The sequence below is a fragment of the Rhinoderma darwinii genome, chromosome 12 (assembly GCF_050947455.1).
Source record: "Rhinoderma darwinii isolate aRhiDar2 chromosome 12, aRhiDar2.hap1, whole genome shotgun sequence".
In the NCBI taxonomy this organism is placed as follows: Eukaryota; Metazoa; Chordata; class Amphibia; order Anura; family Rhinodermatidae; genus Rhinoderma; species Rhinoderma darwinii.
The window spans coordinates 12,092,214-12,236,392 of NC_134698.1; the positions used below are offsets into that span (position 1 = coordinate 12,092,214).

The 144,179-nt window shown below is 39.1% G+C and overlaps 2 protein-coding genes across 2 annotated transcripts; both read right to left on the reverse strand.

The window, feature by feature from the left end:
* Positions 1-960: 960 nt before the first annotated feature.
* LOC142665100 (antigen WC1.1-like) lies at positions 961-98,423 on the reverse strand. The gene is made up of 35 exons (XM_075844646.1): positions 98,292-98,423; positions 97,689-97,752; positions 97,049-97,162; positions 95,786-95,887; positions 88,496-88,792; positions 86,635-86,943; positions 84,573-84,884; positions 82,082-82,402; positions 81,676-81,990; positions 79,539-79,850; positions 76,543-76,857; positions 74,858-74,902; positions 72,887-73,024; positions 72,537-72,635; positions 70,767-70,844; positions 69,532-69,600; positions 68,990-69,094; positions 67,108-67,221; positions 56,172-56,390; positions 52,797-53,111; positions 49,138-49,446; positions 33,170-33,478; positions 30,447-30,761; positions 29,344-29,664; positions 25,306-25,620; positions 22,556-22,933; positions 21,314-21,370; positions 17,215-17,533; positions 10,811-10,860; positions 9,905-10,045; positions 7,873-7,971; positions 5,865-5,942; positions 5,024-5,134; positions 4,612-4,722; positions 961-1,058 (listed from the first exon to the last, which is right to left on the reverse strand). The coding sequence occupies exons 1-35, from the start codon at positions 98,421-98,423 to the stop codon at positions 961-963; spliced, it is 6,786 nt and encodes a 2,261-aa protein (XP_075700761.1).
* Positions 98,424-138,793: 40,370 nt separating this feature from the next.
* Positions 138,794-139,735, reverse strand: LOC142665102 (olfactory receptor 5AR1-like). Its single transcript, XM_075844649.1, has one exon. The coding sequence runs from the start codon at positions 139,733-139,735 to the stop codon at positions 138,794-138,796; it is 942 nt and encodes a 313-aa protein (XP_075700764.1).
* Between the last annotated feature and the right edge of the window lie 4,444 nt (positions 139,736-144,179).

Genomic DNA, 144,179 nt, shown 5'->3' on the forward strand with positions numbered 1-144,179 from the left:
TGGGATCCTGCGTAATCTAGTGATATCATCACACTGGCCTGCACAGGGATCCTGTCCCTGCGCTTGATAGGCTGTTGGCAGAACAGCCTGTAGCCTAGTAGATAGCAGAGCAGGGTGAAACCTCCCTGCTCTGTCATAGTGTACAGTAGTATCTGCATCCAAAGGACGCAGATACTATTGAATGTGGCGTCACTACCGCTGTAGAAGCCATAGCGGCTTCTAGCTGCGCCATCGGGCATGGGGGGGGCAGATCTGTTGGGTAGTATGGGCGGAGAGGCAGCTGCAGAGTCGGTGGGGCCCGGGGAATTTTGAAACACAAGCAGGGGAAGGGAACCAGTGCAGCACCACCTTACACCTGCTGGATGATGCACCCTGTGCAAGGGCACAGGTCGCACACCCCTAAGGCCGGCCCTAGTTCAGATGAATATTCTTGTACACTGTGTAGGTAAATAGTGACATGCACTTGTAATAGGTGGCAGGTGGTTAATAAGGTCTAAGCAGGGCTAGTCACGGACAGAAGATGCAGAGGCCAGTAATTACATAGCAAGTGAAGTTCCTTTAATAGGCTCTCACACATGACCATAAAACAAAAACAGTAGTACAAAACTTCTCAGCAAATATGAGAGGCACGGTCTCTTAAAACCTTAGAACAACTTTTGTATCACAATTCAGTCTGTAGAAAACCTTCTTAAATCCTACTGAAGAGACCAAAGTCATTTCTCAAAACAATTTAAACTATAAAATTTGTGTCCACTAGGTAATTATATATATTTTTTATTATATTGCATTATAATTGACCTATTGATCAGCAAGCAACGAAAGCAACATAAAATATGATGAATGCATTTAATTTTTTAGTAATTTTATGCTCCAGTTTTTGACATTTTTATCATGTACATTGAAGCAAAATGTGCATGTTTTATTAATCTTGTAAAAAATATTAAAACTTTATGCTTTGGTTTATTCTCGTTTGAGTGTTGTACATATAGCGTCATCATAATCCTTATCGACAGAAAGAGGAATGTTGTCTTGATTGTCAGATTCATTCAGGTCAAGGTCTAGAGAAACATAAAATGGAAATCTAATGACTACTAATAAATAACATATATATATAATATACTTTTCTTGTCTGAACGTTTGCATACTAAATGCTTAAAAAAAAAGTCTCACATAAAATCAGTAAAAGAATGAGATTTCTACTTTGTATTTATGTATTTGTACGTTTTTATTTGATCCTACATTCAGTCATTCTACAATTTAAATATTTTACCCAAATGGATAACCCATATCTAGAGATGAGCGAACCGGGGACAACCGAACCCGGTTTCGGTCCGAACATCGGGAAAAGTTCGGTTCGCAGCTAATCCGAACTTCACCGGGTTCGGCCGAACACGTTTTGACCGAACCCGGACAAAAATATTAGACAAATCGGCAGCCACTTGTCTCTATCAATCACTGATAGAGAAAAGAGGCTGCTGATTAAAAATAAAATAAAAAGCATTTCATACGTACCCGGTCGTTGTCTTGGTGACGAGTCCCTCTTCTTCCTCCAGTCCGACCTTCTTTTCTGACACGGCAGCCTGTGATTGGCTGCATCGGCCTCTGCAGCCTGTGATTGGCTGCAGAGGCCGTGGCAGCCTGTGATTGTCTGCAGCGGTCACATGGGCTGTAACGTCATCCAGGAATGTCGGGCCGGATGTCTAGAGGGACGCGTCACCAAGGCAACGGCCAGGAAACCGGACTGGAGGAAGCAGAAAGTTCTCTGTAAGTATGAACATCTTTTTTTTTTTACAGGTTACTCTATATTCTGATCAGAATTCACTGTCCAGGGTGCTGAAACAGTTAGGGTATGTTCACACGCTTTAATTACGGACGTAATTCGGGCGTTTTTGCCCGAAATTACATCCGAAAATAGCGCCTCAATAGCGTTGACAAACATCTGCCCAAAGCAATGGGCAGACGTTTGTCTGTTCACACGAGGCGTAATTTACGCGCCGCAGTCAACTCCTGTCCTCAATAACACCTTCACATGATTGGCAAGTCACCACGTAATGGTAAGAGCAGAGTTCACAGCAGCACAGAGTATTTCAGGAGATGAGCATGCGGATCTTGTGCGGGGTGGTGACTTGCCAATCATGTGAAGGTGTTATTGAGGACAGGAGTGGAGGAGAGGTAACAGACTGAGCTACGTAATGGTAAGAGCAGGTTCGGTCAGAACTAGTTCGGTCCGAATCGAACTTTTTCGTGAAATTCGGCGAACTAGCCGAACCGAACTTTTCATAAGTTCGCTCATCTCTACCCATATCCATACGTACAGTGAAGGAAATAAGTATTTGATCCCTTGCTGATTTTGTACGTTTGCCCACTGTCAAAGACATGAACAGTCTAGAATTTTTAGGCTAGGTTAATTTTACCAGTGTGAGATAGATTATATAAAAAAAAAAAAAAAAAACGAAAATCACATAGTCAAAATTATATATATTTATTTGCATTGTGCACAGAGAAATAAGTATTTGATCCCTTTGGCAAACAAGACTTAATACTTAGTGGCAAAACCCTTGTTGGCAAGCACAGTAGTCAGACGTTTTTTGTAGTTGATGATGAGGTTTGTACACATGTTAGATGGAATTTTGGCCCACTCCTCTTTGCAGATCATCTGTAAATCATTAAGATTTCGAGGCTGTCGCTTGGCAACTCGGATCTTCAGCTCCCTCCATAAGTTTTCTATGGGATTAAGGTCTGGAGACTGGCTAGGCCACTCCATGACCTTAATGTGCTTCTTTTTGAGCCACTCCTTTGTTGCCTTGGCTGTATATTTCGGGTCATTGTCATGCTGGGAGACCCAGCCACGAGCCATTTTTAATGTCCTGGTGGAGGGAAGGAGGTTGTCACTCAGGATTTGACGGTACATGGCTCCATCCATTCTCCCATTGATGCGGTGAAGTAGTCCTGTGCCCTTAGCAGAGAAACACCCCCAAAACATAATGTTTCCACCTCCATGCTTGACAGTGGGGACGGTGTTCTATGGGTCATAGGAAGCATTTCTCTTCCTCCAAACACGGCGAGTTGAGTTAATGCCAAAGAGCTCAATTTTAGTCTCATCTAACCACAGCACCTCCTCCCAATCACTCTCAGAATCATCCAGATGTTCATTTGCAAACTTCAGACGGGCCTCTACATGTGCCTTCTTGAGCAGGGGGACCTTGCGGGGACTGCAGGATTTTAATCCATTACGGCGTAATGTGTTACCAATAGTTTTCTTGGTGACTGTGGTCCCAGCTGCCTTGAGATCATTAACAAGTTCCCCCCGTGTAGTTTTTGGCTGAGCTCTCACCTTCCTCAGGATCAAGGATACCCCACGAGGTGAGATTTTGCATGGAGCCCCAGATCGATGTCGATTGACAGTCATTTTGTATGTCTTCCATTTTCTTACTATTGCACCAACAGTTGTCTCCTTCTCACCCAGCGTCTTACTTATGGTTTTGTAGCCCATTCCAGCCTTGTGCAGGTCTATGATCTTGTCCCTGACATCCTTAGAAAGCTCTTTGGTCTTGCCCATGTTGTAGAGGTTAGAGTCAGACTGATTCATTGAGTCTGTGGACAGGAGTCTTTTATACAGGTGACCATGTAAGACAGCTGTCTTTAATGCAGGCACCAAGTTGATTTGGAGCGTGTAACTGGTCTGGAGGAGGCTGAACTCTTAATGGTTGGTAGGGGATCAAATACTTATTTCTCTGTGCACAATGCAAATAAATATATATAATTTTGACTATGTGATTTTTTTTTTTTAAATATATAATCTATCTCTCACTGGTAAAATTAACCTAGCCTAAAAATTCTAGACTGTTCTTGACTTTGACAGTGGGCAAACTTACAAAATCAGCAAGGGATCAAATACTTATTTCCTTCACTGTATGTGTTATTAGGGCATATAAACATCGAAGAGAGGGTTCCCATGTCAAGATCCTTCTATTAGACAAAGAGTAGAGACTTCCGTGTATTATATTATTCTTTATTCCTTTAAATAGGCACCATGTAATACTATATTCCAGAGGGTAAATATGTGTACTCGCAAGAATAATTGTATTGGTAACTAGTATTATCATTGTGGTATTTCATATTTGTATGCTCTACATCATATGTAATATTTCTTTGCCTGAAGTTATCTATAGAGCTCATATTTGTCTATTTTGGAAAAAACAAAAACATTAAATAATGTAAGTCTTTATAAGAAATTCAAGTTTCTAAAATGGTTTTCCTTATGAAATTCTGGATTATGTATGTAAGAATTAGCATTTTTTTAAAATCATAACTTCATATTAACAGTAGAAAAAATATTCTATCCTCCACTAAAAATCAACTGCTATTTTTTCTACATCAGCTTTTTTACTTTTATTAGATTATGCATAATTTGAATTTGGATTTGGAATTTTGTATAACTTTATCATGGTTATTAAGAAGGATGTACCTTAATTAAACGAATAATTGGAATAAAATCTGTAAATTAAATGTAACAATAACTATAAAAACAATATAAAAACACATTAAGAAATAGAAATCTAAATCATTAAACACATGTAAAACTAGTCATTGTTATAAACATATACAAACCATTAGAAGACTTTGGCAGATATTTTTTGTTATCTTCCATGCTAATTTCCCCATCAGGATAAAAGGACTCGGGAGAATAATCATCCGCATCATCATATCCATTTTCTAGATCTAGAACACAAGGACAATGCTTCGTATATTATAATAACCCCACAATCATTTTTATAATTTCACAAAACCATGCAGCCAGGTATCTTTACAGGATACTATAAAACTTTACCCGTGCATAGTGATTTCGTTACATAGTCATTGAGAAGGATGTACTTTAATTAAATGAATAATTGAAGGTAAATATGTAAATTAAATGTTACAAAAATTTTAAAAAAACTATATCAAAAACACATTTAAGAATTTCAATTTAATTCATATTAAACACATGTAAATCTAGACATTGTTATGAACATATACAAACCATTAGAAGACGTTGGCAGATCATTTTTGTTATCTTCCATGCAAATTTCTCCATCAGGACAAAAGTACTGGGGAGAATAATCTTCCGCATCATCATATCCATTTTCTAGCCCTAGAACAAAATTACAATGCTTTGTGTATCATAATAACCCCACAATAAATTTTATTTCTTGACATATTCCTGCATAGGAATGATAATATACTTAAATGGGTATTCCCAGAATTGACAATAATCACCTATCCACACGATAAGTGATAATTGTCTGATGCTGGGGGCCCCACCATTGGGACCCTCATTGATCATGAGAACTTGGTTCCTGAACCCCCTGTTCCTCCTTACTGAACCCCCTGCAGTGAGAAGGATCTTGAATGGAGAAGTGGTCAAGCATTTCCCAGTCACTCCATTCAATGTCTTTGAGAATGACGGAAACAGCCAAGCGCTGTACTCCGCTATTTCCATTATTCCTATAGACTTTGAATGGAGCGAAGAACAGTCTAGCAGTAAGGAGGAATGGGGGGTTTGGGGCCCCATTCTCGTGATCAGTGAGAGTCCCAGCAGTGGGGTCCCAAGGAATTATAAAATTTCCACCTATCCTGTGAATAAGTAATCATTTTTAATTTTGGTAAACCCCTTTTAAGGTTGGATTCACGGTAGATTATGTTCTAATTGTAAAAAGAGAGGCTCATGAATAAGTAACTCTTTGATTGGAGGAAGATGTACTAAAGTAATCACAGTTTGTGTGACTGAAGTAATCTAAAGAAAAAATCTCAATTCTTCACTGGGGAAATTTTTTTAAAAAAAAATGCGGAACCACTTTGTACATCAATGTGACTTCTCCAACCTTCATCAAGCATCTCATGAAGTTTCTCTTCAGATATATAGTACTCCAGCTTCTGGTTAAGGTCACTGAGGCCCAACACTGTATAAAGTAATATATGTGCATTTTATATCATAAATAAAAACAGTTTATTTCCTTAGTGGTCAAGCAATTTTCTTGTTTTTCCATCGTCACATTCAAAGAGCTATACATTTTTGATTTTCCCTTCCTCTGAAGACACTAAGATGCCGCAGTCGCTATTGATGCTAATTTTGATCCTTCCGACTAGAGGAGGTTCCCAGCTGTCTTTAGACAGTCCAACACCCGCTCTAGCCTGCACGGGACACCCGGGTCGGGATTATGTCACAGCGCCACATTTTCACACCGCTGTGGCATAAGTACCTTTAGGCCCCATGCACACGACCGTAAAAAATCCTTGTAATTGCGGACTGTAATACGGACCTGCGCGGTTCTATTGGTTGCGGTCACCTTTCCGTATCGCTACGGATATGTGTCTGTGCTGTAGAACCGTGACGGAAATTATGGAGCATGTCCTAATTTTAATTTTTTACGGGCCATGCTCCCAAACCTTGTATGGGAGAACGGCCCAAAAATGCAGCCTTCAGCGGCCGGCCGTGCCCGCAATTGTAGGCCGTGATAAAGGCACGTCCGTGTGCATGAGCCCTTAATGACCGCTGTGAAAATGTGTATGGTCAGTCATTAGTAAGTTAAAGGCAATGAACATCTTTGCACTGATTTTCTTTTGAAAATTTCCTGGTTTAGTTTTAATGAAGTTCATTCATTGTGTAATTAAAAATTATACAACTTCATGATATTTGCACAGTTTTCTGCTTCCTGTCAATAATGGAAACATTTCTTGTTTACCTTTCATGTCCCGTTATTGATTTATGCTGTACAGTGGCACACAGAGCCCCTATGGGTCTATAATATAGACCCATGTGACATGATATGATATCTCTTTCAGGGAATTATATTCTACCCTAACAGCCTGGAATATGTTCATAATATGCAATGCTGCATGTCACAATTTGCATGCATTACAGGCTCTGGTTGTAAGGTACAGTTATGTTTGAGCAAACATCACAAAAGTGAGAGCCCACTAATATGGAAGGCATGTACAGGAGATCCTAATTTCCAAAAGTAGTCTAACGATATTGAAAATAAAAATCTCAGACAGCCCTACATTTAGAAGTAGAAAAAATCCTCCAGCTCACCTGACACACTCCTGTGTGTCGTTGATAGCGCCCGGATCCTCGTGTCGGCACACGGAGTATCAAGTAGAAACAAAGGGAGAAGGTAGGATCCAGCGCTGAAGCGTTTAAAATGGAACAATTTTCCAAGTTTAATTGTTAAATTTCTAAAAAGAAGGTCCAGTGGTATGAAGTCCAGGGTGTATAAGAAATTGGAGGGAGGGTATCCTCTGTAAGCCTACGCGTTTCGGACAACGCTGTGTCCTTAGACAAGTCTAAGGACACAGCGTTGTCCGAAACGCGTAGGCTTACAGAGGATACCCTCCCTCCAATTTCTTATACACCCTGGACTTCATACCACTGGACCTTCTTTTTAGAAATTTAACAATTAAACTTGGAAAATTGTTCCATTTTAAACGCTTCAGCGCTGGATCCTACCTTCTCCCTTTGTTTCTAGCCCTACATTTAGTTAACATGTACAGATGTAGCCATCTTTATCTTGACTCTTAACGCATTAAATACACAGTGGTAAGAATCTTTAACTTGAATTTTTCAATGACTTTCGATGGCTTTTGTTGTGTGATATCACCATGCAGCAAGTTACCAGAGTCAAGAAAAACTTGACTACATCTGTATAGCTAACCAAGAAATAATGTGATTTTAATTGTGTATTTATAGGTAAACTTTAGTCAAGGAAAGAAAATTATTATTGAATACAGATTTCCTATAATGTGAGAACCCCAAGCAGCTCGGCTCATGTATCGTGGATTTCAAACTAATTGTAATTATGCTCTTGTAAAATAATAATTTTAAAAACTTACCTGATTTTTGGGATGAAACCTCATTTTTTGCCATAGTTCTTAAATTAACCTCTTCATATACAGGTTCATAGGATATAAAGGAATTCATGTTCCTGAGGGCTAACCAATATTTAAAAAAAAAAATATATATATATATATATTAATGTTAGAATTTGAATGGTTTTTTTTCTTTTCCAAGCATGTTTTGAAATTTGAACAAACAGAATAAAAATGAATACATATAAAAGAGAAATGTCTAATAAAAAGCGTTAAGTCAGGATTCTGTAATAAACGGGATGCTGTGAACACAACAAACCTACAGTATATTACATAAAATTTGTATTTGGTACTGTGCTCTGTCCATGTCACAAATGAAAAAATATGGAACTCTGTGACTGCACAGTACCATTGTTGTAGTTTTAGGAGTAGGAAAAACGGGACCACCGGCGCTGCTTCAATCTTTAGGCGATACACAATACACAACCAACTTAGTGGATTAAGTGTATAAGGTTTTATTGGTAGGCTACGCGTTTCGACGTCGAACTGACGTCTTCCTCAGGCCAATACAGACTGTGCGGTTCCTGCCCTATTTATACATCAGGGCGAGGAATAAGACCACCAGTTATAATGGGTCAAAGGTCACATGAGATACAGAAATATAAAAAACACAAGAAAGAAGCAGCATTAAAAAGCAATTACAAGTGTCATAATACGATAAGAATGAACGGGATTAACAACATGTTTAAAAGCTGTTTTAAAACTCTTAGTTAAACTGACAGATCAGTACCGTGTTTTCAAGAGAGATTTATATGACAGCCAAAAACTATATTTATGTATCGAAATGTGGGTGAATAAACGATCATATATTAAACGATGTTGTTAATCCCGTTCATTCTTATCGTATTATGACACTTGTAATTGCTTTTTAATGCTGCTTCTTTCTTGTGTTTTTTATATTTCTGTATCTCATGTGACCTTTGACCCATTATAACTGGCGGTCTTATTCCTCGCCCTGATGTATAAATAGGGCAGGAACCGCACAGTCTGTATTGGCCTGAGGAAGACGTCAGTTCGACGTCGAAACGCGTAGCCTACCAATAAAACCTTATACACTTAATCCACTAAGTTGGTTGTGTATTGTGTATCGCCTAAAGATTGAAGCAGCGCCGGTGGTCCCGTTTTTCCTACTCCTAAAACTACTACAAACCGACAGCAAACTTCGTTTGGCTGTGTTGTGGACCTGGCTGCAGCTTCCTAAGCTTTGTTGACACCTCCTTGGTGTCCACCACCCGAGGTGAGCGGAATTGTCTCATCGACCCAATTTTATTTCTATTTTATCAGATTCTGATTTGCGGCGCCGTGTTTCTTTTTTCTACCTCACCTAGCAGTACCATTGTTACAATAATGATTTTTTGCAAATGGTTTCTATTCCATTCAATACATGTATAGAAAACTAAGAGCACACAGTTCCAAAAGTAAACAAATTATTTATTTTTCCGTATCACAGGCTAAAAAAAAACTGGAATACTGTAGTACAGAGCACCAAAATGATACAAATGATTTAACATTATGCTCATGTGGCAATGTCACGGATAAAAAAACTAAAATCTGAAAGGCTGCTAACATAGTGCACTGAAGTTACATAAATTATTTATTTTGCAGTGTACTCTTTCTATGTCAGAAATGTTAAAATTAAAAAACAACAAGAAGTCTGTGAGCACAGAGCACTAAAATAACATGAAATATTTATTGGCTATGTTATATGCTTGTGTCACAGAAGGAAAACACTAGAATACTGTGAACACAGATGAACAACATGAAACTTTTCTATTTTTCAATTATTTCTAACAGTTCTCTATATAGTTGGGGGTATTGAAGAAAAAAGGGGAATGCTATCTGACTGAGGGTATGTTCACACCGCTTATTTTCGGCCATTTTTCGGGCTGCATCTCGCTTGCAGAGCCATTTCACAGCAAAACTCAAAACTGATGAAACATTTTTCTCATCTCTACACATCAGGGTAATAAACAATCAGCATATTTAGCACACTTACCTTTTTTGTATCTCCTGGAATATTTTATCAAGTATCCTATTATAATAATTGCCCCACCAAAAAGAAGTGCAAAGATAATGAAGAATGTAAGAAATACATTTGGAATATAGGTAAATGTGTGATGATCTGTCGCAAGCTGAGCTAAAAAAATCAAGGAAAAAAAAGTATAAATATATCTATCCATCTATCTATATATTAGAAACAAACATCAGGATGAACAATTGAACAGTAAACGACTAAAGATGCGCAGATGTACTAACGTGGTGTAATCCTGGCGCATAATGTCACATGTTGTTTTAGATATGTTTTTTAAGCAAATGTACCAAAAAGACCAGATATTTATGCTGCACAACACACTTTTAAATTATGTCTAGAAAAGAGGGTGTGGTTTAGTGGAAGGAGTGTGTCTTAAAATGCAACATAATGCGCCAAAAAGCTGGCACAAAATTCTGTCGAAAAATAAGCTAAATCACCATGTATTTTACTGCTCCATGCTAGATCCTCTTTAAATGAGGCACACAGTTTTAAGGTATTCTTATTATTTGATATTATAAAAGAAATGTATTTATTGGATATGTTTTGTAAATTATACTATAGCTGCTATCAATTTGCTGATTATACTACTAATTAATACTCGTGACCACTACCTACTGGTTCGCATGAGGAAGAAGTGGAGCTCCCTGAAATGTAGATTGGCAGTGTGCTGTGTGGAGAGACATCAGCAGGAGTTGTTTGGGAAAGTTTACATCCGAAAAGCCAGGACACTTCCCTGCCCAGCAGACACTTGGCATCTCATTAGCATATTGAGCCTGAGCAATTAAAACCTTCCTAGCTAGGCTTGAAGTTTGATCACCAACTTAGGTATGTTTAAACTTCTTTCCTCCACACCTATCTAGTCGTGTTAGCATTTTTTTTTTGGGGGGGGGGGGGGAGTCAGAATTAGTGACAGAGACTTCCTTCAATTTCTTACTCGGGGCACAATCTAGCATAGAGATATAATTGCAAATACCTTGTTCTGAGGATTATCATTGTTACTCTTTACTTTCGAGAGTAGAGTTTTTTGCGGAATATTCTGATTTAATAAAACGTAACTTGACCCAGAAGTCTGATGCACGTGCCGTTCGCTATATTTATTTCCTATTTTAGACATTCTTTGGGCTTTGTTCAACAAGAGGAGGTGGCTCAGAGAAAACGGGGCAACATTGAGGGAAAGGAGTTTGCCTTAAAATGTGCCATATTACGGCAAAATTTTGTACAAAAGTTAGTGTCACGTAAGCCAACTAAGGCCTCATGCACACTACCGCGTTCCGTCCGTGATATACGGACCCCATGTCGGATGCATTTCAGGGGACCAAACATAGTTCAGGCATACCTAGCATCATACATAACTATGATGCTAGGAGCCCGGCTCCCTGAACTATGTTCATTCTGAGAAATGCGGCCGACATGCGGTCCGTATATCACAGACCGAACACAGTCGTGTGCATGAGGCCTTAGAGGTGGTATAAAGTTATACAGTTGTGTCTATAGATGCGCCAAACTTATCATCCAACATGATCCACTGTAATAAATTTGATGCATCTAGTCTAAACTGTATAAATTTAAGACAGTGTTAATAAATCTGCCCAATTGTGTTTAATATAATAACTACCATTGACCATGGCCATTAAAATGCGAAAAAGTCGAAAATACACGGCATTTTGTTATGATGACATTGCAGTCTTAGAAGGGGAATTTGGCTATTATTTCCTTATGTACAGTAGAATAATCAGCTATATAAACGAAAAGCTGTCTTATTGTTATGAAAAAAAAATCCCCTTTTAGGTCTCCTTCACACACAGATTTTTTTCAGCAAATTTCAACTGCATCAAACAAACGCTTCTAAAATCGCAAGCGTTATTAAAATGTAACGTGTTTTTTTATGGCATTCTTAGTAGTATTTTTTGTTGCCTTTCCATTTAGTGTAATTTTGCGCTTGCTTTTTTATGACTTTTTTTTAAAGTCCTATAGAGAACCCTAATGGGAAAAACGGCAGAAAAAAACCGCCACACCCAGAACACGCTGCATGGAAAACAATGCGACTGACGACAAAACTGACTAAAAAAATGCACAAACCAAAACGCAGTTGTGTGTAGTGCATTTTATATTTTACTATGGACTTTAATGTATCATCTGCCCACAAAAAAAAAAAAACGTCAAAGAACGGCCATCCAAACAACATTAAAAACACCACAAAAAAAAACCCGCTGCAGCAAGTTATCAGGATCAAGTTAAAGATGGCTACATCTATATACGTTGGGAGATTTTCCCATTGGAGATATAAACCGGGGGCCATAAACATGGTGTGAACAGGGCTTAACCTGGGCTATGTGCACAAGTGATGTTTCCACAACATTTCTGCTGCAATTTCTTTTCCTGTAATTTTTAAAAAAAATACAAAATAAACTGCAAAATGTGACAAAAACAGCTGTAAAAAAAACACAGAAAATGGCAAATGGGAAAATAAAATACACTAAGGTTACTCAATGACACATTTTACCTGTTATGGTGGTCGACGCAGTAGATGCATAGTTGTCCTCGGACCCTATTAATGACAAAATCACAAGCTAAAATAAATACATATATATATATATACACACGTATATATAAACGTAGGACAAAGGTGAATAAAGCAACCATTTTTCATCTTCATTGAAGTCCTGGTGCTGTTCCTTTGTCCTATGGTTTTCTCTGCAAATTCGTTGGCGAAGTGATTCATCCTCCGGTAACTTGCACAAGGCCCAACATTTCGCTGAGTTCGATTGTATTTGGACTGTATATATATATATATATATATATATATATATATATATACAGTGAAGGAAATAAGTATTTGATCCCTTGCTGATTTTGTAAGTTTGCCCACTGTCAAAGTCATGAACAGTCTAGAATTTTTAGGCTAGGTTAATTTTACCGGTGAGAGATAGATTATATATATATATATATATATATATATATATATATATATATATATAAACTGAAAATCACATAGTCAGAATTATACATATTTATTTGCATTGTGCACAGAGAAATAAGTATTTGATCCCCTACCAACCATTAAGAGTTCAGCCTCCTCCAGACCAGTTACATGCTCCAAATCAACTTGGTGCCTGCATTATAGACAGCTCTTACATGGTCACCTGTATAAAAGACTCCTGTCCACAGACTCAATGAATCAGTCTGACTCTAACCTCTACAACATGGGCAAGACCAAAGAGTTTTCTAAGGATGTCAGGGACAAGATCATAGACCTGCACAAGGCTGGAATGGGCTACAAAACCATAAGTAAGACGCTGGGTGAGAAGGAGACAACTGTTGGTGCAATAGTAAGAAAATGGAAGACATACAAAATGACTGTCAATCGACATCGATCTGGGGCTCCATGCAAAATCTCACCTCGTGGGGTATCCTTGATCCTAAGGAAGGTGAGAGCTCAGCCAAAAACTACACAGGGGGAACTTGTTAATGATCTCAAGACAGCTGGGACCACAGTCACCAAGAAAACCATTGGTAACACATTACACCGTAATGGATTAAAATCCTGCAGTGCCCGCAAGGTCCCCCTGCTCAAGAAGGCACATGTACAGGCACGTCTGAAGTTTGCAAATGAACATCTGGATGATTCTGAGGGTATGTTCACACGCTGAGCCAAAAACGTCTGAAAATACGGAGCTGTTTTCAAGGGAAAACAACACCTGATTTTCAGACGTTTTTTGAGCAACACATTTTTCGCTGCGTTTTTCGCTGCGTTTTCGCGCCCTTTTTTCGGCCGTTTTTGGAGCTGTTTTCAATAGAGTCTATGAGAAAACGGCTCCAAAAACGTCCAAAGAAGTGTCCTGCGCTTCTTTGACGAGGCAGGCATTTTACGCGTCATCGTTTGACAGCTGTCTGCACTGTACGTCGGCAAACCCATTCAAATGAATGGGCAGATGTTTGCCGACGTATTGTAGCCCTATTTTCAGACGTAAAACGAGGCATAATACGCCTCGTTTACGTCTGAAAATAGGTTGTGTGAACCCAGCCTTAGAGTGATTGGGAGAAGGTGCTGTGGTCAGATGAGACTACAATTGAGCTCTTTGGCATTAACTCTACTCGCCGTGTTTGGAGGAAGAGAAATGCTGCCTATGAGCCAAAGAACACTGTCCCCATTGTCAATCATGGAGGTGGAAACGTTATGTTTTAGGGGTGTTTCTCTGCTAAGGGCACAGGACTACTTCACCGCATCAATGGGAGAATGGATGGAGCCATGTACCGTCAAATCCTGAGCGACAACCTCCTTCCCTCCACCAGGACATTAAAAATGGCTCGTGGCTGGGTCTTCCAGCACGACAATGACCCGAAACATAAAGCCAAGGCAACAAAGGATTGGCTCAAAAAGAAGCACATTAAGGTCATGGAGTGGCCTAGCCAGTCTCCAGACCTTAATCCCATTGAAAACTTATGGAGGGAGCTGAAGATCCGAGTTGCCAAGTGACAGCCTCGAAATCTTAATGATTTACAGATGATCTGCAAAAAGGAGTGGGCCAAAATTCAATCTAACATGTGTGCAAACCTCATTATCAACTACAAAAAACGTCTGACTGCTGTGCTTGCCAACAAGGGTTTTGCCACCAAGTATTAAGGCTTGTTTGCCAAAGGGATCAAATACTTATTTCTCTGTGCACAATGCAAATAAATATATATAATTTTGACAATGTGATTTTATGGTTTTTTTTTTAAATATAATCTATCTCTCACTGGTAAAATTAACCTAGCCTAAAAATTCTAGACTGTTCATGTCTATGACAGTGGGCAAACTTACAAAATCAGCAAGGGATCAAATACTTATTTCCTTTACTGTGTATATATATATATATATATATATATATATATATATATATATATATATATATACATATATACATATATATATATATATATATATATATATATATATATATATATATATATATATGTATATATATATATATATATATATATATATATACACTACGGTTCAAAAGTTTTGGGTCACCCAGACAATTTTGTGTTTTCCATGAAAACTCACACTTATATTTATCAAATGAGTTGCAAAATGACTAGAAAATATAGTCAAGACATTGACAAGGTTAGAAATAAGGATTTTTATTTGAAATAATTTTCTCCTTCAAACTTTGCTTTCGTCAAAGAATGCTCCATTTGCAGCAATTACAGCATTGCAGACCTTTGACATTCTAGCTGTTAATTTGCTGAGGTAATCGGGAGAAATTTCACCCCATGCTTCCAGAAGCCCCTCCCACAAGTTGGATTGACTTGATGGGCATTTCTTGTGTACCATACGGTCAAGCTGCTCCCACATCAGCTCTATGGGGTTGAGATCTGGTGACTGCGCTGGCCACTCCATTACAGATAGAATACCAGCTGCCTGCTTCTTCCTAAATAGTTCTTGCATAATTTGGAGGTGTGCTTTGGGTCATTGTCCTGTTGTAGGTTGAAATTGGCTCCAATCATGCGCTGTCCACAGGGTATGGCATGGCGTTGCAAAATGGAGTGATAGCCTTCCTTATTCAAAATCCCTTTTACATTGTACAAATCTCCCACTTTACCAGCACCAAAGCATCCCCAGACCATCACATTACCTCCACCATGCTTGACAGATGGCGTCAGGCACTCTTCCAGCATCTTTTCAGTTGTTCTGCGTCTCACAAATGTTCTTCTGTGTGATCCAAACACCTCAAACTTCGATTCGTCTGTCCATAACACTTTTTTCCAATCTTCCTCTGTCCAATGTCTGTGTGCTATTGCCCATATTAATCTTTTCCTTTTATTAGCCAGTCTCAGATATGGCTTTTTCTTTGCCACTCTGCCCTGAAGGCCAGCATCCCGGAGTCGCCTCTTCACTGTAGACGTTGACACTGGCGTTTTGCAGGTACTATTTAATGAAGCTGCCAGTTGAGGACCTGGGAGGCGTCTATTTCTCAAACTAGAGACTCGAATGTACTTGTCTTGTTGCTCAGTTGTGCAGCGGGGCCTCCCACTTCTTTTTCTACTCTGGTTAGAGCCTGTTTGTGCTGTCCTCTGAAGGGAGTAGTACACACCGTTGTAGGAAATATTCAGTTTCTTGGCAATTTCTCGCATGAAATAGCCTTCATTTCTAAAAACAAGAATAGACTATCGAGTTTCACATGAAAGCTCTCTTTTTCTAGCCATTTTGAGAGTTTAATCAAACCCACAAATGTAATGTTCCAGATTCTCAACTAGCTCAAAGGAAGGTCAGTTTTATAGCTCCTCTAAGCAGCAAAACTGTTTACAGCGGTGCTAACATAATTGCACACGGGTTTTCAAGTGTTTTCTAATCATCCATTAGCCTTCTAACACAGTTAGCAAACACAATGTACCATTAGAACACTGGAGTGATGGTTGCTGGAAATGGGCCTCTATACACCTATGTAGATATTGCATTAAAAACCATTTGCAGCTATAATAGTCATTTAGCACATTAACAATGTATAGAGTGTATTTCTGATTAATTTAATGTTATCTTCATTGAAAAAAACTGTGCTTTTCTTTCAAAAAGAAGGAAATTTCTAAGTGACCCTAAACTTTTGAACGGTAGTGTATATATATATATATATATATATATATATATATATATATATAGATAGATAGATAGATAGATAGATAGATAGATAGATAGATAGATAGATATAATAAGTGCATAAATATAATTCCTATGCGTATGTGTGTGAAGGGGTATGCATATTTAGCCAAAAATATTAGAATAAAACATAGTGTACCCATAAAAGACTGCATTGTAGGAAAGCAAGAATGTATGGCAAATAGCGACTAATGCATGCTTAGACTGAAACAATAAATGATTGACAGACGAGATGGAAGATGAAAAAAGTGTTCTTAGACAAACAGAGCTCTTATGGCATACGTCGGAGGCATACACCGGGGAATACTCTCAAAGTATACCTTCGACGTATCTGAAGATGAGATGTGAACTGAGCCTGTGCTGACATGTCATCAGGTCATTATACGCTATATTAAGTACTACATACAAAAATATAAGAGCCTCATTCATCAGGATCGGTTTCATTGGACAGTCAAATACAAAGTTGTACAGGGGGATTAGCTGACTGAAGCAGAGCAAAACTTATAGCATAGACCCAATCTTGATGAAGCCCATATTACAGTTATGGAAGTGACTACCTGCTCATATAAGAACAATACAATTGAGAAGTTTTAATAAGTCACACACAAAAAAAAATCATCTTTTTAAAGCACACATACCAAAACATATGACTCCTGCATCTTCCTTATGGAGACAGTCACTTTTATTCCAGTGTTTAGACCAGCAATCCTGCAGAGCTCGCTCATATCTATTACATTGGACCTCACTCAGCCAAATGGGACCGGTTCCTTTTCCAAACATGGCTTCTGTAGTGGCGTTCATAGCAGAGCCACATCCTATCTGTCTGCAGACGACTTCTGCATCATTGATATCCCATTCATCATCACACACTGTTCCCCACCGACCCTGGAAAAACACTTCCACTCTGCCGGAGCAGTTGTTTCCTCCTCCAGTAAGACGAATCCTGTCATTGTCTAAAAGAAGAGAAAAGGTTATTTAAAGTGTATCACCAATTAAAGCCAACTTTTCTCATATCATTAGGGCACGTTAACTTTGACGAATATTTATTACACCTTTAGTGCCCCTTTTTTGCCTGCTGCACCCCAACATATAGCCCTTGTTCTAATGCCTGACATGTTTATTGCAAGCTCCTTTCCTGCTGGTCTCTGTATCTAGCGCAGTGGGAAGCAGAATACGGATTCTAAGCTGCACACAGTAAAAAAGGAAGGTCCGCTGCTCTCTGTGTGCACCCGCTGTTGTAATCATGGCCACCCTTAGGAGTGTGCGACAAGGTGCATCAGTCCTCCTGAGTAAAAGTGTGCCATCACAGCAAATAAACAGTGGCCTTACATGTGTTTAGGTTATATAGCAATATTACATGCGTGTGCATGATATAGCAGTATTATTTGTATGCAGCATATAGTGGTGTTATATGTGAGTAAATTATATTTTGGTATTATATGTGATAACAGTAATTAACATTATTAAATGTGAGTACAGTATATGCAGAGTTATGTGTCTGCTCAGGATATGGTTGTATTATTTTTATAGAGTAGATGGTGGTATTCTTTATATATACAGTAACTGGCATTTTATATATATATACAGAGAGATATAGATAGATAGATAGATAGATAGATAGATAGATAGATAGATAGATAGATAGATAGATAGATAGATAGATAGATAGATAGATAGATAGATAGATAGATAGATAGATATGAGATAGATAGATAGATAGATAGATAGATAGATAGATAGATAGATAGATAGATAGATAGATAGATAGATAGATAGATAGATAGATAGATAGATAGATAGATAGATAGATATGAGATAGATGATAGAGAGATAGAGAGATAGATATATATCTATCTATATATCTACATCTAAATATATATATATATACACTACCGTTCAAAAGTTTGGGGTCACCCAGACAATTTTGTGTTTTCCATGAAAACTCACACTTATATTTATCAAATTAGTTGCAAAATGACTAGAAAATATATTCAAGACATTGACAAGGTTAGAAATAATGATTTTTATTTGAAATAATTATTTTCTCCTTCAAACTTTGCTTTCGTCAAAGAATGATCCATTTGCAGCAATTACAGCATTGCAGACCTTTAGCATTCTAGCTGTTAATTTGCTGAGGTAATCGGGAGAAATTTCACCCCATGCTTCCAGAAGCCCCTCCCACAAGTTGGATTGGCTTGATGGGCACTTCTTGCGTACCATACGGTCAAGCTGCTCCCAAAATAGCTCTATGGGGTTGAGATCTGGTGACTGCGCCGGCCACTCCATTACAGATAGAATACCAGCTGCCTGCTTCTTCCCTAAATAGTTCTTGCATAATTTGGAGGTGTGCTTTGGGTCATTGTCCTGTTGTAGGATGAAATTGGCTCCAATCAAGCGCTGTCCACAGGGTATGGCATGGCGTTGCAAAATGGAGTGATAGCCTTCCTTATTCAAAATCCCTTCTACCTTGTACAAATCTCCCACTTTACCAGCACCAAAGCAACCCCAGACCATCACATTACCTCCACCATGCTTGACAGATGGCGTCAGGCACTCTTCCAGCACCTTTTCAGTTGTTCTGCGTCTCACAAATGTTCTTCTGTGTGATCCAAACACCTCAAACTTCGATTCGTCTGTCCATAACACTTTTTTCCAATCTTCCTCTGTCCAATGTCTGTGTGCTTTTGCCCATATTAATCTTTTCCTTTTATTAGCCAGTCTCAGGTATGGCTTTTTCTTTGCCACTCGGCCCTGAAGGCCAGCATCCCGGAGTTGCCTCTTCACTGTAGACGTTGACACTGGCGTTTTGCAGGTACTATTTAATGAAGCTGCCAGTTGAGGACCTGGGAGGCGTCTATTTCTCAAACTAGAGACTCAAATGTACTTGTCTTGTTGCTCAGTTGTGCAGCGGGGCCTCCCACTTCCCTTTCTACTCTGGTTAGAGCCTGTGTGTGCTGTCCTCTGAAGGGAGTAGTACACACCGTTGTAGGAAATCTTCAGTTTCTTGGCAATTTCTCGCATGGAATAGCCTTCATTTCTAAGAACAAGAATAGACTGTCGAGTTTCACATGAAAGCTCTCTTTTTCTAGCCATTTTGAGAGTTTAATCGAACCCACAAATGTAATGCTCCAGATTCTCAACTAGCTCAAAGTAAGGTCAGTTTTATAGCTCCTCTAAACAGCAAAACTGTTCACAGCGGTGCTAACATAATTGCACAAGGGTTTTCTAATCATCCATTAGCCTTCTAACACAGTTAGCAAACACAATGTACCATTAGAACACTGGAGTGATGGTTGCTGGAAATGGGCCTCTATACACCTATGTAGATATTGCATTAAAAACCAGACGTTTGCAGCTAGAATAGTCATTTAGCACATTAACTATGTATAGAGTGAATTTCTGATTAATTTAATGTTATCTTCATTGAAAAAAACTGTGCTTTTCTTGCAAAAATTAGGACATTTCTAAGTGACCCTAAACTTTTGAACGGTAGTGTATATATATATATATATATATATATATATATATATATATATATAGTGTGTGTGTGTGTGTGTGTTTGTATATATACGTATGTATATCTATCAATCTATCTATCTATCTATCTATCTATCTCATATCTATCTAATATCTATCTATCTATCTATCTATCTATCTATCTATCTATCTATCTATCTATCTATCTATCATCTATCTATCTATCTATCTATCTATCTATCTATCTATCTATCTATCTATCTATCTATCTATCTATCTATCTATCTACTATAATACATACCATAATACATATATATGTACAGCATTATTTATGTGAACATTATAAGGTGGCATTATTTATGTGGAAGGTATGTGGTATGGGAGGTGTGGCAAAGTAAATCTTCACAGCATACCCTCTAACCCACCCTGGCTGTAATACAGATCAGTTCTCTTCCTAACAGTTCTCCAACTAGTAGGTTAGAGAAAATGTGGTGTATACCTGCGGCTAAGTTCATTACAGTACATCAGTACCTCTTGCTTCTAGTGTACTTCCTATCTTTAACTTTATGGAGCTTGTAGTATACATATTCCTTATGAACCTCTGCATAATATATAAGGGAACTTGGCACTATGAACAGTTCCCTTTCAGATGCCACTACAAGGAGGTGCCCACCTACTGCCTGTCCTTTGCGAAGATTTTGCTCATGGAACTTCTGAAATTAAAATGGGCTTTATCTTTGTCCAGAAACAGGTAAATGGCTCCATAAAGGCACGGTTGTTATTGTCTTAGGGTGGGGAATGTTATTGTAGGTTAATTAATTTACAGTATAACTTTCCAGGTACACATTAATATAGTTACTGAGCAAAAATAAGAGAATGCGAATGCTATATAATCTACTATTCACAGTGTTCACCTTATTTTCTAATTTTTTTTGGACACGCATAGGGTGCAACCAAATCAATATAGACCACATATTAAGGGTAAGACTATATTGCAACAAGATATTGCAATTTTACGATTCAACTTACTAGTAATGTCGTGTCCCAGTGTCTAAGCATCTTAATCATTCCCTTTATAAATGATTTATGTCAAAATGTTGACACCTTCTTATAAACTGAACATAACAAATTAGCAAATTCAAATTACCTCCTTTATATCAAAAGGATAGACAACCAGTACAAAATTTTCACCAAGCAATCTTACTTACTACATGATTTGACTTGACAATTTGATCTGTAAAAAAAACTGGACTAACCTGAACATGGGTGGGATATTGGGCAGCTTTGTTTGGCTATTGATTTGCTTTCAATGCCTAAAATTAAAAAGGAAAAACGGAAAAAAGAATTATGAAATCAAAATCGAATCATAAGATATTTCCATTGTCAGGAGCCCCAGGCCTCCATCTGCCCCATTGCCAACCCAACAATGAACTCTGATATTGTTTCCTGCACTGGAGTATATCTGTCAATCTTCATTGTGCAACTCTTTGCTCCGACTGACACTAGTCAAGGGCCAACATCCAGGTCTTGGGCTACGAATCACAAGCAAAAATTAAATATTTTGTGTGCTTCCATGTGACAAAGATTTCAGAAGAGAATTTCTATGTAATTTGAGGCAATGGAGCATGCAAAGAGCACGGCGAGCGGGTGAATAATCGGGAGTGCACAGAGTTACAGTATGGTTCCATATTTATCTGTGTGCATGAGGCCTTACATGAATGAAAATTTAGAGTACACTGATAAATATGTTTTGCTTTTTATTTCTTTTCATTAGTCTAAGTTCACTTTAAAGGGTAACCAAACATTTAAAAAACATTGTAGTGACACGTCAGACGTTTTGATCAATGTGCGTCCGAGTACTAAGACCCCCACCGATCGCTAAAACTAAGCTGCTAAAGTGCTTGGTAAGCACTGTGCCGCTTTGTTTCTGATCGGCTTTACTGGCTCAATAGAAAGTCTATGAGTCTGTACACAGCTCGCTCGGAAATCCGATCAGAAACTAAGCGGTATACTCTCACCCGAGCACTTTTGCTACTTTGCTTTAGTGATCGGTGGGGGTCTCAGTGCTCTGACTCCCACCGATCAAAACTTCTAAAGTTACTATTTAGTGTAAAAAAAATTAAAAGTATAGTTATCCTTTAAACCTTTAAATTCAGTTGTGACTGTAGTAGACAATAATATCCCAGTTCCTCAGTTCACAGAGGTCAAGAAGGTTGAGATATGGGGAGTTATTTGTTTGGGATCCTCTCAATAAGAAACTGCTGACCACAGTGTTCCTTCAAAATCAGCCACAGGGGCAGCTTAAACCACTGTATTAATTGTTGTACTTGAGGTCGGCCCTAGTTCGGAGCCGTAAGACGTAATTCAATAAATACCTATTTATTCAATTTGCCAAGTTCCATCTACCTCTTTCTGCAGCGCTGAACAAACCAGTACTTTTCACCAATAGCTTAAACAATTTGTTGAATGAGTATTATGAAATAACACAAGCAATATACCATGTTGGAATATGGTATGGTGCAGTGAATAAAATGAAGAATAGATTATGTAGAGAACAAAATACTTGCATTTTAATTGAGCAAGCTCTGTATGAAAGCAGGAGTTAATATTCCATGGCGATGATGGACATTCCAATAGTAAGGTATTAGGCTTGGTGCAATTAATATGATCTATCCAGTAGGGCCATTTTCCATTGCCATACACTTTTGATGCCTCCACATATCCCTCTGATCCACAATTGAGATGTTTGCAGATAACAGAGACTGAAATATCTGTCATTACATTATTGCATACTGAGCCCCAGCTTCCATTATAATAGATTTCCAACCGTCCTTCACATTCCTGCTGTCCACCAACCAGACGGATACCCACAAATTCTACAAAAACAATATGTATTTATTTACATGCATAATAAAAATAAGAATAATTATAACAATTTGTTTAGATATATTTATTATAAATTTTCGCAATACCTATTTCCTAATATTATATTATTGTATGTTAGCCTTAAATTATTTTAATGGCACATGCAAGAAAATAATTTCCACTTCTGTTAAAAAAAAATATATATATATTTTTTCCAATATTTATGTTACAAGTTGACATATGATAAAAGATTTCCTTATTAAATGAATTTGTTTTTAAGCAATTTTCAAATTGACTTTTATTAAAAAAAAGTTTTATATTTTACCTTTGTGTCCTGTATACATCGAAGTTGTATCGTTTTCTCTCAGCCAATTCCGTCAGTTGAGCTGAACTGATGGATTTAGCTAACATCCATCACATATAAGATCAACTGAACTGATGGATTCGGCTGAGAGAGAACTGTATAGTTTCTATGTACACAGAATATATAAAAGCTGTATCGTAAAAAGTTAAAAAAATAAATATAAGTCGGAAATGTGCTTAAAAATACAAAACACATTGATTTAATAAAAATTTTAAAATAATCCTTCAAAAGGTGTACAATGCCTTTAAGAGACAGATTGCCATTGAAGACCATTTTACAGTTTATATATAAGTATAATCTACATAAATGTAGAGTATGTTTGTAAACACATTGTAACACTTGTATCTTGTATTGATCCAGTGCTGAATTCATAATTCTGCTGTTTGCTAATTAAATAAGTCGACAACCTTGTTATCAGAAACACCACAAAATGTGATAATGTAGTGAGACAGTTCGATTTTCCTATATTCGATTATAGTAGAGAGTAGCTAGTGTATAGACTACACTACCCAAAATATTTGTGCAGACATTGAACCAGCAGCAAATACTGGGAGATGTCAGCTCTGAAACCTACAGAATAGTTAAAAGAACACTTTGCTATAAGACAGGCTGTAAATAATGATAAATGTAACGGATTATCTTATAAGGACTTTGAAATTAAATCCAGCCCATTGCTACCGGTTGGTCATCAGTAACACCAACGATAAACTGTTATCCATGGGCAAAGCTGCATCGGCTGCAGAGTAAATGTAGTATAACATGCCAGCCATCAAAAAGAATGGATGCCTATTGTGAATGGCTCTCCAGTCTGGCTCATATGGGGGCTAGAAGGGAGGATAATGCGAGACAACCCTTTTAAATGCAATCAATGTAATGTATTTACAAAGATACTCTACTTTTTATATAGGTGAATTCTATATTAAAATTTTGAAGGGTGCTCAAAAGAGTTGACTTGACAACAGTTTATTATTTTATAATCAAACAGTTTTTTTTTATAATCCAAATGGTGAAGTTTTAAATAAAGAGTACAAAATGTGCAAAAAACATTCCATATATGTGTGAGTATTGCCCTTAGGGCTTTCCAATTTTTTTTCCCCTATGGGGTTTTTGTAGTATGCCTGATGACAAAACTGATCCCAAAGTTACCTGTGTAGTGTGTGTTGCATCCTGTGCCATTAGTTTTGCCACCGATCGTCTCCCAGAGCCAGACAGAGTAACAATGCATGGCCAATGGACACTGGACAGATGCACAAAATTTGTCAACACTTTTGTCTGGCTCAGGCAGCTGGCTAGACACAACTGTCTTATGTAAACCCAGCCTTAGAATTTTTAAAATTAAAAAAACTATGACTGGTTTAGTCTAGAATTTCCTGGCTGACAGATTTTTAGCATAGAGTATGTTGTACGCTACATAAATTTGGCATATGTTTACCACGTATCCTTAAACTGAATATAGACACAAAACAGAAAATTGTCTGTGTCATATACTATATCTGCATGAGGTTTGTATGAATCCATGCATATGGTCCATACAAAATAAAAACTTTCAGATATACGGAACAGATTTTAAAAAATTTCTGTAAGAAAATTCTCTGTGTGAATTTACCCTTACAGCTCCATTTACATACATATCAAATTACAGTGGAAAAGGCTACCCTCTGGTGAAGTGCAACTACTAGTAAAATATAGTCTACAGCAATGTCTATAATAAAACCCTCCATATGCTCAGCTGTGACTTATTGACTTTAATGGATGGTAGACCGCCATATTGAGGGTTAGAATTGTATGGCTAGTTTTAGCAGTACAAGCGATACCTTTTTATTATAGAGGGCCGAATTGGTTTTGCAAGTATTTTCACAGACATGATCTTTTCATATTATGGTATGGGGCCTTATTTCAGCATTTTAGCCGTCCTGGTGTCTTATGTTAGTGAAATAAAGAAATTCAAGTATCGGCAAAAAGCAACCAAATCGGTTATTAAGATCCACTCATCAGCTACGTTTAAACATTCTCTCTTACCTGAACATATTACACCTGCATCTTCTTTATGACCACAGTCATGGTCACCAATCTGCTTTGAAGGACAGTTCCAGATGTTTGTTTCGTTTCCCCCACATTCTACATCATCCAGCCAGATGGCCCCAGTTCCTCTCCCGTAATAGGCTTCAGTTGTAGCTTTCACGGAAAAACCACAATCCAGCTGCCTACAAACCACATCTGCATCTGCTTTATCCCAGTAGTCATCGCAGATAGTCCCCCATCTTCCATTATGATAGACCTCCACTCTGCCAGCACATCGGGCAGTGCCATTTACCAGTCGTAGACGTTTACTTCCTGCATTATAAAGAATATAACATACTGTACTGTATATATTGCAGGGCTATTTATTATAACATTACTCATCAATTTACCTGAACTTTAATACTAGTATGATACATGGATCACTTGATCAATCTCATTTAGAGATGAAACATCATGTCTATAAGTCATCTATAAGTCATCATGTAAATTGTTATGTAAAAGCTTTTACATAAACTCAATAACAGCATGCAGTGTCAATCAGCTGCTTCAAAGGCCAGCAGGATATTGTCGTGTATTAAAAGAGGCATGGACTCGCGGGACAGGGATGTAATAATGCCACTTTACAAAGCATTAGTGAGGCCTCATCTAGAATATGCAGTTCAGTTCTGGGCTCCAGTTCATAGAAAGGATGCCCTGGAGTTGGAAAAAATACAAAGAAGAGCAACGAAGCTAATAAGGGGCATGGAGAATTTAAGTTATGAGGAAAGATTGAAAGAATTAAACCTATTTAGCCTTGAAAAAAGACGACTAAGGGGGGACATGATTAACTTATATAAATATATTAATGGCACATACAAAAAATATGGTGATATCCTGTTCCTTGTAAAACCCGCTCAAAAAACAAGGGGGCACTCCCTCCGTCTGGAGAAAAAAAGGTTCAAGCTGCAGAGGCGACAAGGCTTCTTTACAGTGAGAACTGTGAATCTATGGAATAGCCTACCGCAGGAGCTGGTCACAGCAGGGACAGTAGATGGCTTTAAAAAAGGGTTAGATAATTTCCTAGAACAAAAAAATATTAGCTCCTATGTGTAGAAATTTTTCCTTCCCTTTTCCCTTCCCTTGGTTGAACTTGATGGACATGTGTCTTTTTTCAGCCGTACTAACTATGTAACTATGTAACATTTTTTATTACAATGAGCCTGTCATGTTGAACATGATGTCCTATCTCTGGACAGCATGTTATATGCAGGAGAAGCTAAGTAGATTGACATATATTGTATATACATCCCTGCAATTAATGCTGTAGCTGTATACACAATCACCAAAGAAGGCTGTCAATAGTAGAATGAGACCACACAATGGACTCATATGTCTATAAACAGCAGGGACTTAGAGCGTAACTAACTTTTCAGAGCAAGCTGTCATATGTGTGTACATGAGTAATAACACTATATCCGGCCATTTTATGACATGTGTTGTGCATGTTTTAGCAGTTTTCCCCTCTGCAGGCTCTATCTGTATTTCTCAGTGGTCTCTGAGCTAGTGGGTGGAGCCTAACTGTTATCATGTCTTCTATACACTGTACACATGGAAGAGGATAATCCTGCTCTCCTATCTCTATCTAATACATATATAGAAGCTACAGCAGCATGGAATGGATTATACAGCAGAATCCAGCACTGGGGTAAAATATAATACTTACCAGCAGCCTATGTGTTTCTCACTTTGCTCCTACTTTGTCCCCCTGCTCCCCTCCTCTCTCCATAGACTTGTATAGCCAGCATGTCTGTGTCTCTCTCTCTCTCTCTCTCTCTCTATCTCTGCTCCCTCCTGCCTCTTTCCTATCCATAAACTTGTATAGGCTTCTTGTCTGTGTGTTTCTCTCTCTGTCCCTCTCTCTGTCTCTCTCTCTGCTCCCTCCTCCTACTTCCCCTTTCCTCTTCATAGACTTGTATTGGCAGGCAGTGAAGTGACCCCCCCCCCCACACACACACACCTTCTGCAGTCTGCCAATTCTGCTCTGTAACCAGGAACATACTTTGCGTGACAACAGGGGGTGGAGAGAAAATTACAGGAAGAGAGACACCTAGTGGCAGTAACTTCACAGAGTAATTTGCATGGTTAAAACAATTAAATCTTAACAGTAAGTAAATTACAAAGTTGATCTATATCAGGTATACTATTAGATCAGCATAAGTTGTTTGAAAAGTTAGTGCCCATTTAAATCAATAAATATAATTTGCAATAACATTTTCCCACAATATTATAATTCACAACTTCTCTTTCCATTATTACATTATTTTATTTAAAAAGGGTTGTGCATTTGGTTTCAATCTTCTTGCATATCAGAACTAGCAAAACTTTGAAAAGTTTTATAATTTCCTATACTGGTGTTATATTTTCCAAAAATAAGGCAATGGAGGTTAAATAGTTTAAACACAGATTCCCACATGTGTGTAGGACACTCGGTCTGAAGCCTCTGTTGTGGATAGCACCTAAAATCCCAGACAAAATAACGCACCATTCAGTGCTATTTTTTCCAGGAAAATTATTGACACCATGGTGAACCCAAGGTAACCCATTAAGGTCAATGGGTTCCGTCAGGTGCAATATGTGTCCATCATGTGACTGATCCAGCACTTAATTTTGCTGTTCCTATGATGGAACATACTAATGGAAATAACAACTCAGATATAAACAGAGCTTTCATCCTCTATTGTTTTATATGAAGGAAATAAGACTTCAAAGTAGAAAACTTTGAATATTGGCGAAGTGTCAGCGTAGCAATTTTTTTCGAGATTCACTGATCTCTACTTAGAACCTAAACCCTCACTGATCACTAGATATATACCTCGCAACAATCCCGAATTCAGCTGGACCGTCCCGTATTCCAGGGTGGTGTCCCGTTGTCTCAGGCGGATGGTGGTTTGTCCCGGTTTCAACTGTATCTGCGTCCTCAGGACGCAGACACTTTGAATCCCATGCTGAAGCAAGGAACCGTCACCTCCCTGCTTCAGCATTCACTGTGTGAATCGGCCGTGAGCGGCTCAGCACAGAAAGGCACGATGCAGTGACGTTATCACATCTGCCTGTGCCGAGCCACTCATAGCACAGAGCGGTGGAGCAGAGAGATCTCCTCCACTCATTGTGGGAACGGGGCTAGGTGAGTATTTATTTTGTTATTATTTATTAGACAAACTGTGGGGCATTATACTGTATGGTGGCACCTGTTAAGGAGGCATTATACTGTATGAGGGCACATGCTAAGGGGGCATTACACTGTATGGGGGAACCTGCTAAGGGGGGATAATACTGTATGTGGGCATCTAAGGGTATATTATACTGTATGGGGGCAGCTATGGGGACATTATACTGTATGGGGGCAGCTAAGAGGACATTATACTGTATGGGGGAGCTATGGGGCATTATACTGTATGGGGGCATCTGTGTGGGCGTTATACTGTATGGGCAGCTATTTGGCATTATACTGTGTGGGAGGCACTATGGGGTATTATACTGTGTGGGGGACAAATACAGGGGCATTATATGCATTATACTGTGTGGGGGCAGTTATGAGGTCCTTAAACTGTGTGGGGGTTCTATGGGCATTATACTGTGGGGAGGGACTAATACAGGGGCATTATATGCATTATACTGTGTGGGGGCAGTTATGGGGTCCTTAAACTGTGTGGGGGTTCTATGGGCATTATACTGTGGGGAGGGACTATGGAAGCATGATACTGTATGGCTGAACTGGGTGTGTATGGGTGGGGATTGGGCTGAGTTAAGGGCGTGGCTTAACAGGGAAAAAATTTGGTGTGCCTCGCTAAGCGAGCCACTTCGGTTCTCCCTCTTGGCAATGCTTGAAAGTTGGGAGGTATGATAGGTAGAAGAAACCTGCAGCAATCTTCCAAGCAGCGATCTGCAGCTGTTTAAAAGTGTGACAGAAAGCATCGTCTTGTGGCAGTTTTGTGCAAGAGGATTACGTTGTTTTTTTTTTTACATGACATTGTATAAATATTATTTTTACTATACCAGAGCAGATGATTTCTATCTCCCTTTCCTGATCAGTCCACGTCATTATATCGGATGGTTCAGTAACAGAACAATCGTTTAGTTGGGTCTCATTTCCTTGACAATATACACTGAGATACACATGACCATTGATTGTTGTTGGTTCTGTGATTCTAAATGTATCAACTGCATGACCACAATGTAATTCTCTGCACACAACGTTACTCTCATTACTGCCCCATTGGTCACTGAAAGCTCTGCTCCATGTATTATTAGTGAGAATCTCCAGTTTTCCGGCGCAGTAATCCTCTCCAGTCATTAATTTCACCCCCTCTTTTGTCCCTGTGGGTATATAAGATAGTTTTTTAACATAGTTTCAATTTGTGAGCAAATCAACTGTATTTCTAAGAGTAAAAAAATAATTTCCTTTTAGGTTTAAAATTCTATTGTAATCGCCCCTGCACCACTCTGCCGCCATATATTTACCAGGTCCCAGCGTTTTCTGCCTTCAGACTGGCGCAGCTCCTCTCCCCCAATTACCGCTTTTGACGGCTTACCAAGCCACCGACACTCAGCTTCTGCTCTGGGTTTCCAAGGGAATAAGGAGTCCTCTTTTTCCTCTACACCTTGTCTGAGCAATTAGGTTCTTCCTAGATTGTCTAGAGTTTTCCTGCCAGTACTTTGTTGGATTTCCTGTGATTAACCTCTGCCTCCTTGCCTGCAGTCTGCCTTGACCTCTTGCTAGTGACCCGAGACAAACCTCTCCCGCCGACTCGCCAACTAAGCTTTTTTGCTATACCTTACATATGTTGTACAAGAGTGCACAACATAGGCAATATTCAGAGCCTACACATCACTGGCAAACAATTAGCAAAGTGGAATTTGTTTAAATCAAGATTTCTATTTTTTTGTATTGCACCTTGGTTTCGTATAATTTATCAGATTGGCATGCAGTTCGTTGGAAAACCAGAGATAACATAAAATGATATTCAGAATTTTAAATGAATTTTGCCCAATAATAAACTCAACCCCACTTCATTGGTAAAATCACAACTACTACATCTGTATACAGATGTAGTAGAACTCAATTTGTCACATGACTGGTACTTTTGGATTATTCTTACCCGTACAGATAACACCAGCAGACTCCCACGATGGGCACTTGCTATTTCCTAGTGCAGTGAAATTACAGTCCCCTAGGTGATATTCTGTACCTGTGCAACGAAACCTGTATGGGATAGCATGATTGTGCCTCCCAAAAACGCTTCCATCTGGAAGGGAGGCAACAATTCCACAGTTCATTTGCCTGCACAGAACATTAGCTGCTTGTAAATCCCAAAGTGATTTGCACAGCGCCATCCACTGTCCTTCATGTAGCACCTCCACTCTTCCTGAACAATGTTCATCATCATTCACTAACTTGTAGTCATTAAATATACCTAAAAAAAAAAAGAACAAATATGATTTTAATGCAGTAAAAAAAGGTCAGTTGGAGAATTTACCTTGCCTTGCAATCTACAACATCATATTTGTTCTTAAAAAAAAACTTCAACTCCTTTAACTTTTCAGAGATCTTGAACATTACTATGAACAAACCCAAAGTGTGTGCTAGTGCAAAATACTATAAATAAGAAGATGTGTGACCCAAAGGTTTTAGACCGCTGATATACGTAAATATATAAAGTAGACCCACAAACAGTTAAATATATAGTAAGTACGTAAATAACCCATGCAGTCATTGAAATCACACACTAAAAAATACATTGTTTTCTTTTTTTGATTTCTATAGCTTTTTTAGATTTTTGTAGTGCAGAAGTTGCGGAAAAGTCAGTGTGGAAAATAGTTTGTGGTGCGGAATTTTGATTCCACAGCACGTTCAGTCTGCTGCGGAGAAGCAGAAGATTTTCACTGCAGACTTCATAATTTGCAATGCAGAGGCGGAAACCTGTGACAAATCTGCTGCTAAATACGCAACATAATCTGTATGTTACATATGCATAATTTAACGCACATTCATAGCAGATTTGACGCAAACTTTGCGACAAAATCCGCAGAGGAAATTGTGCAACACGTCTGAACATACCCTTAGAGTTACACCTATTGAGCAAAATTTTAAATTTACAAACACTCTTGCTTGCATCCAAGTGGTCCAAGTTCTTTTTTTATTAGGGTATGTTCACATGACCAAGTTTCAGACGTAATTCGGGCGTTTTACGCCCCGAATTACGTCTGAAAAAACGGCTCCATTATGCCAACAAACATCTGCCCATTACTTTCAATGGGTTTTACGATGTACTGTGCCGACGACCTGTCATTTTACGCGTCGCTGTCAAAAGACGGCGCGTAAAAAGACGGCTCGTCAAAAGAAGTGCAGGACACTTCTTGGGACGTAATTGGAGCCGTTTTTCATTGACTCCATTGAAAAACAGCTCCAATTACGTCCGTAATGGACGCCGCGAAAAATGCGAGTACGAGCAATTACGTCTGAAATTCAGGAGCTGTTTTCGCCTGAAAACAGCTCTGTAATTTCAGACGTATTTGCCGTTATCGTGTGCACATACCCTTACTGTTAGCTTCCTCTGATATTATACAATTTTCTTTGTTTGCTTTAAATCCATGATCTTTTACCAAACATTTTATTTTTTTATATATGTTTTACCTGAATTAATATTATCAATGCACCAATCATTTACATTATGTTTTTTTTCTATGATGATTTATATAATGTATTTATGAGAAATATTTGCAGAACTTCTTGTTTATATTCTTTTTTTTATCAACATTCTCTTTCTTTTTAAATCTTGTATGTACGTCGCTCACTACGCTAACATAATGTCAATTTTTCCGTTTTATATATCTTTAGTACTGAGTTTCTGTTTCCCTTTATAACTGTTCCTTTTTTTTCCCCCCTCTCTATCCCGATTTGGGCCAGTTACTGCCACTCATGACGTGAATTAAAAATGTTTTCCCTCTCTGTATCTTGATTGGGCCCAGTTACTGCTACTCATGATGTATATTTTTTCCCTCCACTCTATCCTAATTGGACCCAGTTACCGCCACTTATGATGTCATCTTTTTTTTCTCTTTCTATCTTGATTGGACTCTACTGCCACTCGTGATGTAATTTCCGTTTTCTTACTTTATATATTTGCCATTCACATTGTTTTGTGATGTGGTCTGATGAAGACGCCTGTTTGGCTTTGAAACTCGTCACCAATACCAATACATGGACTTGCGGGACAGAAACATAATATTCCAGCTTTACAAAGCCTAAGTGGGGACATAATTAACTTGTATAAATATATGAATGTCCCATACATTGCCCAAATATGGTGACAATTTTTTCCATGTAAAATCCCTCAAAAGAGAAGGGGGCACTCCTTCCATCTGGAGAAAAAAAGGTTCAATCTCCAGAGGCGACAAGCCTTCTTTACTGTGAGAACTGTGAATCTATGGAATAGTCACCGCAGGAGCCGTCACAGCAGGGACAGTAGATGGCTTTAAAAAAGGCTTAGGCAATTTCTAAGAACGAAAAAATATCAGCGCCTATGTCAATGTGTAGAATTCTTGTTTCAATGTTGATCCAGTCGGATTGCCACAATCAGAATGCAATTTATCCTTTTTAGGGAAGATCGGTTAAAGCCTTATGGGTAATTTTTCTATTTATTTACTTTTTTCTTTTCAACTTTCTCTGGATCGATAGGGGCAAAACAAATTTCTACAATTTCTCCAATCCCTTGGTTGAACTTGATGGATATAAGTATTTTTTTTAACCGTATTAACTATGTAGCTACGTAACTATGTTCGGTACTAAAAATTTATTTTGGTTTATGAAAGTACCACATACCTTTGCACTGAATGGCAGGGGGATGTTGCTTGGTACAGTTTCCCATGATTTCAGGTTTTCTGGAACAGTCCAATAATCTGGACTCATTGCCAACACAATGGATTTGTTCTGTCCATATTGTTTTAGACTTTCTTGTGTAATTCACTAATGTTGGAACTGCCTGTCCACATTGAAGTTCTTTGCAAATGACATTGGCTGCTCGTAGTTCTGGGTCAATCTCACAGACAGAACCCCAAGTGTCTCCATGTTGAGCTTCTAAATGACCTGAACATTCGTTGGGTCCACCAACCAATCTGTATTCTCTATAAGCTGAAGAAATATAAAATCTCAACGAACATATTAAAAGGCGCTGAAGGTATTTTTTTTATTTTTATTTTCAAATATATTTTTATTGGTTTTTAATGCAAAAAACAAAGCATCATAAAAAAATAGGATCTAGTTAACATATCATCATGACATCAAGGACAAAAATCTTAGATGAATGATATACAATAGGTAAACAATCTAAACATATTATAAGGGGCAGTTTACACGTTGCGTAAATACTGTGGATTTTCCGCAAAGGGAATTTGTTGCGGAAAATCTGCAGCATAATACAGTAGCAGAAAAGTGGATGAGATACAACAAATCTCATCCACCCGCTGCGTAAATACTGAGCGGGAAAAAACGCTCGGAAATTTACATGCGCTGCAGAATTTTATTCCCTCAGCATGTCAATATATTTGCGTAAACGCTGCTTATTTGTTCCAGGTTTTCCCCCCATTGAATTCAATTTGGAGGTACAACCCGCAACAAATAGGATTTGTTGCATTTTGCGCGGCAGAATCACAGTTCCACCGCAAAAACGCAACCCAGAAAAAAAATTGTAATCTTATACTTACCCGGAAGTCTGTGTTTCTTCCTCCAGTCTGGCCTCCTGTGAGGATGTTTTGTCCCATGCGAACGCCACTGCAGCCAATAACAGACGTCATCCCAGGAGGCTGGCCTGTAAGCAGGCCGGCTAAATGCTGCACTTTTCTGCAGCGGACATTCCCGGGAGAAAAACTGCACTGCAGTTTGGTGCGGTTTTTCACCCAGAATTCCTTGCGGTCATCGGGGTGCATACGCAGTGTAACTTTACGCAGTGTATATGCCCTGTGTGAACTCAGCCTTAGAAAGGAACTTAGGGTGTAATGATGGGGGTATGTCTGATTGACTTAAAATGATAGACATAATAAGGTTCATCAGGGAACAAAACTAGTAGTCAAAAATAAATAGTCAAAATTCAATACTTGTAAGACATAATGCAACAGAGCTGGATGTATAAAGTCCTACTGGTTCAAGATTATCAGCAACGTACAACGCAACGGCAAATGAAAACCAATGTATCATGTGGGTAGGGGTGCTCACAACCCAGGTTACCATATGTAGGACAGAGGAGGAGAAGATAACCGCATCAATTCACAGGGAAGCTCTCCAGTCTAGTTCAGTCCTGTAATCCCTCATTGCAGACCATGATGATAGTGCATGTGATAGTCCAGGTACACTAGATATGTAACCTGCTATTTCCTGCGCAAAGTCCATACCACTGTAAGGGGCATTTTCCGGTAAAAATCACAAATTCCCTTGGACTCTGCCCACGAGTTTAGCCCAAAGCCAAATCTCATAGTGATACAGTAGGCCCATGCTCCAGTCCATATGCCTGACTGTAACAGCTCCAAATCCCCTATATAAACATAGAGTTAAATCATTTTAACTTAGTTTAAGAGGACCTGTCACCTCTCCTAACATGTCTATTTTAGTAAATACTTGTATGCCCCATGAAATAACAATTTTGAAATTTTTCTTAGAATTCTGCATTGTGTCGTTCCTCTGTCATTCCTCTTAGAAATGTATGAATAAATGGAAAACTGGGTGTCATCCTTCCCCTTGTCAAAGGAGAATGTTCCTACACAGTCTCACTGTCAGAACTGATTGGACACTGTCGGTTCACAATATTGGGAGGACCCACTTCCAAATTGTAACATTAAAGTTGTAAACTAATTCATACATTTCTAGGAGGAATAACAGAGGAACGGTGCAGCGTAGTTTTAAGAATGGAGGTTCCAGAATCTTTATTTTACGAGGAATGCACATATTTATTACAATAGACATATCAGGAGAGGTGACAGGTCCTCTTTAACACTTTACCTTGGCAGCCAGTTTTCATTTTTTCATTTACATTTTTCCCATCCACCTTCCAAAAGCCATAAAATTAATTTTTTTTCATCGATATAGCATAAGACGGCTTTATTTTAAAGGAAAAGTTGTTTTTTCATGTCACTATTTACTGTACCAAATAATATACTAAGTGTAGCGTCCATGGCCACGGACCGTCAGGCTTACTCACCCCCTGGCGGCTGCAGCCATGCATCCGTGAGCGCTGGCTCGCATCTCCTTCCCAGGAGATGCTAGCGCTCACTTTCGCTCCAGTCCGCTTTGTCCCGTAGGGTGCACGTGAATGCTCGTGCCCGGACTTAAAGTGCCAGCGAGCGCACAAATGGAATCATCATTATCAACTGCCCATGATTCCCTGGACTATAAAAAGGGCCCTGCCCTTCTGATCCTTGCCTGAGCATTGTTAGTTTATCCCATGTTAGTCTTGCAAATGGTCCCTTAGTGTTATCCCGCTCAGTGTCATCTTCCACGTCCAGTATGATCTGTGCAACCTGCGGCACCTGCTGTCATCTGCCATGTCTGGCGCAACCTGCTCCACCCACCTCCATCTGTGCCAAAGCCTCGGCTACTGTCTGGACTATTCAAGTACCCTAGTGCAGTACTTTGTATTACTGGGGTGCTCTGTTGTTTGGCCAGCTGCCTCCCCGCTATGGCGGTACGGCCTAGTGGGTCCACATACCCACAGACCGTGACACTAAGCAACCGGGAAAAAAACTTTGTTGGATGGAATGGGATAAAAACTGGGATTCCTCCATTGTTCGTTTTAACAGCGTTTAGCGTGCGGTAAAAACAACATGTTAACTTTATTCTGCGGGTCAATCCGATTACGGCAATACCAAATTGATATTGTTTTTTTTCATGATGTACTAGTTTTACAAAGAAAAAAATAGTTTTGCGTTGCCATATTCTAAGAGCCGTAACTTTTTTCTTTTTTTTTTTGTCGATGGAGCGGTATAAGGGCTTGATTTTTGCGGGGCAAGCTGTCGTTTTTTGTTAGTAACATTTTAGGGTACATATGACCTTTTGATCACTATTTAGTCCATTTTATGTGGGAGAAAAGATGACCAAAAAACAGCAATTCTGGCTTTTTCATTTTTTTTACTGCGCTAACCGTGCAGGTTAAATAATGTTTTATTGTAATAGTTTGGACTTTTAGGCCTTGTTCCCATCTGCATTGGAGGCTCTGTATGGGGCCTCTGTCGCAGATACGGCTGAAATTGCCAGAGACAATAACGCAGCATGCTGCGCTATCATCTCCAGTAAAACCATGGATACCCTGACGGAAAGCCGATGGAACCCATTAAAGTCAGTGGGTTCTGTCGGCCGCCGGTGGTGTCCATCGTACAAAGGAACAGAAGGAGCAGAACAACGGCATGTCACAATGCAGTTGTGAACCCAGACTAACAGACGTGGTGATACCAGTTATGTTCATTTTGTTAGTTTTTTTACATTTTGTGGGAAAATGGCAAAAAAATAATTTTTGGGTGAAGTTTTAAATACAGTTTTTTAAAAAAAATAAATATAATTATCAACTGTGACATTATCTACGGGTGGGTGTGGGGCAGTATCTACAGAGGACACTGTGGCAGTATCTACAGAGGGCACTGTGGCATTATCTACAGAGGGCACTGTGGCAGTATCTATAGAGGGCACTGTGGCAGTATCTATAGAAGGCTCTGTGGCACTATCTAAAAAGGGGCTGCCCAATCGTTACATTCGTGTGTCTGCCAAATGCTGCCAACTGAGCCGCCAGACTGCGTTTAGCGACACTTAAACTGGAAAACTGGATTGTTAAAATAAGCACGTGGAGAAAACTCGCACATTTCCAATATGTTTAACACGTTAGTGACCGCCAATACGCCTTTTCACGGCGGCCACTAATGGGCATTATTCTGATGCATAAGCCTTTTCACAGAGCTGCATCATAATAAATAAACAGAGCAGGGAGCCGGTAAATCTCCCTGCTCTCAGATGCCAGAGGTAGCTGAGGGCCGGGGGCGTCCCTGCTCGAACGTGTGAGATCGATATAAGTATCGATTTCACCCGTTTAACCCCTCAGATGCGGCACTCAATAGCGTGCGCCGCATCTGAGTGGTTTGGGAGAGAGAGAAGGAGCTCCCTCTCATCCCACTGACACCCGGCGATAAGATCGCCGAGTGTCTGTGTCTCAGATGGCAGCCGGGGGCCTAATAAAGGCCCCCAGGTCTGCCTGTAGTAAATGCCTGCTAGGCTATGCCAGAGGCATGTCCTAGCAGTTGCCTGTCCGTTTTAAGTGGACTGGCAGTAATACAATGCAATACAAAAGTATTGCAGTGTATTATAATAGCGATCGGAGGATCGCATGTTAAAGTCCCCTAGTGGGACTAGTAAAAAAGTAAAAAAAAAGTTTAATAAAGTTAATTAAAAAAAATTTGAAAAAAAAAGGACAAACCCCACTTTTTCCCCCTTACAAACTGCTTTAATATTAAAAAAACAAAATAAAACAAAAACGTTACACATATTTGGTATCGCCGCGTCCGTAACGACCCCGACTATAAAGCTATTACATTATTTAACCCGCACGGTGAACGCCATAAAAAATAAAATAAAAAACAATGGAAAAATTGCTGTTTTCTGTGAATCCTGGAAATGTGATAAAAAGTGATTAAAAAGTCGCATCTACTCCAAAATGGTACCAATAAAAACTACAAGTCGTCCCGCAAAAAAAGCCCTCATACAACTGCATCAGCGGAACAATAAAAAAGTTATGGCTCTTCAAATATGGAGCTCTTGGAATGCGACGATGGAAAAACTTAAAAAATGGCTTGGTCATTAAGGTTTAAAATAGGCTGGTCATTAAGGGGTTAAACCTAGCAGTATTATTATTGTAATGTAGTACTGTTCTAGTAATGTAGTAGTATTATTATAGTTATCTAGCATTATTATAGTAATGTAGTATTGTTATAGTAATGTAGTAGTAGTATTATAGCAATGTAGTATGAGGGCAAGGCAAGACGTGGAGTATTTCTGCCGACACTGTCCGCATCAATGCTGCACATAATCTGCGTTGCAGATTTTGTTGCGGCTTTGCCTAAAATGTGCAGTAAATTGATGCGGATTAGCCGTTGCGTATTCAGGTGAAGAGTACTTCCTGCTGTCTTTTAAAACATTTCATCTCAGTCTGGCTATAGACCTCGAAACACATAGGTCCAGCCAGAATGAAGAAATATCCTTTTCGTAAAAGCAATCCGCAACGCAAAACACATAACATCTGCGGATTTCATTGCGGAATTTTGAATCTCCATTGAAGTCAATGGAGAAATTCCGCAATGAGTCCGCAACAAGTCCGCAACAGCCAGTGTATGCTGCGGACACCAAATTCCGCACCGCAGCCTATGCTCCGCAGCCGAGTTTTCCGTCACGTGTGCACAAACCTAACTAAAAAGGTGTGGAAACCAATGGAGAAAATGCTGCAGCGGAATTCCAGAGCAATTCCACCACGTCTGGCCATGCCCTTATAGTAATATAGTATTATAGTAATGTAGTATTATTATAGTAATGTAGTATTATAGTAATGTAGTATTATTATAGTAATGTAGTATTGTTTTATTAATCTAGTAATGTTATAGTAATGTAGTCTTGTTATAGTAATGTAGTATTATAGTAATGTATTATTGTTATAGTAATGTAGTAGTATTATAGTAATGTAGTATTGTTATAGTAATGTAGTATTAGTGTAGTAATGTAGTATTATAGTAATGTAGTATTATTATAGTAGTGTAATATTGTTATAGTAATGTAGTATTATTACAGTAATATAGTATTGTTATAGTATTGTAGTATTATTATAGTAATGTTGTATTATAGTAATGTTGTATTATAGTAATGTAGCACTGTTATAGTAATGTAGTATTATTATAGTAATGTAGAATTATTATAGTAATGTGGTACTTTTATAGTAATGTAGTATTGTTTTAGTAATGTATTATAATTATAGTAATGTAGTATTGTTAAAGTAATCTAGTACTGTTATAGTAATCTACTATTATAGTAATGTAGTATTATTATAGTAATGTAGTATTGTTATAGTAATGTACAATTATTATAGTAATGTAGTATTGTTATAGTAGTGTCGTTTTATTATAGGAATGTAGTATTATTACTATTACTATTATTATAGTAATGTAGTATTGTTATAGTAATGTAGTATTATTATAATAATGTAGTATTGTTATAGTAATGCAGTATTATTATAATAATGTAGCATTGTTATAGTAGTGTAGTATTATTATAGTAATGTAGTACTGTTATAGTAATGTAGTATTATTATAGTAATGTAGTATTATTATAGTAATGTAGTACTGTTAGAGTAATGTAGTATTATTATAGTAATGTAGTAGTATTGTATTAATGTAGTATTATGTAATGTAGTATTATTATAGTAATGTAGTAGTGTTATAGTAATGTAGTATTATAGTAATGTAGTATTATTATAGTAATGTAGTAGTATTATAGTAATGTAGTATTATTATAGTAATGTAGTAGTATTATAGTAATGTAGTATTATTGTAGTAATGTAGTATTATTGTAGTAATGTAGTATTATTATAGTAATGTAGTATTATTGTAGTAATGTAGTATTATTATAGTAATGTAGTATTATTGTAGTAATGTAGTATTATTATAGTAATGTAGTAGTATTATAGTAATGTAGTATTATTGTAGTAATGTAGTATTATTATAGTAATGTAGTATTATTGTAGTAATGTAGTATTATTATAGTAATGTAGTATTATTGTAGTAATGTATTATTATTATTATAGTAATGTAGTAATATTATAGTAATGTAGTATTGTTATAGTAATGTAGTAGTATTATAGTAATGTAGTATTGTTATAGTAATGTAGTATTATTGTAGTAATGTAGTATTATTGTAGTAATGTAGTATTATTATAGTAATGTAGTAATATTATAGTAATGTAGTATTGTTATAGTAATGTAGTATTAGTGTAGTAATGTAGTATTATAGTAATGTAGTATTATTATAGTAATGTAGTATTATTATAGTAATGTAGTATTGTTATAGTAATGTAGTAATATTATAGTAATGTAGTATTATTATAGTAATGTAGTATTGTTATAGTAATGTAGTATTATTATAGTAATGTAGTATTATTGTAGTAATGTAGTATTGTTATAGTAATGTAGTATTATTGTAGTAATGTAGTATTATTGTAGTAATGTAGTATTGTTATAGTAATGTAGTGTTATAGTAATGTAGTATTGTTATAGTAATGTAGTATTATAGTAATGTAGTATTATAGTAATGTAGTATTGTTATAGTAATGTAGTATTATAGTAATGTAGTATTGTTATAGTAATGTAGTAGTATTATAGTAATGTAATATTGTTATAGTAGTGTAGTATTATTATAGTAATGTAATATTGTTATAGTAATGTAGTATTATTATAGTAATGTAGTATTGTTATAGTAATGTAGTAATATTATAGTAATGTAGTATTGTTATAGTAATGTAGTAATATTATAGTAATGTACTATTGTTATAGTAATGTAGTGATATTATAGTAATGTATTATCATAGTAATGTAGTATTATAGTAATGTAGTATTGTTATAGTAATGTAGTGTTATAGTAATGTAGTATTGTTATAGTAATGTAGTATCATTATAGTAATGTAGTATTATTATAGTAATGTAGTATTGTTATAGTAATGTAGTATTATAGTAATGTAGTATTATAGTAATGTAGTATTGTTATAGTAATGTAGTATTATAGTAATGTAGTATTGTTATAGTAATGTAGTAGTATTATAGTAATGTAATATTGTTATAGTAGTGTAGTATTATTATAGTAATGTAATATTGTTATAGTAATGTAGTATTATTATAGTAATGTAGTATTGTTATAGTAATGTAGTAATATTATAGTAATGTAGTATTGTTATAGTAATGTAGTAATATTATAGTAATGTACTATTGTTATAGTAATGTAGTGATATTATAGTAATGTATTATCATAGTAATGTAGTATTATAGTAATGTAGTATTGTTATAGTAATGTAATATTGTTATAGTAGTGTAGTATTATTATAGTAATGTAATATTGTTATAGTAATGTAGTATTATTATAGTAATGTAGTATTGTTATAGTAATGTAGTAATATTATAGTAATGTAGTATTGTTATAGTAATGTAGTAATATTATAGTAATGTACTATTGTTATAGTAATGTAGTGATATTATAGTAATGTATTATCATAGTAATGTAGTATTATAGTAATGTAGTATTGTTATAGTAATGTAGTGTTATAGTAATGTAGTATTGTTATAGTAATGTAGTATCATTATAGTAATGTAGTATTATTATAGTAATGTAGTATTGTTATAGTAATGTAGTATTATTGTAGTAATGTAGTATTATAGTAATGTAGTATTATTATAGTAATGTAGTATTATAGTAATGTAGTATTGTTATAGTAATGTAGTATCATTATAGTAATGTAGTATTATTATAGTAATGTAGTATTGTTATAGTAATGTAGTATTATTGTAGTAATGTAGTATTATTATAGTAATGTAGTATTATTATAGTAATGTAGTACTGTTATAGGATCTAACACTTTTAAAAACTATCCCTAAACATTTTAAATTGTGCCATGGGGGAGACCCCAAAAGTTTTAGGGTTAGGGGAATTGATAGGGTGCACTGTGGTGTCAGAGGTGGAGATGCGAAGACTTTGTTAGCCCAAAAGGAATGTATAAGGATTACGATTCTGGGTACCATGACCCCTCTGGGTCTAAATGAAAAACTAAGTTTTGCAGCTTTCCTTTGATGTCTCTACCTATTTTATTATTCTTTTAATGTCTCGTATCTTATCTTGATAATAAAGTGCTCTTTGTTTTTTATTCATGTCTTTACCCAGATTTGGACATTACCCTAATCTTTGTTTGGCCCTCACGAATATATATTCGCATTACTGTATGGACTCAGGGATGAGTCTGAAGAGAACAAGGCGATAATGTCATTATGTTATTATATTGTCTTTTCCCATTCTAGTGTTTTTTATGCAATTTGTATCTTTGTCTTGCTGGATAAATGTAATCCACACTAGTGGTTGTATTTTATTATCGTGGCAATTATTTTATTCTATTTACCTTTTTTGGAGTATTATTTCACACTTTAACTATTATGTATTTCATATTTATTTGTATTTAATATTTTCGTGCCTCTTTTTTCTTTTTGGCACCATAACACTTTATATATTGCGTACTATGTATTGCCTTATTCACTTTCTTATATGATTTACTATTTAATGTTAAATTGGTTATTTGGCATCACTATTTTGAAGTAATGCAACTAATTTTATATATATATACATATCGACACATTTTTTTGTCATTTCTTAACTTATTTTTCATCTTTTTCTCTCTCAGTCACCTTTTTAATACTCTCTGTCTATTAATATTTTTTAGCCTTGCTGTGCCTTAATTTCTCCACAAGAGGGCACAAATACACTGTGCTCGATATTTATACATTTCATTACATATTTACAGACGTTAATTACACTCTGTACATTAATCTGAATTGGGCTCTATATAATCTGACATTTACTTACGCCTTGCATCGGTGCTGGGTTTGCGCGTGAGTAGTGATGAGGTATGCTGACTTCCCTCGCCGGCCGTCAGCTTTCGCTCTATGCGCCTGCGCTGTCTCCCTGGTGACGCGTCCTGGGATTCGTGCATGCGCTGATGAGCGATGACGCCCGGCGGCGGTAGTCTCGCGTCCCTATGTAAAATCACGCTCATGCGCCATGACGACCAGCACGGATTGACCATCAACACACCACATGACCACCATGGTTTAAGATTTAAATGGGGTACTGACATGGTAACAGCACCCCTTGAAAAAGCCACAGGCCGAAACACGCGTCGGGGCGCTACCTCACTTTCCGGGTTAAGCTATCACGCCACTGAGCTTGGATAAGCATACCATCGAGGTTCCGTCGGGTCTTATATATAGTCACTGCACCGTTTATTTTTACCAGATGTAAGTTTATATTCTGAACTGTCTCACTTCGCTCTTTCTGTCCTGACAAATACCTATCTATGTGGATATATTCCTGAATTGGAACATAACCACTGCATGACTCCCTATGCCATACATTGTGTGTACATATATTTGCTTATTGTACATGTAAACGCTGACCTAGGAACAGACGTGTTTTAGATTCTCATTTTCTGTTAACAATAAAGATATATTTTCCAATACCTGATAGTTATGGACTCTTTTCCTCTAGTATGTATATGTTATAGTAATGTAGTATTATTATAGTAATGTAGCATTATTATAGTAATGTAGAATTATCGTAATGTAGTACTGTTATAGTAATGTAGTAGTATTATATTAATGTAGTATTAGGGCATGACCAGACGTGGCGGAATTGCTCTGGAATTCCGCAGCGGACAGTCCGCTGCTGAAATACGCAGCGTACACGTTTCTCCATTGCTTTCCACAGCTTTTTAGTTAGGTTCATTTACACGTTGCGGATAATTCCGCTGCGGAGCATAGGCTGCGGTGCGGAATTTGGTGTCCGCAGCGTACACTGGCTGTTGCGGATGTGTAGCGGACTTGTTGCGGACTCATTGCGGAATTTCTCCATTGACTTCAATGGAAGTCAAAATTCCGCAATGAAGTCCGCAGATGTTATGTGTGCTGCGGAGCGTATTGGTTTTACGAACATGATAGTTCTTCATTCTGGCTGGACCTATGTATTTCTAGGTCTACAGCCAGACTGAGGAAGTCAATGGGGCTCCCGTATTTACGGTTGACTACGTGTGTGCACCCGTAATTACGGCAGCGTTGCTAGGCGACGTCAGTAAATAGTCACTGTCCAGGGTGCTGAAAGAGTTAAGCGATCGGCAGTAACTGTTTCTGCACCCTGGACAGTGACTACCGATCACAATATACATCAACCTGTATAAAAAATAGAAGTTCATACTTACCGAGAACTCCCTGCTTCTGTCTCCAGTCCGGCCTCCCGGGATGACATTTCAGTCCAAGTGACGGCTGCAGCCAATCACAGGCTGCAGCGGTCACATGGACTGCCGCGTCATCCAGGGAGGTCGGGCTGGATGTCAAGAGAGGGACACGTCACCAAGGCAACGGCCTGGTAAGTATGAATTTCTGTTACTTTTAATAGTGAAAGGGCTGTCCCTTCTCTCTATCCTGCACTGATAGAGAGAAGGGAAGTACTTTCACCTCAATACGCAACGGCTAGTCCGCATCAATTTAATGCCCATTTTAGGCAGAGCCGCAACAGAATCTGCAACGTAGATTATGTGCGGCATTGATGCGGACAGTGGCGGAAGAAATACGCCATGTCTGGTCATGGCCATATAGTATCATTCAACTGGTCCTTTAAGCTGTTGTGCTCCGCTTTGGAGGACTTGGCAACGACAGCCGTGTCATGCAGAGAAGGACGTTGGCTTTGGCAGTGAGCAGATGGAGAGTTTTATTGCTTGAGTGGTTGAAAATATTGTGGTGTGAACAGGGACTTTATGGATTTTTGTTTTACCAAAGCTCAAAAAGTTGTTATATTCTCCATTGGATGCCATATTAAAGAGGCATTATACCCTAGAAGCATTGCTCATATAGGAAAATATCTTCATAATACGGTGCCATATGGAGCCATCCTATGGCGACACATGGGGTGTACACAGCTCCAAAAAGCTCAAGGACAAAAGCACATGAACTCTGTGGGCCTCTAGTAGATATTTGGGAAGAAACAGATACTATTGAAACAGTTCTTGAAGTTCAAAAAAACAAAAGGAAAACTAGAAGAGATATTCATCAACAAGTTTATGCCTTATTTCTTTCCATTAAAGTTGTAAAATTCACTCTGTCTTACCTGAACATATCACTCCGGTCATATCATCAGGTCGGAATACGTAATGGACCGTTTCATGTTTGCATTGTGATAAATATAACTCTTCTCCTGTACAGTTGACATTTTTATATAAAACCCGCCTTAATTGTAGTCCAAATTTATCTGAGCTGATCACAGCATTATTTACATTCGGGGTGATACAACCGAGCTGTCGGCAAACCACCATACCAAAATTCTTAGCGCTATAATTGCTGTGCACTCCTCCCCACTCTCCTCTGTATTTCACTTCCACTCTTCCTGTACAGTTGTTGACTCCCCCAGTGAGCCTCAAATCTATACAACAAAAAGAAAGATATTTTTTATATATATATATATATATATATATATATATATATATATATATATAGATATATATAGATATGTACACATATATATATATATATATATATATATATATATATATATGTGTATATATATATATATATACACATATATATAAAATAAATAAACATGTTAATACATAAAACAATAAATTACTATTATAATGGATAATAATAAGACTTAACCTTAGGCACATGGCCTGTACTGATGATGTAAGCAGCTCAGAGATAGATCGGACCAATTCACCTTGACTTGGCTAAATACAGTTCTTCTCTACTACCTCGGTTGCAACTCCTGGCCTGTCCTTATCACCTGACCTAGTGCCATGGTTAGACTTTATACAGAGCAAACAAACATAGACCAAGGTATCTGGGGGCACCTTTATTTAAATACTAATACTAAATTGGCATTGGCAAAATATTTTTTATGAATTGTGAACATATAAAACAGACTAAGCCTTTTAGTTTTCTCCTTTTATAACTTTTGTGATGACGTCATGAGGTTAGACGATTCGATGGACCAATCCTATCTTCAGATAGTAACCAAGCCCATCTACAGGACTGATGGGCAGATTTCTAGGCTAATAGGGAAGCCGATAGAGTTAGTCAATAGAGAGTCTGTGCGAGCGCATACGCATTTGTTATGAAAAAGATGATACTATGTTGCGAGTGCCGATTCCGGTCCACTGCACATGTCATAGGACTTAGTCCCAAAAGAGACGTCTATTGACAATGCCAGCTACTGTGCGGACACAGGCTGTTAACATATACCAACGGAGAAGGAAATAACAAGATTGTAAATATCTCAGGGCTAATTCTAAGTAGATTGTAAGTATTTTTGTTAAACAATATATATATTTTTCAAACAGAAATCAACCATTCGAAAAATAACTTTGTTGGGAGCAGAGCTGTAATATTAACAGCCTTCTAGTAATTCGGATGAAAATTTGTCTTAAGATCTATTGGTTAGTCACAGAAGTGATTACATCTCACAAAACTAAAAACAAATAGTGGATTTTCCCTTGGACCTAGAGTAAAAGCAATACAATGGGGAAAAACAAAAATGTAAGCACCTATGAGGATTAGAAGGTTCAATATCCATATATCAATGGGTTATCAAAATTCTTAATTCGCTATGCAAATCTGTCATAGTGAATGAAGGATAAATGCTATCATAAAAAAGCCAAATACAGGGACATTAGGATCCTTCTATCAGAGAAAAGGCATAAAAGTGAAGCCTTCATTAAGACCATCAGGGGTTAGACTCCACAGCCGATGAATCCATCATGTTTCGACTTTTGACTCGCTACGACTGTTTCAAATCTGTGTTTCTGGAAAAGTCTGAAGGCTTGTGTTTTCTTTCCCATAAGCCTAAAGGTTAGGTAAACCCTTCTTTGCAGTGGCGTTTGGCTAGGCTACTACCCACTCTTCCCAGGGAGCTCAAAATTCTAGGTTTGACTCCCCCAGAAGGAGGGGCTAGGTTGCAGATAGGTGAGAAATCTGATGCCCACACACACCCTAGGAGGAATACCCATAGGTATCCAAGCCATGAGAAATCCTTGTGACACACAAAACATGGAGTGAGAAAAAACTTAAATAAATAAGGATTTGTGCAGTCTCATGACGGCCCCGATATTGGTATTAGCTTGGTCACGACCTGGGGATCCCACTGGGAGAGTCAATACCTCCATGAAGGAGTTAAGGGAAAAATCAGGTAGATACCTTAGACTCTGCACCTTGGATTAACCAGTGCCAAACTATCAAATTCCTGCATATAAATATATATATGTAAAGTTTTCATTCTGTAATTTAAAACTTTAACTAAAAATAAATTAAGAATACTATGAATTTAGTTAGTTTAGGAAAACTGAAAATCCATGTTCAGTTTTCTCCCTCTAGTGGCAGGCTTGTGCTGCAGAAACAGACCTGCTTAAACACTTTAATCTAGTTAGTCTCCCTATCGTAGCTAAAACCATACCCATGTGTATGTAATAGGGTAATCTAAGGGTATGCTCACATTTGTCATATACGCTGCAGAAATTCCAACCGAAAAACTCATCTGCACGCTGCGGAAAACTTTTGAATATGGACATAAATTTTGCATAAATTGACCTGCAGTGCGGATTATAAATCTCAAACATGTCAATTTATGTTGCGGAATGGTTGTGCATTTGTTGCAGAATTTCCCCATTAAGTTCAATGGGGAAGTCAAATTCAGCAACAACTGCTAATTTTTGTACAATTTTCTGTGGTTACGCTACCTATTTGCAGCAAATTCTGCAGTTTCAGAAAAAAAAAGGTTTTCATAGTTCGAAAAAAATAAATAAAGACTTTACTCACCTTACCTAAAGTTTCCATGGTAACACATCCCTGCAGCCAATCACAGGCTGGAAAGGTCACATGTGATGAAACGTTATCATAGGAGGCCGGCTGTAAAGAAAGCAGCCGGGGGAGAAGGGACAGATTTGCTATGCTAGCGCCAGAAGAGGTGAGTATAGGCCTTTTTTTTCTTCCGTTTTGCCTGGGCTATTTTTATATTTCTTTATCAATTTGCTGTCCGCAGTTACTGATCTTACTTTTGACTGACTATTATTAAGTCTTTTGATCCACTTGCTGTTTACTAAGCTATGCATACCACTCCTATTGCTACATTCAACTACACTGATGACCGAATTCTAGCCAATTATATTCAGAAATTAAAGGAGTTTTCCCATAATTAATAAAAAATTAGAAAAGAAAAATATATAATATAGTGCATGACAATCTTTTTCTAACAGCTGGAATCAGCCCTGTATCTTACATGGATCCAGAGATCTTCCCATTCATTGCTCCAATTGCTCTGCTATTGTTCTTCAGGCTGGTAGATCAGGGGGCGTGTCCTTTCTGCTGCAGAGTAGTCATTTTCTATTGGCTGGTGGCAATTGGAGAGTTGAACTGAGCATGTGCATCCTCCCTTATTTAGCTTAGTAGCAGGACATGCACATTATTGTACAGATTGAACACCAATATCTCACAACTGGCGCATTTTTGTAACATAAGGTAGATTACAAAACAAATTCATTTTTAATGCTGAAATATATTGCAATAACATTTAAGAGTGGGACAACTCCTTTAAGTCTGGGCAGAACTACCTTCCACCCTAATGCTTGGGTCAGCAGATACTAGTGACCTAATCTGTAGTCTCTACGAAAAGGATCTTATAGATGGACTTTCTGATACGTCGGGCACCTCTTTATTCCTTTTTTTAAACTTTTACTTGCGGCTCAGGGCAGTAAGAAAGGCTTTATCTGTATCTTATACGCATTGTCCTATATATAGAGCACAAATATATTACCCAGTAACCATTAGACCGGTGCTATAAGCGATTGGTGTATTTTCTTAGAAGACAGTCATCATTTTTTCTGGTTTGGAGAAAATCTGGAATGGATTATGGATTATTATGATTTTCGCTAGAATGGAGAAAAATGAAAAAGAGTAAATTTAGTTCACTACCACCATTTTACATACCTTCACATTGAATTGCAGGAGGATATTGTTTGGTGCAGTTTCCATCAACTCCAGGCATTATTGAACAGTCCAATATTCTGGACTCATTTCCAATGCAATGTATTTGATCTGTCCATATTGGTCCAGGTCTTCTTGTAAAGTTTAGCGATGATGTCACTGCTTGCCCACACTGAAGCTGTCTGCAAATTACTTTGGCTGCTCTTAGATCTGTATCAATCTCACAAACCGATCCCCAAGTACCACCATGTCGAGCTTCTAACTGACCCGAACACTCATTAGATCCATCAACCAATCTGTATTTTCTGTACTCTGAAATAAAAGCACACCTTGAATAAATTATCATATGTATACTTTTTGTACACTTTATTATTTTTTTTGCATTTTACACCCGTGAAATGTCTTGGAAAGCTACTACAAGGAGCTCTAATGGATTCAGCACAACTACAGTGAAGGAAATAAGTATTTGATCCCTTGCTGATTTTCTAAGTTTGCCCACTGTCAAAGACATGAACAGTCTAGAATTTTTAGGCTAGGTTAATTTTACCAGTGAGAGATAGATTATATATATATAAAAAAAAAAAAAAAAAGAAAATCACATTGTCAAAATTATATACAGTATATGTATTTGCATTGTGCACAGAGAAATAAGTATTTGATCCCTTTGGCAAACAAGACTTAATACTTGGTGGCAAAACCCTTGTTGGCAAGCACAGCGGTCAGATGTTTTTTGTAGTTGATGATGAGGTTTGCACACATGTTAGATGGAATTTTGGCCCACTCCTCTTTGCAGATCATCTGTAAATCATTAAGATTTCGAGGCTGTCGCTTGGCAACTTGGATCTTCAGCTCCCTCCATGAGTTTTCGATGGGATTAAGGTCTGGAGACTGGCTAGGCCACTCCATGACCTTAATGTGCTTTTTTTTGAGCCACTCCTTTGTTGCCTTGGCTGTATGTTTTGGGTCATTGTCGTGCTGGAAGACCCAGCCACGAGCCATTTTTAATGTCCTGGTGGAGGGAAGGAGGTTTTCACTCAGGATTTGACGGTACATGGCTCCATCCATTCTCCCATTGATGCGATGAAGTAGTCCTGTGCCCTTAGCAGAGAAACACCCCCAAAACATAATGTTTCCACCTCCATGCTTGACAGTGGGGACGGTGTTCTTTGGGTCATAGGCAGCATTTCTCTTCCTCCAAACACGGCAAGTTGAGTTAATGGCAAAGAGCTAAATTTTAGTCTCATCTGACCACATCACCTTCTCCCAATCACTCTCAGAATCATCCAGATGTTCATTTGAAAACTTCAGACGGGCCTGTACATGTGCCTTCTTGAGCAGGGGGACCTTGCGGGCACTGCAGGATTTTAATCCATTATGGCGTAATGTGTTACCAATGGTTTTCTTGGTGACTGCGGTCCCAGCTGCCTTGAGATCATTAACAAGTTCCCCCCGTGTAGTTTTCGGCAGAGCTCTCACCTTCCTCAGGATCAAGGATACCCCACGAGGTGAGATTTTGCATGGAGCCCCTGATCGATGTCGATTGACAGTCATTTTGTATGTCTTCCATTTTCTTACTATTGCACCAACAGTTGTCTCCTTCTCACCCAGCATCTTACTTATGGTTTTGTAGCCCATTACAGCCTTGTGCAGGTCTATGATCTTGTCCCTGACATCCTTAGAAAGCTCTTTGGTCTTGCCCATGTTGTAGTGGTTAGAGTCAGACTGATTAATTGAGTCTGTGGACAGGAGTCTTTTATACAGGTGACCATGTAAGAGCTGTCTTTAATGCAGGCACCAAGTTGATTTGGAGCGTGTAACTGGTCTGGAGGAGGCTGAACTCTTAATGGTTGGTAGGGGATCAAATACTTATTTCTCTGTGCACAATGCAAATAAATATATATACATTTTGACTATGTGATTTTCTTTTTTTTTTTTTTATATATAATCTACCTCTCACTGGTAAAATTAACCTAGCCTAAAAATTCTAGACTGTTCATGACTTTGACAGTGGGCAAACTTACAAAATCAGCAAGGGATGAAATACTTATTTCCTTCACTGTATGTATTATATTAATTTATAAATTAATCTAAACAGGCGGAAGTAACCTAAGTCATGGGATACTGTCTTTAAACATTAAATCAGATGGATGATAGAATGGTACATCTATGTATGGCAACAATAAAACAGTAAATATTTATTAAAAATAGTAAACAATAAATAAAAAAAATATATATGACTCCCCCGCAATCATAACGGCCCGTAGATTATCCATAGTTGACATAATATTTACACAGTATATGGCAGTAAAAAAATATATGTATAAAAAAAAAAAGAAAACAATTGCGGATTTGCTTTTTTATCTCAGTCCCACCGAAAAAAATTGTTATAAATGATATTCAATAAATTATTTGTACACCAAAATAGCACCAATAAAAACTAAAACTGCAAAAAAAAGCCATCATATGACGGGCAAATGCTCATTTGTCCGATGATAAAATCGATAATGCAGCCTATAAATAATCACTGTCGGCAGCACATCTCTCCGAGTAAACAAGAGATGTACTGCTGACAGGAATGCAAATTGATGGGGATCGAACAATGCGTTTTTTCTATTAACGCCAGTAAGAGGCATATATTTCCGTATATCTATTAATACAGTAAAGCACCGTCCTGTGTAAAATTACCTGTTGACGAATGCTGATCGACTTGTTACATCGTCGATTGGTGCTCGTTATGGGCAAAATCTGTCTGTAGCCTAAGATAATTATGCTAATAAACTTTCCCTAACGTACTAACCCTAATGGACAACTATACTAAATAATTTTCCCTAGCGTACTAACCCTAAGGTCTAATTCACAAGAGCATGTTCGGTCCGTGATATACGGACCGTATTTCGGCAGTATTTCCCGGACCAAACACACTGCAGGGAGCCGGTCTCCTAGTTATCTATGACGCTAGGAGTCCCTTCCTCGCTGCGGAAAACTGTTCCATCCTGAAAAAATGATTACAGTACGGGACAGTACTGACGCTACTAGCCCGGCTCCCTGCAGTGTTCGATCCGGGAAATACTGCCGACATACGGTCCGTATGTCATGGACCGAACATGCTCGTGTGAATTAGACCTTACAGACATATATGTAATTAAGTTTGCCTAAAACACTATTTCTAACTTTCCCTAACTTATCTAAATTTATTTCTACCTAAGACTACCTAAATAATTTGATTTATATTTTTGTTTTTTTATTTAAAAAAATAAATAAAAAATAATTGACAGCTCCCGAAACATCTGGGTGCAATAGGTGGTTAACTGGGGCTTTAGAAAGGATGCCAGGGTTTTTTTTATTGTGTTGTTTTTTTCAGACTATAGTGGTATGACAGAAATAGGCAGAGCTGCTGATCTTAGCTTTGCTTTATTGGGCTTTGTGGCCATACCATATGCCCCAAATTTTGTTAATGTATAGCATAAATAGTCATTTAACTAGGATTATTGTTTTAACATCAAGAAAATGTCCTTTAGTAGAAGCTTATGCAAATTCCATGTATATCTCGTGATATGTGAATCCCAGTTACAATGAAAGATAATGTGTAACATTTACAATTCTATTTTAAAATTAAAATCTTAACATTAAAATATTTATGTATAACTTTAGAGTCTTCTTACCTGGATAGGTCAATCCGGACATAAATGTTGTAGGTACTTCATAAAAGTCCAATGTAATGAAGCTGCACTGTGACAAATAGGACTCTTCTCCAGAACAATTTATAACGCCAAACCATAACTTCATGTTAATGTTTCCATAGTCACCTGCTGTAGTTAAAATATTCTCTCTTGGAATGGGACATCCCAGCTGTCTGTTGACCACACTGGTGAGATATTTAGATTCCTCATGAAAAAATACTCCTCCCCATATTCCCTTGTATTTGACTTCCACTCTTCCTGTACAGTTAGTCACTCCTCCCGAAAGTTTTACCTCAACTGTAATAAAAGAAACAGGAACAGTAGTCAGTAGTACAATTATACTGCATGCCCTAGCTCTTAACTCTTTCATGCCATTATTAATATTTTACATATACCGATACAAACAAGTCTTAAAGATTTAAGAATTCCTCGTACAAAATACAACAATTTTGAATCAAGGAACAGTAAAGATTTTCTGCAGTTTTTTAAACAGTCTTGTAGAAAATATACAGAGAACACGGGTTGTTTTCGTCCAACTTCATTCTGTTTTTACAGACTGTTTAGGGGAAGGGAATACCATTCATGGTCTACTTTTTTACGTAGACCAGTTGGGCATAGCTCCTACTGCAGCCAGTTGCCTTACATTCAGACACAGGCTTGTGAGAAAAAGTGGGGGTAGCTGATCACCTGCGACACATATAAAATTATTTGTATATTTCTCACAATTATGTTTGTAATATGACAATTACGGAAATACTATTTTTTTATGATTTACCACTTTTACAAAATAAAAGCACTTATTTTCTTTGTTTATGTCACTATATTCTAGGACTTATAACTTTTTAATTATATTTTAATCCTTCAAAGTGTTGTAGACAGAGCGATACCAGTTATGTTTATTTTATATTGTTTATATAATTTTATGTAATAAAGGTGTTAAATAACTTTTTTTTTCACTTGACATTTTTGTTAAATATATTTTTGGATATGTTATTCATTTATTTTTTTTGTTTTTTATGTTGTTCCACTAAGGGGCTAGAGCTTGTGATCAATTAATTACTTATACAAAACACTGAAATACCTCTGTATTGTAGTGCACTGACCTGTTAGCTTCATCCTATTAGGCCCTAAGAGAAGTACTTTAGATGGCAGACTTCTGGGCCTTCATTAGGCCTTTGATTGTTTTGACAACCCAATGGGATGCCAATGGGATGACAGAGGGCCCCCACCTCTGTCTAACCACTTAGATGCTGAGGTCCCTATTGTTTGCGATATCTAAGAGGGTAAACAGTCGGGACCAGAGTTATCTCTGATCCCGGCCATTAGAACAGGACCTCAGCTGTAATTTCCAGCTGACAACCGATGTGTATGGAGCAGGCTCAGTTCCTGTGCCCGCTTCTGATCCCGCTCTATACATCCTCCTCCATACATCGCCCTGCAACATTTTACCAGGGGTTTAATGCTTTGTTTAAGGAGTTTTGCAAGACTAAACATTGATTGCTTATTCTTAGGATAAGCCATGAATATTTGATTGGTGCGGATCAAACCACTGGGACCCCTCTGATCATCAGAATGAATAGGCCAAGTAATTCCTAGGGCCATTACAGTTACTGTGCTGGACAACAACTTTAATGATGGTGGTGATGATTGTATTTTCTGGTGTTCAGTGAGTATGGGTCATTCAAATGTACGATGTGACATCGTCATGTGATGCCACATGTCAAACGGGAGATCACAAACCCTTGGATCATACTTGAGCGTTGAATTTACCTATAACACAATTGTCTGCACATCTTAAATTTGTGCCGCTTGCTACGAGATATCAGACGGTAAGTCCAAATATGCCAGATATTATTCTTCTTAAGACTGGAAACATACATGCAGTTTTTGGTGCAGCTTTTCGTTCACATACACTTTTTGTGTCTTTTTTGGCAAAAAAAAATTATCTAAAAAAAACTCCATCTGTTTTTTCTTAATGGTAAATATGTTTTTTCTATGTTTTTATGGTGTTTTTTGAGGCGTTTTTCTGAATAGTGTATTATACAAACAACATTTTTGATGTGCCATTTTTCACATTGCAAATCATGTGATTCAAAGCTCATTTGAATTAAAGATTCTTCATTGCAAAACATGATGGAGTCTGAAAAAAAACCTCGAAAATGCTTTAAAAAAACACTACACACATTGATACATGAGTTTTTCTGAAGAGGAAAAAAAATCTATGGAAGTCTATACGAGAAAAATGGCACTAACTGCTGGGAAAAAATGCCAAACAAACCCTTGCCACCAAACCAAATGCCATAAAAATGCAAGACAAAATGCAACTTAAAAAACGCAATGCTTGTAGTGCCTTCAATATTTCAGCATTGACTTCCAGCTAACATGCGTGAATCCAACCTAAGGGCTCCTTTACACGTGTGTATAAAAATATGAATCAATACAGATGTTCAATACAGATTGTTTTTAAAAACTACCAATACTGACCGGTGGAACATGCTGAAATGTAAAAAAAAACGGCATGCATATAAACAAAAAATTCACAAAAAACCCGGAAATGTAAATATAACCATTTAAATGTACTGACACTGTAATTTCAATGAAAAAAAGCTAAATTAATACGGATCCGATAAATGAGCCCTAATATTATGTTTTTCAGCTATTTTTTACACCCAACTGACTGACTAATGACTTTTAATTTATACAGTTACATCTGAGATAATTGCTTTTTAACATGCCCAGGGCTTTTAGTTTCTACCAAAAACTAGGTACAGGGAATTAAAAATACTGCTGTTCTTCTGTTTATATAAAACATAATTTGAGAGTAATCAGGTTCAGGTATGTATTGTTTATCTCAACATATCCTGATATGTGTAATGTGAGATGACCAGCTTTAAAAACAAACAAACAAACCTGATTTTGAGATACTCTGTCACGAGATGTCTATAATAAATGTGTCTTTGTGTGGCCACCCAGTGGTTGTGTTGTGAGTTGCAGTCTGTCAAGGGTTTTGCTAGCATATCGCGATATTGTATTGAAATGGTTTCATGATAAATTGGAGCCCTTAACCTAAATTCAAGCAAAAGTAAGGGTGGATACAAGTTGAATAGCTTGCATATTATAGCTTTACTTGGAAATTTATCTTCCATGTAAACCTAAAATGAGAATTATCTTAAATAGAATTATCTTAAATATTAGGAAATGACTCAAATAAGAATATCTTGTTAAATAATGTATATAATAGTAGTGTAATATAGCCGTTCTAAATACCTTTGCATTGAATAGCAGGAGGATATTCTTTAGTGCAATTTATCATATCACCAGGGATTATTGTACAATCTAATAGCCTGGTCTCATTACCAACACAGTGAATTTGTTCTGTCCATATTGGTCCAGGTCCTCTAGTATAGTTTACTAAGGATGGTCCTGCTTCTCCACATTCAAGCTCTTTGCAAAAAACATTAGCTCCTCTTAAATCTGCATCAATATCACAAACCGATCCCCAAATATCACCATGTTGAGCTTCTAAATGTCCTGAACAAGCATTATGTCCATCCACTAATCTGTATTCTCTGTGTCCTAAAAGAGAAACATACCAATTATAAATTAAGATAGATTTCGAGGGATAAACATGGGTCAGACTATTCCATGCAGTTTTTGCTTCACCCTGGGGCAAAGTTTCAGATCATTGTCAAAATGAAAATATTCTGGCCAAGGCAGAGTGACTTGTTGTGTCCCCTGGCACCTGGAGCACATGCCAGTTTTGCCCCACTAGGTCCCTGTATTGTAAAACAATGCTGCAGACATCAAGGTCTTAAAAAATATATAAAATCACTTTATAGTATACGCCATTAATCATTGCATTATTTGTGCATTTTTCTTATTTTATTGCATAATTTATTTTCTCTATGGTTACTCATCTGTGCATACCAAGCACTCTATAATCATCGAAAAATTAGTGCCCCTCCCCTGGTAGTTAGAGTGCCATTGCAGATCCTTTTATCTGTGTCTTATAGCTTAGCAGGGTACTCTATTCAATACCATAAAAAAAAATCAAAAGCGTTCCAGAAGGACAAACAAACACCTCCACAAGAGTCCAGACGCAGATGCCCCACCACAATTTTCCGGTCACAGATGCCCCCCACTAGTGTCCAGCAACAGACACCACCCAAAATAGTCCACCCTCAGATGCCCGCCACCAACAAGAGTTTAGTCACAGATACCAACCTCTTAAATGTCTATAAACAGATGCTTCCCTTATGTGTTTCCAGCCAAAGGTACTTCTACGAGTCCTATGACAGTTGCCTCTCCACCAGAGTCAAGCCACGGATTCTCCCACTCCCCTCAAGACTGTCCTGCCAGAGGTACCTCATGAGCCTCTGGACACACTCTCCACACTGCAATGCACAAGGCTATACACTAACTACTATCCCAGCATCCCATACACATCTTCATACAGGCAATATCCATAACTTTGTGCATTGCAATGAAGAGTTGTATGTACCGTGGAAGTGATACAGAATGGAGGGGAATAAGCAGGTTCACTACATACAGCAGTGTAAGAGAATAGGGTCCTGTCCCTATTCTCTTATACCCTGTGCCTATATTTCAGTCCCTTTTTTTTTTACTCTTTATATATTTTCTTTCGTTTTGTTAACCCTTTAATGACCAGCCTATTTTACGCCTTAATGACCAAGCTATTTTTTTACGTTTTTCCATTGTCGCATTTCAAGAGCTATAACTTTTTTATTTTTGCATCGACATAGCTGTATAAGGTCTTTATTTTTTGCGGGACAAGTTGTATTTTTTTTAATACCACCATTTTGGTGTACATATAATTTATTGATTAACTTTTATGAACTTTTTTAGGGGGGAATAAAAAAAAACCAGAAATATCATCCCCCTTTTTTGCGTCCTAAATCTACGCCGTTTAAATAACACAATGACTTTATTCAGCGGTTTGTTACGATTGCAACGACACCAAATTTGTATAGTTTTTGTATGTTTTACTACTTTTACACAGTAAAAACCCTTTTTTTTCAAAATTATTTGTTTTTGTGTCTCCATATTTGAAGAGTCGTAAAGTTTTTATTGTTCCGCCGATGCGGTTGTATGAGGGCTTTTGCTTTTTGCGGGACGACTTGTAGTTTATATCGGTACCATTTTGGAGTAGATGCAACTTTTTGATCACTTTTTATCACATTTTTTTAAGGCAGGATTAACAGAAAACAGCAATTTTATCAATGTTTTTTATTTTATTTTTACGGCGTTCACCGTGCGGGTTAAATAATGTGATAGCGTTATAGTTGGAGTTGTTACAGATGCGGCGATACCAAATATGTGTAACATTTTTACTTTATTTTGTTTTTTTTTATAATAAAGCATTTTGTAAGTGGAAAAAGTGGGTATTTAATTTTCTTTATCATTTTTTTAAATTAACTTCATTAAACTTTTTTTTTACTTTTCTACTAGTCCCACTAGGGAACTTTAATATCCGATCATGCCGGTGGGATGAGAGGGAGCTCCTTCCCTCCCTCTCCAAAATAACTCAGATGTGGCGCTCGCTATTGAGCGCCACATCGGAGGGATTAAACGGGTGAGATCGATACTTATATCGATCTCACCCGTTCGAGCAGGGACACCTCCAGCCATCAGCTACATCTGGCAGCTGAGAGCAGGGAGATTTAACGGCTCCCTGCGCTGTAAAAAGGCATATGCATCAGAATAAGGGTATGTTCACACGGCCTATTTACGGACGTAATTCAGGCGTTTTAACCCCCGAATTACGTCCGAAATTACGGCTTGAAAGCGTTGACAAACATCTGCCCATTGAAAGCAATGGGATGACGTTTGTCTGTTCACACAAGGCGTCTATTTACGTGTCGCTGTCAAAAGACGGTGCGTAAATAGAGGCCCGCGCCAAAGAAGTGTCATGTCACTTCTTCAGACGTAAATGGAGCCGTTTTCCATGAACTCCATGGAAAACCAGATCCAGTTACGTCCGTAATAGACGAGGCGTTCAAGCGCCTGCAAATGCCGTTACGGCTGAAATGACGGGGCTGTTTTCTCCTGGAAACAGCCCCGTAATTTTGCCCGTTACGGACGCTGCCGTGTGAACATACCCTAAAGCCCATTAGTGGCCACTGTGAAAAGGTGTACTGGCGGTCACTAGCGGGTTAATACATCACAAGCATAAACAATCTAAAATTCCAACAACATACAGTATATTAACCCCTCCTCCCTGCTTGCATTCGGGGCCCTAATGACCAAGCAAGTTTTTTTTAGTTTTTCCATCGTCACATTCAAAGAGCTATAACGTTTTCATTTTCATGTGGACATGGCTGTATGAGGACTTGTTTTTTGCGGGATGAGTTGTATTTTCCAACCGTTTTGGGGTATGTAGAATTTTTTTATTAACTCTTATTAACTTTTTTTTGGGGGGATATAAATCTATCTGTTGAATTATTAGTATTAGATACAAAACTATTAGCAATTTGCGGAAAATTACAGATTTATTTTATATCGTAGACTGTCGGCCGAACACTCATGTGACCAACCGATATTCCTTCCTACTCCACCATAAACATGCATAAGTGTGCATAATTTTTCAATGGGGAGACGGAGGAGCTGCCCCAGACCCCATCTTATTACACACTTGGTCGGGCATGATGAAATTGGTGGGTATGGCTGTCTTTTATCTAATTTTCATGGCCACCTTAACACATGAATTGCCCCTGCTGATTTCTAGTTCACATGTGCCAAATTACAATAGTATTGTGCCGCGAGGCAAAACGTAACCATGATTTACATGATTTACCATGATTCGCCACAGTTTTTGTGACACAGTTGTGACGCATTGCAAGATCGTTGAAATTTGGCGTAAAAAGCATGCGTTTTTACTGTGCAGTAATGCACACCATTTTGCCACATGTTTGTTGGCAAAGTACCGGTGTGGTTTGTTGGCAAAATACATGTGCATTTCGACATGTGAGAAAGCAGTCTGTTACTTAACGATAAATTCACTCAAAAAACAAACATAAACTAAAAACCTGTTTTGTACAAATATTAAAGCTTTATTACTAAAATTCATGTTGCCTTTAAAGAATAAGCCTTTTAATTTCAGTATTTGGCCAATATAGATATCACTTAAACCTAAAATATAGTAAATACATAAGCAATTCCACAGTCATTAGACAACAAAACTTCAGTTACGATATCTCTACATAGTATAACTATAAATAAATTGACCAGTAACAACCTATAAAGTCTGGCAAGTGCTACTTGTTACAATTATGTTAATATCAAGCCAATAATCTTTTCAGAAAAGGTGTAGAAAGAAATAAAAAAAAAAGATAAACCCTAAAAATAGATTTTTTTTTTATTCAGAATTTTAACATAAAATATCTCATATCAAAATTATTAAAACGTAAAATCTGGCATGACAAAACAAACTGATAAAAAAGTAGGTAATACATATGACAAAATCTAGTATAATATATCTAGTATAATCTAACACTCTATAGTATATTTTAAAATATAATATAGTATAATATTATATAGGACAATATAGTATAATCTAATAATATAGAATAATATTTTTCAACATAATATATTATATAGGACAATATAGTATAATTTAACAATCTATAGTATAATATTTTTCAACATAATATAGTATAATATCATATAAGATAAGATAATTTAGTATAATATAAAATAAAATAGAATAATATTATATAGGATAATATAACATTCTATAATATATGTTTTTAACACAATATAGTATAATATTATATTATATAGGACAATATAGTATTATATAACATTCTATAGTATAATATTTTATAACATAATATGGTATAATATTATAAAGGATAATATAGTATAATATAACATAATATAGTATAATATTATATATAACAATATAGTATAATCTAACATTCTATAGTATTACATTCTATAACATAATATAGTGTAATATGATATAGGAGAATATAGTATAATATAACATTCTATAGTATAATATTTTATAACATAATATAGAATAATATTATATAGGACAATATACCACAATATAATATTCTATAGTATAATATTTTATAACATAATATAGAATAATATTATAAAGGAAAAATATAGTATAATAGAGTATAATATAAGGAAAACACATACCAAATGGTTTATTTGCTTGACAATTAGATTTTCCAAGCAGAAAGAATAAGCCAGAAAATGTTAAGAATTGTTCCACGTCCATTTCTTTTTGGGTAATTTTCTATGAGGACTTTAGTGATGTTGATAATGAACGGCACAGTAACATATAAAGAACATTAGTACTGGTTCTACCCTAAAAATTGCTTAGGGGCATGGGCTACGACAGTAATCACCAACTAACATCATTACTCTATATAGAAGACGTGGGGAATGCTTATCATCAACTCACAAATCAGAGAAGGGCTATATTTACTCTGTATGTTTTACTGTTGAAATCCACATCCTCCCCAATTTTGCATAGTAACAGTTCTAAAAAACCACAGTCCATATATATATAAATATATATAAATGTATATTTGTTCAGAACAGCTGTTGTTTGACGTACACAGTGCCATTTATTGTTTAATAGTGTGTGCTCAGTGTTTAGTTTTTTTTTTCTCCCTAATTTTTTCTCCATAATTCTAGTAGGACTTTAAAATATTTGAAAATTATTAGATGATCTTTAGATTTTCTTTAGTATAGAAACGTGCATCAATATATTAAATTTAATGGAAACAATATTTCCTATATATGTAAATAACAGGGGTGTTACGGCCCCTGACTGTGGGCACGGGCGGCCCCCGATGGCCGCCCGCATTTTCGGGCCATGCTCCCATATGTTTTTAACACACATTTGATTTGTAGAGTACATTGTAGATAAAAAAAAGACAGCCCGTGGGAAATAATAACTTTTAGATAAGAAAAGCCACAGAATGTTGTTCAGTAGCAGTAATATTACACGCTCGTATATGCAGGTGCGTGTATCCAGCTGTAAGTAGACGCCGATATGTGTGTCTGTGTTTATGTGCTATTTACATATTAAAAATACATAAAAAACATAATCTAATTGGAACATACTTTGTGTATACAAGCAACATAATGGAAGTTACTAATTTTAGGTTCGGTATACGCTTTACACATCTTTAATAAAAAAAAAAATGGGCTTTTACTGAAGAAAAAATGCAGTATATCATTTTTGTTGTGATTGTTCCCCACTCACTGAGAAGCCTGTAAAAACATGTATACGAAAACTGTGTGTGGTTTTCCATGGAAGCAATGCATAAAACATCTCCTAAATTTGCCTCCTTTATATAAAAAATGTATTTAGTTTTTAAAACGATTGAATCCATGCTCACCTATATAAATAAACTAGAATATTTATCCCATTGAGCGCATGGCCAATTTTGTCCTTTAGGACATAAACTTTTTTTTTGCATTCTAGCGTTTATCTCTCCTTTTTTATCTTTTTTGTTTGACATGGCTGAATGAGGCTTTATGTGTGTGTGCGCGTGCGTGTGTATGTTTTTACAGATTTTTTTTAACATTACTTTATTTTTTTTTATTCGATAGAATAATTTTTGATATTTATCATTTATTTGTCCATTAGCTTGTATACTTATAGTGCACAAGCAGTTGTTAGGATATATTTAAATGTGCCCTGACAACAGAGAATATGGTAAGACAGCACTGGGATCCTCCAATTGACACTGGGCTGTCTTTCCATTCTAGGTATGTGCCCAAACTACATCAAAGGTATTCCTTGTGATGCGATCAAAAGGAGTCCCCCTCAGTCTCTCCCTTTGTATGGCACAATCAGCATTAATTGCTGCATACAATGTTTAAATACCAGTGGCCAGAAGTTTCTCTGATCTCCGCCGTTGGAGCGGTGCTACAGCTGTTGCCACTCTAAAGCGACCCTTCTGTCTCAGGTCAAAATGATAAATGAGATGGGGTATATAGAGTAATATTACCTTCTGCCCTCTAGTTGTGCCCCTCTGCAGTGGTTCCGCCAATTTAGGGTCCCCTCTGTGTTGTCTCAAAATGGCCACAGCGCTTCTCAGATTGAGTCTCAGACACTCCCTCTGTTCACGGATAGGACAGAACTGCTCACGTGCGCAGCTTTGGCCTATCCGAGAACAGTGGGAGTGTCTTAGACTCGTTGTCTAAGAAGCGCTGCAGCCATTTTGGGACAGCACAGAGGGGACCCTAAAATGGTGGATTCACGGCAGAGGGACACAACTAGAGGACACCAGGTAATATTACTCTATAAAGGGCCGGCTCCAGGTTTATGTGGGCCCTTGGGTGACACAGACTTAGTAGACCCCTTTGTGGGGAACTCACGGTGGCAGTAAAATGGCAGAAAACATCACTTATACAAGTTAGGCCCCCAGTTTGTACACCCATAAATTGAGTGTCCTCTGTAGATAGTGCCACACAACCCCTCTCCCAGGTAGTGCCACACAGCCTCTCCTCCCAGGTAGTGCCACACAGTCCCCCTTCTTGCTAGTACTACACAGCCCCCCTTCTTGATAGTGCCACACAGCTCCCCTTCTTGATAGTGCCACACAGTTCCCCTCTTTGTAGGTAGCACCTTTGGGGATCCCTCTATGAGTGGAATCCCAAGCCAGAGCATTCCCGACACTCTGGCTGGGCATTCTGCTTCAAGAGAAGCCCCTGACATCACTGTCTATATATGGACAGTGCTGTCAGAGGCAACCCCAGAGCCATGGTCCCGGGCAGAGCACTACTAGCACTCTGCCTGGGTCTCCTGCTCTCCTACTGACATCACTGTCCATATATGGGTAGTGATGTCCGCAGCAGAGTTGAAGTCCCGTGCGAGCTCAACTCCCTGGCAGAGCGCTAGTAAAGGCTCTGCTCTGGTACTCCGTGTCTGGGGAAAGCCCCTGACATCACTGTCAATATATATGTAAAGTGATGTTAGGGGCAACCCCAGAAACAAATTCCCAGGCAGAGCGCTACTAGCACTCTGCCTGGGACCTTGCTCTGCCCCTGACATCACTGTCCATATATGGATAGTGATGTCAGGAGCAACCCCAGAGCCAAACTACCGGGCGGAGCGCTACTAGCACTCTGCCTGGGACACTGCTCTGCTCCTGACATCACTGTCCATATATGGACAGTGATGTCAGGGGCTTCCCCAGAGATAGAGTCCTGGAGCAGTGCCGCTTCTTGCTCTCTGACTGTGACTCCTTCTCTCCTCCTGACATCACTGTCCATATATGGACAGTGATGTCAGGGGCTTCCCCAGAGATGGAGTCCCAGAGAAGAGACGCTTCTTGCGCTCTGCCTCCCCTGAGCCGGAGTCCCGAGTAGAGTGCTATTAGCACTCTGCCTGGGAGTCTGTAGCGTAGTAAATGTAGCATAGTAAATGGCAGAGCATGGGCCCCCGAAAGCTGCTGGCCCTGTGATAGCAGTAGTTACGATGCCTCCTAGACAGTGGCTCCTTCTAGAAGCAGAATCCCCGGCAAGACTCTGGCCGGGGATTCCATTCCTTGAGGAGCCGTCATAGCACCTGACGGCCGAGAGAGCCCCCCAAAGGGTAGTGGGCCCCAGGCACTTGCCGGGGTTCACTGGGTGCACCAGGTGCTGACGCCAGCCCTGACTCCATATACATGCTATTTAAAATAATGTCCTGGGACTGGAGGGTTTACTGTATCAGTGCTCAGATATATTACATGGCTAAATGTATATAGGCACCCATATGTGTGTTTGAGCATCACATTCCAAGACTATAACCATTAAAGACTTAAGGACTACCTGCTGTTAAATTACTGCAGGCAATTCACATGCTTAAACCACACAATTACACATTTATGGCCGAGTTTAAGTCATCTGCCTGACCGATTAGGCAGTCGAATTTTTGTGGATTGTCAGACACCGAGGAGTGAAGACAGAAGCAGTTTTGACCACGTCTGTCGTCTCTTATTTCCCATACACAGCACTCAATGACCATTGTGTATAGAATAATTGATCGGTCCAGGTGGCCACGTTATCGCCAAAATTCCAGAAAAATCACGTCTACAGTCAAAAAAACTTTTTTAAAAGTTATAGCTATTAAGCTCTAACGCTACCATTTCCAGAGTATACTGTCTAAAGGGAAAAGAGTTCTCCAACCCTGACAGTTAAAGAAGGAGTGTGGCTGTCAATCACACCAATCCTCACGCTTTTGAGCCACCGCTATCACAAACCGTATATATGTGGTCCTGTATGTTAAGGCACTCCCATCTTGAAAGAAATGAAGAACGATTTTGGATACATTTTTAGATGAAAATATGAAGGTAATAGCAGTGATTTAAAAAAAACTAATAATGAATTACAAAATAATTTATTCCAATTTGTGAAAAAGAAAAAAATTATCACCCCTGATGGAAGGCGCTCCTGCACTTGCAGATTGAATTTCAAATGAATTCCCAGTCGGGACAAGACATCAAATAGGAGTAAAAATTTTTAATTTTTAAAAGACATACATGCTATGTCATAAAATCGGAATAAAAACATGTATGTCTTTTAAAAATTTAAAAAATTTACTCCTATTTGATCTCTTGTCCCGATTGGGAATTCAGTTGAAATTCAATCTACGAGTGCAGGAGCGCCTTCAATCAGGGGTGATCATTTTTTTCTTTTTCACAAATTGGACTGCATCAACATCGACTACCGCTGTTCACCCAGAGGGCCAGCAGTCTGCACACCTTCGGAGTACTAAGGCTCCATCGGTTTAATGATCGAGTTGTGCCGACCATCACTCAAAAAGTTGAGTGAAAAATCTAATTTCAAGTACATTACTTTGGACCACCCTACAACTACAGCAATACCCCAGAGGAGCGCTCTGTGTCTTCTTTTTCTTTTCATATCACTGCCAAAAGTATTTATTAATTATGCTTTAATAAATTGAAAGATTAATTTATACAATGTATCAGAAAGCCAACAAAAGCTCTCAGCTCCCACACATACCTTTTTGTACAATTTTTATTGTTAATAATGGCTGGACCATTAACATTGCTACTATATAAAGAAAGGTAGAGAAAATACAAGAAGGTGTACTACAAGACAATATGAAAAAAAGGAGGATCTGAGTGATGCCATAGAAAAATATATTGAACACTCACAACTTGCTGGATTGTGTGAAGCCACAAAAACCTTAAAGGGGTTATCTTGGTTTTAAATGTAATGGTCTATCCTTAGGATAGACCATTAATATTAGATCGGTGGGGGTCTGACTGTTGGCACCTCTGCCGATCAGCTGTGAATGGGACAGTGGTGCAATACCTTGCACATCCGCTACAAATGTAACTACATGTGCAAAGTACGAATCAGAAGGAGAACCATGTAAACAATGAAAAGGCTCCAGCGCTCTTAACTAGCACCACTTTAAACAGCTGATTGGCGGGGGTGCCAAGATTCAGATCCGCACCAATCCTAAGGTTAGCCCATCAATTTTAAAAACCCTCATAACCCCTTATGTCAGGATGGATGCTGCAGTCTCCAGGGTATTGCCCTTTAGCATCATCAGAACACATTTCTGTGAAGCGGCAGCAGAGGCGAAGAGGAGAAATAATGCCAGGACCTTCCTATCAAGAAAAATGACAGAAGTAGTTGAAGAACCTTTAATCCATTTACTGATCTTAAACCTAATGCATGTTTTTGAAGTTATTCCTTTTTTCAAACTACAGGGTCAATTTCTGTGGTTCAAAAAAGGGAATTGTTTCCTGATATGACTACTTCTGTCATTTTCCTTGATAGGAGGCGCTGTTGAGATATTTTTTTTCTCCTCTTTTTGGCTACCATATAAAAATGTGTTTATAATGAAAAATTATCTTAAAAATAAAAATATCTATTAAACACAATATACAGAAATTATAGAAGCTTTGTTTTCTATTACTACTCTTGTGATATGTTTATCTACAATGGAGCATTCATCCACTAGTTCTAGTTCTGGTCATGTAGGCATGGAATCATCATAATCATGGGCCACAGAAAGAGAAACTTTGTCTTGATCGTCGGATATGGAAACATTTAGATCATTACTCAGGTAAATAATGCCTAAAAACAAACAAAAGACAGAAATATAAATCTATTGAACACTTACACATTATATGCATGGCTCAACGTTAAGTTTTCATTTTTTCTTACTATATGGACATGTCTCTTTTGATTTTCTACTACACCTTGCATTTTTGGAAATTTTTGCATGTTTTTTTTGTTTCAATTCTACAGATTTATTTACGTTAAAAAGCATAGTACACACCATGCCAAGGAGATGTCAACTGATTCTTGTTATTATAAGCACTGATTTCTCCACCAGGGTTCAAAGGCCGAGACAAATTATCAATATCCACATCATCATATCCATGTTCTCCTTCTAGAACAAAACCATAGTGAGATGTTAAGAATTGAACCAGTATGTTGTAGACTATTCAACAAATATTGTTTATATTTATGTAAAACCCCGTAAACTGACCCCCCCCCCCCACATCAGTCTATGTCACAGGCGGAGCTGTAATTCTAATTTCCCTATCTCAGACGCATACACACCCTAGGGCCAGTTTCATAGGAAGCCAATTAACCCATCAGTACAGGGTTTAGAGTGTGGGAGCAAACCCACAAAAACATGAGGGGTCAAACTAAAAGGGAATGTGTTGCCAGCAAAACATGTTTTTTTTTTTTTAATTAAACATTTAGTGTATAGGTGTTTAAACATTGTTCAAATTTTTTTTTTTTTTCACGAGTCAGGAAATATTATAAATTAGATTCTAATTTATAATATTTCCCATTGCTGGTCACTAGATGGAGCTATTCCCAAAATTGCAGCATTGCATGTGGTAAAGCAACCACATTGCTTTTTGCTGCAAAATTGGGAAAAAAGCACTCGCTCTAGTGAGCTCTGAGAATCCCCCCCTCCTTTATCCTGGCTAGTGCCGGGATAAACGAGGGGATTGAACGGTCTAACCTCCTACACTGTGTGTAGCCATTTTTTGAGCTAACACACAGTGTAGTAGGTTTACATACAGTAGTAAACACACACAAACACGAACATACATAGAAATCTCTTACCTGCTCCTGCCGCCGCGGCTCCCTCCGGCCCGTCCGCTCCGTCTGCTGCCGCTGGTCCAAGTGCACAAGTCCGGAAGCCGCGACTGGAAGTAGTAATCTTACTGTCCGGCCGCGACTTCCGGTCCACAGGAAAATGGCGCCGGACGGCGCGCATTTCCAATTGGACTGTGTGGGAGCGGCGCATGCGCAGTTCCCACACAGACGGCGTACACAGAAGTGGATGGGACGGGACCCGTTCGCAGTCCCTATGGGACTGTGGCTGCCATATTCTATGTCTGTATGTGTCGTTAATCGACACATACAGAAATGGAAAAAAAAATGGCAGCCCCCATAAGGAAGAAAAAGTGAAAAAATAGAAAAAAGTAAGACACAAACACACAAATAAATAAAAACGTTTTTAATAAAACACTAACATTAAACTGACATGAAATTTTTTTTGGTGGTGACACTGTTCCTTTAATTCAGATGTTGTCCTTGGTCCTAATGTAGGGCAACCCCTCTAACCCTATATGGGCTTCTTGAAATTTTCTAATACCAGAAAGTCTTTACAATAATATCTCAGGTTGATTCAAATATTCAAATATGGAGGGAAAATATCAAATCAAGTTTTAAAGGGTAGTTGTCATTTCCTAAAACTTTTAACATGTCATAGTGACATGTCAGAAGTTTTGATCAGTGGGGTACAGGTGCTGAGACCCCCACAAATCACTGATACAGTGCTCCTTCGGCTGTACAGGGATCACTTTGGCTCTTTTCGGCTCTCCTTTCAGAAAAGACGGAGCTGGCTGAAGATGGTCTTATAGACTTCTAGAGCCTGTCTTCAGCTAAGTCCAAGAAGAGCTGAGGAGAGCCGAAGTGATCCCATTACAGACTATGGGGCATTGCGCTCAACTGAGCGATTCTGCCTCTACGTTTCAGCAATCTGTGGGGGGTCTCAGTTCCCAGACCCCCACCGAACTAAACTTCTGACATGTCACTATGACATGTCAAAAGTTTTATGAAACAACAGTTACTCTTTAAGTAGAAGTTGATTTTAAAAAATCAGCGCTCAAAGACAAATTTGGGTAAATCTTCACCATTCTCCACATCTATAGTTGTTGACTTGTCATTGTTGAGGTACACATGAGAAAATCGAGTGTCATCATAGTCATATTCCGAAGTCTTGTTCTCCAAAGGCAAAACTAAAATGATACAAAATAGATATATTACTAGTCATTTTAGTTGTGTTATAAATATATAGTATCTTAGTAGTTCATAACGAAAACATTATATATACTGACATTGCAGAGACGTGTTTCTCAAAGGTATTTTATAACATTTTTATTGACTCCAAACAAGTATAAACCCACAAATAATTCTTCAATAAAGCTCATTACACTGTTATAAAAGGTAAAAGATAAACTTTTATATAATGAATACAAAATATAAATGTTGCAACAATATAGATAAGTCTAATAAAGTCTAAACACTAAAAAAAAAGTCCAGAATATATAGCAAAATAGGAGAAACCATACACATACCTGAAAAAATTGAACTGCTACCTAAATTAGGTAATTTAACCTTAGATGTTTAACTATGGAAGAAAAAGGTGATCACCTCAAAGATTTAACAAACTTACTTAGTGAAATTTCTGGCTTATTTGTGAGGTCTACATCATCATATGAAGGAATCATGTCATGCTCAGATCCTAGAAATAAAAAGGTTCAACATAGGAAAATTGACTTGAAAGTAGAACAGGCAAGCAGGATCTTATATTCATAGAGTAGATAAATTATTTTTGTTTCAATCCTTTTCATAACTTATACACTGAACATAGAATTCCAAGTTCACAGAATTAACTTACTATAATATATACCTATATATGTACCTATAAGATATAAAATAGTATTTTCTGCTCTTTGGCTATTATAGTCTTTAGATATATGAAAAGCTAATTTGTTCTACAAGTCTGTCTTTGCACTTACTGTGTGCTATATATACACTTACTGTAGATATATATACACTTTTATTGACAAATGTATTGTGACACCTACATATTATACTTACAGGAGCTTTAATGACATCCCATTCTAAATCCATAGGCATTAATATGGAGTTATTTACCCTTTGCAACTAAAACAGCTTCCACTCTTCTGGGGGCTTTCTACAAGATTTTGGAGTGTCTGTGGGATTTGTTGTCCATTCATCCAGAAGAACATTTGTGAGGTCAGACCCTGATGTTGGAAAAGAGAACCTGGCTCACATTCTCCCTTCTAGTTCATTCTAAAGGTGTTGGATGTGGTTGAGGTCAGGACTCTGTGTGGGCCAGTCAATTCCTACAACACCAAACTCACCCAACCAACCATGTTTTTATGAACCTTGTGAATTGGGGCACAGTCATGTTGGAACAGAAATCGTCCTTCCCCAAACTCTTCCAACAAAGTTGATATCTACAGTTGTCCAAAATGTCTTGGTGTGCTGAAGGATTAAGATTTCCCTGCCCTGGAACTAAGTGGCCTAGGTCGACCCCTAAAAAACAACCTCATAGCATTATCCCACCTCCACCAAACTTTACAGTTAGCGCAATGCATTCAGGCAGGTAACGTTCTCCTGGCATTCACCAAACCCAGACTTGTCCATCAGACCGCCAGATAGAGAAGCGTGATTCATCACTCCACAGAACACGTTTCCACTACTCCAGAGTCCAGTGGCGGCGGCTTTACACCACTACATCCAACTCTTGGCATTGTGCTTGGTGACGTAAGGCAGAATAAATTTTACAAACTGACTTGTTACCAACGTTGACGTCCTATTACAAGACCAGGCTGTACAGCTCTCTGCTAAGAACCTTTCCTTACAAAACATAAGCCTTACCTTGGTCAAGCATTACATCACTTCTCTCTTCGGATGTATAGTTTTCCAGATTCTCTTCAAGGTCACTGAGGTTATCAACTACAGAAAACAATGTACAAGTCATTCATCTATAAGGCTTTTGACTTTAATAGAAGTCACCGATTAAATAAGTCTTAAAGAGAAAAATTTCAATTTATTATAAATCTTTAAAGAGCATTTTTATCAGCACTCATACTTCTCATACAATTACCTCATGGATATATTAAAGGTTATTGTCAAGGCTTCGGTTGTCACACTTACTGTATACCTACTTGTAAATCTTTGGACAACAGTCTAAAAGACATCTATAAGAATGTGCAATATCCTGAAGCTTTTTATTAAAAATCTTACCGTTCTATAATGAAGCTTAACTTTATATCACCCACTCGAATTAACATAATTACATAGGTTTAAAAAAAAAGACACAGCTCCATCAAGTTCAACCTTCCTCAATGAATTATAGGTCTTTCATTGCTAGATTAGTTGCAACCCTCAATGCCATTTGTCAGTATATAAACATCTAGCCTTTTCTTAAATGCTGACATAGTATCTGCCATTACTACCTCTCGCTATAGGGCCTTTCATAGTTTTACTACTTTACCTGTAAAGAACCCTTTCCTATATTGATGTCTGAAGCATATTTCTTCTACATAGAATACATTTTCTACTTTGTCATAAACGATAGCAATGGACTCCTTTTTTTCTCTAGTACATATAGAATGAATGTCCCCTAGTCTTTTTGTAAAGTTTCTGGAAAGAAAAGATTATGTGCTAGATCTTTTTTATTGACTACACATGATCTTATATACACGTTAATAAGATCACCTCTTAGGCCCCATGCACACGACCGTGCCCGCAATCACGGCCCGCGATTGCGGGCACGGCCGGCCGCTGACTGACAGCCGCATTTTCGGGCCGTGCTCCCATACAAAGTATGGGAGCACGGCCTGCAAAATGCGAAAGAACGGACATGTTCCATAATTCCCGGAACATTTCCACGGCACTGACACCCTTCCGTAGTGCTACGGAAAGGTGTCAGTGTTCAATGAAAGTGAATGGCTCCGTTTTTGCGGACCGCAGTTGCGGTCCGCAAAAACGGAGGTTTTTTACGGTCGTGTGCATGGGGCCTAAGGCATCTTTTTTCCAAGCGGAACACGCTAACATTTTTCTAACCTTTCATCATAAGAGACACCTCCCATCCCATTTAATAATCTAGTCGCCCCCTTTGTACCCTCTCCAGCTCTCCTATACTCTTTTTTTAGAATGTGGAGCCTAAAACTCAATCCCATATTCAAGATGTGGCCTTACAAGGAATTTATAGAGGGGTAATACTACATTTGAATCACAGGTTTTTATCCCTCTTTTTATACAGCATAAAATCCTATTTGCTTTTGCAGCTGCTGCTTGACATTGAGTGCTGCTGCTCAACTTATTTGTAGCCAGAATACCCAGGTCCTTCTCTTCTTCCGTTATCCCCAGTTTTATTCCATTTAATGTATATGCATTAATACCATTCTTGCCCCCTAGGTGTATTACTTTACATTTATCAACTTTAAAATGATCTGTCTTGTTTTTGCCCATGCTGCCAGCTTATATAATAATAGTTATAGGTAAACATTAAGTATTTGATTTACTCACTAACATGTATGACTCGATTTGACCTTATTGTTCATATTTCTAAAAACAAACTAACATATTGTTCTGAAATGCTGAAAGTAAATTGGTTGAAGTTAGTTGTTATGATTTATTTACCAGATTTCTGGGACAAGTCCTCATTTTTCTCCATCATCCTGAAATCAATATCTTCATACACCGGTTCATGGAAAGAAGTGGAAGGGAAGTTTCTGAGGACTGATTGTAGAGTTTAGTTTTATTTGAAGAAACAGTATAACATTACATCCATAGAGCTCCATACAGATAAATAATGGAATCAATACACAACAAGGCACAATGAATCTATCATGGATATTTCTATGAGGAGGATTGATAGGATATGTTAGTTAGGTATGGTAAGAAGTCTGTATATTAAAATGAGATGCCTGTGCTCAACGTTGCTCATGGAAATTTTCGGATATGAATATGATCATTATTACTATACTCACCTTTTTGATACCACTTGGATTGTCTTATCAAGTATATTATTATAGTAATCGCGATACCAAAAAGGATTAGGAAAATAATGAAGATTATAAGAAACACATTTGAGCTAGTAGAAGAAGATGGCGGTGTTGTACGTCGGGCTATAAAAAAATAGAAACAAAATCAAGAGTAAAATAATAATTATCTATCTATCTATCTATCTATCTATCTATCTATCTATCTATCTATCTATCTATCTATCTATCTATCTATCTATCTATCTATCTATCTATCTATCTATCTATCTATCTATCTATCTATCTCATATCTATCTATCTATCTATCTATCTATCTATCTATCTATCTATCTATCTATCTATCTATCTATCTATCTATCTATCTATTCTATCTATCTATCTATCTATCTATCTATCTATCTATCTATCTATCTATCTATCTATCTATCTATCTATCTATCTATCTATCTATCTATCTATCTATTCTATCTATCTATCTATCTATCTATCTATCTATCTATCTATCTATCTATCTATCTATCTATCTATCTATCTATCTATCTATCTAACTATCTATCTATCTATCTATCTATCTATCTATCTATCTATCTATCTATCTATCTATCTATCTATCTATCTATCTATCTATCTATCTATCTGTCTGTCTGTCTGTCTGTCTGTCTGTCTATCTCATCTATCTATCTATCTATCTATCTATCTATCTATCTATCTATCTATCTATCTATCTATCTATCTATCTATCTATCTATCTATCTATTTATCTATCATCTATCTATCTATCTATCTATCTATCTATCTATCTATCTATCTATCTATCTATCTATCTATCTATCTATCTATCTATCTATCTATCTAATCTATTCTATCTATCTAATCTATTCTATCTATCTATCTATCTATCTATCTATCTATCTATCTATCTATCTATCTATCTATCTATCTATCTGTCTGTCTGTCTGTCTGTCTGTCTGTCTGTCTGTCTGTCTATCTATCTATCTATCTATCTATCTATCTATCTATCTATCTATCTCATATCTATCTATCTATCTATCTATCTATCTATCTATCTATCTATCTATCTATCTATCTATCTATCTATCTATCTATTCTATCTATCTATCTATCTATCTATCTATCTATCTATCTATCTATCTATCTATCTATCTATCTATCTATCTATCTATCTATCTATCTCATATCTATCTATCTATCTATCTATCTATCTATCTATCTATCTATCTATCTATCTATCTATCTATCTATCTATCTATCTATCTATCTATCTATCTATCTATCTGTCTGTGAGTCTGTCTGTCTGTCTATCTAATATCTATATCATATTTATTTATCTATCTATCATCTGCAGTACAAGAGTAATAATGATATTTTGATGTCACTGTGACCCGATAAAGAAGAAAATGTTCACTCATCCCACCATCACCTTCATGATATTTTCTCCATTGACCTAGAACGAGTAGATGAAATGTAAGAAAGGAACATTTCTTCATGTCTTCTGGAGTGTGGACTTTAAATATTTTGCTGTAGTATCAAGCATTTGTCTTTGTAAATTTAAACGGTCCAATATAGTGATTATGATTATTTATGAAAAAAGGTTTACATGTTATACGTTAAAAACATATATGTTTTTTAACATGGCAGTCTGAGGCCGACAGATGGCAGCTAGATAGCATCCATAGCAGGCATTCAGAAAAAAAACAAAATGTTAAAATATTTTAGAAAAATTTACTTGGGAGACCATAGGCGACGGGTATCTGACAGAAAGTTATCCGTCAGAGGCATCTGTCGGATGTATACATTTTCTTACATGTTTGCTTAACATCTTGTGCCATTTATCTCCTGATATGTCGGGTTCAGAGATAGGTTAAGTAAAAACACATTCGTATTAAATTTTTGTGTCAGTTGTTTCTTTATTTCCATTTCATCCAAATATTTTACCTATCGTTGTGGTCAACACAGTAGCAGCAAAATTGTCCTCTGGACCTATGAATGATAAATTTAAAAGCTAATATTACAATAAGCACTTCTATACTTCTCATTCAGCAGTCTTACGTGTCATTAAGTCACATTATGTATTTGGATACTATTTCATATTTTTGGGTAAAATGAAAAATAAATTCTGAGTACATTTTCCTAATTAGTAAAATGAAGCTACTAGGGTCATTTTTCATACCAAGGTCATTAATTATTTTATTCTAAATATATATTTTCAAGGTATTCTGTACACTATAGTTCCTTGACATGACAATTATCAATACAACAACAACTACTGCTGCATGTTACTGGGCTGACCAGCAGAAGTTGTGAAAACAATGCCCCCTTTTCTGACATCACTTAGTGCTCTGCAGCAAGTGGCTGAAGCTGCACCACACAGGCTTTCTACCAGTCCCCTAAATTACACATAGTATTGTAAGCAAGGCTGGGTTCACACGACCTATTTTCAGACGTAAACGAGCCGTATTATGCCTCGTTTTACGTCTGAAAATAGGGCTACAATACATCGGCAAACATCTGCCCTTTCATTTGAATGGGTTTGCCGACGTACTTCTGTCAAACGACGACGCGTAAATTGACTGCCTCGGCAAAGAAGTGCAGGACACTTCTTTGCAACGTAATTTGAGCTGTTCTTCATTGAACTCAATGAAGAGCAGCTCAAGATTTACGAGCGTCACAGACGCCTCACATAATACGAGGAGGAGCATTTACGTGTGAAACGAGGCAGCTGTTTTCTCTTGAAAACAGTCTGTCTTTTCACACGTAAATGCCTGCTATCGTGTGCACATACCCTAATGAGATACAGAAGATACCATCTAAAAGATAGCAGAGAGATCTCATTATTTACAGCATTATATGTAGCATATATATATATATATATATATATATATATATATATATATATATATATATATATATAGAGCCAATAGCTGCAGAGCAATGAGTGATGTCTCAGAGGGGGTATTGTTTTGGCAACTTCTCCCTTACTGCACAGTAATATGCAGCGATAGTTTTTATTTACTGTAGTGTTAATGACCTATAATGTTGATTGGCGGCTGGCTGCTATGTACCTGCATATGTCAATCACCATGAGGAGGGCAGGGAAAGGTGTGGGGTGCACTCTCCCCACAAATACATCAGACTTATAACTATGAGTCTGGTGTTTCCTTTGATTTCTCCTATCAGCCAACCGGCACAATATTTTATAGGAGAAATGACCTGTCCCTGTTGTTTGCTGCCCTTACCTAGGGCGGCATATTGAGGTACCAAATCCAATTTTACAATCCTTGTATGTTAGGATACTATTGTAGTAATTAGGAAAATTTGATTAGAAGTTTGGTTAGACCAATTTATAACCAATAACTGGTGGGTGATTTTTTTCTTAATAAATAATTTGATTTAACCTAATATCTTTATAGCTAGTCCAATTATATAATCCAAATGTTCTTATGGATTTAGAATTTTGAACAATTTTGCCTTTCGCTCATTCTTTCCAATATACAGTACATTGTAGAAAAGAGTGACACTACATGCTGCAAAGACTGTATGGGCTAATATAATAAAGGTAAATCAAAGCTGTTAGATAAACAAGGTTAATTATATTATAATTTTAGAAGAAATGACTATACCAAGACATATGACTCCTGCATCTTCCTTATGGAGACAGTCACTTTTATTCCAGCGTTTAGACCAGCAATCCTGCAGAGCTCGCTCATATCCTTTGCATTGTACCTCACTCAGCCAAATGGGACCGGTTCCTTTTCCAAACATGGCTTCTGTAGTGGCGTTCATAGCAGAGCCACATCCTATCTGTCTGCAGACGACTTCTGCATCATTGATATCCCATTCATCATCACACACTGCTCCCCACCGTCCCTGGAAAAACACTTCCACTCTGCCGAAGCAGTTGTTTCCTCCTCCAGTAAGACGAATCCTGTCATCGTCTAGTATAGCAAATAATGAAAATAAATTACTGTAATCAAGGTAAGCAAATATTATATATATATATATATATATATATATATATACACATATATATATATATATATATATATATACACGTATATATACATATATATGTATATATATATATATATATATATATATATATACATACACACACATATATATATATATATATATATATATATGTATATGTATATATATACACACACGTCGTGTATATATATATATATATATATATATATATATATATATATATATATATATATATATGAATATATACATGGGACTTATATATATACGTATGCAGCAGGATGCGTGTCGCAAGCATTTACGCAGCAGCATGCATGTCACAAGCATTATAGATGAAAATTCACATGGAAGACTGGAAGACTATGGTTTTCACTAAAGTTTCCCATTAGTACTTCTGAAATGCTTACAGTGTACAATATAGTGCAACACAGTCTATGTATTGATGTCAAAATTATATGATAGTTGTTAAAGCTATTTTTCCGTTTTCATGTGTCAACCAATAGCAAATTTAAAGAAATAGTTAAAATGAACTTTGATTTTGGTAAATTATTTTATGACTTTGTATGCTTTTATACTTCAATAAATTATAAGCAACCTATACTGGTTAGATTATCATAGTGCTCTAGGTAAAAAAAAAAAAAAAAAAACTTTCATTGATATGATATATTGATACTGGTATGGTAAGACTAAGCAATTAATTGAACATGATCTGTAGTGAATTTACACTCTACTGAAACGGTATTGATCAGCTTGTATGGTTTTAATGATTTATCAGTCAAATATTTGTACTTGCCTAAACAAGGCTGGGATGTTGGGCAGCTCTTAACTGATGGTCTGTTTCCCACACCTAAATATCATAGACATGATCAAATGTTTTCAGTTAGAAGAAGCATATCTTTAATAAGAAATGTAGAAAACAGAAAATTAACCACTAGAACACTTTTAATAGATCAAAAGAAGCTAGAAAACAAACAAAGAAGCAAACAAAACACATGAGTTGTCATTATTTTACACAAAAAAGAACAAATACTTTGCTGAATATGGTGTAAAAGTTGTGGCATATGTCTAGGATATCTCATCACTTACTGACCACCATCCAACTGCCTGTATTTACGCTGATCCTGACATTGAAGAAGCATCTACACCGACTGATGTCCTGTTTTACCATTTTAAGGACTTTTTATAGTTTGCCAGTAAACACCTTGTTATAAATTTGGAGAGGATGTTTGTCCAGTACTACTGTAGGCTTCACTACAGCCTGTTTAGAGATTATTCCATCACAGTTTGAACTTTGACAAAGATGAACATTAAAGGGGTTTTCCCATGAGAGACATTTATGACATATCCACAGGATATACCATAAATGTCAGATAGATGTTGTCCCACCTCTTGGACCTGCACCTATCTCTAGAACCTCATTCTACTGCTCTGTGTTGATTTCCGACCATGAATTACGGAAACAGCATAGCTCGCTGAGCTACGCTGTTTCCGTAAGTCCCATAGAACTGAAACGTAGTTACGGATACAGCATAGCCTGCATGCTACGCTGCTTCTGTTACTGCCATTTACTACTATGGGAGTTCCGGAAACAGCATAGCTCAGCGAGCTATGCTGTTTCCGTAATTCACGGTCGGAAATCAAACGCTTCAGCCGCAACAGAGAGCAGTAGAACGCGGTTTAGGGGGCACAGTTCTAGGGATAGATGCCGGTCCCAGAGGTGGGACCCGCATCTATCTAACATTTATGGCATATCCTGTAAATATGTCATAAATGTCTGTGATGGAAAAACCTCTTTAACACACCTCAACCCCCCCCCTTCCACAGATGTTTTTGCCGTTTAATAATATGCTACAAAATGTTATAATGGAACCCCACATAAATAGTCTAGCCACCTTTAGGGGCCACTAGCAAGACAGTTTTCTTCCTTATAGAAGAGAGCTAGTTTGCAAATATTAGCAGGGAGGGGGAGATATGTTTTGCATTTAGGATTAAAAATTGTAAATTGGGCCAGTTTCTCATAGCAATAAATCAGATTATTTATGTAACTTCCAACATTGCCCAAAATAAAGAAATTTTGTTGGCAAGTGGCAAGTCTTTCTAAGGGCCTGTTCACATCAGCATTCGCTTTCCGTTCCGGGGTTCCGTTGGAGGTTTCTGTCGGGTGAACCCCGCAACGGAAAGTCAAACTGAAACCACAGCTTCCGTTTCAGTCACCATTGATATCAATGGTGACGGAAACATTGTTAATGGTTTCCGTTCGTCACCATTGCGGCAGGTTTCCGTTTTTCCAATGGAATCAATAGTGCAGTCGACTTTCAGTTTGACTTTCCATTGCAGCGTTCACCCGACGGAAACCTCCGACGAAGCCCCGGAACGGAAAGCCAACGCTGATGTGAACAGGCCCTAAGAAAGAAAATTAATACAATCAAGGGAGTATTTACTAAAAGTGTCCGAAAAAAAGTTACAAAGACATAGAATTCTAGATGGTTCAAAATGTAGTAAAATGAAGAGAATACCTGTTGGGTGGCAGAATTGCATGATCAAGTCTTGTCAAATATACAACAGATTAAAAACAAAAGAAAAGTGATACAGTATTTTAGAGATATAATAATAAACAGTAGATACTCACATATTATATTTGCGAGTTCTCTAGAACTACAGGATTTTATATTCCATGGAGATGATAGACACTCCCATAACAATTTTCTATGCTTGGTGCAGTTAATATGATCCACCCAGAAGGGCTGTTTCCCGGCACCATATCTGTTTATATCTGTCTCCAGATATCCTTTTAATCCACAGTTCAGCTGATTGCAGATAATAGAGAGTGACAAGTCCGGCATAACATTATTACACACTGAGCCCCAAATTCCATTATAATAAACTTCCAGTCGTCCTTCACATTCCTGTGACCCACCAACCAAGCGAATATCCAAAAATTCTGCAAGAAAATGTATGTTTGTTTATACATAGCATGACATGTTAACGAAACCCTTGACAGGCTGCAACGCACATCATAACCACTGGGTGGCCATACATGGACACATATAGCATATACATCTAGTGACAGAATATCACGAAATTGTGTTGTTGTTTTTTTCAAAGCTGGTCATCTCGTGCTACACATCTCAGCATATGTTAAAATAAGAGGCAAGGTAAGGAAGGACATATCTGTAGTTTGGTTTAAAAAAATGTTACAAGAATAATAACTAATAAAAACATTAGATATTGGCCCAAATTTACTAAGATTCATACACCATTCTGAGTCTGAAGACCACTGGTGTAAGATGCCACAAATTTATCTAGCGGAGCAAGTATCTTGGGGAGTTCATGTGCCATGCGTCAATTATAGTAAATTTGTCGGGCCGTGGGTGGCCCTGGACCCTGCCAATAAAGCCCTAACCCCTTCTTTCGAAAGTCGCTAGAGCAGTGAAAAGCAAGAAAAAGTCGCAAATATGGCATGTACCATAATGTATAACTTTTTAATGCCCGAAAACTGTTCTTAAATTCTGCCCAATGCCTTCTCTTTCTTTATTCATTTACAAACTCTTATCGGATTTCCCTACAGAATCTCACTGCAATGTCAGACCACTATTGGATATGTTATCAGTCCAAAGGCATCTACCACCATCTATGGTGGTCCTGCCTAGCACAGACCACCATGTTGGTCATCAACTGTGCATGCAATACCGCCATAATTTTCACACCTAAACCTTCCTATATCAGACTGTATCTGCTTCAATAAACTCCAACACTGGACCCATGCCTTCACTACAGGCTACCCATTCAATTGGGTTAACTCTAACCTACAAACTATTCTATTATGGCTTGATTTAGAACTAAAAACCCTGAAAAATACTTTTGTATTTAGCATCCATGGTTAATTTTTCAGTACATAATAACTCTTTATACAATAGCTTTTTGGGTTAACTTCATCCATCCCATATACAAAGATCCTGTATTTCATTCCTCTTAGAACTCGCCAACCCTCTTCAGAACATGACTACATTTTCTTTTTAGATTGATACTTTGTTATCATTTGACCTTATTGTGCCCATATTTTTCTGTTTACTATTTTCTCCCTGTTATTTACTATCACTTAAGAAGTTTACCTTTTTCCCAAGGCATCGGGCCACATTTATCACTGCATTTGTAAATTTTCTCTGCTACACATTCTTTTACTGAATAAAGAGTCATCATACACCCCCTTAATGAGATGTTTATTTTAGTAAATAATTGTATTCCCCATAACATAACTATTCTGAAGCATCTTCTCTTCGAACTCTATGTTGGCCTGAGGAAAAAGCTAGTTCAGCGTTGAAACGCGTAGCCCTATTATCATTAAATATTCCCTACTTCACCTACTGTCCTTTGGTTCTATGTGTATTAGCGCCGTGTATGGTTCAAATTTTGCTAAATATTGTTCTTCTCGTTCCTCTGTTAATCCACCTAGAAATGTATGAATAAATTGACAACTTTGTGCTACTACTTGGGGGTGTGTCCCTACACAGACTGACACTATCCAATCAGTGCTGTCAATTTTAAACTGTGTAGGGGCATGCCCCTTTGACTAGGTGAATGGTAACACCCAGTTGTCCATTTATTAATGAATTTACAGGATGAATATCAGAGGAACGGCACAAACTAGAGTTCTAAGAAAAGATGCTCCAGAATTGTTACTTCATGGGGAATTCAAGTATTTACTCAAATAGACATGTCAGAAGAGGTTACCGATCCTCTTTAAGGAACAGAGTAAACTCTCTTACCTGAACATATTACACCTGCATCTTCTTTATGGCCACAGTCATGGTCACCAAATTCCTTTGAAGGACAGTTCCAGATGTGCGTTTCATTTCCTCCACATTCTACATCATCCAGCCAGATGTCCCCAGTTCCTCTTCCGTAATAGGCTTCAGTTGTAGCTTTTATAGCATAGCCACAATCCAGCTGCTTACAAACCACATCAGCATCTTCTTTATCCCAGAAGTCATCACAGATCGTCCCCCATCTTCCATTATGATAGACCTCCACTCTGCCAGCACATCGGGCAGTGCCATTTACCAGTCGTAGACGTTTACTTTCTGCATTAAAGGAAACAAATAATATACAATACATATATAATATATTTAATATAATATAATCTCTAGTCATGCTATATATAAACTACTATACCTGAGCAGATGATTTCTATCTCTTTTTCCTGATCAGTCCATGTTATTATATCGGATGGTTCAGTAACAGAACAATCTTTTAGTTGGGTCTCATTTCCTTGACAATATCCACTAAGATACACATGACTATTGATTGTTGTTGGTGCTGTGATTCTAAATGTATCAACTGCATGACCACAATGTAATTCTCTGCACACAACGTTACTCTCATTACTGCCCCATTGGTCACTGAAAGCTCTGCTCCATGTATTATTAGTGAGAATATCCAGTCTTCCGGCACAATGATCCTCTCCACCCATCAGCCTCACCGTCTCTTCCTTCCCTGTCATTATATAATGTTGTTATTGTACATATTTCATTCTAAATGTTTCCTAGAATCGGGTCTAGAGAGTTCACAAGTGACTATGTGACTATAGTTTGAACATTTTTAGTTCTTCTTTTCTACAGACATAGCCAGATATATAGGCCCACATTTATTATGTAGTTTCCGCCAGTTTTAGGCATAAAGGGCACCACTAAAATGTGGTAAAATTTGTGACTTTTCTCATTACTCGCTAAATTCGACAAGCGATGAGAAAAGTTGAAGTGTTCTAAAAAGGAAACATTGTTTAGTCCACATTTATTATGTGCAATGGGAGAAAATGCCACAAATATTGGCCCAAATCCATGCCTGCTCAAAACTCACTGACTATGCAGACATATGCATCACCATAGCAACAGACAACAAACATACCCCGTGTAGTCTGATTCTGCAGTCATACTCCCTTCCATTTGCCACTGACCTTTTCCTAATCAACATTTTATAGTTTAGTGAGAAATAGGTAACAGATAAAAGTGATTATGACTACAGGATCATAATATACAAAGATGTTTGTTGTCTTTTACCATGAAGATATAAAGTTCTACATAGCAGCTGCAAACACAAAACGGTAGAAATTTTGTAGTGAAAAATATTCACAAAGTTACTCATTTTCCATTTTAGAGGTATAATGAGAGAGTTATGTAGGCAATGGGGTGATGGTAATGGCACTACTGACGTGGGGAATAGTTATTCCACCCACAGTTGGTCAGTATTTCAGCTGTTACATAGTTACATAGTTGATAAGGTTGAAAAAAGAAACAGGTCCATCAAGTCCAACCTATAATCCTATGGAGTTAATCCAGAGGAAGGCAAAACCCTCATGAGTTTGATTGAATTGCCTCATTAGGTGAAAAATTCCTCCCCCACTCCAAACATGGCAATCAGAATAAATCCCTGGATCAAAGTTCCATCTCCAGAATCTAGTACTCATAACCTGAAGGCCATGAAGGCCCTACTTGAACTTGTTCAAAGAATCAACCATCACAATATCCTGTGGCAGAGAGTTTCATAGTCTCACTACTCTTAAAGTAAAGAATCCCCATCTGTGGTCATGGTAAAACCTTTTTACCCCTAGACATAGATGATGCCTCCTTGTCATGGTTACAGGCCTAGATATAAAAAGATCATTAGAAAGATCTCTGTATTATCCAATTATATATATATTAAATGTTATGTTACAATCTCTGGAGGTACTCACTTCCCTTTCTCAGGCCAGTCCCACACGTGCACCATTCAATGGGCACCTCCTGCAATCCCCCTTCAACAGCACAGCCAACTCTACTCAGGCCTCCTTTTATCCGGTAGCTTGTACCCTGCCCGGCACTCCACCACCTCTCTGAAGCAATTGCTCTACTAGGACCCGCAGCTCTCTCTCAGCTGCCTCTACTTCTGGCTGCTCGTCACACACACACTGCCTGTCAACTCTTAATGCTATCAGCCCTCAATCTGCATCACCATTGGCTCAATTGTGCCGAAACACATCTATAAATAGACGAAGCTCCTCCCATACATGTGGAGCTGTGCAGCGTTCAGCTACAGTGCTCACATATATCTCTGACATATGATACCCCCACTGAGCCCCTATTGCAAAAACAGCAAACATATTCGACAACAGTGCCAACAACAAAATGTCCATTGACCTGAGCACACCCAACAGATGCATTGAAACATTAATAAAAAATAAATAAATACATTTAGGTCAGGTTCACAAAGAGTTTTTATTGCGTTTTGAAATGTCAAAAACTGAACTAAAAACTATATCAAAACGGCATGTGTGATCCTGGCCTTAATGAAGTCGACAACTCAAGACCTTAGAGGCGTCATCTTATAAAACAGCTGCCTCAAATGTACTTATCCTCCTATATGGTTGTACATCTAGACCTTTCTCTTCTTCTTTTTTTTTATCCTAGTTAGATCTTCTCTGAAGACAGAAGTGGAAACTTGTGTCAAATCAATAGACTAATGTGGGCTTCAAAAAAGGCAGAGACTTGCCAGAGAAATGCCTGAGCACTACATACCTTATAGCCCCAAAAAGTATGATTTTCTTTCTTTATTGAATAGAATAACTGGTTTTAGCTGTGCCAGCATCGAAATATATGTAATATATAGACCAATATTATATGACTCTTACCTGTGCATATAACACTAGCAGTATCCCAGGATGGACACTCATTTCCAAGTGCAGTTATGTCACATTCTGCCAAGTGGTTTTCTGTACCTGTACAATCAAATTTGTATGTGGTAGTAGCATTGTATTTCCTAAAATGATCTCCACCCAGGACGGAGTCAAAAACTCCACATTTCATTTGCCTACAGAGAACATTAGCGGCTTGAAGACTCCAATGAGAGCGGCACACTGCCATCCATTGTCCTTCATATAATACCTGGACTCTACCGGAACAGTTCTGACCACCGTTCACAAGTCTGTAGCTATTAAATAAACCTAAAAACCATCAAGAGAATGAAAACAGGACATGAAAAACATATAATTGTCGAGTAAATCAATCAACAGGTATTATAAATGTGTGTGCATTGTACAGTATTCATGAAAACTACAGCGTCCTACAATCTGCCTCTATCAATAAGATATAATAAGAATACTAAAGCTAGACATACGATCTAAGTGGATAACAATTTTATACAGAATATATGAACAACCTTTGCACTTTAAGAACAGATTTACTGTGGATATGATGGGGAAGGTTAGAGGTTATACTTAACCCCTTTTTGGCATCTGCAATAGTTTTTATGGTGCTGGAAGCAAGTTGTTTTCTACTAGTGCCATAAATGTATGATTGAGTGATATGGCAGACCACTAGCTTCCCAAGGCTACCGCCAAGATCATAGACGATGTCAATCCTGGCTAGGTAACCCTTCAGATGCCATGGTAAAAAAGCAAGGGTGCTCAATTTGATGCCTAATCATTGTCCCATGGTTTAATCATGGGAGATGGCTGGTATATATGGAATTTAGCAGTGGAGGACCTATGTTTTTTACAGGTAACAGTGCATTAGAATACAGAGGTATTCCAATATCCTGTATTAAAGGAATATTCCCAAAATCATAAATTTTCACCTATCCACAGAATAGGCGATCATCTTATGATCGCCAGTGGTTCTATTGCTGGGACCCCCATCAATCATGAGAACGGGTGTCCCAAACCCCCCCCAGACCCTCCTCACTGCACTCACAGCAGTGAGGAGGAGCCTGAGTGGAGCAGCGGTTAAGCATGTGCCGGCCGCTCCATTCACTGTCTATGAGAATGACAGGAACATCCGAGCACTGTACTCGGCTGTTTCTCACATTCCCATAGACATTTAATAGAGTGGTAGTGCGTACGCTTGACTGCTGTGTCATTCAAGCAGACAGGAGCATCTGGTGGTTCCAGTGATTATATAATTACCACCTATCCAGTGAATAGGTGATAATTTATCATTCTGGGAATACCCCTTTAAACCTTAAAAATAAAACTCATAAGTTAAAAGAAAATAAATGTAAAAAAAAGTCAATTTAAAATACATGCTATATATGGTATAATGTCTTGGAAAAGCATATGACATGACAGCCACTGAATGACAATCCTGAAATAAAAGTATAACAAGTTACCTAAAAGAAAGCTTATAGCAGAAGTTAAACATAAGGAACATAGGACTTCATCTTAAAGGAACATTTTTAGTAATGAAATAAATAAATTATGGTTATGAAATGAATGACATTCAAGTTAACCCCAACAAATAGGGGAAGGTGAAACTTGAGATGTCCAAACCATTAGCCATCTTACAAAGACGTCGTCGCTGCCCAGGTGACCCATGGGGACCACAAGTCAACACACTTCTCATGTGAGTACAATTGCTAACTGGATAATTCCCAGAGGCCAAGGATTTGCTTCATTTTTCTCAATCCCCATAGGACGTCCGGTGGATCTTTACTGAGCCATCGAAGTAGAAATAGGATCTTATACTTTTTTCTTTTTGATTAAACATTGAGAAAGACTCATGAACTCTTTAGTCTCAGTAGATATTACATAGTGACTGCTCTAGTAATTAGTATGAAAACTGGAGTATTATTTTGCAAGTTTTTGTTTTTAATAAAAACATGATAAAAATATGTAATTTTCTGATTATACATTCGCTTTAAACAATATTTTCCAACATGATTCACAATGACGTCATAGCATGAAGTATATTACAGACCTTTGCATTGGATAGAGGGAGGACTTTGTTTGGTGCAGTTTCCTTCTACTCCAGGCACTCTTAAACAGTCAAATAGCCTGGACTCATTACCAACACACTGGATTGTTTCTGTCCATATTGGTCCAGGTCTTCTTGCATAGTTCACAAATGATGGTACTGCAGCTCCACATTGCAGTTCTTTACATAGTACATTGGCTGCTCTAAGCTCTGGATCAATATCACAAACAGATCCCCAAGTGTCACCATGAAGTGCTTCCAAATGTCCCGAACAAGCACTTGACCCATCAGCCAGTCTGTATTCTCTGTGACCTGAGGATAAATCTTAACTCACTGAACACATTACTTTACATATTAAACATGATGACTGGGATCTCTTGAAATATGAATTTAATAAACACTTGTCCCTTTCCCCATTCCTGTCTGAGTATAAAACATGAGTCATCAATCATATGTAGTGAGGCAGACTTGATATATGTAATGTTTCTTATAATTTTGGTGAGGAGCAGTTTTCTGTGAGCTAGTGGGTGGAGCCTAAATGCTATCATGTCTTCTATACAGTGCACACAAAGAAGTGGTGAATCTTGCTCTCCTATCTCTATCTATCACATATATAGAAGCAGCAGCATGGAGGAGATTATACAGCAGCAATGAGCAGCTGAGAATCCAGCTATGGGGTGGCATATAAATCTTACCAGCAGTCTGTGTCTTTCTTACTCTGCTTCTACTTCCTCATCCTGCTCCCCCTCCTCTCTCCATAGACTTGTATGCAGTGTGTGTGTGTGTGTGTGTGTTGCTGACTCACTTTCTCTGCTCCCTTCTCTTTCTCCCCTTTCCTCCCTATAGACTTGTATGCAGCATACCTGTGTCTTTCTCATTCTGCTACTGCTTCCCCGTCATGTTCCCCCTCCCCTATCTGTAGACTCGTATGGGCTGCGACTGTGTCTCTTTCTCTCGCTCTGCTTCCTCCGCCTGCTCTCCCTCCCCTCTCCATAGACTTGTATAGGCAAGCAGTGAAGAGTCACACCCCCACCTTCTGCAGCCCATTGATTCTGTTTGGTAACTAGGGACGGATATTGCTTGACAACAGGGGTTGAACAGCAGATTACAGGAGGGGAGACACCTAGTGGCAGTCATTTCACACAGAATTTGCAAGGATAAACAACTAAATTTTAACAATAAGTACATTACAAAGTTGATATATATGAGGTATACTATTAGATTAGAATAAGTTGTTTGAAAAGTTAGTGTCCATTTAATGACCACCTACATTTGTCCTTCTGCACTTCGGTAACCATAATTTTTTTTATCCTTTCATTGACGTAGCTGTATGAGGCCTTGTTTTATGTGGGAGAATGGGAGAGCATGGGGCTTTCCTGATGTACACGCTAAATATAGGGCAAAAACATGGTGTGCACTAGGCCTTAGTCTCTGCTTACATCAGACTTTTAGCATGTTTTATAACACATTAAAGTTAGATGATAAAACCCTTATGATTGTAACGTGCTTGTTGGCATTTTCACAATGTACGATGTGTACCTTTAGAATATATAGGTGTATGGTGGTAAAATATTTTATTTTTATTTCATAATTTGAGTTTTATTTCTATATGTAAAAAGTGTGAAAATTGTCTAACGAAAAATGGTTAATTCTAAAATATTTTTGCTCTGTAAATGATTGAATGGGATTAATAAATCGACATAAAACATCTTTGTATGAAGTTGCTGCACATCTGATATTTAGTGTTATTCCCTCACTAGTTGCCGGAGCAGTTACTGTACATGTTGTGAGGTATTATGCCGTATCCCCTTCAGTGTGTGATGTGTGGAGATGAATAATAGCAACAGAAAGTGATTTCTCTTACCTGAACATTTCACTTCTATTAGATATGCATTATAAAAATAACCATATGGATAGTATGCACATTGTGACAAGGACGACTCCTCTCCTGTACAGAATACCTCCAAAGCCTTCCTGTCAGCAATCACAAATATTTCCTCATCGGTAATATCATCTAAATTTGTGGTGACACAGCCCAGCTGTCTACAAACCACAAGAGCAACATTTTGTTCAATGCGTGAGCCATATACTCCAATCCATTCTCCTTCAAATTGTATTTCCACAAGCCCTTCACATTCAGTGACTCCACGAGAAAGTCTCACTAGAAATTAATACAGAAATGCATGAATATAAGAAAAATAATAATATTAATATAAATGGCAGGCCAACTTTGGCTTTAAGGGTATGTGCACACACACTAATTACGTCCGTAATTGACGGACGTATTTCGGCCGCAAGTCCCGGACCGACACACTGCAGGGAGCCGGGCTCCTAGCATCATACTTATGTACGATGCTAGGAGTCCTGCCTCTCTGCAGGACAACTGTCCCGTACTGTAATCGTGTTTTCAGTACGGGACAGTAGTTCCACGGAGAGGCAGGGACTCCTAGCATCGTACATAAGTATGATGCTAGGAGCCCGGCTCCCTGCACTGAGTTCGGTCCACTACTTGCGGCCGAAATACGTCCGTCAATTACGGACGTAATTAGTGTGTGTGCACATACCCTTAAGGTGCAGTTCAGGATTAGAAAAACATAACTGTTATATTCAAAAACAGTGCCACATCTGTCCATGTGTTGTGTCTGGTATTGTAGCTCAGCTCCAATAAAGTGAAAAAGATTGAGCTGTAATACCACACATAAACCATGGACAGGTGTGGTGCTGTTTTTGGAAAACTTATACTTACCCAGAATTCCCTGCTTCTTCTCCAGTCCAACCCATGTGACTGCTGCAGCCAATCCCAGGCTGCAGCGGTCACATGGCTTTCAACGTCATCTCTGGAGGCCAGACTATGCACAGAAGAGAGGGAGGGTGTGGGTAAGTATAAACATGTTTTTTTGTTTTTTTTCTGCGCTGCTTTCCGCAGCAAAAAAATTCCACCCGAAGAAGCGCACCAAAATGTGGTGTGGTTTTTCGGACGACATTCCCTGCGGGGTTAGGGGCGGATACGCTGTGCAACTTGACACAGCGTATCCACCCTGAAGACGCTGTGTATTTTCCTACCCTAAGGCTTGAATCAGACATGCAGTTTTTGTGGCGGTTTTATGAGTCATGTTAGAGGGAGATTGATGCGGTTCCTGGTAACCATGAAGGATCCACCTGTTATCGATCACATCTAAGTTATCAGCTTAGATGTGATTGGTAACAACTCGATCCTGCGTGTCCAAGACACGCAGGACCCCCTGTCTCTGAACCGTCAGTCCCGCTGACCTGACAGATATAGATTTCAGCACGATACACCTGCTCTGTATACAGAATGCAAAGCAGCTGTATCTCAAAAAGTAAAAATAATTTTTAATAAAAGATATTTATAAAGTTGCTCAAAACACACTGATAGACATTTATTAAATTTAAAAAAAATACACGATTTCAATCGTGTGCATGGTCTTTAAGTAGTAAAACATTAAAAAAAGATATCATTTTGGGACCACTGTAATCATATTGATCCACAAAATAAAGTTAACATGATGGTTTTATCGCACGGTAAACACTGTAAAAATGAAACACCCCCCCCCCCCACAAAAAAAATTAAAAAATGAAGGAAAAAATTAAGAAACTACCATTTTTTTCCCCTTCCTCCCCACATAGATTTTTTTCCAGTATCCCAGCACATTATATGGTATACTAATTGGTATAATAATTGGTGCGGTGAAAAACGACTGCAATAATCAAGCCTCGTAAGGTATATTGAGGAAAACTTTAAAAACGTATGGCTTTCGGTATGCGGGGAGTAAAAAAAAAAAAATGAAATACCGTAAAATACTAAGGGTTTAAAGTTCCTGCAATTGAGCAGAAACAAGTTGGGGGCTGGCTGACAGAGACAGCCAGATACCCTGATGGGAAGACAGAAATGGTTAATTACAGCTTTTGTGTCCTTTTTTTACAGGCTATACTGTGTTTCATTGAGTACTCTGTGCCAAATAGAGGCAATGACGTTGCCTCTTTTTTTACCTGGCGATTGTGTGATCACCTGGTGACCCCTGTATAGCAGAGCTGCTGAGTCTTGGTAGACCCACATCAGCTCTGCCTTGGACTCATTTCACACTAGTTGGCTGTGTTACCCTGTATCTGTGACTCCTATGCGTCTAAAAATATTATATTGTTTGAATGTCTCTCTTAGATCTTCTATGACTTCTTTGGGGACATACTGTATTATATATATATATATATATATATATATATATATATATATATATAAATATATGTATTCAAAACCCAAATCATACTACAGCCCACCCCTCTCACCAAAGACTATAAATATATGTACTAAAAATATAGCAACCTATTTTAACTCTATATTTTAGTTTGAATTTGCAAAATTAAAAACTAAAGAAGTATAACTAAACAAAATATATGCGTATGTTTTTTACTTGTTGTACAATTTACCAGAAGAAGCCAGAATTAGGGAAACTCGAGTTGGGCAGGATTATAATGGTTGTTTTTAGATTTACAGTTTATGTTTGTAACTTTGTGAGTATAATTAAAATCTTTCAAAGGTTGTGGAGCTTTTCTATGTCTGCAAACTGAGCTCAATTGATGAGTGAAAGCTCATGAAACAACTAGGTTGCAACTTTAGCCATTACCATAGCAATGTGGGACGGGAATAATATCCTGTAAAAACCCTATGAAGTTCCTACTCCTCGAATGAACGCAAGTTGAAAAGTAAATTTTACACTTATATTTTGACCTCTGAAGAAACGAATAGAGAAAAAAAATATTTAGTGTCACAGAAAAACCCAAAATTCTAAAATATTTTTTTCACTCTAAAACCACTGTGAATAAAACATTTTGGAAAAGTGTCTAGTCACTTAGGACAAAGCCCTCTGGCTGTTCTGCGGGTCAATACTAGAGTCATCTGTAGTAGGCTTTCAGATCTGCTTTGAAAAACGCTGCAGTCCGTCTTGGTTACAGTAAATAGTTATCTACCGCTTTCTACCCCATCACCGTTACTGGTCTTTGCAGTTTGGAGGAACGGGGGGTTGGAACCCCCATTCTCAAGATCGGTGGGCCCCCCAGCGATCAGAAAATGATAACCTATCGTGACTTAAAAAATACCCCTTTAATAATATACTTGGTTTCTCACTATAACCTGGTTATTATATATCCATGTAGACACATTTTTTTTAGCAGAAAATCTTTATTTAAAACAACAAATACTTTATGCTGTCAGTCTGTCTAAATATTTTTGGGGTTTTCTTGAAGATTTCAATATCCTACTAACTTTATTTTAACTTTTAATTTCATATAAAGTAATAAAAAGTAGAGAAGACAGAATTTTGTTTTTGTAATTTTTAATCAGTACGAATAGACTAAATCCAGTAATCCAATAAATATATCTCCCTCTAACTACGTACCATAATTAAATACAGAACTTTTATTGGTAAGTATCAGTGCCCTAGCAAAGCGGTTGCCACCGTAGGAACGTGAACTCAGCTCTCCACGGAAACGGACGCACAGAAACAACTAAATACATACAAGCTAGCCAGAAAGTGAGATATAATAAGTTAGCCAGGTAGAGAGATACAGTATAATCTCTAGCAGTATATACTACAGAACAAATAGATGTGCTGTATATATCTACAGAAGCATAAACCTAAAAAAAAAATCTATCCTGGCTAAAATAATATTAATAAAAAAATAAATAAAAAAATAATGGAGGCATTTTTGGAACGGGAGCACTTTTAAATGTTAATTTGTTTCTTTGAGTTTATGGGTTGAGAATATCAAGTTCTTTTTAAGCAAGTTAAAATATAATAAAGTGTGGCAAGGTTACGTATTAAATGTGGGGACGTAGTTAGAGTAAAATAAAGGTATCGGACTACAGGATATAGTCTATAAATATTGAGTGATTTACAAAATATGTCCCCTACTTTGCTCATTGTCTGAAATTCACATTTGGTAATTTTTTATGTACCTCAAATTTATTTTATGTACGTCAAATAGAGAATTCATGTAAATTCTAATGTTGGATATTATAATATTTTCAATGTTCTGGATTCAGAGGTGGTAGTATGAATAAATGTTATTTTATATCCAGTTTTGTATGCGCATACACGTATTATATAAACAGCTCTTCCAAGAAGCATATGAAGTGGCCTTGAGCATCCCCCAACTATACATGGCCAGAGCTAATTGCCCTTTTCCATAAACCCCTATATCTATTCTCTATTCCTTATAGATTGTAAATCTTTTCATAAAAACCACCTGAATAATACTGTGTAGGTCACCCTCGTGCAGCCAAAACTGCTCTGACCTGTCAAGGCATGGACTCCACAAGACCTCTGAAGGTGTCCACTTGTATCTGGCACCAAGATGTTAGCAGCAGATCATTTAAGTCCGGTAAGTTGTGAGGTGCGGCCTTCATGGATCGGACTTGTTTTTATAGCACATCCCACAGATGATCGATCTAATTGAGATGTGGTGAATTTGTAAACTAAGTCAACTACTTGAACTCTTTGTCATGTTCCTCAAACCATCCCTGAACCCTTTTTCAGTGTGGCAGGGCACATTATCCTGCTGGAAGAGGTCACTCTTATCAGGGAATACAGTTACCATGAAGGGTTGTACTTGGTCTGCAACAATGTTCAGGTAGGTGATACGTGTCAAAATAACATTCACATGAATGCCAGGACCCAAGGTTTTCTAAAACACCACATTGCTTCTGCCGGCTTGCCTATTTTCCATAGTGCATCCTGGTGTCATCTCTTGCCCAAGTAAGTGCCGCACACGCACCCGGCCATCCACACGATGTAAACCAAAACATGATTCATCAGAGCAGTCCACCATCTTCCATCGTCCCATGGTCCAATTCTGATGCTCATGTGCCCATTGTAGGCACTTTTAATGGTGAACATCGGTCAGCCTGGGCACTCCGACTGGTCTGCAGCTATGCACTGTAAAAATTATTCAGGAACTCGACAAAGGTGTTGACTTGGCCTTCAAATGCCTGATGCTAGTTTCTTTACCAACAAAAACCCACTTACAGGGACATACACTAAGGCCTAGTTCAAACAATGTGCATAGGTTCTGGATTTTAGGTGCGAATTTGGCCCCAAAAATAAGCACTAAAGTGCCGTACAATACATGTGAATAGGGTTTTCGAAACAGTCAACAAATTAATTGAAAATCGTTAAAAGTTTCTGTTCCTGCACTATGATCTCTGGTGCTGTGACTGGATCCGTCCACAGTATGTTTACACACATTTAGAAACCAAAACCGGGTACGTTGAACCCCATTTATGCACCACATACAGCCAGGCTGCTATAACGCAATTTTCAAACGAAAGTTCCAGTGATTTATGGTAAAATTGCAGCATTATCACAAATTGCAGGTGACGTCCATGTTTCCTTATGGTGGAAAATATTGCCAGAAGATTTGCAACCATCTATAAAAAAATATGAGTATCTCATATTGTTTATGATTTTTACATGATCGCTTGCAACTTTCTCATGAATTCACACAAGAGTTAAGGAAATAATGTGATTTTGCTGGAAATCACTTGTTACCCCATGTTATGTTGCCAAGGAGCCCTGACAGTTTTTGCAAGATTGTTTATTTATATATATCTTTTAAAATCTTTATATCATAGGGGTATTTATACTGTTCTGAGATTATATGCTTGTATATATAAGGGCAAACCCCTTGGTATAAGTTCTTTCATATCTCCCGATTTCTTTCTTTTGATCCACGATTTATGACTTATGATATTTTTTTTCCGTGAGTGATTTATCCTGATCAAGGGCTAGATCTTGGGTCTGGCACATGTTTGTGCACTCTTAGAGTATGTTCACATGGAGAAATTTTGCAGCGGATTCCGCCTCAAAATTCTGCCTCCAATTTATTTCAATGGGAGTCGGAAGCTTCTTTTTCCCGCTAGCTGATTATTTCAGCTAGTGGGAAAAAGAAGTGTCCTGCTCGATCTTTGAAGTTGTGCCCGAACCTCCCATTGATTTCAATAGGTGGGAGGAATCTTCCTGCTGTCGGAAGGAATAGATCCGCGGCAGATTTTGCAGCGGGACCTTGTACGCAAAAGCCGCCATGTGAACAAGCCCTTAAATGTTCTTAAATTTTGTCTTTTTCTTTTGTATTTTGTAATGTTTCAATAAAGTGATTTCATTCATATTAGAGGTGCAGTCTGACACCCTGTAGACTTTCTTGTCTTGTATATTTTGTCATATTTATTTATATATGTTGACTAGCACTCTTAATACATATTTGTTGTGCCCAATTTTTTCTATGTTGGCTGCCAAAGAAATGTACCTAAAATAAATAAATTAAATAATAAAATCAACAATTATATCACAATATATATATATATATATATATATATATATAAAAATATATAAATAGAACTATATGTATACATATATATACGTACATATATATGTGTGTGTGTGTGTGTGTGTGTGTGTGTGTGTGTGTGTGTGTGTAAAATCTCACACATTATGCTATCAAAAACACAGATCTCAGAAATCCAGGTGACAGATAATATATATATACTTGACTGATTAGGATACAATAAGAGGGGGACCTTACCTTCACCCAAAGTTTGACCAGTTATGTGATAATCAAATTTCAGTAAAAAAAGTTGAAAACTAGTAAATATTAGAAATCGCTCCATGTTCTCATGTCCAGTACTCTGACTGGTCTAGACTAGAAGGTCCCCAATGATGTTGATGAAGAGCTGCACCAGACAAAAGAACAACATTCACCACTGGTTGTACCTTATATATGGCTCAGTGGGATGGGCGAGTACAGGAGACCTCTGCCAGCTGTATTACCCTATGTAAAAAATGTGGGGAACGCTTATCACTAATGATCAATTAAAAAGCTACACCATTAGACTTCTTTTTGACTCCCCTTATTTACTACATGTAAACGTCTACTAAACAACCACAGTTAATGTATTTATTTAGGAGGAAAATGTCTTTGACGTGAACAGAACAGACAAATGTTTTAGAAGAGCGGGTTACCTCGAAATCTGATATAATCTCATAAGTGTTCAGCTCTTCTCCACAATAAAGAGTTCTCTATACCCACTGTAGAAATATCTGCATAATTACCGGGTGTGAGATTTACTCTTAATCAGGATCACCTTTCCTGGGGTCAATGGACACGGTGTCTGCATCCACATCCAAATCTGGCCAACAGCACCGATTAGGTTTAAGCTGATTTGTCGGAAAGTTAATTTTGAAGGCTGCAAACATAACAGAATAACAAAAACAGCAACAAAAATTGTAAAAATTGTTGCTCGAAAGCCCCCCACAAGGATGGCAGTTTTTGAAATAATGCCCCCGGGTAATCTAGTACCGAAGACCATGCCTTGTTCTAAGTTGCTCAGATCACTAGATTTTCCCATTCTAATGTGGATTCACACTGAGACTGATCCAAGGAAAACTTGTTCGCTTTATTTTATGCTGTTCTCTGGGGTCATGTGTCTGATTTACTTACAGGAAAATTCAATTGTGAAAGTGGCAGGTGTCTCTACAAAAGTTGCCACTCAGTGTGTGTGGATAGATAGATAGATAGATAGATAGATAGATAGATAGATAGATAGATAGATAGATAGATAGATAGATAGATAGATAGATAGATAGGTAGATAGGTAGATAGATAGATAGATAGATAGATAGATAGATAGATAGATAGATAGATAGATAGATAGATAGATAGATAGATAGATAGATAGATAGATATCTCATAAGTAATCAAAATAATTTAAAAAATCACCATTTAGGAAATCATTTATTAATTGTGCTGCATTGATAGAGAATCTAAAACATTGATAGAATTACTCATTTCTACAATGGATCAATAGCTAATAAAATCCACTATATGACTAAAACTTGCTGCAATTAATTTAACAATATACAATCTGGTTGTTCCATTGACTAGATATATATAGTGTTTATAATCAGAAAACAGATGTCCATAAATTATCTTAAAAGCAAAATCCTCTATTAAACACTTATTATACAGATACAAGAGAAGCTCTGTTTTCTACTATTACTTTTGTAATAATCCACTAGTTATGATTCTGGTCATGGAGACATGGAATCATCATAATCATGGTCCATAGAGAGAAGATCCTTGTATTGATTGTCGGATTTCGGAACATTTTAAGCATCACTCAGGTAAATGAAGTCTAAAAACAGTAAAGACAACATAAGTATAAATCTATAAGACACTACATTATATATGTGCATTGCTCAAGTAATTCTTTCAATGCTATATATGTTCCTTCCAATTTTCTACCAATGCTTCTATTTAATAAATTTATAATTCTTGTTTTTTTTCAATTCTAAATTTAGTAAGTTTGAGTTTGTCAATGCAGCAGAGCTAATTCTCCAATACAAACCTAGACAAGATGATTCCAAGTGTTCTCTGTTATCATGTATATTGACTTCTCCATCAGAATATAAAGGTAGAGACAAATCACCAATATTCACATCATCATATCCATGTTCTAATCCTGGTTACAAAATCATAATTATATGTCATTTAATTATTTATTATATTCTAGACTGTTTATAGCGACCCTCCATTCCCCACAACAACAAAAAAAAACACTAACAATAGTAGAATAAATTTTAACTTGGTGGCCATGCTGTTGGTTCTTCTCCCTCCGTTGTCTCAGACATGCAGACTACGCTCCCTATGAAATTCCTAGACAGCGGCGACCATAATGGATGAAAGACAACGGGGACTGAGAATGAGGAAATGGAGAGAGAAGCACCAACGGGATGGACACCAGGTAAGTTAAAATTAATTCTACAATAGCTGGTTTATGTGGCTACTGGGGGTCGCTTTAACAATCAATAATATGATTTACATACAACCCTATAAATTGGTGTCATAGTAGGTCACTCCTGAACTTGATTATGCTTTGTAAATTCACTAATAAGCAGCTTCCAAATAGAACATACTATCAATCTGTATTTTCTTTTGTATGTTAAAATGCATTTTTTTTTATCTGCAAGTTGATTAAAAAGTCTTACCTAATGCAGGGGTGCAATTAATGGGGTAGAGAGGGTTACTTAGGTCACAAAGACCTTTATCCAGCTTCAATTATGAGAGAAAAGCAAACACCTATAGAGTTCAATGATATAATTCTTACAGTCTGCTGCCTCCACTAGAGGGAGCTCCTTACCATCTTAGTTAACAGCCTATTTTAGGTCTTAAATGGGTTGTCCAGTTTAGGGGCCATTTTATATACTGATGCTATCCATGTTTTAAATAAAAACTAAAAAAAACAGCATAGAAAATGCTTAAAATTCATGATGTTTTTTTTACAAAAAAAAAAACACTGGACAAAAAAAAGTGTGTGCAAAAGAGGTGTGTCCCTTTAATATTACCATGACTACTAGTCTAGCTTTTGGGCGGTTCTGGTTTTAGTTGTTGAGCCTATCCCACTTCTCTGTCTTTCTTCCTATCTGATTGAAGGGTGGAGTATTTAAAGCTGGGTTGGTTCTGTTTTCTTTGCTTGTGATTTTCCTTGTCTCCATGTGTTTTATCAAGCTTCTGACTATACCCTGTACCTTTGACTATTTGGACCTTTTGGAACTGGACCTTGGCTTGTCTCTGGATTACCCTTTGCTTACTGATTTGGACTTTCTATTTCCCAGCTGGTTTTGCCCTATGCAATTCCTAATATCCCCTAGCTTTGTTATTTGGACTTTCTGTTTACCCTCTGGCTGTCTGTTATCTTTTCTGGTTTTGCCTGCATTGCACATCTTATCCAGGGGCGTAGTTAAGGGGGGCAGATGGTGCATGTGCCCTGGGCGCAACTAATAGGGAAGGTAGAGGGGAGCCAGGATGGATTTTTTTTGTGAAACAGCAACTCCCAACATATTCTTACCATTGTTTGGGCCATGCTGGGAGCTGTATACAATTTAGTCCAAACCCATACGGCAGGGGTTGCACTAAATTGAGCTATAGCGTTGTTCTGGTACTGTATATATGTATTGAGCTTGGTTCTGGGGCTGTATATATGTACTGAGTTTGGTTCTGGTACTGTGGGGAAGGAGATGTCTGGAAAGGGGTTTGGGGGGGCACCAAATGCCTCTGCCTTATCCAACACTGAACTCTGTTAAAGCACTCCACATCAATCATTCATTTATGGCCTGAAAAAACAAAAACAAAAATTAACACTTTTTCCCATTTTTCCTCTAAAGTAATGTAAAAAATAAAAAAAATAAACAAAATTGGTATTGCTGCGCCCGTAAAAATCCAAACTACTACAATATAATATTATTTAATTCACACGGTAAGCATGTATATATGTATAAAAAAATAAACGCCAGAATTGCTGTTTTTCGGTCACCTTAGCGGTAAAAAAAATTTCTATAAGAAGTGATCAAAAAATTGTATGTATCAAAAAATGGTACCAATAAACACTACAGCTCATCCTGCAAAAAAAAAAAAAAGGGCCCCCACACTGCTCAAACAATGAAGAAATAAAAAAGTTCTGGCTCTCAGAATATGGCGACATAAGACAATTATTTTTAACAAATAGTTTTTCCTTTGTAAAACTATTAAAACAGTAAGAAAAACTATATGAATTTGGTATCTACGTAATTGTAATGACTAGCAGAATACAGTTAAGTCTTTTTTACCGCACGGTAAATGTCGTGAAAGCAAAACCCAAAAAACAATCGAGGAATCAAATATTTTTCCAATTACACCCCCCAAAGAATTTTTTTCCAGTTTCCCAATACATTATATAGTACTTTAAATAGTGCCATGAAACACTACAAGTCCTCTCGCAAAAAATAAGCCTTCACACCATTGATGGAAAAATAAAACAGTTATGGCTCTTGGAAGGCAGGGAGTGAAAAACGAAAATAAAAAGTTAAAAACTGCTTGGAATTCAAGACGTTCTATGATAAAATCATGCAGAAAATGATTCCGAGAAAGTTTTGAGAAATATCGCCACTCTTGTTCATGGGCTGTGTCTGGTAATGCAATTCAGCCCATTAAGTATGACTTCACTTTTCCATGGCACACACCATTAATAGTAGTGTTGAGCGAATTTCCCGAAATTCGTATTTGGACCAAAACGATCAAATCGGCCCTGAAATTTATTTTGGTCAGAATAAATTTGCCACTAATCTCAAGTCCCCTGATAGCCCTGTCAGATTCAGAGAGTCAAACAAGGCAATCGGGGCACTTGCGATTCCACAAATATAAAAAAAAATACTCACAACCTCCCCTGGTTTTTCATAGCATCGCGTCTCTGCCAGCAGGTGAGATGACATAGCTGTCCCATGAGATCGCTACAGTCAATCACGGGCTGCATCAATCACATCGAACAAAACTACATCAAGATGTAACTGTTGCATGTGACAGCTGCAGCCAATCACAGAGGAGGTGGTGGGTATGGTAATATTTTTTTTTCTATGATGTGCAAAGTGGCGGTTGGCGCTTGTCGGCGGCTGCCATTTGTCGATTTGTGTGTCACAAACCCCAAAAGTTATGGATTTAGGTGAATGCAAAACTTTTTGGATATTTGGGCCGAATACGATTCGTGCCAAATCAGTTCGCTCATCTCTAATTAATAGTAACAAAAAAAAACTTTAGCCTTTGTGTCCTGAAAAGTGAATATAAATGCATTCTTAATAACCATGTAATAAATGTATCCCCTCTGCGCAAAATTATTTTAACCCTTTAACTGCCAGTAACATAGGCTACAAAGCCACTTTCGTTTTCAGTAGTGTTAAGGTGGGACACATCTGGATTTTGCAGGTATCATAAGGACTCTTTGAGAGAAATGCTTAACTTTTAGGGTATGTCCACACACAGCGTAAACACTGCAGACTTTCCACAACAGATTTAATTGTGGCTAATCTGCAGCGTAATACAGTAGCAGCAGAGTGGATGAGATTTAAACAAATACGCAGATAAACCGTTCCTAAATTGACCTGCTGTGCGTTTTTTTAATCCGCGGCATGTGAATTGATGCTTCAGAATCGTTGCTATTTTGTTGCGGGTTTACCCCATCGAATTCAATTGGGAAGTAAAACTCTGAAGAAATAGCAGATGTTGCAAAAAATCTGCGATTCCAACAATCGCAACTCAGAAAAAAAAGATTATACTTATCTAGATCTCTCTGCTTCTCTATCTAGTCCGGATTATGTTTCATGCCATACGACTGCTGCAGCCTATCACAGGCTGCAGCGGTCACATGGCTTGCACCGTCATTCCAGGAGGCCGGGCTGCAGGATATCATAGGGACACGTCTCCATGACTACGCGTAAGTATTAGCTTTTTTTTTTTTTCCTGCTAGCTGTTTTCCGCAATGGATCTGCACCACAATTCGTGTCGTTTTTCGTTCGAAACTCCCTGCGGGGACCAGGGTGGATACACTGTGCATATTTACAGAACGTATCCGTCCTGTGTGAACATAGCCTTACAATAAATTTTGGTGGAGAAGGAACGATGGTCAGGGGTTATTATTTACAGTATGGGCTAGGCTTTTTAGTATATATTATCTTTTTATCATATATTGCATGTATCTATCCGAATGGGTTAAAATGACAGAAATCCTCTGTCAAGTTACGGTACGCTGAATAACCATTTTATGAGATTCCACTAGGTGTTGAAATTGTTTTGTAGGAATACTGAGTCATGCGGACAGGACAGCTTTTCACAGTTGCCACTAAAGTGTCCTGCTGCCATACAGTAAACAGCTGCCATGACGGGAGGAACTTGGTCAGGCACAATGCTTAGGTGAGCCCTACTGTTCAAACCTAAATCGTGTGCCATGAAAACATACCCCACAACATTACTCCACCAACTTGAATTGTTGACACCTGGCAGGAAGAGTTCATCGATTCATGCTGCTTGCGCCAATTTCTGACCTTCCCATCAGCATAGTGCCACAAAAATCTGGATTTATCTGACCAGGCAATGTTTTTTCACTGCTCAATTATCCAAGTCTGGCACTGATAACCATGCCTCGTTTAAAGTCGCTCAGATAGCTTGATTTTCCTATTCTAAATTGGATTCACCTTGAAATTTATTCATGGAAAACGTTCTCACTTGATTTTAGGCTGTATTCCGGGGTCACGTGCTTGAAGCAAACCTAACTATTCAGATGAATTTTCAGAATAAGCTGTAATATTTGTGTATATGAGGAATAACACTATTTCTGGCCATTCCATGACTTGTATTCGGCATTATTTAGCAGTTTTCCCTTCTGCAGGCTCTTATTCTCAGTTGTCTTTGAGCTAGTCGGCAGAGCCTAACTGCTGTCATGTCTTCTATACACAGCACACATAGAAGAGGAGAAACGTGCTCTCCTATCTTATCTTTCACATATTTAAAAAAGCTGCAGCATGAAGGACATTATACAGCAGTAATGAGCAGTGTAGCTGAGAATCCAGCACTGGGGTGACATAGAAATATTACCAGCAAACTTTGTCTTTCTTACTCTGCTCCTGCTTTCCATTTCTGCTCCCCCTCCCTTCTCCATAGACTCGTTTAGGCAGCATATCTGTGTTCCTTTCTTTTTCTCTGCTCCCTCCTCTCCGTGGACTGTTATTGCCTGTCAGTGAAGAGTTACACCCCCACCTTCTGCAGCTCGTCAATTCTGCTCTGCAACAAGGGACAGATTGTGCTTGACAACAGGGGTTGTACAGCAGATCACAGGACGGGATACACCTAGTGGTAGTAACTTCACACAGAATTTGCATGGATACAACAACTAAATTTGAACACTGAGTTACAAAGTTAACCTATATCAGGTATACTGATGTAGCCATCTTTATCTTGACTGTGATAACTTGCTGCAGCGTGATATCACACAACAAAAGCCATTGAAAAGTCATTGAAAAACTCAAGATAAAGGATCTGGCCACTGTGTATTTAATGTGTTAAAAGTCAAGGTAAAGACGGCTACATCTGTACTATTCGATCAACAAAAGTTGTTTGAAAAGTTAGTGTCCATTAAATTTCCATGGAGGGAAGCTCCAATCATGAAAGGTGAGGTGTCTCTCATAAAGTGACCATTCGGTGCATATTGTCAACAAGAAGATTGAACCCACATGAGAGTTTTATATCTACATATGCATGTACAGTATTGAAGTTCTTGAACCTACTGTGAATCTACAGCTCCCCCTTGTGGTTCCCAGCACTTAGTCATCTCTCAAAACTAGATGTTTACTAATTTATTGCATTGTTTCTTCTGTTATTCTATAATGTATGGAAAAGTAAATTAAACAGAGATAAGAGGTACATAGGTGGCGGTTATCTCCTGAATTAGTTTGTCACAGATTGTTTGTACTGTAAATAAAGTTCCTTCTCCTGACCTTTAGGGGGAGTTCACACAGAGTTTTTTTACAAGTTTTTTTTACGCGGAAACCGCACTGCAAAACGCGCCAAAAAACGGCTGTAAATGCCTCCCATTGATTTGAATGGGAGGCGGAGGCGTTTTTTTTCCACGAGCGGTAAAGCTCATGTGCTCTGAACTGAACCTGTCCCACCCTCCTCTGGGTGCACTTAAATACACAATATTCTATTTCCCAGAATTCTACAGTCTTAAAGGGACACACACATTTGTGTTTACATTTCTAACACATACATATTATACCTAAACCACATATTATACATATTCCATACTTCCTGTCTCCTTTTAAAAAGAAAATGAGTTTACAATCTCTATACACATAACCAAATCATACAAAAGAAAAATACATCTACTTTGTGTGGCTGCAGCTCTGCCTCTCCTGGCATTAATCAAGTGCCTCCTATATATACCCAGCACCCGCCATTCAGGTTTGGTCCCATGCAGGTAAGGTGCAGATAATGCTGTGTGTTATTGGGGAATGCTGAATCAGTTTGTCTGTAGAAATAATAGTGGACAGAGACAACGGTTTGTTGGCCAGCGGGTGAAAGAGCGATACACATACACAGACAAGCTCATTCAATATTCATCACTCAATGGCCCTTAAAAAGAGTTGTGTGCCCTAGCTGCTGCAGAACATCATATCCTTATTTGTCTTTCTTAAAATGATGAGGCCGCTTTATATAAATTAATCAATGGAGGACAGAAATCTCCCCCTTAGGGTATGTTCACACAGCCTATTTTCGACCGTTTTTCGGGCTGTAAACGCCCGAAAGACAGCTGAAAAATCGGAAACAGAACGCCTCCAAACATCTGCCCATTGATTTAAATGGGAAAAACTGTGTTCTGTTCCGACGGGCCGTTTTTTTTTACGAGGCCATTGACTCTATAGAAAACAGCTCCAAAAACGGCTGTAAAAAATGCAGCGAAAATCGCGAGTGGCTTGAAAACCGTCTGAAAATAAGGAGCTGTTTTCTCTTGAAAACAGCTCTGTATTTTCAGATGTTTGAGTTTGTGTGTGAACATACCCTTACTCTTCAAAAAGAGCTTCTGCAGTAGCTGAAGTGTGTATTATAAGAAATAATGTACTCCTACTATAAACTATAAAGACGATTAGAAGTCACCTTGGCGTTTGCAGACCTGTTTGAATGTACTGTCTGTGGTCTCAAACTTTTATATGGTTACAAAACTCCTCTATAACTTCTAATATTCCTATTATTTACAGTAGGGGGGGGGGTAAATAATCCCATAGATAAAAGTAGAACCTTGGTACATAAATAAGTATCTTCATTTGTGTGCATTAGGCTCTGTTCACATCAGCATTGTGGCGTTTGTTTTTAATGGATTCTGTACAGAATCTGGCGCATGACAAACCCCGGCGTTGCCCTACAGACCCCTTTAATATATAATGGAGTCCGTCGGGTTCCACCGAGGTGTCTGATATTTTGATGGGAAAAATATTGCTGAATGCAGTGCTATTTTTCCAAGAAAAAACAACGAAATCTTCAACGGAGGCTCCTATTAAGGCTTCAGACACAGATGTGAACTGAGCCTAACATCATTTTCTATACATATAGATGTGTTCCTCCTTACCTTTTCTTAAATTTAGGTTAAGGATTCCAATTTCTCAAGAAGCCATTTCAATACAATATCGCGACATGCTAGCAAAATACTTGACAGGCTGCACTTCACATCACAACCACTTGGTGGCCACACAGACACATAACCCATAGACATCTCGTGACAGAGTATCGCAAAATCATGTTGTTTTTTTTTTCAAAGCTGGTCATCTCGCCCCACACATCTCAGGATAGATTGAGATGAGAGGAAAGATAAAGGACACATCTATGCATGTGTTTATATATTTTTTCTTATATATTTATTTCTAAATTAGTTTTCGTTGGGTGATTGCTACTACTTGGCAACTTTATTGAACTAACTTTTTAAAGTGTGTATTACATTTTCCAATGCACTGTGACAACTGGCCTTGAGGACAACTTTATGGTTCATATGGTTTGTGGTGAGAACATGCTATATCACAGTATGTGCAGTAATTTATGTGTAGGTGGGGATGATTTCCAAATGCTAAAAACTTAAAGCTTAGCTTTTTTATCTACTAATCTCAACTGCATTTTACACTGTACAGCTAAAGAGGAAATAATGTGGTTTTCCAAAATTACCTAAAGCATGTGGTGAAAATGTTTCATGTTCTAAGCAAGTTCGAAACTTTTTATAATGCTCCCTGGTGTTTATACATTATAATTATTTCATTAAGAAATGTGGGCAATAAGCCCTAAAAAAAATAACTGACCAAACAAATCCATCTTCTAGTTTTTGTTTTTTATTAAGCCCAGTTTATTTTTTTTTCTATATGAATAAATAACTGTAACCAATTATAAAAAGTGTAAATGTAAATGTTCAGGCAGTATGTTTATGTTCTTTTTTCCCCCCTATAAATTAAAATGATAAAATTTGACCTGAAAGTGAATATTTTTGAATATATATTTTTGAAGTGAATCGTTTTTGAATTCATGCTCAACATAAAAATGTTGCTTACTTATAGTTGGTGCCTATTTAACCCCTTAACCCCTTTCCGCTGCAGCCCTTTTTCAGATTTTCATTACATATTTTCCTCCCCACATTCCAAAAGCCATAACTTTTTTACTTTTCCGTCTATATAGTCCTATGAGGGCTTGATTTTTGCTGGACGAGTAGTAATTTTTTATTGCACCATTTGTCGTACCATATAATGTACTAGGAAATGGGAAAAAAAATCTTTGTGGTGTGGAATGGGAAAAATACAGTGACTCCTCCATTGTATTTTGTGCTTCGTTTTTACGGCGTTCACCGTACAATTAAAACAACATGTTCGTTTTTTTTTCTGCGGGTAAATTTGATCATGACGTTATCAAATTGAAATAATTTTTTTTTTTATATTTTACTACTGTTACAAGGAAAAACTAACTGTAAAAAAATAACATTTATTTTGTGTGGCCAAATTCTGAGAGCCATAACTTTTTTTATTTTTTCATCGATTGAGCAGTGGGAGGGTAAATGCAAGTTTTTGTGGGAGATAGTGACCAAAAACGAGATTTTTTTTTTACAGCGTACACCATGCGTGTTAAATAATATTATATTGTTATAGTTAACGCTTTTATTAATTATATTTTTTATTGTATTATTATTATTTTACAATGCTTCAGGGCAAAAAGTTTAAATTTTATTTTTAATATTTTTTTGTGCACAATTTATTTATTTTTTTATATTTTATTAGTCCCCCTAGGGGATTCGAGCCAGCGATCGTTGGATTGTTAGCACTATATACTGCAATACCAATGTAGGAGTACAAAGATGGCAAACCTGGGTGCCTTCAGATGCCCCCAGGCTGCTATGCCAACCATCTGCACCCTGCAATCACGTCAGGGGGGGCAATGGGGTGTGATTGCCCCCTCTTTCTAACACTTTGAAAGCTGTGGTCACTATTGACCACGGCATCTAAGAGGTTATATGAGTGGGAATGCGCTCGAGCGTAATCCCACTTGTTACAGTGACGTGTTGGCTGTGCCCGTGAGCCTGCTCCATACTTCTCCTACCCGGCTATGACGTTAGTATACACCATATGTCGGTAAGGGGTTAAGGACCTGGCCAATTTTGCCCTCGAGGATCAGAACCATTTTTCTAATTTTTGTTCAACATATCTGCATGTGGCTGTGTTTTTTGAAGGACGAGTTGTACTTTATGTAGGTGCCGTGCTTTAGTACTTATACTTTAGCATTTAATTTATATACATTTTTATTTTGGAAAAAAACAATGCATACCAGAAACACCCCACAAGACCTGCCATTTTGGAGATGCTCTAATGCAGTTGATCAGCGAACACCATATGGTCCATGTAATATTCGCTCCTTACACTTGCCTTGACTGATCACTTGCTGCCTAATATATCCCACCCCTTGTCAGGCACCATTGTAACCAGATAATGTTATTGACTTAACCAGTGGTTTTAATGTTATGACTGATCAGTGTAAATAAGAATATGTCATAAATACAATATATATGTATAACCTATTGAGGATGTATTTTTTTATTTTAATAACTAGTGTGATTGATTGATTGATTGATTGATTGATTGATTGATTGATTGATTGATGAATGATCTATCGTAAATTGCTAGGTATTTTTTTACGTTTTTATTTTGCTGCTTTTGAATTAGAACAGGTGCGAGCATGGCTGCAAACAAAGCTGCTCTCTCGTAAGTGGTAAAAACAGGAAACTGATCTGTGTGAGATCTGAGAGACAATACTGAATATGCGTCGTCTAACCAAAAAAAAAAAAAAAAGATTGCTGTGAAATTTGTGTTTAATGTATGAGGAGCACGGCAGGGATTTATTTTATTTAATGTCAGATTGAAGGCTCTTGTACAATATAATGGCTATATATGACCTCTGAGTTGTACAAAGTCAAAATATGGCGCCCGTAGACTTCTAGGCAAACCTATTATCATCCAGTATGTATTTGAAACAGCAAAAAAAATTATGCCATGTTCAATCAGATGTCATATAACTTTGTCCGAGATTATAGAATATTCGTTTCAAACATTACTTTTATTGAGAACATTATTTTTTTTCCAAAATTGTATCAATCAACAGCCTATTTGCGAAAACAATTGAAGTGTTGTGTTACATCTGTGATTTCTTTTTATGTGGCCATGAAGCTTTAAACTTAGAAGTAATTGACTTTGAAGATATTGTATATGCCATTGTTCTGTCCACAACCATGAATGGGTCATAATGAAGTACTGTGGAAGAAACAAATCTCACCCTTTCCATAAATTAGTGAATGAAAATGCAAAAATTTTGCAAAAAGTGCAAGAAAGTTTACATAAATTCAGATTAATTAAGGTATAAAGTTCTGATATAGTACGAGAAGTGCAGCTCAGTTGATCCTAGTGACTTGTTATTCTGTTTAATGGGAAGCGAGATAAATAAAAAATAGCTGTTTTTTTATTTGCGTTTGGGATAAATAACATAATTTTATAGTTCGGGTCATTACTAATGCGGCAATACCAACACACATCAGTTTTGATCATTTACAGCATGGTGCAGGAAGGGGTTGATATTGAAAAAGATAGGATAAGATAGAAAGACGGATAAGAGACGGATAAGAGACGGATAGACAGATGGATAGACATCAGATAGATGTTTAGATAGACATCAGATAGATGTTTAGATAGACATCAGATAGATGTTTAGATAGACATCAGATAGATGTTTAGATAGACATCAGATAGATGTTTAGATAGACATCAGATAGATGTTTAGATAGACATCAGATAGATGTTTAGATAGACATCAGATAGATGTTTAGATAGACATCAGATAGATGTTTAGATAGACATCAGATAGATGTTTAGATAGACATCAGATAGATGTTTAGATAGACATCAGATAGATGATAGGATAGACATCAGATAGATGATAGGATAGACATCAGATAGATGATAGGATAGACATCAGATAGATGATAGGATAGACATCAGATAGATGTTTACATAGACATCAGATAGATGTTTACATAGACATCAGATAGATAGATAGATAGATAGATAGATAGATAGATAGATAGATAGATAGATAGATAGATAGATAGATAGATAGATATGAGATAGATAGATAGATAGATAGATAGATAGATAGATAGATAGATAGATAGATAGATAGATAGATATGAGATAGATAGATATGAGATAGATATGAGATAGATATGAGATAGATATGAGATAGATAGATAGATAGATAGATAGATAGATAGATAGATAGATAGATAGATAGATATGAGATAGATAGATAGATAGATAGATAGATAGATAGATAGATAGATAGATAGGTAGATAGATAGATAGATAGATAGATAGATAGATAGATAGATAGTAGATTTGGAAAGAATTTGATCCAGCGCTGCAGATATGTGATTTAAAAAGGATCTCGGTCCCACTTTTATTTGTATCAAAAATTAAAATTCGATATCAGGTGCATTCAGGCATCAAGGCAGTATTGTGTAGGTATTCAGCGCCTACGCGTTTCAAGCACGACTAGTGCTCTTAATCATGGCATCCATTCACACGATAGATAGATAGATAGATAGATAGATAGATAGATAGATAGATAGATAGATAGATAGATAGATAGATAGATAGATAGATAGATAGATGATAGATAGATAGATAGATAGATAGATAGATAGATAGATAGATAGATAGATAGATAGATAGATAGATAGATAGATAGATAGATAGATAGATATGAGATAGATAGATAGATATAGATATGAGATAGATATGTGATAGATATGTGATAGATATGTGATAGATATGTGATAGATATGTGATAGATATGTGATAGATAGATAGATAGATAGATAGATAGATAGATAGATAGATAGATAGATAGATAGATAGATAGATAGATAGATAGATAGATAGATAGATAGATAGATAGATAGATAGACAGACAGACAGATAGATGATAGATAGATAGATAGATAGATAGATAGATAGATAGATAGATAGATAGATAGATAGATAGATAGATAGATAGATAGATAGATAGATAGATAGATATGAGATAGATAGATAGATAGATAGATAGATAGATAGATAGATAGATAGATAGATAGATAGATAGATAGATAAAAACCTGTGATACATATTTTGTATATTATACCGTATACTTTCCTTTTTGTTTATTCAGATAATATACAAGTTAAAAGTTACAATGATAAACATTTGAGCTCTATAGAAGTTGCTGTAAACGCATGATAAGTAGTTTTCGTCTCCATTTTAATCAATCTCCTTTAAATATTTAAAGCCGCAGTAATGAAGATTGTTTCAACATTTATTTTCACATTTGCACTCTTGAGCATTGGGTTTCCCATGCTTTGAAGTCAGAGATATCTGTCAAACACCTGCTGTATCTCACAGTACAGTTCTAAAAAATATCTTTACTATCTACTGTGCTGAATATGTAGATATAAATCGAGTGCAAAACCATATTAAATGTGTGAGAACGGGAGACTTATCTAATGAGCGTTAACACTGTATATGCTCGAGGATACATTTTCTTATACTGTACATTAAGAAAGAGATCGTGGTAATGTACTGTCTTATGCTACTCTGTAATAAGCAAATAGAAGTTGAGAAGTTAGAAGTTATATCAAATAAAATATTATAAAATAAAATATTTAATATCAGAGTTTCTATATTTTAACTTGAATTTGAGTTATCTGTATTATTGTGTACAGTTTGAGAAATTATTAACTTTCTTTAATATAAAGCAATGCAATGAACTGAAATGTAAATCTATTTTGCTTAAAGTATGTGAACGAGGGATTTAGATCCGTTTATACATATTAGATGATGATAAATTACGGATTTATAAATTATATTTGATAGAATAAATTATTATTACTTGTCATAGTATTATTACTATCAATATTAAACACAAATTCTACCAATATTACTGCTAAAAATAATAATACATTTTTATTAAATACAAAATATAATCTTATTATTATTATTATTATTATTTATACAATTATTATTATTAATATTATTATTAATATTATTATTATTATTATCATTATTATTAATTTTGTTTAATTGAATTTTAGTTTAAAATTATGTATAGATAGTCCAAATTTGAAAAAGATAAAGAAAAGGCAGGTATGTACGTAACCAGGAGAAATATGCGCATCCAAAATAGATTAATACAATATATTGAAGAGTTACAAAAACAGATAAGGTACAAAAAACAATTAAAAACCTTTAGAAATGCAGTACATATAATACTATACAAGAAAAGACCAAGGAAAGACTCATGATGAGGTCTATTACCACACATTGTAAATTGATAGGGACCAAAATAATTAAAAAAACAGATATTACATTTAAGTGTAAAGAAAAAAAACCTAAAACAAACCCGAAATGTGCCAATACTGTATGTGCAAAAAATATATATTTATATGCACTTAACTATATATAAACTGATAACTGAGTGGTAACAATAATCGACTATAACGTCTCTCTTGATTTTTTTACATTTAAGGTTCCTACTATTACTTTACTCTACCATGTGTGGGAATTAACCTTATCATGTAGTTTGCTGTATTTTTTTTTTTACTTTACATGTCTTTCTAGATGGATAGTTTCACCTAATTCATATATTATTAATTTATATATATTTAAATAAGAGACCTGCACGCCATATTTTTATATATTCTTAAAACGACATAAACGTAAACATTTCATACATTCCGTGCTGGAATTGAAACGGAAAAAAAAGTTACAAGGTATAATAGTTTATTTTAACATTTTATTACCAACAATAATAATAATAATAATAATAATAACAATAATAATAATAATTAGCATCATCACAATCCATAGGCCTCCTTCACTCACTTTTTTTCTGGGTTTTATAACATTTTACATGTGTTTCAAGCATTTTTAATGGTATTTTTATGAGTGTTTCTATGTTTTTTTTTATTTATTTATTGTAATTTTGTACATGAGTAAAGAAAGAAAAACACCAGAAAAAAACTGTATACCAGAGAATGCTACAGTTAGAAGAAGACACCACTGACCCTAAAAACTATACAAAAAACAAAATGCTTTGTATGTAGGCATTCTCATATTTCACTGTGGACTTTAAAGGGGATCTCCGGGCAATTTTTATTAATGGCTTATCCTTATGATAGGCCACCCATATCAGATCGGTGGGGGTCCAACTCCCGACACCCCCGCCAACTAGCTGATTGATGGGGCTGCAGTGTTCGTCTACGCAGCCTTTTCCCATTTTATAGGCACAGTACCGTACACTTCCATAGAAGCTGTGCCTGGGATTGCAGTTCTGGTCCCTTTCAAATAAATGGGACTAAGCTGCAACCCCAGGCACAGCCGCTATGGATGTGTACAGCGCTGGACCTGATAAACACTAAAGAGACCACGCAGACGAACAATGAAACTCATTCAGTCAGCTGTTTGGCGTGGTTGCCGGGAGTTGAACCCCCATTGATCTGAATCCCCACTGATCATAAGGATAGGCCATCAATATAAAATGTTGAGAAAACCCCTTTAACCTAAAATCTGTAAGCAAGAAAAAAACATGCTAAAAAATCCGCAAAAATGCTACTGAAAATGCGTCAAAACGCTGCATGATTCCAGCCTGGTTACATTTTGTCGTGAAATTTTGTGTTCTTATTCCTAATTATCATACTATGACCATGAACTATATACTCAGAAACCAGTATCCATAAAAATGTAACCACAAGTAATTTTTTTTTTTTTCAAGCGAATGTTCTTTTTCTGTTTATTAAGCATGAATTGAAGATTATTCCAATTTTTCCAATTATTCAAATTTTTTCTTTTCATGTAGTTGGTAGTTAATTTTTCTTCAGCCTGTTGTTTTTAGTGCCTAAAAGAAAATTCAAATAGTTTATTTCAAAATAGGATATTTACTGAACGTTTTTACAAAATGTTATGTCAGATAGAGATTTCTAAGACAAATGAGTAAAAAGAGGCATTTATGCACGAAGTTCTGATTTTAAGTCACTTTCTATATCTTTGTAAGTAAATTGCAATTTGAGTACAAAGATGGCAGACCTTCGTTAGGCCCCCAAGCTGCCATGACAATCATAGGCAGCCCGTGATTGCATCGCCTGGGTATTGATGGAACATCAGAGGGGGCCGCCCCCAGTGGCGTAACTACTGCGGTAGCAGCCGTAGCGGGATCTGCGGCTTGAGGGGGCCCGTGCCGCCAGCCGGCATGCCCCCCCATATGCCTGATGGTACGGCAAGCAGCCGTTATGGCTGCTACAGCGGTAGCGACGCTACCACAGGGCCCGTGCTGCCGAGCCCTCTCATGGCCGTAGGCGTCGCTAGCACTGGAGGGGGGCCCCAGTGCTAGCGACAGCCAAATACAGGCATTAGCGTTGAATGGCTGGGCATGCTCCGTGCCTGACCATTCAGCATCTTACAATGACGCTGATTGGCGGGGCAAAATGACTTGTCCCGCCAATGAGCGCCTTTCAACGATGCTAGCGGCACGATGACGTCATCGTGCCGCTTGAGTGCTTGAAAGTTGCTGATTGACGGGGCAAGTCATTTTGCCCCGCCAATCAGCGTCATTGAACAACGCCCCGTTCAGCTCCAGCAGACCTGCTCAGAAGAGAGCATCTGCATTGCCATCGGACTGCGCGGGAACGGGATCATGTGAGTATGTAACGTTTTTTTGTTTTTTTCTAATAAAACTGTGACTGGCATCATCCATAGTGGGGCTCTATCTACAGGGGGGTGTCATCTATATGTGGGCCACTATATACAGGGGGGGTCTATATTTGGGGATGTGAGCCACTATATACAGGTGGGTCTATATGTGGGCCACTAATATTTGGGGATGTGGGCCACTATATACAGGTGGGTCTATATGTGGGCCACTGTATACAGGTGGGTCTATATGTGGGCCACTATATACAGGGGTGGTCTATATATGGGCCACTATATACAGGGAGGTCTATATGTGGGGATGTGGGCCACTATATACAGGGGGGTCTATATGTGGGCCACTATATACAGGGGTGGTCTATATGTGGGCCACTATATACAGGGGTGGTCTATATGTAGAACACTATCTATAGAGGAGATATTTTTAGGGCACTTTCTATAGGGGTGGGCTATATGTGGGACACTATATTCAGGGGTGGCTTACCTGTGGGGCACTAGCTACAGGATGGCTATATGTAGGGCACTGTCTACACGGGTGGGCTAAATGTGGGACACTATATACAGGGGGAGCTATATGTGAGACTATCTAGAGAGGTGGGCTATACGTGGAGCACCATCTATAGGGGAAGCTATATGTAGGGCAGCACGGTGGCTCAGTGGTTAGCACTATTGCCTTGCATCTCTGGAGTCCATATGTAGGCACTATCTACAGAGGGCTGTATGTGGGACACTATCTACAGGGGCTTCTATGTAGGGCACTATCTACAGAGGCTCTATGGGGGTCACGATCTGCAGGGGGCTATGGGTGCACTATCTACAGGGGGCACGGTGTGTGTGGGACACAGTGTATGGTACTATTATAATCAGAGACACAGTGTATGGCACTATTATAGTTAGAGGTGCAGTGTATGGCGCTTTATTATATTTAGAGGTATTGAGAATTTTAACTTCATTTATAGGTGCAGAAATGTTTTAAAAGTGAGAAGCTGAAGACATCTGAGCGGAAAACTGCAGAAATGGGTCGTGGCCGGAAGAAATCCATCTTAGAGGTCTGGACCGGAGGGAGAAGGAAAGAACTGGAATCTGAGATGTCATCGGTGAGTCACTTAATGTAAATGTTTATTCTGCCTCTAATCAGTACTGTAGTCACTGTATGATCTGCAGCGAGATGATGGTGGTATGATTTATTTTGTGAAACAGCATCTCCCAGCATATCCTTACTATTCTCCGGGCCATGCTGGGAGCTGTAGTTTTACGCCGTACAAACCTATATGGCAGGGCTTGCACTAAATTGAGCTGTATTTATTTTGGTGCTGTATATACGTATGCGATTGGTCTTGGTGCTTTTTATATGTACTGAGCTTGGTTCTGGTGATGTATATATGTAATGAGCTTGGTTCTAGTGTTGTTTTTATGTACTGAGGTTTGTTCTGGTGCTGTATATATGTACTGAGCTTGGTTCTAGGGCTGTATATATATCAGAGCTTGGTTCTAATGCTGTATTTATGTACTGAGCTTGGTTGTAGTACTGTATATATGTCAGAGCTTGGTATCTATAATTATATAGGATATATTTATAATAAAATTGCAGAGCGGATGGAATTGTTGTCAATTCATTGTATATTTAATGGGAATCTGTCATGTAGTTTTAACTCCTTGAACCACCACCATGCAGTAATACATGACCTGACAATATTTCCAAACATTCCCTTGTATGTTTTTTTCAGATGCAGCAAAATCATTAAAATCCACTTTTAAAACGTTGCACGCTATATGCTAATTCCTCATTAGAAGGTCATGGGGCGGTGCCGCTATCCTAAAGAGTCACATAGTCCTGCCTCCAAACCCACCTTTCCATGTTTGAGTGACATCTCCCAGGCTAATACAACTTTCTCGGATGCATCATTGCCTTGTCGCACTTTACACAAGGGGGGCTGTGTGGCACTATACACAAGGGGTTGCTGTGTGGCACTATACACAAGGGTTGCTGTGTGGCACTATACACAAGGGGTTGCTGTGTGGCACTATACACAAGGCGTTGCTGTGTGGCACTGTACACAAGGGGGGCTGTTTGGCACTATACACAAGGGGGAGGTGTGTGGCACTATACACAAGGGGGAGCTGTGTGGCACTATACACAAGGGGTGCTATGTGGCACTATACACAAAGGGGAGCTGTGTGGCACTATTTACAAGGGGGAGGGCTGTGGCTCTATCTACAGGGGGCTGAGTGTGGTGCAATCTACAGGGGTCTGTGTGCGGCACTATCTACTAAGGGGGCTGTGCTGCACTATCTACTAAGGGGGGGGCTGTGTGGCATTATATACAAGGGAGGGGGGCTGTGTGGCACTATATACAGTGGGAGCTGTATAGCGCTATATACAGTGGGGGCTTTATGGCGATATCTACAAGGGGGAGGTGGGGGAGCTATCTACAAATGGGGTGTGACACTGTCTATAGGCAAGGCTATATAGCACTCTCTACAGGGGGCTGTATGGCACATTCTACATGAGGCACTATTTATGAGGGGAGCTGCTTGTGGCACCCGGGGGGCCCCGGTCAAGAGTTTGCTATGGGGCCCAGTCTTACCTAGTTACGCCCCTGGCCGCCCCCCTGTTTCTAATGACTTAGATGGCTCGGTCGCTAGTAACCGTGGCATCTAAGGGGCAAAATGAGCGGGATCACGCTCATTAAACTGAAGTCTCGGCTGTAACATACAGAAGACACACTCGTCTTGAGGAGGGGGGTCATTCCATGAGCCCCCTCCATACTTTTCCACCGACCTCTGCCATATATATAAGGATGATGTCAGGAAGGGATTAAAAGGGTTTTCCCACTTATGAGAAAGCCATAGCCAGACTTCCCTTTCGGGTCAATACCCTAGCCACGGCAGGGCAGTTATTGCCCTCCCCTTGCTTTCCACGACTTCACCACTGCATTTATGGTGTATCCAATTGATATGCCATAAAGGTCAGTTAAGTGGGTGTCCAAACTTTTGAATCCCACCTATTAGAAGAGCCGGCAATCTCTGACTCTCGATTAGTAAGCCAAGGTGCAAACTTATATCAGTGTTTCTGTAACTCCCATATACTTTAATGCACGTCTATCTCTCTATTTAGTCACTTGTGGATATGCAACGTTGTCTAGGATGGGAAAATCGCTTTAATGAACTATTATCATATTCTGTATTTTTAAGGGAGGAGTGGTTTGGATAATAGAACCAGAGAGCCAAAAGGAAATTCAATTCCCTACTTTTTCTCTGCAGATAATGTCAGCAGAGTACAGGTGCTATTTATGGAGTTTGCCATGATGTGCTGATACAACATTGGAGGCATGAACTGAAGAGGATGGAGATCAATTGCAAAATGGAAATGAAAATTTCATTCATGGTGGAGGTCATTAATAGATCACACAATTATATCTGCACAATGCTTTCCCCAACCACCACTAAGCCAGCTACATACATTGCTCCACTACTCTATCCCACCCTTTCCTTTTCACTCACTGGCCACCAAGCGCAACTGTAACGGCAGGTATGTGGACCCACTGGGCCTCTTTGCCGTAGTGGAGCAGTTGCTGATCAAAAGAGTCTGTGAGAATCAGTAATGCAAAAGTATTTGGAAGGTCAGAAGTGGGTAAATGCCAGACGGTCAGGGGGAAGCAGGCCTGTGCAGGATGAAGACGTAAGGCTAAAACTCCAGACTGGAGTAGTACAGTCGTCTCAGACACTGGACTTTGCTAGGACACCGGACTTGAGTAGTGTGGTCGTCTCGGACACGGCACTTGGCTAGGAAACCGTACTGGAGTAGTGCAGTCATCTCGGACACTCGGTTTGGCACGAGCACTGGACACAGATGGTGAAGTTGTCTCAGGCACTCGGTTTGGCATGGGCACAGGACACAGATGGTGAAGTCGTCTCAGGCACTCGACTTAGGCACTGGAACTAAACACAGATACTGTATACGGGAAACAGGATACAGGATACAGCTAAGGAGCTATTTGCAAGACAAATGTAGGGAAGACACAACATTGCTCAGGTAAGGTGGAAGTGGGTATAATCCTTTCTTAAAGTCCTGGTTGAGCTGGGATTGGCAGGGACAATTTTACTGGTGCACGCGCTGGCCCTTTAAGACTGGGAAGGAGCGTGTGCACCATACAGTACAGTACCCCCCTTACGCCCCTCTTCTTAGGTTAAGAGCGTAGGAGGAACTTCCTGATGAGAGCTTGGGCATCCACATTTTCGTCAGGCTCCCGAGACCTCTCCTCAGGACCAAACCCTTTCCAGTCCACCTAGTAGAAGGACTTTCCTCCTACCTTCTTTTAGTCCAGAATCTCTTTTATTTCAAAGACATCAGAAGAACAACAGGGAGCAACTGCAAAACCAGGGGATTTGCTGTATCGGTTCAGCACCACAGGCTTCAGGAGGGACACATGGAACGAGATGGGAATTATGAGGGTAGGAAGTAGTCAAAGCTTATAGGACACAGGGTTAATTTGTTGCAAAACTTCAAAGGGACCGAGGAATCTGGGAGCGAATTTGTGGGAAGGGATCGTTCAGACTAATATTTTTTGAGGACATTTTTTGAATGATCGTGGACTTAGTTTGCTGCCAAATGTGTAGGAAACTTCCAAAAGAAGAATCAGCTGAATGCACTTGGGACATAGCTGGCAAATGAAGAGGAACACGTGGATGTTGACTGTACACAATGAAGAATGGAGAAGCAGTAGACTCACTCGTATGATTAGTGTATGAGTGTTCGGCCCATGGCAGAAGCTGTACCCAATTGTCGCGTTGGTTAATTCTTTCAACTTGGCTGTTAGATTGCAGGTGATTAGCAGAAGAAAAGCCCAATTTCACATCTAAAACTTTGCATAGGGCTCTCCAGAATTTAGATGTGAATTGTACACCTTGGTTAGACACAATATGGAGGAATAGTCCGTGCAGACGAAAGATATACTGAATAAACAGGCTTGCCAAACAGAGAGCTGAGGGAAGGCCAGTTAGAGGAACGAAATGTGCCATCTTAGAGAAGCGGTCCACCAACGACCCAGACAGTGGTACACCCAGCAGGAGGAAGGTCGGTAATAAAATCCATGGCAATGTGTTGCCAGGGACCATCAGGAACAGGTAGAGGTTGGAGTAGACCAGCTATCTAAAAATGGGTAGCCTTGTTTTTGGCACAGTTGGTACAAGAAGAGACATAGTCCACAAGATCTTTAGGTAGCGTGTGCCACCAGTAGTGACAAAAGATAAAGTCCTGAGTCTTACAGGCACCAGAGTGCACAGCCAGCTTGGAATTTTCTCCCTAGAGAACCATTTTCCTGTCAGCAGGTTGAACAAAAAATTTTCGAGGCGGAATTCCTTTGATTTGCAGAGGGTTAACAGCAATAATCCTAGATGGATCAATAATATGCTGAGGATCTTCTTCAAAATTGTCAGTTTCAAATGTCCGGGACAGTGCATCGGCCTTAATATTTTAATCTACATGGCGGAAATTGAGCAAGTATCGAAATCTGGCAAAGAACAGTGACAATCTGGCTTGACGAGGGTTCAGACGTTGTGCAGACTGTAAATATGTGAAATTCTTGTGATCGGTGAAGATGATGATGGGATGAGCAGACGCCTACAGCAGGTGCCTCCACTCTTCTAAGGCTAACTTCACAGCCAGCAATTCATGATCCCCAATGGAGTAGTTTCGCTCTGTCGGAGAGAAGAGTTTGGAGAAAAATCCACAGGATACAGCCTTACCCTTGGAATTTCTTTGGAAAAGGAGTGCTCCAGGACCAATGGAAGAAACGTCAACCTCCAATGAGAACTGCCGAGTCACATCTGGATGGTGAAGAACATTAGCCGATGTGAAGGTACTCTTGAGACTGAATGCCGATTCTGCCTCAGCGGTCCAGTCCTTAGCATTCACTCCCTTCTTGGTAAGAGCAGAGATGGGACCAGTAAGAGACGAGAAATTTGGGATGAATTTTCAATAGAAATTTGCGAATCCTAGAAATCTCCGAATGGCTCGGAGACCTTGAGGACGTGGCCACTCGAAAATGGACTTGACTTTCTCTGGATTAGAGATGAGCGAACCGGGACAACCGAACCCGGTTTCGGTCCGAACTTCAGGAAAAGTTCGGTTCGCAGCGAATCCGAACTTTACCGGGTTCGGCCGAACCCGTTTTGACCGAACCCGGCTACATTTTGGCGCCTGCCACATGTTACATCTAAAATGGAGGATTACAGAAGATCACCTGACATCAGGCTACCCCATAATGCCTTGCAAACGGCTCTCCCAGCCTATCGGGAGGCAGCATAGGGGCGGGCTCAAGCCTGCAATAAAAGTCTATGCACGGAGCTCAGCGGCCATTTTACAGACAGGAGCTGTAGGGATAGCATCTCTGTGCAGTAAGGGAAAGCTTTAGGAATCTAAAAGGCAGGAATTCAGAAATCGAAGGGGCTCATCCACTACTCACTACTCAGCCAGTGTGTGAATACGCTTTTATAAGGGGCTCATCCCCGTTGCATCCAACTTGCAATACAGGCAGCCTAGTAGTACTATAAGGCCCAGCATTCCCTGAGTGCACTGCAGCGAGGCTGATTGAAATTCTCATTCATTGCCATTTGCCAAGCCAGTGTCCGTGTGTGAATACGCTTTTAAAAGGGGCTCATCCCTGGAATAACAATCCAACTTGCCATACAGGCAGCCTAGAAGTACTACAACGCCCAGCATTCCCTGAGTGCACTGCAGCGAGGCTGATTGAAATTCTCATTCATTGCCATTTGCCAAGCCAGTGTCCGTGTGTGAATACGCTTTTAGAAGGGGCTCATCCCCATTGCATCCAACTTGCAATACAGGCAGCCTTTGTAGTAGTGGTAGTAGTAGTACTACAAGGCCCAGCATTCCCTGAGTGCACTGCAGCGAGGCTGATTGAAATTCTCATTCATTGCCATTTGCCAAGCCAGTGTCCGTGTGTGAATACGCTTTTAAAAGGGGCTCATCCCTGGCCGTTATTAACAGGATAACAATCCAACTTGCCATACAGGCAGCCTAGAAGTACTACAACGCCCAGCATTCCCTGAGTGCACTGCAGCGAGGCTGATTGAAATTCTCATTCATTGCCATTTGCCAAGCCAGTGTCCGTGTGTGAATACGCTTTTAAAAGGGGCTCATCCCTGGAATAACAATCCAACTTGCCATACAGGCAGCCTAGAAGTACTACAACGCCCAGCATTCCCTGAGTGCACTGCAGCGAGGCTGATTGAAATTCTCATTCATTGCCATTTGCCAAGCCAGTGTCCGTGTGTGAATACGCTTTTAAAAGGGGCTCATCCCTGGAATAACAATCCAACTTGCCATACAGGCAGCCTAGTAGTACTACAAGGCCCAGCATTCCCTGAGTGCACTGCAGCGAGGCTGATTGAAATTCTCATTCATTGCCATTTGCCAAGCCAGTGTCCGTGTGTGAATACGCTTTTAGAAGGGGCTCATCCCCATTGCATCCAACTTGCAATACAGGCAGCCTTTGTAGTAGTGGTAGTAGTAGTACTACAAGGCCCAGCATTCCCTGAGTGCACTGCAGCGAGGCTGATTGAAATTCTCATTCATTGCCATTTGCCAAGCCAGTGTCCGTGTGTGAATACGCTTTTAAAAGGGGCTCATCCCTGGCCGTTATTAACAGGATAACAATCCAACTTGCCATACAGGCAGCCTAGAAGTACTACAACGCCCAGCATTCCCTGAGTGCACTGCAGCGAGGCTGATTGAAATTCTCATTCATTGCCATTTGCCAAGCCAGTGTCCGTGTGTGAATACGCTTTTAGAAGGGGCTCATCCCCATTGCATCCAACTTGCAATACAGGCAGCCTTTGTAGTAGTGGTAGTAGTACTACAAGGCCCAGCATTCCCTGAGTGCACTGCAGCGAGGCTGATTGAAATTCTCATTCATTGCCATTTGCCAAGCCAGTGTCCGTGTGTGAATACGCTTTTAAAAGGGGCTCATCCCTGGAATAACAATCCAACTTGCCATACAGGCAGCCTAGTAGTACTACAAGGCCCAGCATTCCCTGAGTGCACTGCAGCGAGGCTGATTGAAATTCTCATTCATTGCCATTTGCCAAGCCAGTGTCCGTGTGTGAATACGCTTTTAGAAGGGGCTCATCCCCATTGCATCCAACTTGCAATACAGGCAGCCTTTGTAGTAGTGGTAGTAGTAGTACTACAAGGCCCAGCATTCCCTGAGTGCACTGCAGCGAGGCTGATTGAAATTCTCATTCATTGCCATTTGCCAAGCCAGTGTCCGTGTGTGAATACGCTTTTAAAAGGGGCTCATCCCTGGCCGTTATTAACAGGATAACAATCCAACTTGCCATACAGGCAGCCTAGAAGTACTACAACGCCCAGCATTCCCTGAGTGCACTGCAGCGAGGCTGATTGAAATTCTCATTCATTGCCATTTGCCAAGCCAGTGTCCGTGTGTGAATACGCTTTTAAAAGGGGCTCATCCCTGGAATAACAATCCAACTTGCCATACAGGCAGCCTAGTAGTACTACAAGGCCCAGCATTCCCTGAGTGCACTGCAGCGAGGCTGATTGAAATTCTCATTCATTGCCATTTGCCAAGCCAGTGTCCGTGTGTGAATACGCTTTTAAAAGGGGCTCATCCCTGGAATAACAATCCAACTTGCCATACAGGCAGCCTAGTAGTACTACAAGGCCCAGCATTCCCTGAGTGCACTGCAGCGAGGCTGATTGAAATTCTCATTCATTGCCATTTGCCAAGCCAGTGTCCGTGTGTGAATACGCTTTTAGAAGGGGCTCATCCCCATTGCATCCAACTTGCAATACAGGCAGCCTTTGTAGTAGTGGTAGTAGTAGTACTACAAGGCCCAGCATTCCCTGAGTGCACTGCAGCGAGGCTGATTGAAATTCTCATTCATTGCCATTTGCCAAGCCAGTGTCCGTGTGTGAATACGCTTTTAAAAGGGGCTCATCCCTGGAATAACAATCCAACTTGCCATACAGGCAGCCTAGTAGTACTACAAGGCCCAGCATTCCCTGAGTGCACTGCAGCGAGGCTGATTGAAATTCTCATTCATTGCCATTTGCCAAGCCAGTGTCCGTGTGTGAATACGCTTTTAGAAGGGGCTCATCCCCATTGCATCCAACTTGCAATACAGGCAGCCTTTGTAGTAGTGGTAGTAGTAGTACTACAAGGCCCAGCATTCCCTGAGTGCACTGCAGCGAGGCTGATTGAAATTCTCATTCATTGCCATTTGCCAAGCCAGTGTCCGTGTGTGAATACGCTTTTAAAAGGGGCTCATCCCTGGCCGTTATTAACAGGATAACAATCCAACTTGCCATACAGGCAGCCTAGAAGTACTACAACGCCCAGCATTCCCTGAGTGCACTGCAGCGAGGCTGATTGAAATTCTCATTCATTGCCATTTGCCAAGCCAGTGTCCGTGTGTGAATACGCTTTTAAAAGGGGCTCATCCCTGGAATAACAATCCAACTTGCCATACAGGCAGCCTAGTAGTACTACAAGGCCCAGCATTCCCTGAGTGCACTGCAGCGAGGCTGATTGAAATTCTCATTCATTGCCATTTGCCAAGCCAGTGTCCGTGTGTGAATACGCTTTTAAAAGGGGCTCATCCCTGGAATAACAATCCAACTTGCCATACAGGCAGCCTAGTAGTACTACAAGGCCCAGCATTCCCTGAGTGCACTGCAGCGAGGCTGATTGAAATTCTCATTCATTGCCATTTGCCAAGCCAGTGTCCGTGTGTGAATACGCTTTTAGAAGGGGCTCATCCCCATTGCATCCAACTTGCAATACAGGCAGCCTTTGTAGTAGTGGTAGTAGTAGTACTACAAGGCCCAGCATTCCCTGAGTGCACTGCAGCGAGGCTGATTGAAATTCTCATTCATTGCCATTTGCCAAGCCAGTGTCCGTGTGTGAATACGCTTTTAAAAGGGGCTCATCCCTGGCCGTTATTAACAGGATAACAATCCAACTTGCCATACAGGCAGCCTAGAAGTACTACAACGCCCAGCATTCCCTGAGTGCACTGCAGCGAGGCTGATTGAAATTCTCATTCATTGCCATTTGCCAAGCCAGTGTCCGTGTGTGAATACGCTTTTAAAAGGGGCTCATCCCTGGAATAACAATCCAACTTGCCATACAGGCAGCCTAGTAGTACTACAAGGCCCAGCATTCCCTGAGTGCACTGCAGCGAGGCTGATTGAAATTCTCATTCATTGCCATTTGCCAAGCCAGTGTCCGTGTGTGAATACGCTTTTAAAAGGGGCTCATCCCTGGAATAACAATCCAACTTGCCATACAGGCAGCCTAGTAGTACTACAAGGCCCAGCATTCCCTGAGTGCACTGCAGCGAGGCTGATTGAAATTCTCATTCATTGCCATTTGCCAAGCCAGTGTCCGTGTGTGAATACGCTTTTAGAAGGGGCTCATCCCCATTGCATCCAACTTGCAATACAGGCAGCCTTTGTAGTAGTGGTAGTAGTAGTACTACAAGGCCCAGCATTCCCTGAGTGCACTGCAGCGAGGCTGATTGAAATTCTCATTCATTGCCATTTGCCAAGCCAGTGTCCGTGTGTGAATACGCTTTTAAAAGGGGCTCATCCCTGGAATAACAATCCAACTTGCCATACAGGCAGCCTAGTAGTACTACAAGGCCCAGCATTCCCTGAGTGCACTGCAGCGAGGCTGATTGAAATTCTCATTCATTGCCATTTGCCAAGCCAGTGTCCGTGTGTGAATACGCTTTTAAAAGGGGCTCATCCCTGGAATAACAATCCAACTTGCCATACAGGCAGCCTAGTAGTACTACAAGGCCCAGCATTCCCTGAGTGCACTGCAGCGAGGCTGATTGAAATTCTCATTCATTGCCATTTGCCAAGCCAGTGTCCGTGTGTGAATACGCTTTTAGAAGGGGCTCATCCCCATTGCATCCAACTTGCAATACAGGCAGCCTTTGTAGTAGTGGTAGTAGTAGTACTACAAGGCCCAGCATTCCCTGAGTGCACTGCAGCGAGGCTGATTGAAATTCTCATTCATTGCCATTTGCCAAGCCAGTGTCCGTGTGTGAATACGCTTTTAAAAGGGGCTCATCCCTGGAATAACAATCCAACTTGCCATACAGGCAGCCTAGTAGTACTACAAGGCCCAGCATTCCCTGAGTGCACTGCAGCGAGGCTGATTGAAATTCTCATTCATTGCCATTTGCCAAGCCAGTGTCCGTGTGTGAATACGCTTTTAAAAGGGGCTCATCCCTGGAATAACAATCCAACTTGCCATACAGGCAGCCTAGTAGTACTACAAGGCCCAGCATTCCCTGAGTGCACTGCAGCGAGGCTGATTGAAATTCTCATTCATTGCCATTTGCCAAGCCAGTGTCCGTGTGTGAATACGCTTTTAAAAGGGGCTCATCCCTGGAATAACAATCCAACTTGCCATACAGGCAGCCTAGTAGTACTACAAGGCCCAGCATTCCCTGAGTGCACTGCAGCGAGGCTGATTGAAATTCTCATTCATTGCCATTTGCCAAGCCAGTGTCCGTGTGTGAATACGCTTTTAGAAGGGGCTCATCCCCATTGCATCCAACTTGCAATACAGGCAGCCTTTGTAGTAGTGGTAGTAGTAGTACTACAAGGCCCAGCATTCCCTGAGTGCACTGCAGCGAGGCTGATTGAAATTCTCATTCATTGCCATTTGCCAAGCCAGTGTCCGTGTGTGAATACGCTTTTAGAAGGGGCTCATCCCCATTGCATCCAACTTGCAATACAGGCAGCCTTTGTAGTAGTGGTAGTAGTAGTACTACAAGGCCCAGCATTCCCTGAGTGCACTGCAGCGAGGCTGATTGAAATTCTCATTCATTGCCATTTGCCAAGCCAGTGTCCGTGTGTGAATACGCTTTTAAAAGGGGCTCATCCCTGGCCGTTATTAACAGGATAACAATCCAACTTGCCATACAGGCAGCCTAGAAGTACTACAACGCCCAGCATTCCCTGAGTGCACTGCAGCGAGGCTGATTGAAATTCTCATTCATTGCCATTTGCCAAGCCAGTGTCCGTGTGTGAATACGCTTTTAAAAGGGGCTCATCCCTGGAATAACAATCCAACTTGCCATACAGGCAGCCTAGTAGTACTACAAGGCCCAGCATTCCCTGAGTGCACTGCAGCGAGGCTGATTGAAATTCTCATTCATTGCCATTTGCCAAGCCAGTGTCCGTGTGTGAATACGCTTTTAAAAGGGGCTCATCCCTGGAATAACAATCCAACTTGCCATACAGGCAGCCTAGTAGTACTACAAGGCCCAGCATTCCCTGAGTGCACTGCAGCGAGGCTGATTGAAATTCTCATTCATTGCCATTTGCCAAGCCAGTGTCCGTGTGTGAATACGCTTTTAAAAGGGGCTCTGAAATGTCTGGGAAAAAAAAGGTTGTGAAAGGACGGGGTAGAGGAAGAAACACCCATGCCGTCTCCTCTTCCAGTCCAAATGTTGGATCTGTTGGTGCCAGACCCAGTAGCAGCATTTGTGGCACAAGACATGTGCCCAGTTCCACTAGTAGCAGCTGCCATGTGCCTGCTAGTAGTAGTATCAGCAAGCCAGACTTGTCCATCTCCTCCGGTGGGCGGGTTACTTTAGACAATACGGCCATTGTGGACTGGTTGGCTGGCTCGCGGTCATCTCAGCAGGAAGACTGTGACGATCTGGCTTCAAGCCAGGTTTCGTTGGATTCCAGATCCTCTACAGTTCCTTGGCACGGTGACAGTAGTAATATAGGTATTTCTAGCGTTTCCATTCCATCATCTATGTCTTCGCTCCCCCTTCCTAGCGGGAAGCCATCTTTCCTGAGAGTCCTAAGAGACATCTCCTCGGGTGCGAAGGAAGATACTGAACAACATAGTGATGATGATGATTTGTTTTCCGCGAGTCAGCCAACGGAGTGTGTTGCGGCGGTGGTGGAGGTGGAAGCGGTGACCGAGACGCATAGCTGCGGTAGTGGGGGTGTTGGTGGTGGTAGCCGTGGTGGCAGACGCAGTAATGAGGGGGGGCATGGAGCCCGCCATGATGTCACATCACATTCACAACACAGTGACAGAAGTGGCGGGGATGATGAGGAAGGCTATGATGATGATGTTGTTTTAGACAGGACGTGGGAACCAGGTGACGAGGTGATGACGGCGTCAGAGGAGGAGGGTAGTAGTGGCGGCACTGGATGTGATAAACAGCCAAGCCGAGGTAGGGGCAGAAGTCAATCTGCAAAACGTTGCAGCGGTAGGGTCAGCTCAGGAGCCGGTGACGGCGACACAGATGCTGGTGTAGGTTCCCGAAAAAAGTCTGCCAGACAAGGGGCAAGCTCGGGTGGTTGTGGTGGTGGTGGTGGTGGTGGACGTGGTACTACCTCTTTACGGTACTCTGCCGTGTGGCAATTTTTCTGTACCTTCCCAGAGGAGGAAAACATGGCACAGTGCCGTATCTGCAAGCAGAAAGTAAGGCGTGGGCAGGGCAGCAATGTAGGAACTACTGCTCTACGTAAACACATGGAACGGCATCACAAGGCCATGTGGGACAATCAACATGCCCCACCATCATGTACATCTAATGAAGACCCCTCTTCCGCTGCTGCTGCTGCTCCGAGTCCCTGTCATCTAAGTAGTAGCCAGGCCTTATCCACCATGTCGTTGTCATCATCATCATCACTGTCATCTAGTGCTCCTCCTATGTCCCGTCAGTTATCCATTACGGAATCGTTGTCCAATAAGCAACAATATATACCCAGTCATCCACTTGTCGTGCGGCTTAATTCACACCTGGCAAAGTTGTTGGTGGTGCAGTCGCTGCCATACCACCTGGTCGACTCCGCCGGCTTCAAGCAATTGATGGCGTGCGCTCAGCCTAGGTGGCGAATACCTAGCCGACATTACTTCTCCAAAACAGCTGTCCCTGCCTTGCACAAGCATGTGGAGGAAAAGGTGTCCAAGTCCTTGCAATTATCCGTGTGCAGCAGGGTACATGCCACCGTCGACACGTGGAGCAGCAACTATGGGCAGGGACAGTACATGTCTTTCACGGCCCACTGGGTCAATATTTTGCAGTCCGATGCACCACCGCAGCAATGCCAGGCATTACCACCTCCACGCTTGTATGTTTCTAGTTCAACTCCGGACACCAGGCGCCTACCATCCTTCTCCTCCTACTCCTCCTCCTCCTCCTTGCCTTCCTCCTTGGAGGTCTTCCCGTCCCCGACAGGACACAGCGTATCTTCCACTCCTCCTCCCTCCTCTTTTCATAGGTGCAAGGTGAAGCGCCACAACGCTGTCTTACACCTGCTGAGCCTGGGCGAGAAAAGCCACACAGGGCAGGAGCTGCTGCTGTGCATCAAGGAGGAAATCGCACGCTGGCTGTCTCCTCTGAAACTCACACTGGGCAATGTTGTCTCTGATAACGGCAAGAACGTTGTGGCTGCACTGCGTCTAGGTCACCTGACACACGCTCCTTGCATGGCACATGTGATCAATCTGGTCATAACACGCTTCTTAAAGTCATATGTTGGTTTGAAGGGTGTGCTGGCCATGTCCAGGAGGGTTTGCGTTCGCTTTAGACGTTCGTATGCATTTAAGCACGCCCTCCTGGACTTGCAGCGTCAAAACAATCTCCCAGAACACAGCCTGATTTGCGACGTTCCAACACGATGGAATTCCACCCTGCACATGTTGGACCGTCTGTACGAACAGCGGAAAGCCGTGAATGATTTCCTGATGCAGCAGACGGGCAGCGTTTGGAGCCAGTGTAATTTCGAGCTCAGGCACTGGCAGCTGGTTAGAGACGCATGTCGCGTTTTGAGGCCCTTTGAAGAGGCCACACGATTTGTGAGCCGTGACGCTAGCGGAATGAACGATGTTATGCCGCTGATATTCATTATGGAGCAAACGCTCACAGCGATGATTCAGCAAAGGATGGAGGAAGGATCACATCTGGCTATGGATGTTGAGGAGGAGGAGGAGGATGAGGAAACAGGACCTGAAGAGGAGCTGGATTTGGAGATGGAATCACAGGAAGGGATAGGGGACGAGGCAGCCGCACAACATGACAGTGATGGTGGTGATGACGAGTCTGACGACGACCTTGATGATGGACAACCATGGCAGTATGGGGCGGAGATGGAACCAACCGGGCCCTCTGAAACGCTGGCCAGGATGGCGAGCTGTATGCTTCGTTACTTGCGCGCTGACTGTCGTATTGTTAGCATGAAGCAAAGAGATGACTACTGGATAGCCACACTTTTAGACCCTCGGTATAAAGCCAGAATGGGGGAGTTTTTTGCGCCTTCCGAGAGGGAGGCAAAATTGGCTTATTATAGAGAGAAGCTATGCAGCCAGCTTGTCATGGCTTTCAAACGGCAGACACCCGCTGCAAGCATGTCTGACCGGGGGGCCACTCTCCGCTCCCCACTGTCTCATCGTTCCACCGCCTCTGGCAGAGCTACCTCTGCAATAGGCGGCAGCCGTGGCAGCAGCGGCAGCAGCAGCAGCAGCAGCAGCCAATTCAGTTTGGAAAATATGATGACAACATTTTTACATCCAATACCCCGACCTGACACACATCGTAGCACTAGTCACCAAAGGGATGTTCACCATCTCCAGGTGCAGCACCTAAACAACCAGGTTCACTCGTACTTGGACTGTGCCCTTTCTCCGTCAGAAATGCTGATCCCAGACCCCATGGACTTCTGGGTCAGCAGATTGGATCATTGGCAAGAACTGGCCCAGTTTGCCATGGGTGTACTGTCTTGTCCACCCTCCAGTGTAGCGTCAGAGAGGGTATTCAGCGCAGCAGGGGGCTTCGTCACCCCTAAGCGAACAAGATTGTCCGCCAACAGCTTGGAAAATCTCACGTTTCTGAAAATGAATCAAGCGTGGATCGGTGAGGATTTTAAAACCCCTGTGCCTGATGCCACTGATTAGATCTTACATTGCTGCTGCTGCTGCCGCCTGCTACTGCCGCCTGCTACTATGGGATTCTGTCCTGTCCACTCTTTTTTTAATGTGCCGCTGTTGGTGCTGCAGCTGCTACTACTTCTACCACCAATCCACCCCAGTGCCGTCTGCTACAAGCAGGCCTGCCCCACCAGAGGGCTTTGTCCTGTGACTCTCCAGTCTCTTTTTTTAATGTGCTGCTACTACTGCTACTACTGCTTGCACCCTTGCTGTCTGTGTTGGCTAGTACCTCTACTACCACCAATACACCTACACTGCCATCTGCTACAAGCAGGCCTGAGGCCTGCCCCACTACAGGGCTTTGTCCTCCTGTGACTGTCCAGTCTCTTTTTTTAATGTGCTGCTACTACTGCTACTACTGCTTGCACCCTTGCTGTCTGTGTTGGCTACCTCGACTACTACCACCAATACACCTCCACTGCCGCCCGTCTGCTACAAGCAGGCCTGAGGCCTGCCCCACCACAGGGCTTTGTCCTCCTGTGACTGTCCAGTCTCTCTTTTTTTTAATGTGCTGCTACTACTGCTACTACTGCTTGCACCCTTGCTGTCTGTGTTGGCTACCTCTAATACCACCAATACACCTACACTGCCGCCCGTCTGCTACAAGCAGGCCTACCCCACCACAGGGCTATGTCCTGTGACTGTCGTCCAGTCTCTTTTTTTAATGTGCTGCTGCTACTACCAGTCCTACCACCCTTGCTGTCTGTGTTGGCTAGTCTACCTCTACTACCACCAATACACCTCCACTGCCGTCTGCTACAAGCAGGCCTGAGGCCTGCCCCACCACAGGGCTTTGCCCTCCTCTGACTGTCCAGTCTCTTTTTTTAATGTGCTGCTACTACTGCTACTACTGCTTGCACCCTTGCTGTCTGTGTTGGCTACCTCGACTACTACCACCAATACACCTCCACTGCCGCCCGTCTGCTACAAGCAGGCCTGAGGCCTGCCCCACCACAGGGCTTTGTCCTCCTGTGACTGTCCAGTCTCTCTTTTTTTTAATGTGCTGCTACTACTGCTACTACTGCTTGCACCCTTGCTGTCTGTGTTGGCTACCTCTAATACCACCAATACACCTACACTGCCGCCCGTCTGCTACAAGCAGGCCTACCCCACCACAGGGCTATGTCCTGTGACTGTCGTCCAGTCTCTTTTTTTAATGTGCTGCTGCTACTACCAGTCCTACCACCCTTGCTGTCTGTGTTGGCTAGTCTACCTCTACTACCACCAATACACCTCCACTGCCGTCTGCTACAAGCAGGCCTGAGGCCTGCCCCACCACAGGGCTTTGCCCTCCTCTGACTGTCCAGTCTCTTTTTTTAATGTGCTGCTACTACTGCTACTACTGCTTGCACCCTTGCTGTCTGTGTTGGCTACCTCGACTACTACCACCAATACACCTCCACTGCCGCCCGTCTGCTACAAGCAGGCCTGAGGCCTGCCCCACCACAGGGCTTTGCCCTCCTCTGACTGTCCAGTCTCTTTTTTTAATGTGCTGCTACTACTGCTACTACTGCTTGCACCCTTGCTGTCTGTGTTGGCTACCTCGACTACTACCACCAATACACCTCCACTGCCGCCCGTCTGCTACAAGCAGGCCTGAGGCCTGCCCCACCACAGGGCTTTGTCCTCCTGTGACTGTCCAGTCTCTCTTTTTTTTAATGTGCTGCTACTACTGCTACTACTGCTTGCACCCTTGCTGTCTGTGTTGGCTACCTCTAATACCACCAATACACCTACACTGCCGCCCGTCTGCTACAAGCAGGCCTACCCCACCACAGGGCTATGTCCTGTGACTGTCGTCCAGTCTCTTTTTTTAATGTGCTGCTGCTACTACCAGTCCTACCACCCTTGCTGTCTGTGTTGGCTAGTCTACCTCTACTACCACCAATACACCTCCACTGCCGTCTGCTACAAGCAGGCCTGAGGCCTGCCCCACCACAGGGCTTTGCCCTCCTCTGACTGTCCAGTCTCTTTTTTTAATGTGCTGCTACTACTGCTACTACTGCTTGCACCCTTGCTGTCTGTGTTGGCTACCTCGACTACTACCACCAATACACCTCCACTGCCGCCCGTCTGCTACAAGCAGGCCTGAGGCCTGCCCCACCACAGGGCTTTGTCCTCCTGTGACTGTCCAGTCTCTCTTTTTTTTAATGTGCTGCTACTACTGCTACTACTGCTTGCACCCTTGCTGTCTGTGTTGGCTACCTCTAATACCACCAATACACCTACACTGCCGCCCGTCTGCTACAAGCAGGCCTACCCCACCACAGGGCTATGTCCTGTGACTGTCGTCCAGTCTCTTTTTTTAATGTGCTGCTGCTACTACCAGTCCTACCACCCTTGCTGTCTGTGTTGGCTAGTCTACCTCTACTACCACCAATACACCTCCACTGCCGTCTGCTACAAGCAGGCCTGAGGCCTGCCCCACCACAGGGCTTTGCCCTCCTCTGACTGTCCAGTCTCTTTTTTTAATGTGCTGCTACTACTGCTACTACTGCTTGCACCCTTGCTGTCTGTGTTGGCTACCTCGACTACTACCACCAATACACCTCCACTGCCGCCCGTCTGCTACAAGCAGGCCTGAGGCCTGCCCCACCACAGGGCTTTGTCCTCCTGTGACTGTCCAGTCTCTCTTTTTTTTAATGTGCTGCTACTACTGCTACTACTGCTTGCACCCTTGCTGTCTGTGTTGGCTACCTCTAATACCACCAATACACCTACACTGCCGCCCGTCTGCTACAAGCAGGCCTACCCCACCACAGGGCTATGTCCTGTGACTGTCGTCCAGTCTCTTTTTTTAATGTGCTGCTGCTACTACCAGTCCTACCACCCTTGCTGTCTGTGTTGGCTAGTCTACCTCTACTACCACCAATACACCTCCACTGCCGTCTGCTACAAGCAGGCCTGAGGCCTGCCCCACCACAGGGCTTTGCCCTCCTCTGACTGTCCAGTCTCTTTTTTTAATGTGCTGCTACTACTGCTACTACTGCTTGCACCCTTGCTGTCTGTGTTGGCTACCTCTAATACCACCAATACACCTACACTGCCGCCCGTCTGCTACAAGCAGGCCTACCCCACCACAGGGCTATGTCCTGTGACTGTCGTCCAGTCTCTTTTTTTAATGTGCTGCTGCTACTACCAGTCCTACCACCCTTGCTGTCTGTGTTGGCTAGTCTACCTCTACTACCACCAATACACCTCCACTGCCGTCTGCTACAAGCAGGCCTGAGGCCTGCCCCACCACAGGGCTTTGCCCTCCTCTGACTGTCCAGTCTCTTTTTTTAATGTGCTGCTACTACTGCTACTACTGCTTGCACCCTTGCTGTCTGTGTTGGCTACCTCGACTACTACCACCAATACACCTCCACTGCCGCCCGTCTGCTACAAGCAGGCCTGAGGCCTGCCCCACCACAGGGCTTTGTCCTCCTCTGACTGTCCAGTCTCTTTTTTTAATGTGCTGCTACTACTGCTACTACTGCTTGCACCCTTGCTGTCTGTGTTGGCTACCTCGACTACTACCACCAATAAACCTCCACTGCCGCCCGTCTGCTACAAGCAGGCCTGCCCCACCACAGGGCTTTGTCCTGTGACTGTCGTCCAGTGTCTTTTAATGTGCTGCTACTACTCACCCTTGCCAATAAAAAGGGTCAATTTTTGGAGGGCTTGTGAAAAGCCATTGCTTGTTGCTTTTACATCCATGTATGGAAGAACCCCGGCAGGCATCTGCCAATAAAAAGGGTCAATTTTTGGAGGGCTTGTGAAAAGCCATTGCTTGTTGCTTTAATGCTTTTACATCCATGTATGGAAGAACCCCGGCAGGCATCTGCCAATAAAAAGGGTCAATTTTTGGAGGGCTTGTGAAAAGCCATTGCTTGTTGCTTTAATGCTTTTACATCAATGTATGGAAGAACCCCGGCAGGCATCTGCCAATAAAAAGGGTCAATTTTTGGAGGGCTTGTGAAAAGCCATTGCTTGTTGCTTTAATGCTTTTACATCCATGTATGGAAGAACCCCGGCAGGCATCTGCCAATAAAAAGGGTCAATTTTTGGAGGGCTTGTGAAAAGCCATTGCTTGTTGCTTTAATGCTTTTACATCCATGTATGGAAGAACCCCGGCAGGCATCTGCCAATAAAAAGGGTCAATTTTTGGAGGGCTTGTGAAAAGCCATTGCTTGTTGCTTTAATGCTATTACATCCATGTATGGAAGAACCCCGGCAGGCATCTGCCAATAAAAAGGGTCAATTTTTGGAGGGCTTGTGAAAAGCCATTGCTTGTTGCTTTAATGCTTTTACATCCATGTATGGAAGAACCCCGGCAGGCATCTGCCAATAAAAAGGGTCAATTTTTGGAGGGCTTGTCAAAAGCCATTGCTTGTTGCTTTTACATCAATGTATGGAAGAACCCCGGCAGGCATCTGCCAATAAAAAGGGTCAATTTTTGGAGGGCTTGTGAAAAGCCATTGCTTGTTGCTTTTACATCCATGTATGGAAGAACCTCGGCAGGCATCTGCCAATAAAAAGGGTCAATTTTTGGAGGGCTTGTGAAAAGCCATTGCTTGTTGCTTTTACATCCATGTATGGATGAACCCCGGCAGGCATCTGCCAATAAAAAGGGTCAATTTTTGGAGGGCTTGTCAAAAGCCATTGCTTCTTCTTTTACCACCTTATATGTATGAACCCTGGCAGGCATCAGCCGCCTAAAATGGTAAATTTTTGTACCTTTTTTAACAATGCATTAAGCATACAACATGCACAAGTGCAGTGGTTTCTGTTAGTTATCTCCGTGTCCCATCCGTTTTCCTAGAGCCATACATGTTGGCGTAACTTTGACACCAACTTTGCATTAAAGACAGCTCAAAAGTACTTGGATACACTCATGGGTGACCTAAGAGTGTTATACAGGGCTTCTAGGGCTTTAAAACAGTGTTATACACGATTTTTAGGGGCTTTCTTGTATTACAGGTTCGGTCAGAACTAGTTCGGTCCGAATCGAACTTTTGCACGAAATTCGGCGAACTTGCCGAACCGAACTTTTCATAAGTTCACTCATCTCTACTCTGGATCCATTTGAAGTAATCGAATAGAGATTATATAGCCCAGGAAGGGCAAGGATTTGTTTTCAAGTACGCACTTCTCAAGTTTAGCGTATAGGTTGTTCCAATTACCCGCAAGAGGACTTGGCGGACGTTTCCATTGCATCGTCAGATCAGGTGAGTAGATCAAGATGTCATCCAGATAAGCCACCACACCGACATGCAGAAAATCGTGGATGATGTCGTTCACAAAATCCTGAAACACCGCCGGGGCATTACACAGTCCAATGGACATAACGAGATACTCGTTGTGACCATCTTGTGTGTTGAATACGGTTTTCAATTCGTCACCCTTGCGGATACGGGTCAGGTTATAAGCCCTGTGTAGATCCAGCTTTGTGAAAATCTTGGCCCCACGAATCTTAACGAAGAGCTCGGAGTTAAGCAGCAAGGGGTACTTGTTTTTGACAGTGATTTGGTTTAAACCATGGTAATCGATACTGTCAGAATGATCTATCCTTTTTCTCCATGAAGAAGAATCCGGCTCCGGCTGGTGAAAGAAACTTTCTGATGAACCCCCTCTCGAGGTTCTCATTAACATTATCTGACATGGCCTGTGTTTCAGGCAAGGAGAGAGGATAAACTCGTCCCTGAGGAGGTGAAGCTTCAGGGAGCAACTCAATAGGATAGTCGTAGGGATGATGAGGAGGAAGGACCTCTGCCTCCTTGCTAAAGACATCAACATAACTATCATAATGTGGAGGCAGTCCAGAAAGTAGCTGAGGCAGTGGGGAAAGAACAGGACGAACCTGAGGCAGGCAGTGGTGAAGACATCGGGGTCCCCATTGGAGGAGCTCTCCAGAGTTCCAGTCAAGGACAGGAGCGTGTTGGTGAAGCAATGGCAATCCAAACATAATATGCTGAATTTAAAATTAAATAAATGGGGATCATATGAAGAGGTCTATTGATTCTATTGTATCTTGTTCCTGTCATTGTTTTATTTGCTTACTTGAATTTTAAGTATTTTTTCCTTTTTTACCTGTTTTCTGCTACATTTTACAGTGTCATTCAGTGTGATGGCTCTATATAAATCATTATTAATTAAAAGTGGTGCTAAGTTTTATTATCATATACATACAAAAGTGTGTTCACATTAATGTTATCAAATACCAAAAGGAAAAGGTTGGCATCAACGTGAACTTAGTCATCAGGCGACACCTTGTGACTAATTATACTAATAGCATATCACTAGAAATAATAAATCACACAGTAGTTTACAGTATTGTAAAATTCAGTAAAGAGATTGCAATAAATAAGGAATTCCCAATAATCTTAAAGGCTTTGTACAGAATGCTTGGGACAATAAACCACTTTTAACCATAGCCATTATTTGGATTTTCAGTTTTGCTTTTTCCTTCCTACCTTCCAAAAGCCATAACTTTTTTTGGTCAATATAGCCGCACGAGGGTTTGTTTTTTTGCGGGATAACCAAAAAGGTGATCAAGGTGACCAAAAAACAGCGATTTTGGCATTTAATTTAGTTTTTTTTTACAGCGTTCACCGTGCGGGATAAATAATGTTATATAGTTCAGACTTTTACGGATAAGGTGATACCAGTTATGTTTTTAGGGATTTTTTTACATTGCTTTTGGGGGAAAATGGCAAAGGGGGGGGGGGGGCAGTTAAAACTGTTAATATTTTTGGTTCTTTAAATATCAGTAAAACTTTAACTGTATTTGACTTTTTTCATAAGTCCTCCTAGGGGAATTGAACCAGTGATCTCTGGATCGCTTTTACGATATACTGCAATACTAATGTATTGCAATATATCATAATTTTTACATTAACCCTATTAATCCCTTAGTGACCACCAATACGCCTTTTCACGGCGGTCACTAAGGGGCCTTAGGCTAGGCCATCGCCCTTTCACGGAGGCCCAGTCTAAGCCCTGCATGGGTGTCCCATGCAGGCTGGAGTGGGTACTCGGCTGTCTAATGACAGCCGGACTCCAGCTCCAACGACCGCGATCGCGGCCGTTTAACATGTTAAATGCCGCGGTCAATAGCGACCGCAGCATTTAACTTGTTTACAGAGGGAGGAAGCTCCCTCTCTCACCCATCGGCGAGATGCAATCACAGGCCTCCAATGGGGTGCCATGGCAGCCAGGGGCCTGATAAAAGACCCCAGGTCTGCTCTGGGCATATGCCTATTAGGATGTGCCGGAGACACGTCCTAATAGATTGCCTGTCAGTTTTACACTGACAGGCAATACTGCTTTTGTATACGAAGTATACCAAAGCATTATAGCAGCAAACTTAAGATCACACAGTAAAGTCCCCTAGTGGGACTAAAATAATAAGTAATGTGAAATAAAAACTATTAATAAAAATTACAGTAAAAAAATAAATCTATTTTTTTTCCATAAAAAGTGGTTTTATTTAGTAGGTGTATAAAATAAATAAAAGTGGACATATATGTTATCGCCGCAACCGTAATGACTCAAACAATAAAGTTAATATATAATTTAAACCGCAAGGTGAACACCCTAAAAAAAATGCAAAAAAGAATGGCGAAATTGCTATTTTTTTTCCATTGCCCCCCAAAAAGTCATAATAAATTAATCAAGTAAATCAATAAGTTCCATGTACCCCAAAACAGTACCAATCAAAACTACGTCTCGTCCCGCAAAACAACAAGCCCAAAAAAATCACTACATTGATGGAAAAATAAAAAAATTATGGCAAAAATTATAATTTTTGTTCAAAAGTGTTTTTATTGTGCAAAAGTCGTAAAACATAAAAAACCTATACATATGTGGCATTGTCGTAATCGTACCGACCCATAGAATAAATGTAACGTGTTATTTACACCACACAGTGAGCGGCGTCAATTTAAAATGCATAGAACAATGGCGGAATTTCAGGGTTTTTTTCTATTCCTCCCCCAAAAAAGTTAAGTTAATCAAAAAATGATATGTACCCCAAAATTGTGCCATTAAAAAGTACAACTAATCGCTCAAAAAACAAGTCCTCATTCAGCTATGTTGACAGAAAAAAGTTATAGCCCTTTTAATGCAACTATAGAAAAACGAAAAAAATAGCTTGGTCACTAGGGCCTAAAATAGGCAGGTCACTAAGGGGTTAAGCCCTGCCACTGGCAAGGCTTAATAGGAGCACAAAAATGGCAGACCTGGAGGGCTTTATTAGGCCCCGAGACCGTGATGACAACCATCGACACCCAGCTAATGTGTCACAGGGGTAATGGGACGTCAGAGGAGGCCGACCCCCACTTCCTAACAGCTTAGATGCCATGGGCACTATTGACAGCGGAAACTAAGGGGTTGAATGAGCCTGCTCGAGCAGGATCTGGCTCATTGCACTGAAGCATAGGTTGTAACATACAGCCAACACGCTAACCTTATGGAGCAGGCTCAGCCAGTGAGCCCGCTCCATATTCTCCCCCAACCTCTGATGTATTTATATGGCTGATTTTGTGAAAGGGTTAAAGTGTGAAATTGTAAGAGAATAGAAATTTTTCCTTTTCTGTATTTCCACATACACATTCTTCCCAGTATAAGGGGAAAGCGTATGAAGCAGAATTAGGTCCCATGCACATGTCAATATTATGACTTCTTGCAAGCTCCGACATATACGGAGCCATAATACTGTATTCATAGAAATCAATGGAACCTTACTATACCTTTGTAGTTCTTTGTATGCTTCTGATGTCATGTGGAGGCATAGGGTATGTTCACACGGCCTATTTACGGACGTAATTCGGGCGTTTTGGCCCCGAATTACGTCTGAAAATAGCGCCTCAATAGCGCTGACAAACATCTGCCCATTGAAAGCAACGGGCAGACGTTTGTCTGTTCACACGAGGCGTATATTTACGCGCCGCTGTCAAATGACGGCGCGTAACTAGACGCCCGCGTCAAAGAAGTGACCTGTCACTTCTTTGGCCGTAATTGGAGCCGCTATTCATTGACTCCAATGAATAGCAGCGCTAATTACGGCCGTAATTGACGCGGCGTTCAAGCGCCTGCACATGCCGGTACGGCTGAAATTACGGGGATGTTTTCAGGCTGAAACATCCCCGTAATTTCAGCCGTTACGGACCCCCGCCGTGTGAACATACCCTTAGAGAGGTTTTTTTTCTCTCGGATTCATACACAATCTAAGAGAAAACAATGGTGCAAAGTTCCATCAGATCATGCCAGATTATGGAGGTAATATGGTGCCCTACAGAGGCACACTATGGTGACAAATGGAGTCTCTGCAACTCTGTAGTACAATACCGTGTGTTCCGTCTCATGTCATAATGGTCTGCAGTTTACATTTTTTCTATGTCAAGTAAAAAAACAAAAAAATACAAATATAAATATGTTCAGACTATAGTTTACCATACAAGTATTTCGCATTTTTGGAGTTCAGCTAAAGTAGACTTTTATCTTTTTAACAAGTCTTTCTAAAGCCCTTATAACATCCTTATTCCTAAAACTGTAAATGACTGGATTTAACATAGGCGTAAAAATGTTGTAAAAGACACAGAACAATTTATCATTCTCTAAAGAGTAGGCCGAGGTAGGTCTCAGATACATAAAGAGTATGGTTCCGAAAAAGATACAAACCACTATTAAATGGGAAGCACATGTTGAGAAAGCTTTACTTTTTCCTTTAGCTGAACTGATTTTTAATATGGATGAGATAATAAATATATAGGACATTAAAGTCAATAAAAAACACCCCCCAGCCACAGATCCTCCAAAAATAAAAATTTCCAGAATATTTTTGCGAGTGTCAGTGGAAGACACTTGGAGGAGTGGTGGGATATCACAGAAGAAGTGGTTAATAATATTTGAAGAGCAAAATGATAGGTTCACTGTAAGAAACGTATGAGAACAAGAGAATAAAATCCCACTAATCCAACAACCAAGAGCCATCTTTAAACAAGCACTGGCATTCATAATGTGCGAGTATCTTAGAGGTCGGCAAATAGCCACGTAACGATCGGCGCTCATGATGGCCAAAAGGAAACATTCAGAGCTCCCCAAAAAATGAAAGAAATACAACTGCGTAAAACATCCAATGTAGGTAATCGAGACATTTTTGGTGTAAATGTTTATTAACATATTGGGTACAGTGACTGAGGTGAACGAAATATCCAAAAGAGAGAGGTTACAAAGAAAGTAATACATGGGGGTAGACAGCTCTTTGTCTAGTCTTGTCAGGAGGATGAGTATGGAGTTTCCAAGTAATGTGGTTCCATAAACTATGGAAAATATAATGAAAAGTTTTGCTTGAACATTAACATTTTTGGAAAGACCTTCCAGAATAAATTCTGTCACTTGGGTGTTATTCGGACAAGCCATAAGAATTACATTTGGATGGAGAAAAGTGTTTGAATTTTTTTTTAAATGTTTTTTTCAAAGGATGTTAATAGAATATTAATCAACATTAATATTTATCTTTTTGTTCTTACTTTCCTGACCTAGTACAGTTTTAATGTTAAGCACTAATCTGTAGAAAGACAAAAAATGGGGCATAGGTGTCAATAGACCATTGCTGTTTTCACCTTACGCATTGGATTATTTAACTTACACAAATGTAAAAACCCTAAAATATTTGTCTTTTTAGATCTTTTTCTTTTTAAAAATTATAAAAAATATAAGAAGAAAAACAACAATCAATATAATGAAATATGATTTTTGTTCAAAAACATATGAAAATAATACTCCTTTTGGCGATAAAAGAGCCAAGTAGAATAGTATAACATCCTCCGCTATTCCGTCCTGCTATTTCCCCTCTACAAAATTTATGCTTTTCGTACTTTGTCCAATACAAAACTATACAAATAACAAAAATGTATAATACTTATAATAAAAATGATGTGTTTTTTCTTAGCAGGCGGAACAATGCTATAGTAGTATTTCTAAAAATAATGCAGACAATGATAATAATAATAATAATAATAATAATAATAATGACTGTAAATAGAATTTGATTAAGTATTGAGTGTTCAAATATTGTTATAAAAAGGTGAACACCAGTTTCTTCTCTTATAAAATACTAAAAACTCTGTCTTCCTCATAAGCTGCTTTACAGGCTAGATACAGGGTGTACGGCATCCCATAAAGCATGACACAATTCAAACAAAATGTGCCAGAAAAAAACAAACACCTCTATGTGCCTCCATATGGAGCAAGAGGTATATAGAGATACATTATAGTTCATAGATTATTAGGGATGGAATACTATGGCCTCATACCACTCAAGAGTTTATACAGAGCAGTAATATGTCCCTGTGCATTGGAGAATTTTATGTACTATGCGCCTCAGCACTCGGCAACCCCGCTCTGTAGCTTTACGTGGTCTCCACTACGTGGCTGAGTTGCTGCAATTCTTCCCCTTTGCAATAATACCTCTCACAGCTGATAGTGAATATCTATTAGGGAATACATTTCATGAACTGTCGTGTTGCAACGGTGACATCCTTTTACAAGACCGTGCTGGAATTCAGTGAGCTCTTTACAACATTCTTTTACAAATGTCTGTAAAGGAGACTGCATAGCCAGGGGCTGGATTTTATAAATCTGTGGCACTGGGACTGAATGAAACATCTGAATTCAAGGATTACAAGTTGTGTCCCAATACTTTTTTTCCATATAGTGTGTGTTTAAATCCGTCTAAGGAGAATTTTTTTTTTTTTCAAAAAATGGAGCCTTAAAACAGATACAACTGTGTGCTAAATGTATTGACTTCAGTAAAAAAACAAAACAAAACAAAATAAAAATAAAAATTATAAAAAAAATTATATATATATATATCCCCCTAACATATATTGAATTCATTTTTCTAACAATATGCTATATATGCATTTAAAGAGCACAATCCTAAATGTATTAACTTTCTTGTACCTAAAGAATATGGAGACAAACCTGTTACACAATATATTGGATACATTTCCTCAGCTGTTTTGGAAGGATGTAGCCGTGTAGTTAATATTTGAAGGTTTAAGCTGTTATTTATATGATTAATGAGACTCCAAGGATTTTATTCTTAAATGACGGTCGTACACGTTATTCTTCTACCTCAAGGGACTTTCTGTTTTATTTTCGTCCGCTCATTAAGCAAATAATGTAATCTAATTATTAATATAGCATAAAAAACAAAACTAATATACCAGACAGCTTACTGCCAAACATAACCAGGGTCAAGATTGTTTACCGGAGAAGCAGAGGATACTCTCTTGGGCCCACAATAATGAGCCCTTAATACAACAGGGACCCAAAGTTTCAGAGGAAGACAAACTCATAAGAATCTGACTTTTTGAGCTAATAATTTGTCATCCAATTTTTTTTTTTATGGGTCGATTTACAAAATTTGTCTTATTGATTGTATGGCCTGTGTGTGCAATGATAACAGCAAAGTTCTCGTCACAGCCATTTTTTTTTTTAATTTAAATTTTTTCCTCCCCACCTTCCAAAAAACATAATTTTTTATTTTTCCATCGATAAAGCCATATGAGGGCTTGTTTGTTGCGGGACAAGTTTTAATTTTTCACGGTACCATTTATTGTACCATATAATGTATTGAGAAAATGGAAAAAAATATTTGTGGGGTGGAATAGGAAAAAAACAGCGATTCCTTGATCTTTTGAGGGGTTTAGTTTTTATGACGTTCACCATATGGTAAAAATTTTATGTTAACTTTATTCTGCTGGTCAATATGATTACGGGGATGCCACATTTATACAGTTTTTTCTATGTTTTACTACTTTTACAAAGAAGAACCTAATTGTTGGGGGTGAGCTGTAGGAGGAGGCACCCCCTCTTTCTAATACCTCAGATGCTGCGATAGTGATTGATTGCAGCATTTAAGGGGTTAAACGGCCAGGAACACCACGATTGATATTCCTGGCCGTTAGTCTCGGGTGTCAACTGTAATACACAGTTAACACCCGCTGCAAACATCACCCCCTGAAGCAGGTTGTGGTGCGGGAACAGGTTAACCCCTTAATGACCAAGCTTGTTTGGACCTTAATGACCAAGCCAGATTTTTCAAATCTGACATGTCTGACTTTACCAGACACTAACTCTGCAATTTTTTACATATCCAAGTAATTCTGACATTGTTTTTTCGTCACATGTTGTACTTTATTTAGGTGGTAAAAGTTGACAGTTACGAATCTGCGGGTGAATTGAGGCCCAATTCATTTAAATGGGCCCATGCACACGACCATGGTTTCCATGGTCCTTGCATGGCCCAGGAGCCTAAACCGCAGAAAGAATGGGCATGTCTTATTACGGCCGTGTTTTGCGGTCCAGGCTCATCGAAATTAAAACTCTGCGGCTGCCTGACCCGAAAATCACGGCCGTGCACATGGGTACGGTCGTGTGCATGAGGCCTTCAAAATGTATAAAGTAATTATTAAATTTGTAAGTACATTTTGTTTTCCTGCACCAAGCAAAATTTTTAGAGGCTCATAGGTGTCAGAATGATGGAAACCCCCATAAATGACCCCATTTTGAAAATTAAACCACTTCAGGTATATATTTATCAAGGGGTGTTGTCAGCATTTTGACCCCAGAGTTTTTTTCAAAGAATTCATGCAATGCAGGTGTAAAAAAATATATAATTTAAATTTTTTCACAAATGTGTAATTTTAAAGACCAATTTCTTGGAAAGTGAACATGAGAATGAAGAAACACACCACATAATCTATCACCCTGTTTCTCCTGTGTTCAAAAATACCCCCATTGTTGCCCTAATGTGCAATCTGGACACACGGCAGGGCCCAAAAGGAAGGGAGCACATGGTGGCTATGAGGACACATATTTTGAAAATGTTTTAGGCCCCACTGCACATTTGGAGGGGTTTTGAGCTGCCAACGATAGAAATTCCCAATTATATGACCCCATTTAGAAAACTAGACCCCTTAAGGTATTTATCTAGGGGTGTAGTGATTATTTTGACCCCACAGGTTTTTCCTAAATTTAATGGAAAGCAGGGGAAAAAAAATCCACTTTTTTTCCACACATGTATAATTTTAAAAGCTGATTTCTTTGTAAAGGGAAACACACCCTATTTCTCCTGTGTTCAAAAATACCCCCATTGTGGCCTTAATCTGCTAACAAGATGCGCGACTGGACCAAAAATAGAGGGATCACCCTTTGTCTTTCAGGGCACCATTTAACATATTCTAGGCCCCATATCATGCATTTAGATGGACTGAGCTGCCTGAACAAAAAAAAAAACACCCAAAAATGACCCCATTTTAAAAACTAGACCCCTAAAGGTGTTCATCTAGTGGTGTAGTGAGCATGCTGACCAATATTTTTTTAAAGGAGGAAATAATGGGTATTATTTCTGATAATATGGGTATATTATGTTTTCTTCAAATTCTTCTTATATTTCCACATGAAATAGGGGAGACATGTGGTAAAAGGTTATTTTGTTAGAAATATGACACAAAAATAAACTGTACTGGAGTGACGGGCAATATCTTCAAATAAATGGAGGAAAATGCATCCAACTATGTTGCAAACTCGAGTCTGTTCACTAGATAGAAAAACACCTGCAGGGCTGCCATAACAAGCTTTTTTTTTTTTTTCAGTGACTGCTTGTACAACGTCTCTTTAGCTCCATCAATCTCTATATGAGAGACGAACATGCCAAGTGACGCGGTACACCATAACAGGCCCATGCTCGCCAGAGAAGAAACCGCTATGTGGACAAAACAACCAATCGGTTAAAGTATATATCAAGGGGCAGTGTCCGAAACCATCTGTAGGAATAGTAAGGGTATGTGCACAC

Excerpts from the sequence above, each read along its gene's own strand:
- LOC142665102 (XM_075844649.1), bottom strand. The coding sequence starts at position 139,735 with ATGGCTTGTCCGAATAACACCCAAGTGACAGAATTTATTCTGGAAGGT.
- LOC142665100 (XM_075844646.1), bottom strand. The coding sequence starts at position 98,423 with ATGTGCAATGCAGGCAAAACCAGAAAAGATAACAGACAGCCAGAGGGT. Across the intron at positions 82,403-84,572 it reads TGCTAGTGTTATATGCACAG|GGAAGGAAGAGACGGTGAGG; the intron begins GTAAGAGTCATA and ends ATATAATGACAG. Across the intron at positions 53,112-56,171 it reads AGAACAAATTCACTGTGTTG|TTGAGGTAAAACTTTCGGGA; the intron begins GTAATGAGACCA and ends CTTTTATTACAG.